This window comes from Serinus canaria, chromosome 20 (assembly GCF_022539315.1).
Source record: "Serinus canaria isolate serCan28SL12 chromosome 20, serCan2020, whole genome shotgun sequence".
In the NCBI taxonomy this organism is placed as follows: Eukaryota; Metazoa; Chordata; class Aves; order Passeriformes; family Fringillidae; genus Serinus; species Serinus canaria.
Window position 1 is genome coordinate 13,694,009 of NC_066333.1, and position 121,489 is coordinate 13,815,497.

Here is a 121,489-nt window from a genome sequence, read left to right on the forward strand (position 1 = left end):
CCAGGGGAATTCTGCAGGGATGGGGACAGCCCAGGAGTGCAGCCCCTGCCAGTGTGGTGCTCCTTGAAGGGCTGAAATCCAAAAAGGAGCGTGCCTGGGAGGGAGAAGGGAGGGGAAGCACAGAAACAGAGGCACTAAGAAGGACAAATATTCTGCTGGTAGGCAGGCCCATGATGGAGGGGGGATTGTGATTAAAGAAATCTCCAGAAGAGAACTTTAAACCAAAGAGAACAGCCCAAGTTACAGGACCCAACCCCAAAGAGAGCTGTCCTGGCAGAGGAGGCTGCATCTCCCTGGCCCCTTACATGGCCAATCCCTGAGGAATCCCAGCTTTGTTTGGATTTCACTGTCCAGGCAGCACAAGGGCTCTGCACATCCTGGGGCTCTGCTCACGTTTCCCATTCATCTTTGGGATGTTTTAAGGCCTTTTTTGGGGGAGGAAGCACAGCCTGGCTGGTGTCCCCGTGGTCTGGGCAGCCCAGGGAGCAGCAGGGACAGGTGGGCATGTCCTGCACTCAGCAGGGCAGAAACCATCACCCAGGGGCTGGAACCCCTCCTCTGCCACCCAGTGTGGGGCTGCTGGCACTGACATACTTGATGAAAAATTTTTTGTTAACATCTTTTTCTTTTGAGAAGCTGAGAGGTTTCAGAACCAAAATGTAAACTATAATTATTTGCTGCTGTAGAATGCAACAGGTGCATTTTTGATTAGTTTTATGTAGTTGCTTTTAATTAATGGTCAATTACAGCCTAGCTGTCTCAGACTTTCTGGTCAGTTATAAAATTTTATTATTATTCCATTTCTTTCCTTGCTAGCTTCTGATCAAAGCCTTTCTTCTTTTCTTTTAGTATAGTTTGAGTATATAATTTTCTTTTGATATTATATATATCAAAAAATAATAAAGCAGCCTTCTGAAACAAAGTCAAAATTCTCATCTCCTTCCTCGTCCTGAAACCCCTGCAAACACCCCACAGGCTGCTGCCTCTCAGCCTGCTGCTCCTTGCCCAGCTTTGCTGCCCTCCCTCAGCAGGGCACTGTGGCTTTGAGCAGGCACAAAGCTCTGCAAACACCACCACGAAACACCTGAAATTTGGCACCTCCAGCTGTGCTGATAAATCAGCCTGCTGCAGAAAATGCTGCCTTGAACAGAAATGTTTGACTTTAACCTCTGGAGGAAGCCTCTGCTCCCCTCATTGCAATTCCAGCACCAGGACAAAGTTTGGTGTGGAATTACTGGGCAGCACTGAAAATGCATCACTCCCAGGGCTCCACGTGTGGATCAGCCACTTAACCAGTCACCTATTTATAGCTCTGCCAGGCAATCAGGATGCTGCTCACAAAACACTTTGCCTTAAAATAAAATTGCCTTCCTCAAATGACATTGTCAGGTTCTGTTCTTTTCACGTTTAATGTGAAACTTCAAATAAAAGATAAGGCAGTTTATTGAGAAAGGAAGGACTGTTCTTAATGGGAGAGAAAAATGAATGTATAATGGGCTAAATTTGAGTGATTATCACAGTGAGGAGATGCTGAGATGTAATGGATATGAGACAAGGGGGGAGGAGTGAGGGAAGGAGCAGCACTGCCTGCCACAGGCCTGGTTTGAAGAAGATTTCCATGGCCACAGCCTCAAACCACGAGAGCCTTGGGGGGTTGGGGGTGATTTCTTCAGAGCCTGCACAGCTCCCAGGGGCCTCCTGCCCTCCAGGGACTGCCCAGAGCCCGGGGAGCCCTCCTACCCAAAGCCCAGCTCCAACACCAAACCATCCAGGTTTTTCCTGCCAGGCTCTCACCCTGCTGGTGCTTCCCCTCCTCCCCTGCCCTCCTGACCCCTCAGATCCCAAATTTGCTCACAAATGCACTTCCACTCCTTCCCAGGCTCCACAAGCCTCTTCCAAAGCACAAGTTTTTCTTGAGCTGCCCACTCTCCCTAATCCCCACACGTCCTGGCACTTTCATCTCCTCAGCCTAAGATGAATGAGAATCTGAGGTGCCAAGGGATTGGCAGACAAGTCCTGCTCTGCTCCCTGGGGTGTTGATGCAAGCCCAGAGAAATGCCCTTCACAGCAGAGTGGGGCTGGGTGGGACAGAGCATCACCAAGACACCCCCTGGGCCTGCCCCAGAGAGAGCAGAGCTGGACAGACCCCACACAGCTGGATCCCAGTGAGCAGGACAGACCCCACACAGCTGGATCCCAGTGAGCAGGACAGACCCCACACAGCTGGATCCCAGTGAGCAGGACAGACCCCACACAGCTGGATCCCAGTGAGCAGGACAGACCCCACACAGCTGGATCCCAGTGAGCAGGACAGACCCCACACAGCTGGATCCCAGTGAGCTGGACAGACCCCACACAGCTGGATCCCAGTGAGCAGGACAGACCCCACACAGCTGGATCCCAGTGAGCAGGACAGACCCCACACAGCTGGATCCCAGTGAGCAGGACAGACCCCACACAGCTGGATCCCAGTGAGCTGGACAGACCCCACACAGCTGAATCCCAGTGAGCTGGACAGACCCCACACAGCTGAATCCCAGTGAGCTGGACAGACCCCACACAGCTGGATCCCAGGGATCCGTGCCTCTGAGCAGATAAACAGCTGGATCCCAGGGATCAGGACAAACCCCAAACAGCTGGATCCCAGGGATCAGGACAAACCCCACACAGCTGGATCCCAGGGATCAGTGTCTCTCAAGACACAGCTGATGAATGCAGCCCCATTTGTGTTACCACAAACCAGAACGAGCACAATTACCCTTGCAGAGTGACAGGAGGATTCTTTGCTGTGTCACAAATCACCCCCATGCTCAGCAGAGTTTTTGACTTTCACACAGTCCCATTTGCAGGAGGGATTCATCTTTATCTCAAACTGTAATTGAATGCCAGTAGTTACCTTGGTGACATTTAAAAATCTATCCCTGTGCTTTGCTGTCAACACTTTATAACACAATAAAGTGCCTCATGGAAAAAGTCAGAGCACAGCTTAGGGAATAGTTCCTATGACAACTCCATGAATCAAGGGGAAGGCAGAGATCCCAAATGTCAAATGGACAGCAGCACTCAGGTGGAGAGGGTCAGTGCTGCTCCCAAAGCTGTGCTGCATGCAGCTCCCAGCCCCTTCTGGAACTAAACCAAGCCTCCCATTGCCCAGGGACTCTCACTGCCAAAACCCCAGAGATTTATTGTGCAGTCAGTGCCACTGATTTCTGCAGCCTCTGCTGGGGCTGGCCACTGCCCCTGGGGGAGGCAGAGCCACACTCCTGTCAGTGCTGTTTGTTCTTCAGGTGTCAAACACAAGGTGGGAATTGAATTATTGGTCAAAATACACGATTCCCACTCTGCTTGTGGGACATGCCCTGAGCTCCTGGGACAGAGGGCACGGGGCATTCACCCCTGGCATCTCCAGCTTCATTGGTCACCAGAGGCAGAGCTGTTTCACTGGCACTGGCCCACAGCTCCAGCTCTCCAGAGTCCTAAATCCACTTCCAGGAGACAAAATCCAGCCTGGCATGCCCTGAAGATAAGGCTGAGCTTTTCAGCAGCTCCTGCACTGCCAGCAGCAGAGTGCATCAGAAACCCAGGTGATCCCTTTTATTAAAGAGCATTTTCCACTCACACAAAGGTGACGGGCCCTGCCAAGCACAGGCAGGCAGATTTATGAGCAGTAAAAAGAGCAGATCTCAATCAGAACATCCAACAAAAACTGTGGCTTCGTGGCACTCCCTAAAGATGCCAGAAGTTTGGCCACTTTCATTGGAATTTCAAACAGAGGGAACAAAACACGAGCAGACTGATGATAACAACATGCCTGAGAAAGACAAACCAGGTAAACCAGCAGATTATAACCTTGCCCTTCAGTAAAGTTCTTTTCACCTTAAATCCACTCATTGTGGAGATAATCTTGCCACTGGAGACCACAAAAGAAAAGTTATTTGCATACAGAATGGGCTCACAGAAAATTAAACTGCTGTGCAAAACTTGAGCTTATTATGCAAGAAATGCGATAAGCTAAAACACACAAAAAACCCTCCTCAAGATCTGAGCAACATCAGCTAAAAATACCTCTATTGCATGTCATTTACAAATCCAAAGAGTTGTTTAGGCTGTGTTTAGATTGTGATCAAACAACACTCGATACATATTTTTTTTCCACTTATGATTAAAGATAGTGCTGGGTTTTAGGTGTTCTGATTGCTTTCCTCGCTTCGTTTTTATTGCTATTTTTAATTTGCACTCGATGTTCCCTGCACCCTTGCTGAAGGCACAGGGCACTGCTGGGAGGGTGCCACACTCCTGCTCCCCTTCTGCTGGCAGGGAGCAGCCAGTCCTGGGGCTGGAGGGTGGGGAGTGCCCCGAGCCCTGCTCACAGCCCTGCCCTGCAGGGCCTGGCACGGGCACCCCCAGCACCCTCTGCAGTGCTCCCACCCTGGGACAGGGCACAGAGCCCCTGGGACAGGGCTGCCTGCATCCCAAACTCCTCCTGTGCCAGGGCTGCCTGCATCCCAAACTCCTCCTGTGCCAGGGCTGCCTGCATCCCAAACTCCTCCTGTGCCAGGGCTGCCTGCATCCCAAACTCCTCCTGTGCCAGGGCTGCCTGCATCCCAAACTCCTCCTGTGCCAGGGCTGCCTGCATCCCAAACTGCAGGGACAGGGCACAGAGCCCCTGTGCCAGGGCTGCCTGCATCCCAAACTGCAGGGACAGGGCACAGAGCCCCTGTGTCAGGGCTGCCTGCATCCCAAACTGCAGGGACAGGGCACAGACCCCCTGTGCCAGGGCTGCCTGCATCCCAAACTCCTCCTGTGCCAGGGCTGCCTGCATCCCAAACTCCTCCTGTGCCAGGGCTGCCTGCATCCCAAACTCCTCCTGTGCCAGGGCTGCCTGCATCCCAAACTCCTCCTGTGCCAGGGCTGCCTGCATCCCAAACTCCTCCTGTGCCAGGGCTGCCTGCATCCCAAACTCCAGGGACAGGGCACAGAGCCCCTGTGCCAGGGCTGCCTGCATCCCAAACTCCAGGGACAGGGCACAGAGCCCCTGTGCCAGGGCTGCCTGCATCCCAAACTCCTCCTGTGCCAGGGCTGCCTGCATCCCAAACTCCCCCAGGCTCCAGGTGTCACCCTGGGCTGGCACTGTCCCTGCATGGCCCAGCTCAGGGCAGGTGTCCTGTACCAGGAATGCTGTGCAGGTGCCAGGGTAGGTGAGTTAAGTCTCAGCATAACTCCTCCAACTTTTCATTCTTTCCAACTGCAAAGAACAGAGCTCGGTGCTGTGATGAAAAGTTCCTGGACATAAATTACCATCATTTTTCTGTTACATAAGATGATTTATCCAAAGCATGCACTGTGCTCATTCCAGCTCCCAAAGTCAATAGAATTATAAGTGTTCAGCACCTCTGAAAAACCAGGACATGCTTATTCGTGGGAATAATTTATGGTACCCAAATTAGAGTACTCTGTCCTTAAGTTGCCAGGGCAGAACTCCTTCCCTTCTGTGTGGACAGTGATGGAGCAACACTGGGATTTACCCCCGGATCTTCAGTGGAATGCCAGGACTGCTCACACTTTAAAGAAGCACCAAAGCACCTGAACTCCTGACCCTGGAGGTCTCCTCTGCCCATCCACAAAGTGCCTCCAACCAATATCCTCCCTTCAGGAGCCCCTGCATCCGTGAGGAGTCAAACAGGAGTTACTGCCAGAGATGCTCAAGCTGTGCATGAGGAGCAGCCACCACCTGGCAAGGGCAGAGCAGGAACGAGTGGGAAATCCACTGTACTGAGCTCTGCTCATCCTCAGGGCCATTTCCCCAGGGCAGTTCTCGTCACCAATCCCTCCTCACGTGTCTCTTGGACAGAGCTTTCCTTCCTTCCTTCTGGATTGTGCCTGCAGTCCTTCCTGTGGGGGGACTGATGGCTGCTATGGGGGCACTCAAACACCCTGGAGGTCTTGTCCAACCTAAAGGATTCTGTGAAGGAGCAGATTGGAGGAATCACTCAGGAAGCTGTTCCTAGAACTGAGCCTGACAAAGCCAGCCAAACCTTCCCCCAGTGGTCAGTCCTGCTGGCCATCAGGGAGAGTCTGTGGTGCAGTAACTCAGGATAGGATTTGGGATTTTTTCCTTAAATATGAAAAAATTAAATCCACTAAAAACCAAAATTATGATGTTCCCCCAAATTAAAGGTCTCAGCTAGTACTTGAGGTACAAATATGCCCAGAGTCCATCACGTCCTGCTCAGCACAACATTTGTATGGCTGCTCAGACTGGGGGCAGGCAAGGCCAGCAGAGGGCTTGAGGGGAGCACAGGTGGGTCCTGTCCCTTCCCAGCTCTGTCACCCCCAGCACAGTGATCTGTTTATTGAGCCCAGCACACACGTGGGCAGTTTCACTTAAAAAAAACTAATATTAGGTATCATGTGTTACAGAGTAAACTTTTCACAGGGAAGATGTTTCTATAGAAACTAATGTTTTTCTAGCCACACATTTCACATCAGGGTTGCCATGGAAACAGAGCTAGAGATGTGTTCAGCAAATAAGTTGTCAGTGCTTCCCCAGCCCCTGCACTCTGCCCCTGTGAGTTCAGGCTGAGCACAGCACCCTGGGCTGCCTGGGGACCCAGTTTTCATGGGAGTGTGGAATCCTCCCTGCCATGGAGAGCACCCTTGTCCCCTCAGGTTCCATGGCCACGCTCTCCAGAGCAGGTGAAGTGCTCAGCTCTGGATCAGGTCAGAAACCCAGAGAGCCCAGGGGTGCTGGAAGGAGAGTGCCAGTGGCACACCTTCACCTGCAGTGAAATCACCCTGCTGGAAACAGCCTGGGCACTCAGAGAGACCTGGGGTGCTGCTGGGCTGTCACAGGGACCTCAGCTCAGGGAAAGGCTGAATCCCCCTGGCCCTGAGCTTATATTTAGGCTGCAGCATGCCCAAGGGTGACATCCAGACTCCCACGCACCTCCAAGGAAAGTCTGCCAAAAGATCACAGCTCTAATCTGGCATTTACATAGCAGCTGGGATTTTAATGGCTATTTGTTCAGTTCCTCCCCATTCATCCAGCAGCCATTCGTGCACCTCCAGCCCTGGCACTGCTCCTGACCTTTGCTTTCCCTCCCAGCTGCCCCACCCTAAGCCCCCAGCCCAGCAAGCAGCAGATGCTCCCATTCACCACCCCAGCAGGCTGCTCCCTGCCCTGCCTTGCCTTCCCCAGGAGGAACCTTGGCTCCTCCAGGCAGCTCTTGGCCTCTCACTGTTGGCTCCAGCATGAGAAACCCAAACCCCACGCAGAGGGGCCACCTGAAGGGCAAGAAGCTGTGACTGACCCTTCCATCAGCTCCAAATGCAGCAGCACACCTACAGCACCCGCAGCTCTGCCCTGCCCAGGGCTGGGCTCCAGACAGAACCTGCTCAGCCAGCTCCCAGCACTGCCAGGGCAGGCAAGGGAACCATTTGCTGGAGTGCCATCGTGTTTGGCTCCCAGTCCAGACCAGCTTCCAAAAGAGACAGAACAGCCGTGGTGCTGAGGCTGAAGGGATGGGATGAAACTCCCTGCTGGCCCCAGTGCCTCTGACTGGGGCTCAGAGGGCAGCCCTGCTCAGTTTCCATTGCCAGCAGTGCCTCCAGGGCTGGTTTACATTCCCTGTGCTCAGGTGTTGGTTTGCAGGGCTTTGCCACAAGGCAACTGCCCTTAACCCGGGGGAAATCAGTGTCAGTGCAGCCCAGGGGTCCCTGCAGATGGGCCTGGTGTCCCCATGGAAGGGTCACCCCTGCTCCATTCTTTAGAGATCCACATGAACATACCACACTGGGTAGTTGATAAAACCTGGGTTTTCAAGCTCGTCCTCCAACCTGCAGCAGCTCTGGTTGGAGTATTTTAAATTATTTCATATTTCTGTAACTATGCAGTGGAATAACACTGAATCTGACACCCTCCCTCTCTCACACCCTGCCCCCTCCTACGAACAGAAGGAGCAGGCACACAGCTCCTGGTGCTTCATTCTGAGGTGTTACAACGAGACAGTCCAGACTCAAATGTCTTTAAGGAATCATTTTCAGGAGCAGAACGACAGTGTCCTCGTTCCCACTAAAGACTCAACAGAATAACCTAAAACAAATAAGTAAAATTTGCCCGGGATAGCCCATAATTGGAATTCTGAAGGAGCCACGTACCAGCCATGATGATAAGGAAATAGCTGAGCTTTAAAAATACCACCAGAACTAAAAAATAGCTTTATATGGGCCTGGGCAACAATTGGAGAGTGACCTTAAAGCTCCTCTGTCGACAGATTGGGAGTTACAGTGAATTTTACTAATTCATATTTACAGGTCCTGCTCACCCCGGCCTCTGCTTGCAAAGCCTCAGGCTGGAATCTGCTCAAGCCAGGAGTTGCTTGCACATGCTCAAGAAATGCTAAATATAAACTGGACAGTATGCAAAGAAATAATTTTAATGAACTTTTTAGGTCAAGGTCCAAGTCTTCGTTTGCCCCTAAAAAGCACCAAGGGGGCAGTGAACACCTGTCCCAGGTACAAGGCCTGGAGCACTTCTGCAGCTCAAACACAAACTCAGAGGGAGGTCTCACCAACCCAAAACATCCTAACCTTACAGCACTTAAGAACCAATTAATATCCCCTCTAATAAAGACAGAAAATAGGTCTCATAGAATTAATTACCTCATACAGCCTCATACTGCCCCATGGCTCTAAATCTCTCCTTTTAGCACTGTTTTAAAACCAGATTTTCAAGGGCACTGCCTCTTGATGAAGAGCATTTCCAACATGTCCTTCCAACACTTCAGATTATTTAAGGAGCAATCTGTAAATCAGGAATTGCAAAGGGGTCATCTCACTATGATCTTTGCACTGAGTGGGCAGACCTTGGGTCAAAAGAGCCAAGAAGAAATCAGGTACAAGAGCATAAAGGTCTCCCATTCCAGTGCCATCCAACACCTCCTGGGGAGCTCAGCTACTTCATCCCGTCCTAAACTGAATCCAACCCACCAAATAAAAACCTTTGGCATTACAGCCAGGGCCTGTTTGCCTTCTCCTTTCCTGCTTGTCTCAAAAGGAGCAACACTCTGCCTGGGGGCAAGGATCCACTCCCCACAGCCAGGGGAGAGCAGCAGCACCCTGGGAAATGCACGTTTCCATTTCTATCACATTGTGCAGCAGCACGAGCTGCTCCCAGGGTCATTTTCTGGGCACTCCAGGTCATGCCAAAGGGTAACACCAGTAAAGGTTTGAGTGTGCAAGGAGAGGCTGAGTGTGCAAGGAGAGGCTGAGTGTGCAAGGAGAGGCTGAGTGTGCAAGGAGAGGCTGAGTGTGCAAGGAGAGGCTGAGTGTGCAAGGAGAGGCTGAGCGTGCCCCTCCCAGCAGAGATCTCCTGGCTGCTGAAGTTCCATCACCAGGGGCCAGAGCTTAACTCCCAAACCAGAAATGACCCCAAGGCTGCACAGTCCTGTGTCCCTTTGGATTTAGTTCAGCAATTCAGCTCTCAGTTGCAGGGTTTAAAATCCACTTCAGCCCCTGGGGATCCAGCATTGCACCCAGGGCTCTCAGCTGCTCTCACCTGTGGCTGCCACAGGTGAAGGTGTCAGGCAGGTCCTGTGTCTGTGTTTCTGCTGAGCACAGGCTGATCCTACTTTTAGATCTCTTTATTCCAAATTCCTCACAGCCCCCACCCCAGTCAGGTTCCTCCCTCAGCAGCCCTTCCTCCACCAGTGGCCCCAACTGTGCTGCCACTGCCAGGGGTGGTTGGAAGGAGAGTGCCCTGCAGACCAAGCCTTCCTGTCCCCTGGAAACCCAGAGCAGCAGGTTCCCCTGCCCTGCACAGCCACTCCAGCCCACCCAGTCTGCACTGCCAGCCCAGCCCCAGGTTCTGCCCCCTCACCTCTCCCCTGCCCTGGGATGATGTCAGGGTGTGGGAGTCACTCCGAGCTGGTGCAGGGTTGGTGCTGAGCCCTGTTCCAGAACTCCTCAGTGCCTGAGCTGCCACTGATGTGCTCTGCTCATTAAAGCAGGGAAATGAGGTGGGGTCATTAGAGCTCTCCTTAGCCAGCAACAGCCAGGGCCCTGCAGAACTCCTCTGGAAGCACAGAAGGAGCCCTTAGGAACAGCATGGAGTTTGGGACTGGGCAGGGTCATTGCCCTAAGCAAAGAGAAACACTAATGAACACCAAAAAAAAGAATAATAATCCAGTCTCTCAAAGGCACAGAAAAGCTTCAGAAGGGGCCCCTTTGCTGCACCTCACTGCAGCTGCTGCTCACAGAGCCAGGAGCAATTCCTGCAACAAAATTAGCTTTTCCAAATGGCAAACTGTGACCTATTCCCGGGCTCATGCATTAACAAAACCTCCTGTAAGCATTTTTAAAAAACTATTACTAGGAAAACTGTAAGCACACGGGCTGGAAAATAGTTACAGTCTTAATACTGATGAAAACTACTGCCCTGAAGTCCAATCACACAAACAAATAGAATAATAAAGCAGATGACATTTCCCATTAGCAATCTCCACTGGTTATGTTTGCAACTCTTGAGAAGCAAACTAGTGAAAAATATCAAGCCTGTTTTGTTAAGACAGTGAATAAACTGGATGCTTGTTAAGCCCTGATGGTTCCTTAAGTATTTGGCTAGATGTGAATTTCTTGAGAGAGGAGGTTCAAGGTCCTTTCAGTCCGAGCCTGTGGGACCTGAATGCAAAGCCCATCTTGTAAAATACCCCCAGAGCCAGCTCCATTGCTGAGACTGGACTGAACCCACCAGGCTCAGAACCCAAGTAGGAAATGCCCATTCATACTTTGGGCACTTCCCCTCACACCTTTTCTTTTTGTAGCTCCAGCACATTCCATGGCCTTGCTCCCTGCACCTGGATGAGCCCAGTGCCCAGAGGCCTTGGATCTCCAGGTGGATTCCCCCTCCCAGCCTGCAGGTGTGTGAGCACACCTGCATGCCCTGCACAGGTTTTGTTGCAGGAAATTGGATTTTCCCAAGGTCATTTTGCCCCAGCAGGCACAGGAGCTTTGGAAACCCTTTGGGATGGTTGATGTTCAGGATGTGAACAAAGAGGGGAAAACAAAGCACTGAAGAAAGACAAATTTACCCTCTTGCCAAGAGCAAACCAGACAAGACCTCTTCAGAAACCCCACCATGGCCCTGTGCAGGGGGCTGACCTGGCACCAGCAGTGTCCCCACCAACGTCCCCATTTCCCCTCTGCAGTGTCTGCAGCAGAGGGATGGGTGCTTCTGCAAGTCAGAGAGGCTCCAAGGGGTCTCAAACCCCTGACCCCAGCTCCAAGTGTGCTGTTGCCATCACAAGAGCTATAAATAAATCTCAAATCACCCAAACTCTCATGTCAGTACAGTTCCAAATCAGCTTGGGCAGAGAAGATCAGCCTCTCTGGGCTTGCATGCTTGGTTCTAATAGCATTGACTGCCTGGTAACAAGATGAAGAGCTCTCATAAAAAGAGACAAGCAGCAAGAAATTGTATTATGCACTAATACCCCCCTCACTGACAGCACTTATCTGCAGGACTGAGGTCTGCACGGAGAAAGGGAGTTAAAAGCTCTGTTATCATCAACAAAGGCTCTGCCTCTGCACCAGAGGGATGCAGGGAGGGTTGGTGCCTCCCCTGGAGCCAGGAGGAGCAGTAACTGCCCTGGAGCCAGGTCCCAGCTGCTGTACCTGTCCCACAGGTGTGCACAGGGACAAACCAGAGCTGTGCCAGCTCCAGGAGCTGCAGGGGAGCCTCACTGAGCACTCCCCAGGCAGCAGCTGCCCCAGCCCTGACCTTCCTTTCCATCACTCACAGCCCCCAAAGGCTCTCTGTGCTCAGGGACCAGGGCTGGGCACAGGGAGGGAGGCTGGCAGCACAGGAAACAGCAGCAGCTCAGAAGGGAATGGTAAAACTCTCACCTGCCCTGGGCTGTCTCCTCATTCACCTCCCAGCCTCAGCAGCAGCTCAGGAACCTGCCTCTTCTGATGGGAGGAACTGAGAGGGAGGGCTGAGTGGGTTCCATTCCAGAGCTCCAGGCTTGGCCTGAAGTCTAAGTGTTACTGGAGTTTAAAATAACATAAAATAAAACCCAGGAAAGTGAGAGCGACCCACGGCACGGAGGAAACAGCACTGGGAGTGCTCCTGGGAAAGAGGAGCAGCAGGAAGAGCCCAGGGCCCCACACAAAAATTGCTTTCAGCTGCTCAGTAACGAGGGTTAAACAGCCCTGAATGGCTTCAGGTGTGACCAAACAGGCAGCAGTAAAATGCTGATTTTTAAAGAGAAATCAACATATTCTTCTGAAAAGCAAGACAACATCAAGGCCTTTTTAATGGGAATATCTTTAACTAGCCCCCAAAACTCTCTGAGGACTGTTGAGGCAGCACGTGGCACAGCCCTGCTGCTGGGAGTCCATGGAGCAATATCCTGCTCTCCTCCTTAAAGGTCTAAAGAAAAATCTAAGGGGCTGCTATTACAAAAGTGCCTTTTCAAAATCCTGCTTCAATCAGCTGAATGTGCTTTGGATTTGGGGTGCCCTGGATGCTCTCACAGACACATCCCAGCCCTGGGCACAGAGCTGCACCTCTGCATCCACAGGGATGGGCTGGCAGCCCAGCAGGGCAGCAGCAGAACATTTCTGGTCCTTCTTCTCCCACAAATCCCCATCAGAGGAGCAGTTAAACTGTGGCTCCCACCACTAACCCTTCTAACTTCTTTAAACAAGAAGATATGTAGTAAACAAGGAAGAGAGAAGAAAGAAACCAGTGAAGTTTTACAGTTTAGAAAGCATAATTAAAATAAAGCAACCCCTTTTGGAGAAACTCTAGATAAACATGCAGCCCTTTTGTGTAATCTGTTGTTTGACAGTGCTCTCAAACTAAGATCACTAAGAGCAACACTAAAATTAAAGAGCAAATATATGGACTGAAGTAGATTTCATGACAACACCAGGGAAGGAAAACTAAAGATGTTGGTCAGAATGACAGGGTTTTGTTTAAGAGCACATGTACTGCTTTGTAGCTGGCAGAAGAAAAATTGATTTTCCAGACACTGCTATAAAACATGCCAAGAACCAGAGCAAACCAAAGAAAACACCAGCTGCAGCTGGATAATAAAACATCCCAAATCTTCCCCGTGTGCCCATGTACGGCAGGAAAAAACCACCCTGCACTTCACTTTGCTCCCTCTGTCACAGGCCAGAGGGCAAGAATGATGAATAGAAAGCAGAAATAATATCAGAACCCCTGGGCACGGGGAATTATCATCAGGGAGGAGCCTGGGATCAGCGCCCTGCCCTGCTTAGTCCTGGGCAGTGACCCCTGTGAGCCCTGCAGGGATGGATGGACGGACGGACGGACGGACGGACGGATGGATGGATGGATGGATGGATGGATGGATGGATGGATGGATGGATGGATGGATGGATGATGGATGGATGGATGGATGGATGGATGGATGGATGGATGAAGGATGGATGGATGGATGGATGGATGGATGATGGATGGATGAAGGATGGATGGATGGATGGATGGATGGATGGATGGATGGGATTGATGGATGGATGAAGGATGGATGGATGGATGGATGGATGGATGATGGATGGATGAAGGATGGATGGATGGATGGATGGATGGATGGATGGATGGATGGATGGATGATGGATGGATGGACGGATGGATGGACGGATGGATGGATGAGGGATGGATGGATGGATGGATGGATGGATGGATGGATGGATGGATGGATAGATGGATGGATGGATGGATGGATGGATGGATAGATGGATGGATGGATGGATGGATGGATGGATGGATGGATGGATGGATGGATGGATGGATGGATGGATGGATGGATGGATGGATGGATGGATGGATGGATGGATGGATGGATGGATGGATGGATGGATGGATGGATGGATGGATGGATGGATGGATGGATGGATGGATGGTGAACAAGAGGAGTAGGAAAGCTCCAGGATGGAAACCCATGGCAGCTTGGCCAGGGCTGGTTTTGGGACCCCCAGGTGAGCTGAGACGTTGGAACCCTTCCCAGGTGTGTGCACCTAGCTGTGCACACACACCCCTCACAGAGGTGCAGTGCAATGCAGGTTTGCTCTACACCTACTGATGCTGACAGGCTATAAATAGGATAAAACAGAATTGGCTGAAAGGTTTCTGGAAACCCACTCAAAAACCTGAGCCACGTTTGTTTTATTTTCAGTTTGCATCCCTAAATAAACAAACTCAGGGAATGTGCGCAATCTGCAGCGGGGCCTCCATCAGCCTCCTTCATTTGCATCTCCTCCTTTCAACTTCTGACGTACATCTTTACCCGGAGAAAAAATCAATGTTACTTTCATTCTCCTTAAGCCCATTTTTGTACTTTTCCGTGACAAATTATTCTTTTAATTTGGAGTCTGGGAAAGAGGCTGAAAAGGTTTTTTTCTGAAAGCTGAAACATCATTGTCAAAGTAAGATGAAATCATGCAGTCCCACAAATCCTGAGTTTTTGTAAGTATAAGCCTCTAAAGAAGTAGAGGTGGAGCTGTTGTTCAGAGGCAGTGCAGCAGGCAGTGATGGTAACAAGACTGCCAGTGACAGAAGCAAGCAGAGATAATTTAGCACACATCTCTCTTTATTCTTGCTCTTTGAAAAGGCCTGGTCTCTATAGCAGCGCCACTGTGGATAAATATTGCCTTTGTTTCCTTTCCTTCTGGGGGTAAATTTACTTTTCCTCTTCAGATAGCAGCTCTCATCCTAGACTCTGCCTCTGCTGTGGGCCAAATTCTACCTGGAGTGTGAACATCTCACCAGAAGTTTAGGCAGGAAAATGTTGGATTAAGAAAAATTAAAACAAACCAAAATCTATTATTATTAGGGTTGTCTTTAACCAGAAAGTGTTACAGGCATAAGAAAAACCAAAATCTCTGGGCCAGTGAGACCAGAATCAGCCCCAGCTCTTCTGAGCTTGGGCAGAACGTGTCCAGCATTGGTCCCTCCAGGTGTGTTTGTGCCTTACCTGCCTCAGCCCCGAGCTGGAGGCAGCACTTGGCAGGATTTGGGCCCTGTGATGCTGCACAGCACAGCTGGAGAAACCCACTGTTCCAGAGAGGCATCTCAGGCTGATGGCTGGGACTGGCGAGTCCGGGAGCCCAGAGGTTCCCAGAGATCCAAGGACTCTTCCCTCAGGAGCAGCAGCTGGGCCCAGGGGAAGCACTCAGGGCTGGAATGCTGCCAAGGACCCTGGAATTGTGCTGTGCCCACCTCTCCTGGGCAGCAGGACCAGGGACAGCCCTGAGCTACTTGGCCATGGCTCACTCAGCTCCAGACTCTGGGTGCTGTTTGCTGTCTCCTCCTCGCTCCATGGATCATCCCTCTGGCACCCTGCCACCTTTCCCACCCCTGGTTATCCTTTCAGCTTGATGAAAAACCTGTTCTGAGTCATGGCAGGGAGGAACTGCATCATTCCAGAGGTTTCATTTATACCTGCCAACCTTGGGGCTCAGGCTGCTCTGGGAAAGGGCTCAGAGACAGAGACAGACAAATCTGCCCTGCTGGAAACTTCAGCTGTGCCAGGATGTCTTCATTTTATTGTGTAAAAGATATAAACAGTGAGGAGATCCTGCTCAAGAGGAGAGCAGGTAACTCTGGCATGGATGTGATGGGTCTGTTGAAATAAGCTTCATTTTCTGGAAGGGATTTTCAGGAGGGATTAGGAGTTGGTTAAAAATGCAATAAGCTGTGCTCAGGGCAGCACACGGGGAAGCTGGGCCAGAGGAGAGCAGTAAGAACTCAGCCACAGGAGCTCTCACAGGGACTGCAACACATCTTCCTCTGGAGCACCAGCAGGAGCCAGAACTATCCAGGCAGCACTGAAAACACTGGGAAGCTTTTCCTGCCCAAAATAGCCAGAATTAGCATTCGTGGTAGAATGCTGCAAGATTTTAGCATCACTGGAGGGTTCATCCCAAAGCCTGGGAGCAACAGGGCAGGTGGGAATGGCTGTGGGATGGACACTGGGAATGGACACTGGGAATGGCTGTGGGATGGACACTGGGAATGGACACACACTGGGAATGGCTATGGGATGGACACTGGGAATGACTGTGGGATGGACACTGGGATGGACACTGGGAATGGCTGTGGGATGGACACTGGGAATGGACACTGGGAATGGACACACACTGGGAATGGCTGTGGGATGGACACTGGGAATGGACACTGGGAGTGGCTGTGGGATGGACACTGGGAATGGCTGTGGGATAGACACTGGGATGGACACTGGGAATGGCTGTGGGTTGGACAAGGAAGGAATTCTGCTCTTCCAGAGAGGCCCTAGCCCTGTGCAGGGCGTTGGGGCTGCAGCTCCCCATGCAGACTAAACCATTGCATCAATCCTTGAGGAATTACTGTGGCTCACAGCGGGACACAGAAGCATTTTCCAGGAATTAGCAAAGTTCCCAATTGACTCAGAACCAAGTCGCACTCTGAGTGCAGCAAACAATTATTCCTGCCCCCAGCGCAGCATCAGGGAGGATTTTAAGGAGTCATTATGTGGTGGCTTTCAGAGGGAGCTAATTGGATGTCTCCAGGTCAGAGCCTAAGTGCTGCTACTTCCAGCAAGGGAGGAAAAGACCAACAGTAATGTCTGTAATTAAAACAGAATCGCTGTGTGCTCAACCCCCTCCCGGGAGAGCCAGCCCAGCCCTGCCAGCTGAGCAACTGCTCCTGTGCAACTGCTCCTGTGCAACTGCTCCTGTGCAACTGCTCCTGTGCAACTATCCCTCTGCAACTGCTCCTGTGAAACTGCAACCCTGCAACTGCTCCCCTGCAACTGCTCCCCTGCAACTGATCCCCTGCAACTGCCCCTCTGCAACTGCCCCTCTGCAACTGCTCCCCTGCAACTGCTCCCCTGCAACTGGTCCCGTGCAACTGCTCCCGTGCGACTGCTCCCCTGCAGCTGCTCCCCTGCAGCTGCAACCTCTGCAGCTGCAACCTCTGCAACGGGACTGCAAGCCAAGCCCAGGGCAGGGTGTCAGTGTTTGCTCCTGCTCAGCCTGCCTCAGAGCTGCAAGCAGAACGGCTCTGTCCCTGTCCCTGTGTCCCTGTCCCATCCCTGTCCCTGTCCTTCTCCCATCCTTGTCCCTGTGTCCCTGTGTCCCTGTGTCTGTCCCTGTCCCACCCCAGGGCAGAGCACTCTGGGCAGGAGGGGAAGGGGATCCCTGCTGGACCAGGGAACCTCTCAGGATGCCAGGGCAGCCCACTCCAGGCCTCCTCAGCACTGAGGATTTATTAATTAACAGATCCCCGTTAGCCAGAGCAGCCCCACTGGGCCTGGGGTGGGTCAGGCCCCAGAGCTGGCCCAGCCCTGGCTGCTCCTGGCCCCTGAGCACAGACAGCCCTGGGGCTGCCCTGCAGCGCTGGTGCTCCTGCAGCACAGAGCCAGGGCTGGAGCAGAGCTGCACCATCAGCTCTGGCTGTCCAGAGGACCAAGGGCACCCTGCAACCTTGTTCTTGTGCTCTCCCTGGCAGGTGAGTTTAACAGAATGCCAGAGATGAGAAATGACAGCCCCAGGCTTCCCTTTGCTGGGGACAGCCAGCTCCAGTGTCACCTGCACCGTCTCTCAAAAGCAGGCAGCCACAGGGAGTGCCTCTCCACCTGCTGCTCACCCTGCAGAGCTGGGCCAGCCCCTGGAATTCCCACAGAAATGCCAGTGCAGCCTGAGCTGATTTATTCCATTTCCTCTTGCTTCTCTCTGGAGTGCTGTAGAGAGATGTTGGACAATGCTAACACTGCTCCAATATTCTAAGGTACCAGTGGCTGGAAAACCATAAACCAGGAGGAATGAGACTGAAAACAAACTCAGGCAGAATTCAGTACCAAACACCCCACAGCCTATCCATAAAAACAACTGCCTGAATTAATTATTAAAGTAATTTTGGACACTACAAACTGCAGAACTACCTGGGTGACTCCCAGATATCCCCAGCAAAGCCCTTCTGAACACCCCACACTGCAGTCAGCTCTGCTCTGCATCCCCTGGCCACGGCACAGTCCCCACCAGAGGACAGGTCAGCCACTGACCACGAGACAGGAGATGGGATCTCTGCCCCACACACTGTGCTGCTGCTCCAGTGCCCATTTCCCAATTAAACTGGCCCAGTTTATCTTCCTGTCTGACAGAAAAAAAGAGTAGCAGCCAAGAACCCATTAATATCTTTCTATCAGAGCCCTGCTAAGCTAAGATTTGATCAGCAAAGCAATCAGACCTTGTTAAAGCTATGACGTGGCATTGCAGAGATTGAAAATATGGAGATTTTTATAAAATCTGTATAAAATCAATTAAATCTTTACCTTTTGCTGTCCTAGAATGCCTGCAGATGCTGGGGAGCAGAGTGACCTCTGAGTGTGTTTGTTCCTGCAGGGGAACCATCCATTTGTGAGTTATTTCAACAGATTTGTCAAGGCAGTGCTGGTTTATCTGTTTTATGAGAGAAATAACAAATGCTAGCATTGTTCTTCAGTTCCCAGCAGCCAGCAGATCCAACAGAGAACTCAGTTGTACAGTGCACCCCCCAGCTCCCCTCCTCAGCCAGATTAAACACAGAAGTGGCAAAAAGCACAGATTTATTGGGCTCATGCTGGAAAATTACTCTTCTTTATTTGTTCTGTGGCAGCTTCAGGAGCCACAGCAGCAGAGCCCATCCCTGCTGCACGAGGACAAACAATCCACAGTGCTAATTAAACCTCAATTTGCTCGGAATCTGAGCCAAAAGAGATGCCAAATTAAAAGAGCTGTGATCATCTGTGAACTTCCCTTCTGTCCACGCCGTGCCAAGAGAGCAGGGAAAGCTCTGGACGCCACGAGAGCGACAGAGCAGAGGGACAGAGGAGCTCAGGTCTGTCTGAGCCCTGCCCAGGATGGAGCTGGGACCCCCAGCAGCTCCCACGGACCCCAAGGCACTTCTGGCAGGAATTCCCGTGGCAAAGCAAGCCCCAGGCTGCCATGCCCGAGTTCCAAGGGTGTGCAGCTGCAGCCTGCTGCCAGGAGGGCTCAGTCAAACAGGAACTGCCCAAAAGTCCTGCTGGTTTTTACAGAAATCCATCAGAAGTGCAGTCAGTGTGAATGGCCAACCCTCAGCGAGCTGCCAGTGGAGAACCTGATCTCATTCTTGTCATTTCTACAAGAATTATTCTCAGAGCAGTATTTCATAAACTTAATAAGAAGGAAAAGAATCTTATTAAGCAGAAAGCTGGTCTACATTCTGTGGTGATTTTGCTGTAAGCAAGTCCTAGAGCTGGGCAGTAATTGGGTTTAATAACTGCATTACACAAGTCTTGCTTCTTGTATGTGTGGTTCCATGTCTAAGTTACAAGAATCACACATAGGTTTAACTTTGAGTGTATTTATTTTGATTTTATGACACACTAGGCAAGATAAACCTCTCCATGACATATCTTACCTGGACTCTACTGCATTTTCTTTTATCAACTGTTAATAGTTTCACCAGTAATTGCATCATCGTAAGGTGAAATTTGTAGTCTGGATTTAGCAAAAGAGATGGTCAGGGTCACCATATGGAAGATTTATTTACTATTTTAGAAAGAAAGCAGTATTATGGAGCTATGTAATTCCCAAAAAAAAAGTAACCCACTGGGGAATTTTAGAAGCAGGATCAAAAGCATTTCTTTCAGAGCTGTATACAGCTAAAAATTAATGAGTTCCTGTATTATTTGTGCTCCCAGGTTTATCTGAGACAAACACATTACAAGTTCATGTATGTGGGAGTTTCACAGAGCTGCACCTCTTTCACAAAGAAGGAATTGAAGAGATCAGAAGGAAACTCCATCCAGGTCCCTTCAGCAAAGCACAGAGCTGGGCATTGCTCTGGGTTTGCTGTACCCAGCCTGGGCACAGAGCTGGGCATTGCTCTGGGTTTGCTGTGCCCAGCCTGGGCACAGAGCTGGGCATTGCTCTGGGTTTGCTGTGCCCAGCCTGGGCACAGAGCTGGGCATTGCTCTGGGTTTGCTGTGCCCAGCCTGGGCACAGAGCTGGGCATTGCTCTGGGTTTGCTGTGCCCAGCCTGGGAACAGAGCTGGGCATTGCTCTGGGTTTGCTGTACCCAGCCTGGGCACAGAGCTGGGCATTGCTCTGGGTTTGCTGTGCCCAGCCTGGGCACAGAGCTGGGCATTGCTCTGGGTTTGCTGTGCCCAGCTCCAGCCTGGGCACAGAGCTGGGCATTGCTCTGGGTTTGCTGTGCCCAGCCTGGGCACAGAGCTGGGCATTGCTCTGGGTTTGCTGTGCCCAGCCTGGGCACAGAGCTGGGCATTGCTCTGGGTTTGCTGTGCCCAGCCTGGGAACAGAGCTGGGCATTGCTCTGGGTTTGCTGTGCCCAGCCTGGGCACAGAGCTGGGCATTGCTCTGGGTTTGCTGTACCCAGCCTGGGCACAGAGCTGGGCATTGCTCTGGGTTTGCTGTACCCAGCCTGGGCACAGAGCTGGGCATTGCTCTGGGTTTGCTGTACCCAGCCTGGGCACAGAGCTGGGCATTGCTCTGGGTTTGCTGTGCCCAGCCCCAGCCTGGGCACAGAGCTGGGCATTGCTGTGCCAGCAGCCCCAGAGCCCTGCCTGGGGTTGGCACTGTGGTTCCAGCACTGCCTCTGCTCCACGCTGAGCTCTCCACACCTCCCACCCAGCCTGAGAGCTCTCCCTGGGCCCGCTCCACAGTTACTCTCCAGAGGGTTCCCTTTCCAAGGGGAAGCTCTCCAGCAGTGAACACGTGCATTTCTTGCCATTGGGAATGTTCTGCTTTGCAGACACAACAAACCAGAGAGGGAAATCAGCCCAGGCTGAGCAGGAATTTCCCCGGTGCCCAGAGGAGCTGGGATCTCTCTGTCCATCTCCACTGCCTGACTTGCAGAAACACCGAGATAAAATCATTTCCATTCTAGTGCAGCCCCCCCAGCTTTTAGTAGCAGCAATTACAGGAGCCATGCACCATGGCTTTTGCCTAATAAATTTTTTCCTTTATACTGTCAAAATCATTTTAAAAGCTCAACACAATATACATTTTCGTTTGAATCAAAGGTTTATGACTGAGGTAATTATTTCCCATCCACTGAATATATCACCAGTATTAAAAACTGGCTAAGCTAGAAAAAGAGATGTAATGGAAGTTGATCTCCTCTTATGTATATTTCTGAACGGGAATAAATGACTGAAAATAGTGTGCCAAGTGATATTTGACAGTTCGAGTGATCTATCATCAGGGAACCAGCAGATTTCATTTGGACTGAAGGACCCTCTTGCCCCTGCAGTGTTTCAGAGCACAGGTTCTGACCTGAGGCAGAGGCAGTAATGCAGTATTTAGGAGCATTATCCATTCTCACTCACAAAGCTGAGCCCATGCTTGGGAAGGCATTTCTCAGATCCTTGCAAGGCTCTTTCAGCTCAGTAATCTGAAAAAAAAACATGATATGTTTTTGGGAGCCTGCCAGAGTAGTGATAAATAATCCACTGGTCCTGATAGCTCCAATACAGCACTTCCCTGAAACTCATTTCAGCCCAAGAACCTCCCTCTCCTGTAAAGGTTTTCCACTGCTCATGTTGATACACAATATAAATCAGTTATTTAAACACACTCGAAGTTCTGCATTTTACCAAACGTTTTGGAATATAAACACTTTTAAAGCTGGTTCCTGGTTCAGAGCCACAGTTACAATCACATTCCTCGGCTGCAAAGGAATCCAAAGGTTCAAGAGTTACCTGCAGACAGAAATTCTCCCTTTTCCCCTTGCTGGGGAGTTAATTGCACACTCAGAGCAGGAGCTGTGCTGTGCATGCAGAGGTTCCTCTCCTCACTCACACAGGGTTTGCCAGGTGGATGCAGCCTGGACTGGGCAGAGGCTGCTCAGCCAAGCTCCTGAGATACCCCTGAGGAGGAAAAGCATGCAGAGGTTCCTCTCCTCACTCACACAGGGTTTGCCAGGGCTTTCCAGGCTGGATGCAGCCTGGACTGGGGCAGAGGTGGCTCAGCCAAGCTCCTGAGATACCCCTGAGGAGGAAAAGCTGCACAGCTGAAACCACCCCTGGGAGGCTGGCTGAGCTCACCCACACCTCTCTACTTCTCCAAATTAAAGGGTTTTCTGCCCAATTGAGCACCTGACTCCTGCCTGGTTTCCAGTTCATTTCCTGCTCGTTTCCCAGTTTCCTGGCAGAGCTAGAGCTGATGCTGATCCTGGTGTCACAGCCTGCTCAGGCACTCTGCAGCACTCCCCAGGGGCCAGCACTCCCCATCCAGCCAGGGCAGGCTCCAGAACACTTCCCCGTGGATCTGCAGAGGGAATATGGGGGAGGCTGGCAGCACAAGGCACTGGAGTAGAATCTCCAGGGTTTGTAAATTAATTTTAGTCGCACCGGGCACCTTGCAAACACAAACACAACATCCCCAGAGCTGTGCTCGGAGGAGGGATGTGTTACTCCTCGCTCCCCCAGTGCCACTAACACGACACAGACGTGCAGGAGCTCCTCAGGAGCTCTCCTGGATGATTTGCAGCAAGGACAAACAGAAGCAGAATGGGAGAAGAGCCTGGTGCTGCCTGTGCACAAACACAAAGCTCCCAGCCAGCTGTACAAGGAATAAGGCTACAGAAAAGCTTCTCTGCCAGTAGAAACGCCCAAGGAGCTGTTAAATGATGAAAGGGGGCAGTAAGATATCCCAGTGGAATCCCCTCTCTGCTGCAGACCCCCTGTGATCCAGTCCAGGGGGTTGCAGGTGGGATCCTGCTGGCCAGAAGGGAACAGCAGTGCCAGAATTCTGCCAAAGGCCCTCACAGGGAACTGAGCCCTGAGTCACCCGTTGGGACAGACTCAGTTTGTTCATGGTGGGCACCCACATTTCCTCCAAAGCACCCCAGCTGGCAATCAAGGGACCCTAAGGGGATTAAATTCATGTTTCCCTCAAGCAGGGCTCTATCCATAGGAAGGTGCCCTCCAGAAGCACTGCACTGAGAGTAATGGAGCTGCTCACAAGAACAGACAGGAGAAGCAAGCAACAAAAATGCCTGCATAGGCCATAAATCAGCAAGGAAATGTGTCAGCATGCAGTGACAGGAGGATTGGGTCCACTTGCAGGAAATCTGCTCCCCTGGAGGGGCCAGAGCTGCCCTCAGTGCAGTCTCCTCGATCTCAGGGGATGGCAGCAATATTGCAAACAGCAATTACCTCCCACCCAAAATCCTTCAGGCTGGCACAGCACACTTGGAAAAGCTTATTTTGACACTGGAAGCCATCAGGAGCCCCCAGAGCCATCTCTTCTCCAGGCTGCAGCAGTCCAATCCCCAGTGTCCCAGCAGAGCAGGTACTCCATGCACTGACCATCCTGGTGGCCCTCTTTGAACACACTCCAGCCTGGGGATGCTTTCCTGCCCTGAGAGCCCAAAATGAATGCAGTTCTTCAGCAGAAAGGAATTCAGCCTCCTGATTTGCTTGGGAGGTGAAAGGTGCTGTGAAGCTGAAATTCCCTGCTTTGCTGGCAGCACTGCTCCTGAGTGTGGAATCCACCTGAGTGCAGAATGTTGCTGGAATTATCTTAAATAGCCAGGGAAACTGATAGAATAGGATTTCAATGTCAGCAATCAAAGGAACAGAAGGAAAAGCAGCCACGGGCTATAAAAGTAATGAAAGTGGGATTAAATTTTTTCTCTGCAGCACTGCCAGTTCCTCAAGGAGCACAAAATAGTTGATTGACACTTGGAATCCTTGGCCAGCCCTCCATGAACAGCTGATCACTGCAGAAAAACTGCTGGGGCACTACTGGTCACCCTCAGGGGCAGGGACCACCTCTGGTTCCCCCAGGAATTCTGTGCTCCTGAAGGATGTGCTGAGACAGGCCTGAAGAGGGAAGACCCCCATTTGCCAGGGCAGATCTAACATTGGCCCCAGTCAGTGACCCACAGCCACTCCTCACCTGGTGTCCTTGGCCTCACCTGAACCTGCCAAGGCAGAGTCCAGAGGAGGGGGAATCCTGCAGTGGGTACCAAGCAGGCTGCAGGACATCCATATCAACCCTGACCACGACAAGAACCATTTCCAGTCAGCATTGCTCAAAACTGGAGTTGAGAGCTGCTCACTTGCAGAGGAGAGTTCCACTCCTGCCTGTCTCCAGATGGAAATGGGATCCTGGTCCAAACAGCACAGTCAGGGGTGATTGACTGGCTAGCAGGAAAACCCTGCATTGATCATAGGGTGGCAGAGAGTTGTTGTCCTTTTGTGCCTGCTCCTTTAGGATCGCTGTCACTCTGTGGGCAACCAGAACTCACAGAAATCAGGGCTGGCAAGTGGAGGTTGCTGGAAATCTCCCCTGCCCCAGGCATGGTCACAGCCAGTCCTGAGAGCTCTTTACCCAATCTTTTCTTTGAATCTCCTCTGAGCAGATTTACAACCTCCTGAGGTTCCAGCTACTCTCCATCTACTCACAGGGCAATCGTTTTGTCTGGTTTGTTTGGTTTTTTTTCCTTGATATCCAAAGTAACCTCCCTAATTGCAAATTGCTTTTTGTCCCATCATTTGTGGTCAGGGGACAAGTGTTTACTGTCATCTTTGCAAATGTGTTTATACATTTGAAGACAGTTGCTGAATCCTTACATCGTGTTTGCTTTTCCAGCTCAAATAATGAATTCCAGCCTTGCACACGGCTTCCATTTCCGAGCCTCTCGCGGTTGTGGTTGCTGTTCTCCTCTCTGCTTTGCCCGCATCTCTCTGGCAGGGTGAGTGACACGCCTGAGACCGGCCGGAGCGCCCCAGCCGAGCCCGGCCAGCGCTGCAGGAGCAGGAATGCCGCCCTCTGATGTCTCGGGCTGCTGCTCCTGCTCTGAGCGCTGGGAGCAGCGGGGGCGGCTGCTCTGCAGCACTGCCCGGGCCACAGACTCCAGTCTGGGCCACCGACTCCAGGCTGAGTCTCCTCTGCAGCGGGTGTCCCTCACGGTGCTCATTTGAGGAGTGATACTCCTCCTTTGTGGCACATCACATCATTTTGTCCCCTTCAGCTTCGCCGTGCTGAGTTCAGACAGGCTCTGCAGCACCTCGGGGTCATTTGAAACCTCAGCCTGGCACTCCGTGCTGGAATCACTGCACATCTTCTAGAAATGCCCTCCATCCTGTCACCCGAGTTATTACAGCAAGCACTGACCAGAACTGTTCCCAGACTACTCCCCGGGAGACCCTACTTAATACGTCCTTCCTCTTTGACAGCAAAGACTTTTAAAATGCAGGCTTTTGTTAGCAAGATATTCCAGAGTATTGTACAACAGCCAAAACTCCCATACCTGTCACTGTGGCCAGTGAAACCAATCACCTCCCTGCTAAAGGCTGAGAGCCTGCTCAGAAACCTTTCCAAAGCCAAACAAAAATCCTGTGCAATATCAGGGGAAAGCAGCCCGAGCTGACAGCCCTCTACACAACTGCTGTTCAACAGCTCCGGCTGAGGAATATCAGCACGACTGTTCCTGTGTGCCCACACAAAAAAAAAAAAAAAAAAAAATCCTGAACCACAGTCCCATCTACTTTAGGGGGAGAAAAGAGGTGTTTTGCTAAAATTACCATAGTATAGATTTTTCATTTGTATTACCATAGCAACAAAGGACTTGGCTTGAAACGAGACCCCGCAGTGCTCCGGGTGAAGGGCACGGTGCCCACAGGGACAGACAGCCCTCGTCCCTTTGAGGTGACTGTCCCCATCCCGCAGGGAGGTGCGGGACATCACCTGCAGGAAATTCCCTCCAGGAGCGGTGCCTGGGCAGAGAAGGGAAATCAGAGCCAGGAGGTGTCGTGGTCTCTGCACCCACGGGGGGACAGCAGCGCACGGGATGGGAGCGCTCGCTCGAGTCTGCGACAGAGCTTGAGCCGCTGCTGGCTCCTTAACCCTGGCACCCAGATTCAGCTCGCTGCTTTCAAACGGAGATTGCGTCCCCACAGAGTAACTTCCACCCAGATGTCAAACAACTGTCATTAAAAAGCAGAGCTAGGCAATATTCTCCAGGTCTGTGACAAGGACCCAGCGCGCTGATTGCTGCCGTGCGCTGCGAGGGCGCCCCGGGAACAAAGCACGGGCTGCGCTCCGCTGGAGCCTCTGCGCGCATCGGGGACACAGACGGGATGGGATTTGTGCTTTTACTTGTAATCCCACTTCTCCGAGCGGCGGCCGCCCGGTGGGCACGGCAGGGGCAGAGCAGCGGGAGCTGCGGGCATCCCGGGATGCCACCTGTGCGCGGCGGGCACGGGGCAGGGCTGCGGGCGGCCCCGGCCCGGCTGCGCTCCTCCTCGGCTCCGGGAGCTCCTCCTCCTCCTCCTGCTGCCGCCGCCGCCGCCGCCGCTGCTCGTCCGGCGCGGGCGGTGCGGGCAGGGCTGCCCGGGCGCGGTGCCGGTGCCGGTGCCGCACCATGCGCGGGGCCGGGGCTCGGCCGGAGCGCGTCCGTCCCGCCCGCGGCCCCGGCGGGGGCGCAGCGCGGTAGCGCCCGCTCCGAGCCAGCCGCGGGCTCCGCGCTCGCTGCCCGCCGGCAACTCGCAGGCGAGTTCGGGCAACTTGCCCGGCCCCGGGGGAGCCGCGGGGGCAGCGCCCGGCCGGGGGTGGCCGGAGCCGCCGAGCCCCCGGAGCGGGCGGGGCCCCTCGGCTGCAGCAACAGGTTCTGTCCCTCCGCAGGGATGGAAGCGAGCGAGCGGCCGGCATTCCCCGCCGGAGCCGGGCCGGCCGCGCCGCCAGCAGCGGGAGGGGCTCGGCTGCTCCCCGGCACCGCTCGGCTCGTTCGTGCCCTGGCCCGGCCCCGGCGCGGAGGAGGCTGACGGCGCTCCGGGCTCATCCCGCCGCTCGCTGCTGCTGCTCCGGCTTCCCCCGCCGGCTCCGCGCGTCCGGGGCTGCACAGCGCACGATGGAGGCTCGCGTGTCCAATTTCTGCCGCCTTGCCTAATCTGAAGGTCTTTTATAGCTTTCATTTTTAAATAATTAAGGGATGTCTTTTATGTTGGTGTGTTTACTGACTTCTGCTCGTTGGTGACTGACAGACACATCAAGTGAACTGTTCTTGATAGGCAATGTCTTTCCGGTAGATTTTTTTTTTCATTGGAAAAGACTTGGGGAGGGGTCGAGGACAGGACGAGCATGAAAGAACTCTTCCGTACTACGTATCTTAATTCTGGGAGCAAAATATTTATCTATACAAGTGAATGTCAAATCCTTTACTTTTTAAAATTATGTTTAAGGGATTGCTATGAATGTGACTTGCTAAAATTTGTTGACATAAATATGTTTCACAGCAGGAGAGTAACTGCAGTTATTAATCCTGATGTATTTCAGAACATTCTCCTGGGGATATAAGTTATCTGCAAAGTTATTTCACTTTTGATTATTATCAGTAGAATAAGGCTCAGCTCTATAAAACCAAACAGTGAGTAGCATATTTGACATAATTCTCTTTGTAGGTTGTCATAAGATGCCACAACTGTCCAGCTCAAGGAGAGCAAGACAGAGAATTTTTTTTTCAGCTTATCTGCTTTTCAGGAGAGTTTTATTTCGTGTTATACATTGACCTTTCTAAGTTTTCCTTTGATTTGGCTGGAAGTGCAGTTTTGCAAGCAAAGTTGAAGTTTGAGGTCTGTTCTTAGGCTGTAAAGAGCTGCAGGAGTGTGGCAGGAGGTGCCTGGCAGTGAGGCACAGCACAGAAATCCTGTGCCAGGAGAGAGCTGAGTGTGGCACTGCTTGGAAATCCTGCTTAACTAAGGAAAGACAAAAGGAGATGGGATCATTACATTGTTCCTTATGGAATTCCTTCCAAAAATTCACTGTATTCATATTCAACCTGCACTGAAATCTGAAACTTTTTAAAATGGCTTTTTAAACTTAATTTACAAATGGTAAAAAGCGACAGAGATGAGTTGCAGGCACTGGAATTGATAGAAGAGACATGGGGGGTGTTCTGCATCTTCTTTGCAGGCTTGTTATCATCCAGGCACAACTTTGAATTGTCTGTGCCGTGGAGCAGGAGCAGGACTCCTTGCAGGAGCTCTGATTACATCAGAGATGCACTGCAGAATTCAAAATACTGCAGCGGACACTGGGGGGGGGAACAACACTTGCAGTGGAATTTTATCATGTTTCTCATGAGTTCTATTTCCTTCTCTCAGAAGGGCATCTTTAATAATTCTTTTCCCATTGCCTTGGAGTCTGGCATCCTTCCTGAATTTTGGCTGCAAGTAAGGGCAGCACGGATTTCTAATTTGATTTCTTCACCAGACATAATGGACATCATCTTGTGCAGGACAGATTTTTGAAAATACGTCTTCTCTTACTTGCCATGCACAATCCACCCCTTGGAGTCACCCCTAGGCCAGTTATTCCATGTTACTGCAGGTTCTGAAAGCCAGAGCAATGCCCAGGGTGGACAAGGCAGGAAGAGACAGTTCTTGCCCCAGTAAGTTCACAGAAGAGGAGAGCAATGGTGCTCAGAGAGAAGGGGTTGCCCAAGAGGAGAGCACACTGCCAGCAGGGCAGCCAGGAGTGCCAGGCATTCCAAGGGCAGGATGCTGCTCAGAGCTCAGGCCAGGAGGGCTTTCACCATTGACCCAGCCAGAGCAGGGCAGAGGATTCCAGTCACAGCAGAGCCCTGAAGTTCTCCTTGTTTAGCTGCTGGGAAGGTTGGGGCCCTAGGCTGATGTGTTGGTGTGACCTTACATTGCTGTGTGCTGTCTCCACTGCTGAAGGCACTTCTCACCAGCTGTCCCCAGTGTCACCAGGCTGCAATGGAGGAACAAAGCAGCTTGCTTGGCCTTTAAGCTCAATAGCAAGGAGTCCTTCCATTAATTGGGTCTCTCTCCTCCTAAAGCAATGCTGACCATCATTCTGCCGAGGCACCCTCAGAAGGAAAAGGAGAAACACACAGAGAAATGCATTGGTTTATTTTTTCTCCTTTCTGCCTTCCTTCAAGTCAGGCCACGTTTATTATTGTCCTTTATCTCCTCCTACTCTTCCCCTGTAGATATGATGCTGCGTGTATCTGAGGCAGAGAACATGAAAATAACCCATGTGGAGCATCAGATCCTACGTGGGATTTGTGGGCTTGCCAGCTCTGGTTGTGGCAAACCAAGGAGCAGCCTTTCCTAAGTGCAGCCACTCAGTGTGGCACACGGGGGATTCATTGGTCCAATTTGTTGTCTCACACAGGTCGAGGAGCTGGCAGTGAAAAAAGAAATCCCTTTCTCTTTGCTCTGCTCTTTCACAGTTGCTGCCTGGGGGTTACAGTGTGTGTCTGACACACGCAGAACATTTACATTTCCCTCTCTCCGTTTCTTCCCATTGTGTCAACTGTGGATATGCTGGGAGATCAAACCAGTGACAGGGATGAGCTGCCTCCTCATTTTTCCTGGCTGAGATTCAGAGGATAAGTTGTTGCTAACCAACATCATCTGGTATTACAGAAGGGAAAGTGGTTAACAGCTCCCACTTATCCATATCTTATATCAGTCACAATCTTCATTCTGTTGGACCAGCCCTGCATTAGACGTGGCTGAGGCAGAAGGGAAAAGGCATTTTAAATAAAACAGCAGTTGGTCTGGGAGATGAAGCCCTACACAAACATCCATCAGGCAGCCCTGGTTTCCTTATCAAACCATGGCTTGCACTCCAGTGGCATTTCTTCTGCTGATCCATGGCAGGGGTGGGACAAGATGAGCTTTAAGGTCCCTTCCAACCCAAACCATTCTGTGATTCTGGAAGAGTGAGGGGTCAGGAAATAGCTCTCCACCCAAAGCTGACCTGGGGCCACCTGTTTGTAAGCGTGCACAGAGCTGCTCTGCTCATCCCAAACCCCCGGGAAGTTCAGGAGCAGGACTGAGAGAGTTTTTAATTGAAGCATTGTAAGTGCCCTTGCAGCAAGGAGAGCTCTTAAACTGATGTGCAGCTGTGCTGTTGTGTAATCATGGGTTTTTCTTCTTTAATAGGTATGTACCACTCCTGGTGTGGTTTATAAACCCAGCTTCTGAAAAGGAGGGTTCTGTGGCTCAGCAAGTGGCCCTAGCAGGGGTTCTGTCCCTGGGGTGCCCATCCAAGGGGAGGTAAGTCAGCCAGGACAAGAACAAAACTCTACTGAAGCCAATCAACTGGAATATTTATTCCTTTCCTGTGAAGCCCAGGCTAGAAAGCCAAAATACTGGTGCATATTTAATATCTCTATATTGTACAGTCTCCTTAATAAATAAATACTCTTTTCCAGTGAAACTCAGGGACTCCATGCACTCAGCTGAGGCCGAGTGTGCAGATAAAAGGCCTTGGAGCAGTGCTGCACAGCCTCCTGTGGAGGAGCAGATTCCAGGCTGACTCCTGAAGGGTAGTGCTTAGGGAGGCCAGAAGTTTGAACATTTCCAGCTCCTGTGTTTGGTACCCAGTTGAACTCTGTTCTCTGCACTCCCCGGACTTTACGCCAGTGTTGCATGAGCTGAATTTGAACAGGATTTTCCAGGCTGTCATTAGAAATGTTTGGGTTCTTACAATCAGAGGTAAAGGCAGCTTGGCTCAGCATACTGCAAGGACAAAGCCCTGTTACTGCTTGTAGAGTGTCAGTGATAACTGAAACAACAAGGTCTCTATGGAAATCCTGTGTTTCTGTGCAATCTTTTGTAAATGAGCCCATAAAAAGAGAGTTGTCCTGTCATTAATTGTGTATAAACTCTATACAAATGTCTATGTGATCACCAATACAAATGAGCCTTTTTCCCCCAAGCTGTTTCCAGATGGACTTTTAGAAATTAGTCTTGTACTAACTGGTTTTTAGAAGTGTGTATTTACTAAATTACAACAAAATTGACTTCTGATTCTTTCTGTATATTTCATGGGTGCTAAAATACTCAAAAGTTTTATGAGTAATACTTTACAAAATTACACAATTAAATTTTCTACAAAACACACTTGAATTCTGTGTGCTCACAGATTAGTGTCACTAATGTGATACTGTCATCATTTTTATACCTCTACTCTGAACCAGAAACATCCTGCCACATGAGGGAATTATTCCTGGTTTCCATCTTTATCTGCTGGGACCTGAGGCCTCTGTATTTGAGACAGGAGAAGCCTCCATTGTGATAAACATGCCAGGCAGAGCTCCTGAGCTGGGCACGGCCCCTGGCATGGGGTCAGTGCTGCCCAGCTGGGCAAACCCAGCCTGCCCAGAAAGGCCTGACCACGCTCAGCCACTGCTGTTTCCTTTCCAATTGCTCTCATCATCCATAAATGCTTTTGGGCCCCAACCAGCACACTTGCTGAAACCCTGAAAGCAGCCTGCCCTTTCCTCACCACCGTGTCTGTTTTCTGTTCCAGAAGACACTTGCAGGAGCAGCGAAGGGATGCAAAGCTGTCTTCCACGATGACTCTTATGCCTGGAGAGAACTCCGACTATGACTATAGTGCCCTGAGCTGTACTTCAGATGCTTCCTTCAACCACACGTTCTTTCCAGAGTCTGAAACCCTCAAGGGAGTGTTCTACCAAAGAGCCAGGCTAATCCACCCTCAGGAGGATCTGCTCAGAGGCTTCCACCCCGACGACCGCAAGCGTCACATAATTATCAACGTGGGGGGCATCAAGTACCTGCTCCCCTGGACCACGCTGGACGAGTTCCCCCTGACGCGCCTGGGACAGCTCAAGTTCTGCACTAATTTTGACGACATTCTGAACATCTGTGACGATTATGATGTGACGTGCAACGAGTTCTTCTTCGACCGCAACCCAGGGGCGTTCAGGACGATCCTGACCTTCCTGCGGGTCGGCAAGCTCCGGCTCCTGCGGGAGATGTGCGCGCTGTCCTTCCAGGAGGAGCTGCTCTACTGGGGCATTGAGGAAGACAACTTGGACTGGTGTTGTAAAAGGAGATACCTGCAAAAAATGGAGGAGCTCACAGAGATTAATGAACGGGAGGATGACCTCCTAGAAAATGAAACAACAGGTGAAACAGTAGAGGAGACAAAAATTGGTTTGTGCATGAAAAAGTTGCAAGACATGGTGGAAAGGCCCCAGTCTGGCCTTCCTGGAAAGGTGTTTGCGTGTTTGTCTGTTTTGTTTGTAACTATTACAGCAGTGAACTTATCCATCAGCACCATGCCTGACCTGAGGGAGGAGGAGGAAAAGGTAAGTTACCTTTCAGGATGCCAAGTGGTATGTGCTGGGAAGAGCAGAGCAAGTACAAGGTCTGAGGTTGTTGACTTCAATGGGGATTTTGCAGCTGTCTATAGAGGGGGGGAAATATTGTGAAGAATATTTGAAATGTTACATGACTCCTCAACTACTTGTAAGAGAGTTAATCATATCCAGTTTTGTGTCCAAAGAAAATTCTGTTAGGGTGCACTCTTCTGTATATTACCTTGTTAGACTTTGTATTTGCTACTTAGAAAGCCTAAAATTCCCGAGCAGTATCTTCTGTGGAATAAGCAGAGCCTTTCTAAGTTTTGCATTTAGCGTGTTCCAAACTGCCAACATGTTTCCCCATAGCAACAGCTTCAATTCCTTTAATATTTCGGGTGTAAAAAAACCAGCACAGAAGCCTCTCCTCCTGTCACCGCACCGACTAAAACAGTTATTACCCAGAGCCGATCACAAACTCCTCCTCTTTCCCGCAGGGTGAGTGTTCCCAGATGTGCTACAATATTTTCATTGTGGAGTCCGTGTGTGTGGCATGGTTCTCCCTGGAGTTCCTGCTCAGATTCATCCAGGCCAGGAGCAAGTTCGCGTTCCTGCGGCGGCCGCTGACGCTGATAGACATAATCGCCATCCTGCCCTACTACATCACCCTGCTGGTGGACACGGGCTCCGAGGGCTCCAAGAAGCCCAGCTCGGGCAACATCTACCTGGACAAGGTGGGGCTGGTGCTGCGGATCCTGCGGGCGCTGCGCATCCTGTACGTGATGCGGCTGGCGCGGCACTCGCTGGGGCTGCAGACGCTGGGGCTGACGGCGCGGCGCTGCACGCGCGAGTTCGGGCTGCTGCTGCTCTTCCTGTGCGTGGCCATCGCGCTCTTCGCGCCCCTGCTCTACGTCATCGAGAACGAGATGGCCGACTCGCAGGAGTTCACCAGCATCCCCGCCTGCTACTGGTGGGCAGTCATCACCATGACCACCGTGGGCTACGGGGACATGGTGCCCAGGAGCATCCCCGGGCAGGTGGTGGCCCTGAGCAGCATCCTCAGCGGCATCCTCCTCATGGCCTTCCCGGTCACCTCCATCTTCCACACCTTCTCACGCTCCTACCTGGAGCTGAAGCAGGAGCAGGAGAGGATCATGTACAGGAGAGCACAGTTCTTACTGAAAGCCAAGTCTCAGATGAGCAATGAGTCACAAGGCAGCGAGGTTTTGTTCACCACTCTCTCTTCCGAGCCTAGGGACAATGAATGAAATTTACGTTCCTGTTCCTCTTGCTGTCGTTGTATCAGATTCCATCTTTTAATTCGCTCTGGAAGCACCCTACAAAGGTAATCCTCAAAGTAAAATGAAGAGAAGGGGCTCTAACTGGGACCTGATGTGGTTTAAGAAGTCTGGTATTATGCTGTTCCTTCCCCCCCCATATAAAGTATAGGGCAGAACTTTCACTGAGATCATGCAGTGGGATTCAAGGAATTAAAACTTCTCTGGCAACAACAAAAAAAAAAGAGCAACATATAATTATGCACTCGACAGGCTGTTTTGCCATTTGTAATACACATTTTTCCAACCGAATCACAATGTACATAATCATTAAACAGGCTACCATTTTTCTCGTTCCTCTTGTATATAAATAATGTAAATACATTAGAATTAATGGCTAAATTGTCTCCCAGTAACATGCCTTAGAGGGTAATGGAAACAACCACGGATGTTTGTCCCACTGTGCTTTTCAAAAACGTCACGTAGGATTCGTCACTCAGCACAGAACCAGCTCTTTCTTTGCAAGTCAGCCCTAACCACAGCAGAACAGAAGAATCGAGCTGTTTATAGCCTAACCTTGCTAAAGATGTAAATACTCAGAGCTCACCAGCTTCAAAATTTAATTGATGTTACAGCATTGATCCGATGCCATCGAATGCAACATTCCAAGGAACAAAGCCTTGGAGATTTGTAGCACTTAATGTTATTATAAGAGGTGACTCGCTGCAAACCCCGTGAAATGTGCATGAGGAGATGCCAGCCTTCCCCACCATCTGTTCCCAGCTTCACTCTCCCCCAGCTCTGCAAGGGAACTGGGAGAGGGCAGTCTCCAGCGACCCCAGCACTGCTGGGCAAACTGGGGCCACCCTTCCCACGAGCTCTCACTTCTGGGGCAGGAGCAGGAGCTCTGTGCCCGTGGGAAGCTGCCAGTGAGGGAAGAAGAAAGTCTGATTTGAGTGGTGGAGGGGAGCACGGAGAGCTCTGTGCTTCACTGTCCTCCATCAGGGACTCGGCACAGCATTCACTTCAGCTCTGCCATCAGTACACACCTGGTGGTGACGGGGAAGGTTCTAAATAGGACAGGAAAAGCACTGAACAGCCCAAAGCACAACCAGGTCTTGTTCATCTTGGTCCAGGCTCTGTCCCTGAGCACAGGGACACTCGGGTTTGGCACAGGTTTCTGTGCACGCTCATCACAGACCCCCTTTCCTTTAGAGGGAGTGACCCTGACTTGCAGAACAGCTCAGCAGAAAAACTCCAGAACTTCAAAAATAATTAAATCCACTTGTTTGATTTCATGTGTGCTTAGAGGTAAAGAAAAGCTGGTTTAAAGAGTTTCACCTATTTTCCACTCTTTTTCAGTGAAATGACTTACTAGCAGTTAAGAGCTTGGGGAATTTAGAAGTCCCCATCACACTGACCAGTGCTTCTTTGTCTTAATTTTCAGAAATACTATTTCTTATTGGCATTTCTGGAGCAGGGTGCAAGAAATGTCAGAATGCATAATGGTTCATGGTTTAAATGAAGGCCAAGGACACAACATTGCCCTTCCCAAAAAAGTAAAATCACTTTCTCAGTCTGTGCTGTTTGGCCAAACCTACAGCACGCTGATTTTCTGTTCAAATGTCTTTAAAATACAAATTGAAGCCGTTCTGATTTGCTTGTTCCTGAAGGAAAATTCCCAAACTTTTAAAAATGCACTTTACGAATAATTAGGGCTCTAGCATTCTCCAGCCTGTGGTAGGGAAATGTGCCTATGGAACATTACTGCGGAGTGCTAAAACTGTTGGCAATTAACTCTGTGCCAAAGCTGCAAATGAACCAGCTCTTCACTCTTGTTCTTCATCTTTAATTAGAGTTGGACAAAAAACAGGAACATCGTGACAAAAAATTCTTCTCCCCATTTTTTTGAAATTTCAGAGCTGTTTGATCATCTGGAGCATTGGCTCCAGCACAAGTGCTATGCATCTTCTACCTTTGTGTCAGCGTTCGTTATAAAAAGAACTGGTAATTAGATTAGTCCTGTGAGCAACAGTTGCTTATCCAAGAATGTGTTTGACAGGCTGAGCCATAAATAAGGAGCTGTACGTGAATATAAGGAGAAATCAAGACTTACCAAATAAAACCTAAGCTCATTTCCATGTTCTGCTAGCTAATAAATGCTGTAGGGCCATCCATTTCTCAATGTCTTTACATTAGTGCTCATTTATTTCATGTATCACTTAATTTTTTTTATCCCACAACCAGAGCTTGATTCTAAAGCCCTTGTCCAATAAAAATAAAATAAAAACATCACCCTGGAGTTGGGTGTTGGTTGGGCAGAAGTGTGAAAGCACCTTGGCTGTCGCAGGCTGTGCCAAGGCAGGGGCAGAGGAGCTGTCGGGGCTGTGCCACCCTGTGCTGGGCAGCAGGTGCCCGTGCCCAGCTCGGGCTGTGTGGCTGAGTGGCTGTGACCTCCCTGCTGTGTTTTACAGGGGGAACTCCTGCTGTGGTCCTTGTGCTCTGGGAATCCAGCTCGGAGGCCCCAGAGCACAGCCTCAGGGTGGGCCCTGCTGCTGTGCTCCAGCTTTCCTGGGGGTCTCAGAGACCATGCCCCTCTGCCCTCTGCTAGCTGGGTTTGTAGCCAGATCCATGGCAAGGAGGGCTTGGCTGGCTGTTTCTAGGACACAGCTGAGGGCTGCCACTCCTCTCTGGCCTCTGCCCAGCGTGTGCAGCCACCAGGACAGCTCCAGCCCAGGCACTGGGTGCTCTGATGAAGCTCTGCAGAAGGGCAGTGCCTGTGTGCAGCAGCAGCAGCAGCAGCAGGGGCTGGCATTGCTCTGATCCCTGCTCTGGGGGCTCTGGGCAGCAGGAATCCCACAGCAGGAGCTGTACTCCTTGGATTAATGAAGTGATGGGCTGTCCCTGCCTGTCCCCGTGCTCCTTCAGGGACAGAGGGTGGCACAGGGAGTGGGGATGGGCACAGCTCAGCTCTGAGCAGGGCCGGAAAGCAGCAGCAAAGGGAATCATCCCCCTGCAGGAAAATCCAGGTATGAGATTGTTGTTCCAAGAATCACAGCTCTTTGGGACAGAACTTTAAAATATTTTAACAAAGAATCTGTCAGATTCGTAAGAGAACAAAAAGGATCCATAAAAACTGAGAAAGAAAAAGCCCTGTTGAAAGCAGAATTTCCAGGTAAGGTGGTACACTCAATTGCTTTCCCTGAAATCCTTCCCTTTCCAGCCTCCTCCTGCCCCAAAAGCAGCCGGAGCCCCTTGGTGGGTGCAGCACAGGAGTGAGGGCAGAGCCCGTGGCTGCTCCCAGAGCCCAGCAGAGGAGGTGAGCTGGAACCACTCCTCTTGTGCCCCCAGTCTCTACAGCTCAAGGTCCTCCAGAGCTCTCTGCAGGGAATAATCAGAGCTCGTCTCCCTTTGGCCCTTCACAATGCTCCCAGGGTAATTCAGCAGCCCAGATCTGCACAGGCAGAGGCTTCAGCAATGTCTAATGAAACAAAAAGCTCCTGCAGGGCTGAGGCACGGGTTCCCACGTCGTCTGGGAGGAAACCTGGTGTGCTCCATCCGTCCCTGACTCGTGTGGGAAGGGTTTCCCTGGGGGCTCAGCCTGGTGCACAAGCAACATGGTTTGCTGCAAATGTCCCATCCCTCTTTGGGCTTTGCAACAGGCTGGAAACCAGAGTAGATAATTCTAAGTGAATTGAATTCTAGAGTGAATTGACTGCTTAATAATTTGAATTTAAATTAGAATAATTAGAAATGAGACAATAAAGGAAGTGCCAAATGTGACTTTTGAAGACCATGACATCAATCCCTACTCACACCACTTGGTGCCATCAACCCCTGCCCTGAGCAGCTGACTCTGGCTGGGGTGTCACAGATGTCACCATTTTCACAGTCACTACTCACCATTTACTACCAGGAGTTGGTACAATACTGCGTGGCCCATTTTTTCTGTGTTAATAGTTCTGTTGGCTACCTCATGCAAGATTTGACAGTGGATTTAATATCTATTTATCCAAAAGATGACTGTGGTTGCAAAATACAGGGAGGAAAAGATCCCAAGTCCCATGAGCTGGTGGATCTGGAGTATCCCAGACACAGAGAGTGCAGCCCACAGAATCCCAGAAGATCTGAAGGCGTGGAACTAGAGTCATTCATCTGACAGCAGATGAATGTCAGCCCGTCAACAAAAATGCCCCTGAAAAGTTCTCTTGCTCCAGCAGAAATTGCAAACCACTGGATTTACCCACTCACACCCTCTGTGGCATCTCAGCCATCCCATTCCAGCACCCCTCACCAGCTCAGCCTCCCTGACACAGCAATGGGCAGAGCCAGAGCAAGGTGAAGGCCAGGTTAGATGGCAAAGGTGTTCCCTGAATGGAAGCAGCTCTGTGTGAGTCCTCAGGACAGGACTCCTTGTCTGGCAAAGCCAAACACCACTAATAACGATACATTCCTACACCACCAATAAAGTCAAGGAGAATTTTGTGTGCTGCCACCCTGAAAGTGTTCAGAGTTTGGCCTATTAATTTTTAACAATAAAACCAGTCCTCCCTCCCTTTTTGCTCTTTGTTTTTCTTTGTAATTTCCCAGCATCTCACCTCTCTGAAATGCTCCCTAGAAATCCCTAACGAGATGAGGAATGTTATTAGCCATGAGCCTGCCAGGAGCATGGTGAGGAAACTGCAGGATCAGGATATCAGGGGATCTTCTGCCCTCTTCAGCAAGGCTTTTACTTTTTCTTTGCCTGCAGGAACTAATCCAGAAGCAAATGTCAGTTGAACAGAAATTAAGTTCTACCATAACTGGAACCACAGCAGGCCAATTAGGGTAATTAGAGCATATTTGCTACACTTTATAAATATTCATTCATTGTCCCTGTAGCCCTTGTGACAGGAGCGGGAGCCTTGTGCAGCACCAGACACAGGCAGGGCACAGAAACCTGTGTAACTCTGTCAGGCTGAGTTCTCAGCTCCTCCTTTGTCAGGGCCCCTCATTAATGACAGCAGCTTTGTAGCCATCCTTAATTATGGTCATAATTTAACTCCTGCATTCAGTGGGGGTCCAGAAAAACTGGGCTGTACACCACAATAATTAGCCAGCTCGAGGGACTGACCTGGAATATAAGAAATTCCCAGCCATCATCTGCAGATTGGGATGTTTTAAAAAACTTTAGAGCTCATTTGACAGCTCTCAGTCATGCAAGTGAAGTGGTCAGCAAGATAATAATGTTTTTGTTAAAGATAACAGTATCATTTTAATGGTGCCCACCTCAGGAACAAAGGAGGCACCAGCATAAATTTCTACAGTTAATTCTATAGAGAAAGGAAGTTCTGACACAGAATTGGGAATGATAAATTGAAGTGCTGCTCTCACTCTCATTAGTGATGCTCCTCATGTCACAAAGCAGCTGAGAGAAATCATCTGTAACTCTCACAGAGCTGGCTCCCAGGTCAGCCAGGAAAAGATGACTCAGTCTCTTCACTCATAAATAAAGGCACATTTTGGGAAATCAATAAATATTCTCCTCATGCAAACCAAACCCAACAGCACAATCACAGGTGACTTTAATTTTGGAGAGGAATATTTCTGGGGAGCATCCGTGGGCAAAGTTAAGGCTGCAAATCATCTCATGGCAGAGTGAGGGGAGGCTTCAGAAACCCTGAAATTGGTTTGAGGAAACTTTCTCTTGAAAGGGAGCTGGGAAAGCCCCAGGTACATTCTGTCCCTGCTTCCCCCTCGCTCTCCAGGGAGCTCCAGCACAGCTGCAGTGCTGCAGGCACCTGCACAGCACCCTGAGGATTCCAGAGGAATTCCTCCATGGAAGGGTAGCCAGGCCTTGGAGGGGCTGCCCAGGGAGGGCTGGAGTGCCCATCCCTGGAGATGTCCCAGGCGTTCCTGGAGGTGGCACTCAGAGTTCTGGGCTGGGGACAGGGTGGGGATGGGGCACAGCTGGGACTGGATGTTCCTTGGAGGTCCCTTCCAACCTCAGTGACTCTGGGATGCTGGGATGCTGGGATGCTGGGATGTTGGGATGCTGGGATGCTGGGATGCTGGGATGCCGGGATGTTGGGATGCTGGGATTCTGGGATGCTGGGATGCTGGGATGCTGGGATGCTGGGATTCTGGGATGCTGGGATTCTGGGATGCTGGGATGCTGGGATGCTGGGATGCCGGGATGCTGGGATGCTGGGATTCTGGGATGCTGGGATGCTGGGATGCCGGGATGCCGGGATGCTGGGATGCTGGGATGTTGGGATGCTGGGATGCTGGGATGCTGGGATGCCGGGATGTTGGGATGCTGGGAGGAGGTACAGTTACATTTTCGCACGTTCCTGACAGGCAAAGCCAAAGGACAAGTGTCCCCTGTAAATGCATCTCTGGTTATTGTCTGTATTGGGTATAATTACATTTATCATCAGGAGAGGGACAGTGCCCCAAATGCCCACCTGGCCCCAGAGGTGGCTCCGTGCTGCTGGAAGAGTCAAGAATCGCTTGGAACCAGCCCAGTTCCGGGCTGTCAGGGTTCGGGGAATGGAATGGGCTTTGATCCTCGCGGAGCAGGAGCAGGAGCAGGAGCAGGAGCAGGAGCAGGAGCAGGAGCAGGAGCAGGAGCAGAGCAGGAGCAGAGCAGGAGCAGAGCAGAGGCAGGAGCAGGAGCAGGAGCAGAGCAGGAGCAGAGCAGAGGCAGGAGCAGGAGCAGAGCAGGAGCAGAGCAGGAGCAGGAGCAGAGCAGGAGCAGGAGCAGGAGCAGGAGCAGGAGCAGGAGCAGAGCAGGAGCAGAGCAGAGGCAGGAGCAGGAGCAGAGACAGGAGCAGGAGCAGGAGCAGAGCAGGAGCAGGAGCAGGAGCAGGAGCAGGAGCAGAGCAGGAGCAGAGCAGGAGCAGAGCAGAGGCAGGAGCAGGAGCAGGAGCAGGAGAAGGAGACAGGAGCAGGAGCAGGAGCAGAGCAGGAGCAGGAGCAGGAGCAGAGCAGAGGCAGGAGCAGGAGCAGGAGCAGAGACGGAGCAGGAGCAGGAGCAGGAGCAGAGACAGGAGCAGGAGCAGGAGCAGGAGCAGAGCAGGAGCAGGAGCAGGAGCAGGAGCAGAGCAGGAGCAGAGACAGGAGCAGGAGCAGGAGCAGGAGCAGGAGCAGAGCAGAGGCAGGAGCAGGAGCAGGAGCAGGAGCAGAGACAGGAGCAGGAGCAGAGCAGGAGCAGGAGACAGGAGCAGAGACAGGAGCAGGAGCAGGAGCAGGAGAAGGAGACAGGAGCAGAGACAGGAGCAGAGACAGGAGCAGGAGCAGGAGCGTGCCCGATCCAAGGATCTCACATTGCCATCTACGGGCCGCTCCCGGCAAACTCCGCTCCCAAAGCACCGGCCCGCTCCGAAAGGGTGGGTACGATACCTCGGGAAGTTCTTTTGAAACTCCAGAGGGAAACATTCAATCCATCGCAGGGCAGCCCTGGCCTCTCGCTTCCAGAGTGGGCTGGGGGATCTGCAGGGAAAGGAGGATGAAGGTACCATCACCATCACTTCTGCAAGGGGGAAACTCCTGGAAATAGTTATGCAGCATTTATTTGGTTGCAATATTGACAAGAGATACTTTTCAAAAGGCTAATACAACTTTATGTGACTAAAATTAAGATTTTCCAGGTCACGTGGGCAATGTAAACAGCAGGCTGGTAAGTAAAGTTATGGTTTTATTTATAAAGAAATGACAGAATCCAATTCAAGTGATTTAAAAAAAAAAAAAAAAAAAAAAAAGATAGTCATCTAATTGAAGATGACGAGGCAGCTATAGAGAGTTTTAATGAGTTTCAATCACTGTCACACCTGCTACCTCCCACTACTCCAGCAGTAAAGTGAAAGAGAGCAGAGTTTCAGAAACGTGTTTGAAATGACAACATGCAAGTCCTGGAAATTACTTCAATAAATTCTGCCTAAAACATTCAGTGCCCCATGTGGAATACACCTCTGGCTCTGCACATACATATGTGTCCATATAAATACATATATAAAAGGGCAAGTTTAAACACTCTACTGATTTTTGGTAATTTCAGACCCTTACGTAGTGAAGTTAGAAGTGTGCTTCACAAAATGAGAACTTTTCAGCAGGCCGTGGAGCAATAGGCCAAGAGGAATTGATTTAAACTAAAAAGGGTAGATTCAGACTAATGACAAGGAAGATTTTGTTAATGTGAGGGTGGGCAGGCACTGGCCCAGGGTGCCCAGAGCAGCTGGGGCTGCCCCTGGATCCCTGGCAGTGCCCAAGGCCAGGGTGGACAGGGTTGGGAGCAGCCTGGGATGGTGGAAGGTGGGTTCGGATAAAATGAGCTTTAAGGCCTTTCCCACCAAACCATCCTGTGGCTCCATGACTCCTTCCCCTGCTCCTGAGCAGGTAAATGCCCATTTTCCTAAGAGACTTCATTTCCCAGACAACTTGCTAAGGAGCCATTTTAAATTTGGAGATAACCTTTCCTCACCAGCAGGGATTTGGTCTCCTAGCAACAGCACGAACACCTTGTGAGCCAAACTAGAGCTTCCTCTCCCAGCAGGAGCATCCCTGTGCTGGTCCTTCCCCAGGGAGCCCACAAGGGGCCAGGGCACCAAGGGGGACAGGCAGCACCCAGCTGAGGGTGCCAGGCAGCAGCACAGAGCCTGGGGCTGTGCACAAGCTGTCTCAGCCTGCTGGCTGTGGCTGCAGCTGGGGCCTGATCCCACTGGACACCTTCGTTTTAATCATCCCTAAAGCAGACCAGGAATAGTTTCTTCTCTGGCTGGAAAACCTGTCCCACAGCAGGACTAGACTGAATTTGCAACAGCTTGCTTTCCTGCTAAGGTTCACATGACAGCCATCATTTTGGAGGGCAGCTAGTTTTTGTTCCTAGCAGGGGCAGGAAATAGCAGAATTGCAGGTACTTTGCAATGAAAAGAACAAGAGGGCAAAGCAGCAGCAGCACACAGATCCATTTCAGTTGGCTCTGAATCAATCACATGGAATATATTGTGAAGACAAGATCAGACGGGCACAGGCAAGGCTAAAAGCCTGGAGAATGGGCCAGCAGAGGGGATTTTCCTTTCCTGAGGTGGGAGCAGAGTGCCTCAGCTGTTTGCTGCTCTCAGGGGAGCACAGAGGGTGCAGCTCTGTCAGTGCTCCCCTCAGAGCAGGTGCAATGCCCCCCTGCCTTGCCCAGGTACACAGTCCCTGAATTTGAGCTATTACAACTTTCACAACATCTTTATTAAATTGGTTCCTTGGAACCTGCTCACTGGAGTAAGATTTCAACATAACACACACAGAGCAGAGACTGGGGAGAAAGTGATGTGCACCAAAGGAGTGCAGAATAAAACTTTGCAAACTCTGCATTTCTTCTGTCTTTTGCCTTATTCTGCTTTTCTCTGCTTCTTTCCCTGCCCTGTACATATTTCCCCACCAAGATGTTGAAGCTGCAGAATGAGGTAGAGCAGCAGGGCTAATATATTTAACCAAGCAACACAAACCACAAAAGGTTAATGCCACAAACCAATTTGTGGGTGCGTTTTCCTGTTCTTTAACATTTGCTCCAAATTTTGCTACCCTAATCCATCTCCATTTTAATATTCATCTCCATTTTATTTTATTTCCCTGGTGGTTTTTTTGAAGACCTGCACAATGATGGATTTGTACAAGGGACCTCAGCTCTTGCTAAGCTTGAATTGCATCTCACAAGCTCGGGAGAGCTGTGGTTTATTAACTTGCAGTGCCACCTAGCACACAGCCCTCACATTATTCTTCCTGTAGTTTCACAAAGGACAGCTCAAAGCTTTCACAAAAAAAAAAGGATAAATTTATGCTTGGAGTATTTTAAGGACCCAATGCAAAGTTTTGTTTTGAACAGTGAAGTTTTTATTAGAAAATGCAGCCCCATGACATGGAGGGCAAAGGCCAAGATCTTGTCCTGACCTCATCCCTCCTGACAGCAGAGCCCAGCCACGCTCAGCTCCCTGGCCAAAGCAGCTTCTCTGCATCCACAGTGTCAGCACAGCCCAGCCTTCCAACAGGGCTTTGGCAGCAACACAAATCACATCTTAGTGCTCCTCTTAGAACTTCTAAGGAGAGCTTCTCCCCATGAACAGAGAAAGCACTACATGTTTGGGACTGAAGAACTGAAGCAAGTCAAAACAAAAGATAAGCCAGCAATAATAAGAATGCTTTGGGCTTAGTTATGATTTTATGGTCCTTGATTGCTCAGCCTATCCTCAGAGTCCAGCACTGCCAAAGACTGCATTTACAGGAGAACACACAGGCAAAACAATCCTGGAACAAGGGAAAAGACTTCACACACAATTTCTACCCACTCAGATTTAGAATCAAAGAGCTTTTCCCTTCTCCCCAAATCCTGGGGTTCACCTTGCCTGGGATGACAGAAGGAATGCCTTTGTGAGGGCAGTGAGATGTGACAGCACCCACTGTGGGTATTGCACAATCACTGCTTCTGCTGCCTTTCACATTCCAGTCTCTTCTTGACATCACAGTGAAGAGAAATCACAGTCAAGGCAGAAAAATTTAAACCCAGGTCAGGCATTTCAACAAGTGCCCCTGGTTTCTAATTCCCAAGAGAGGAAAGCCCAGAATCCAATCACAATCAGTGCCTGAGCTGTGCCTCCACAAGCACACGACTCTTGGGCACACACCACAAACAATGACGTTTACTTTAAGCCCTGGCCTTTCATGTTCTCTAAAGTGCAAGATCTGACTCTCTGTTTACAAACTCACTGCTGTTCCTTCACGAGACTGCCATTGCCAGAACCATGGCATGCAATAATGCAGCTGGGAGTGTGGCTGTTCTCAAATTTATTTTACCAAAATACACCTTTTTCAACCACTAATTATAATGGCACTATTCCTTTTTTCCCCTGGTACAATGTGAAGATTAGTCATGACAGGTGTTTCTTTCCTCCTCAGAAAGTAAAGAAATTCATACCTTAATTAATATAAGGAGATAATTGCTATGCTGAGGTGATGAGGCCTCAGGCAGCTCTGTTGAGAAGCTATTTATTTCTCCTTCTTTTCATTCAGTAAAGCACAGACACTCCCCAGATGTGCAGAGCTCTTCATGCCAGCGAGCAAATCCAACTGGGGAGGTGCCACTGCCAAGCAACAGGGAGAAAACTCAGGAAACAGGTCTGGAGGGAGGATAAATACCTAATTTTGCCCTCTCTCACCTCCCCATTATCTCCGAATCTCTGAAATCTTCTAAGCACTGATAAAAGCATTTTCTGTCTGTTTTACCAGCTTTCAGGGGTCAAACTTGTGTCTTATCAACAGTTAACCTCAGTTTCTCTATTCAAGCTGGGGAATCACTGCTTTGCCATCCAGCAAAGGAGGATGGATGGCTCGGGAAGTTCTGAACACCCTGGTGCTGTTCCAGTCCATGAATACACACAGAACTGAAAGGTGTTGACCACCATGGTCTCGTTAGTGCTGTCCTGGCAATTCCCTGTCACAGATGAATAGTGCTACAGACCAGCTAGAGATTAATGGTAATTATTTTTTATTCATTTCATGCACTGTTTCAATTTGTTAAGCAGTTCAGAGACTGAGTAATAACACGATTCCTGCGTTTTGTGGTTTTCCAGGTTACAACTGCTAATTAGGATATTCTCAATCATCATGTGCACAAGTCAGTAGTTATGCCAAATTTTTACTATTAAATCACAACCAAGGAACACATTTCTTTCCACTTTCATGGATAGATTTACATTTGTATAAAAATAATCAGACAGCTACAAAAATAAGCATTTTTCTTAGGAAAAAAAAGGCAACATAAAAAAGCAGTATGGTATTTCTGTCTGGTTTTCCCATGTGATATAGCCATTACACAGAGGAGATGGAACCCTATAGAACTTACTCTGAAAATGCATGGGTTTTTTTAAGCATTTAAAATTCTAGTACTGAGGAAACGTTGAGTCAATCTTAGTGGCCCAAGCCATGAGCCCCCCTTTGATATCCTTAGCTAACACAGAACCAAACTCTTCAGCAGGCAACTCCTGCAGAATTTTTACAGCCTTCTGGGAATCATTTCCTAACTTGCAAACAACATATACAGGGAGAGGGGTTTGGTCATCAGTTCTCTGCTTTTCTTCGCAAATCCTTTTTTGTAAACGCTGCAGAGCCTGCTCATCCTTCTCCTCCAGGCTCCGGAGCGGGATGTGCAGGGCGTGCTGCAGGCGGCAGATCTCCGCCTCCACCTGCGGCCGCACATCCAGCAGCACGTGCGGCACCCGCGCGTCCAGCAGCTCCTTGTACTGCTGCACCGAGACCCTGTCCCCGCTGGGCAGCAGCCGCAGGGCCCGGCACTTGTCCGTGGCAGAGGAGCCGCAGAACGCCTCGTAATCCTGCAGGCAGGTGACGCTGGGGTTGTCCCCGCACACGGCGCAGTCCGCTTTCCTCGGCCGCAGCTTGATGTTGCGGAATCTCCCCTCGAGGGCGTCGAACATCAGCATGTAGCCGCCGAAGGAGGAGCCCATGCCCGAGGCGATCTTCAGCACCTCCAGCGCCTGCATGCAGCCGATGATGCCGGTGACCACGCCGAGCACGCCGCCGTCGGCGCAGTTGGTGACGGTGTCGGGCGGGGGCGGCTCGGGGAACAGGCAGCGGTAGCAGGGCCCGCCGCGGTAGTTGTACACGGCGAGCTGCCCCTCGAGGCGCAGGGCGCTGCCGGACACCAGCGGCTTGCCGGCCAGCACGCAGGCATCGCTCACCAGGTAGCGGGTGGGGACGTTGTCGGAGCAGTCGGCCACGATGTCGTACTGGCGCACGAGGCGCAGCGCGGAGCGCGGCCGCAGCGCCCCGCGGTACGGCACGTACTGCACGGCCGAGTTCAGCCGCCGCAGCGCCGCGGCCGCCGAGCGCGCCTTGGGCCGCCCGCGCCGCGCCTCGCCGTGCAGCACCTGCCGCTGCAGGTTGCTCGTCTCCACCACGTCGTGATCCACCAGCCCCAGGCGGCCCACGCCGGCCGCCGCCAGGTACTGCGCCAGCGGACAGCCCAGCCCGCCGCAGCCCACCACGAGCACGGAGCTCCGCGCCAGGCGCAGCTGCCCCCGCACGCCCAGCTCGGGCAGCACCAGCTGCCGGCTGTACCGCAGGATCTCGGCCGCGCTCAGCGCCGACCGCGCCGGCAGAGGCGGCAGCTCCGCGGGGAAGCCGAGGGCTCCCTCCTCCTCCTCCTCCTCCTCGTCGTCCTCATCCTCCTCGTCGGCATCCCCCGAGTCCCCCCGCGCCAGCTCGGCCGCCAGGCGCTCCCGCAGCCCGCGGGCTCCATCCTCATCCTCGGCATCCCCCGCGTCCCCCCGCGCCGGCTCGGCCGCCGAGGGCTGCCGCGCCCCGCAGGCTCCCTCGTCCCGCTCTCCGTCCTCCTCCTGCTCGGCCGTGTCCCCCCGCGCCAGCTCGGCCGCCAGCCGCTCCCGCAGCCCGCGCAGCTCGCGCTCCCGCCGGCGGATCTCGGCCCGCAGCCGCGCCGCCGCTGCCCCCGCCATGGCCGCCGCCGCCGCCGCCACCGGCCCCGCCGCTTCCGGCGCGGCGCCGCGTCACTGCCGCCATGGCGGCGCGGGGCCCCGGCCGCGTCTCCGTGCTGCTGCCCACCTACAACGAGCGCGACAACCTGCCCCTCGTCGTGTGGCTGCTGGTGCGCACCTTCAGCGACAGGTACCGGGGACACCGCCGGGGCCGGGGCGCAGCCCGGGGCCGGTGCGGGGTGCGGGCAGGGCTGCGCAGTGACAGCTGTGTCTGCGGGGCTGGGGAGTGCCCGGCCGTAGAGTGACCCGGGGGCGGCAGGAGTGCGGAGGGCAGGGACGCCATCCCTGCAGGTGTCCCTGACCCGCGCGAGTCACCCGGCACTGGGATGGAAATCCCTCCCAGAACATCGAGTCCCATGAAGCCCTGCCCCATCCCCACCTCGTCCCGGGCACCGAGTGCCACCTCCCGCCCTTCCTGGGACACCCCCAGGGATGGGCACTCCAACCCGCCCTGGGCACCCCGCCTGCTCATTGGGAAATCATTCTCGTTCCAGTGGGATCGACTTCGAAATTATCATCATAGATGATGGAAGCCCGGATGGGACACAGGAAGTTGCTCAGCAGCTGGAAAAAATATATGGATCAGATAAAATAGTGAGTTGTGTATTCAGTAATATTTTTTTTCTATTTTTTTGTATCGGAAAGTACTGTAAGTCCTTGAGAGCTGGGATGGATTCCCTGCATTCTGCCCTTTCTTCCCATCCTTAAGCTGTTGTACACCACTTTAGACACGTGTAAGCTCAGGATAGTTCATTCTGACCAAATATGCAAGATCATGAATTCTTTGCAAAACGTTGTCAGTCCTCGGTGCATTGCTGTGTGCTCCTGAGCAATGACTGTGAGTGTTGCTGTGCTTGGTGCAGGCCTGAGGGAAAGATAGGGTTTGGATAAGATTTAATTTCATTTTAATTGACTGCAGAAGTAAGGACATTGGAAAGATGAAAGCTGGGCTGGGCTTATGATTTATTTTTAATCTGTCTGATTACATTCCTCAAGAACAAGAATTTTTTAGGAATTTTTTATTTAGTTTTTTTATCTATGTAATATATTACTGCATAACCTTCAGTTATATACAAGATGCTGTCATTTACTTAGTGGCAGTCAGATACTTTTCCAATCTGTTACTCCATAAATACCAAGTTTTTTAAAGTATTTTTGGACTAAGTTGCACTTATGAAGATTGTTTTAGGAAAAAAAAATATATAGGAAATTTCAGAGTCTTTTTTAAAACTGTATGTCAAGTCATTTATGTGTTTTTTATATCTCCTGTAGCTCCTGAGACCCAGAGCAAAGAAGTTAGGCCTGGGTAAGTCCTTATTAACTCTGATTAGTAAAAGCAAATAAAAGAATCTGCTGGATACTTTGATTCAGTGTATAAAGGTCCAGAAAAAAATCACAGTAAAGCCCAAAAGCAGAAACACATTTTCATCAAGTTGTTTGTAAACAAACAAGCTTTAAAAATGCACATAAAAGTCCCAGTGTGTTTCTGAAACATTTCCCAGAAGCTCAGAGCAGATCCTCGGTGCTGCCCTGACCCACTGGGCCCAGGATGGGGCTGAGGATTGGTGATGACTTGGAGCCCAGTCTGGTTCCTGAGGCTCCTGAGTGCAGGTGGTGCTTTGTAAATGACATTTCCAGTGGTGGCCCATCCTCAGGTGAAGTTTCTCTGTGCATTTCTGTGTTCAGAGAGTGAGGGCAGTTGTTTCTGTGTCCATCAGGCACTGCTTACATTCATGGAATGAAGTATGCCACTGGGGATTTCATCGTTATCATGGATGCTGACCTCTCCCACCATGTAAGGCTGCATGTCTTCTACCCTGGTACAGTCTGCTGCAATTCACTGGTCAGTGCTTGCTGTTGTTTTACCCCTGCCTTTCTTTCTTTCATTTCAGCCAAAATTCATTCCAGAGTTTATCAGGTAGGTGCCAATTATAGTATGAAAGTTAATCTTTATAATTTTATTTATGAGGCAGTCTATGGAATTCTGTGCCACAGTGGGTAAAAGATAACTATGAGATTCCCTGAAGTAGCTCTTTATAAGAGAACAATTGACAGATGTTTGACTAATGCTCATAGCCACCCTAACTGTTGCTTTCCTCTCTTCTTATTTGTTCAGAAGTTTGTAAAATACAGATTTTGTACTGAAAGAGTGATTGTTCTTACTTTGAAATTTGAACTTTGAAACATTCCTCCAGTTTTTCTGATACAGCCAATTGTTTATAGAAAGCAGAAAGAAGGTAATTTTGACATTGTATCTGGAACAAGATATAAAGGAAACGGAGGAGTGTATGGCTGGGATTTGAAAAGAAAGTTAATCAGGTTAGTACTTTTCAGCTCTTCACCCAGAAAATTGTTACTTGTAAATAATAATTCCAAGTACTCCATCCCTGTAAGCTGAACTCCTCAGCCCCCAGAAGTGCTGTGGCTGCTGGGCACTGCAGTCACACTGAATACCAGGAGCACCCACCACTGGCAGTTCTTTGGTTCCAATCCACCAAGAAGGACTGGAATGACACAGGTGGGCTGGGAAAAGGGGTTGGACCAGTGGCCTCAGGTTGGGCCAGACATCCAGTTCCAGCATCCAGGGAACAGGCTGAGGCTGAGCCCTGGCAGGTGTGAGGGACACCCTCAGCCTGCACAGCCTGAATGCTCCTGTCCCTCCCAGACAACAGGCAGATGTTCATGTTTATTTATCCCACAAAGAATCTGCAGTCTGATCTGGAGGTGGATCTGGGTTGCTCCTGGTTTTTCATGGCTGGAGTAAGTGCCCATCTTTATGTACTACACAACTCTGACATGGATGTTTCCTTTCACAGTCGCGGAGCCAATTTTCTGACTCAGGTCTTGCTGAGACCGGGGGCATCAGATCTAACAGGGAGTTTCAGGTAGGGTCTGGTTTGCAATTCCTAGAGTTTATTGGAAATTAAGAAACTGCTGGCCAAGGAACTGGGGTAAGAAGAGACGTTCTTTACTGTGGAATGTGAAATCTGTTTGGAAAGGGTGGAAGGAACGGTGGATTAGATTGCAAGAACTGCTGCTCCCATGACCTCGTTAGAGAGTTTATAAATAGTAATGAGCTGAGTGATTGCAGTTCAGATTCCTACACTCTGTCTGGATTTCTGAATTCCAGAAACTGGGCTTCAGGCTTTATTTCCTTTGGAATTGTTTCCAGGTTGTACAGGAAAGAAGTCTTACAGAAGCTGATGGAGAAGTGTGTTTCTAAAGGATATGTCTTCCAGATGGAGATGATTGTCCGGGCTCGGCAGCTGGGATTCACCGTTGGAGAGGTATGGGGCAAGCTGGGATGGGTACACTGTGCTTCCCTTCCATGGGACACACATTGCAGACTTCTGGGTACTTCAGGAAGCAGCCAAGATTTTAAATTAATACAAAGAAATTACATGTGTAGAGTTCTGTTTTTCCAGCTTTGTCAGGTGAATGCCAGACCTGAAGTGCAGTTATTTATTCCCCTCTTCCTGTTGCCATTCCTTTTGCAGCACACAATTTTACAAGGTTCTTCAAAGGAGGGAAAGAAGTCAAAATACACCACAAAGCTGCTCTGAGCCTTTTCTTCCCTGCTTCCTATTGTACAGACATCTCTACTCAAGTCTTTACAAATTATTTCTTTTTTCCAGCAGCCTGATTCTATTTCAGATTTGTTCTCTGTCAACTATTGCCTTGTTATTTTCCAACTTTTCAGCTCTCACAACTTTCTGCTTCTAAACTCCTTGAATGTGCTGTCTATAGTCAATGAAAAAACTCCATACAATTGTTAGATTCTCTGTCTCCAGCAGTCTGCTGCCTTTTTTATTTCATTGAATTGCTCTTGCTGCATCTTTAAAGATGCTTCACTGGGAATCTCTCTGCAGGAGAATCTTAGAGACAGTTCTTCGTCCTCGTTTCCAGGACTATGAATTGTCAGAGAATTGTGGTGCTTGTACTTCTCTCTCTAAACTTCACATGTGGCATTTCTGCATCGACACAGGGTAGAGCATTTCCTCACAACAAAGCAGCTCTTTTCCCCCACCCTTTTTTGGTTGTGGAACAGCATCCCAGGGAAAAATATTTCTTCAGCAAAGTTGGGAATTGAGCTTGAGCTGTGCCAGTTTGAAAGGAATAATGGCTGATGAGAACTCACACAGGCTGTACCTGAAGAGTTGCATGCACATCTCTCCTGTTCTGCTGTACTTCACCAGGTGTGCAGTGTCCTCCAGCACATGGAATAGAGCCTGTGAGACCAATGAGGGAACCTCTTGTGCAAGGAAGGCAGAAGCCCAGGAACAGCTCAGTGCTCAATTCCTATGCTGAAGGGTAACACTGGAGTCCCCTTAGAGGAGATATTAACTATTCTTCATCCTGGTCAGGAAGTGCCACTTGTGCCATGCTGCCCTGGCACTCAGTGACTTCTGCCCATTCCCTGCAGATCAGCTGTGTGGAGTTGCCAGGATTGTCACTGGGATCAGCAAGGTGACACTGCTAAGACAGCAGAGTCATTGCTGAGTCTTTCTGCCTGCCTTTTTGGGCATCTTCCTCCCATCTTCTTGTCTGGACTCTTTTCTGTCTTGGCCTGACCTGCTGGAATTGTGAGACGTGCAGAGGGCTGGGGATTTGTGTGTTCCTCTTGCCAGGTGATTTCTGGTTGACACTGCCAGCAAAACACCAAGCCAGTTTTTTAGTGCCTATTACAATTGCAGTTCTTTATTTTAGTTCCTGAAGTATTTCAGTTTTGCAGACAAACATTATAGAAATGGTTGAATATTCTCACACAGGGTTGGCAGAATGTTCTGTCACGTGTCCCTTGAGTGTGCTCAGAGGAGTGAAAGCAGAAGGTTCCCAACATCTCATGAGCAGTGAGTTCATCTGGACAGTGTCACTTTGTGAAGGAAACCAGAATTAATGTGTCAAATGCCCGTAAATGCTGCAAATAATCTCTGAAATGGCCAAAGACTGTTAAAAACAGGTCTTGTACAGTAGGCACTGTCGTGTTCTGAAGTCATCTCCCAGCCAGGGTGAGGTTGAGCTGTTCTGTGCTGGGGGCAGATCTGTGCTTCCTGAGGCACCGACTCAAAGGCTCTGGGTTTGGCTGACAAGGAAATGCTTTGTGAGCTGTTAGTTTGCTCTGCCTGGGTAGATCATCCAGCCATGAGTAATGTCTTTGGATCAGCTTGAAAGGTGATAAACCAAGACATTCCACACTCCCCAGCTGTGGGGCACCACTGCAGGCCCTGGTGAGCACTGCCACAAAGGAGCCAGCCTGGAGCTTGCCTCCTCCCCATGCCTGAACAAGCTCCAACTCAAAGGCCCCTCTTTTGTTTCCAGAATTTCTGATGGTTTCGGTTTTGAGCCTCAAAACCAATTTTGCTTGTTTCAACAGGTTCCCATCTCCTTTGTGGACCGTGTCTATGGAGAATCCAAACTGGGAGGCAACGAAATTGTCTCCTTCCTAAAGGGGCTCTTGACCTTATTTGCTACAACCTGAGAGTTCATCCTAAAGTAATTTTGCTAGACAAATATTTTCTGATGTCTGTGTAGATTTAAACACATAATGGCAAAAGCTTGATCGTTTGTGTGGTGACCAGAAGACCTGCTATGACCTAACAATTAAACACCATCAACAATAAATCAAATGTTCTGCAGCCCAGAATGCTCCTTCCGACAGAAATGGACTATATGCTAAACTAAAAATTAATAAAGGCTAATGCTTTTCTATTTTTGTAAGAATAATTGTCTTAATAAAGAACACAAAGCTAAATGATCTTTTGCATTTGGAAATGAATCATAATTCAGCAGAAGCTAAGGATAATTTTGAAATAAAGAAGAGCAAGGACAATAAAACCCTGGAATGTGTCCTGTCTTTGTTCTGCGGTTTGTAGATATTAATTTAAATAGATACTAATTCGTGTCCTTTCTTTCCCTCAGCACATGTACACATTGTCATGAAGCAGCTCCAAAGAACTGGATTTAAGGGTCAGTGAAATCTGCAGTAAATAGGTTTTATCTATTTATATCTCATTTGAAGGTTTCATAGGAAAAAATGTTACTTTAAGTTAAAAATAATTACAAAATTTTTAATGACCAAATAATGATGGTTTAGAATTTTTTAAAATTTACATAATGCTGATTATTTGCTGGCATGCAAATTAAGCCTCATGAAGTTAATATTTTCCTCACTTTTATGTAGGGATATGTAACTGAAGTCCAGTGTATGAATTATCCATCACCTGACTGCTGTGAATTAGGGTTCAGCTTTTAGAAGGTCCATGGCTACTTTTTTAATTATGAAAATTACCTGGTAAAATTCCTTCATTTATTGATGAGATCACATGTGGAGGAAGGTGCTTTCACATATCAGCCAGGGTCACAGTGCAGGAGTATTTTGTGTGCTGCAGTGTGTGAAAGTTTGAAATGTGACAGGGCAGTCAGGTTTCAGGTAAATAGGTGACATTTCTCACTATGCTTAAAGGTGACGGATTTATCAGGAAAAAAAGTGCTATAAAGGAACAAACCCAAGAGCTCCATGGCTTCAGGACATGAGCAGACATAACAGTGCCTGAAATTAGAAAAACTGGACTCAGTCTGCACTCACCTGCTTGCAGGAAGCCCCTCTGAAGGAAGCAATCCATGGATCCCATGGGCACAGGAAGCATTAGGAACATCCAGGCTTTCCTGCCTTAGTGGGATCTACAAACACACACATTTCACCACAAACACACCGGGGAAACCATTTGGCTTTCCCTAGCAAAAGAAAGTTGTGATTTTGCTGTTCTCAAAATGTTAGTAACAGACGATAGTGGAAACAGCACTTCTAGAATCTGTGAGGATCAGGTGCTTGGAACTCCATAAAATGTCTTAAATATTCATGTACTAGGGATTTATATAGTGGCATTTTAATTCTCAGTTCCTTAATACCATTGCAATGCTCTCCTTGCCTTGTTTTGGCCACCACAAAACACTGACTTGACATTTACTGAGAATTTTTCATTTTATGTCCTTGGCTTTACAGTTCCACATAAATCAGCTTTTCTTAATTACATCCATATTCATTTCCTAGGAAGGCACAAATACTCTGCTAATGCACTTTCTCTATTATACTTTCTCAGGAATCTGTGTCTGCAAGCACTCAATCATCTGGCAGGAGCAGGAGCTTCAATTGCTTCCTGGCTCCCATCAGAGCAGGGCTGGAGCATGTTGAATGCAGGGGAGAAGGTAACTCACATTTGGCACTGTGACTTCCCTGTCCCTAAGCAGATTTAGGGGGTCAGGCACAAGGCCCAGCAGTTCAGTGCCTCTGACCCAGGAGGATGCTGAAGCTGGGACAACCACTCAGACCCCAAGGCCTGGCTCATTTGTGTTCTGGGATGAGAATTCAGAGTCAGAACCAGATCCCCAGCTGCTCTCTTTGGTGAGGATTTGTCTGTTCTGAGGTTCAGGGGAGTCAGCTTCCCTTTGGCTTTGGGTTTTTGACAAAATCTGAGACGTTAACCTCAGCCTGCAATAAAGATGAACCTCACTGCCAATATAAACACTATAATCAAATAGATTTTCCAGTGGACTATGTAGAAATCCAACTGCAAGGCTCCACAACCTTCTGCATATCAACAGTAAAAAATAATGATGACTAATCAATAATATTTATTTGAGGGCCTGTCAGGATCCCAAGTACAAGCCTGGATTGCAGTCTTGGCAGAAATGAATTCCGTGACAGATTGCCTGCTGAGTTCAGTGCAGGGATGACTTCAGCGACAGATTTCAGTGGCTGGCATTCCAGAGCTGAGGCAAGTGCTGATACCAGGATCAGCAGGAGCAGGGGCTGTGCAGGGGCCAGGACTGCTTATCAAACTCTTCCTTGCTTTAGAACATGTTTATTACCTGCCCTGTGCCATGCTGCAGGAGACATGGGCAAAGAGAGTAACTAGTGCCAAGGACAGCAATTGTGAGCATCATCTCCTCCTCTGTTCCTGCCACATTTTACCCTCTCTCTCCAGGCATTGTGGCAATTAAAAACTTTCTCATAGACTGGTTGTTACTGTCCAAGGGGAAGTATATTAGAACCAGAGAGAGAAAAATGAATTGCACCTTTTAATCCAAAACTAGATCTGGAAACGGAGCCACTGAGAGGGATTTCAACAAAGCAGAGAGCATAAAGTGGGAAGTTGTCCCTGAACTGACTGTTCAACAGAAACTGGCACCAATGCTGGCAGGTGCCTGAGCAGCACAGGAGCTGGGGGGCTTAGTGGGTCTTAAAGATCATTGGGAGATCAGTGGTCCTAATGCTGATTAACTTACTTGTATTTATTATATAATTAATTATGTTGTGTGTAAAACCATCAATAGTTGTCTTAATTATTTTGTATTTGAATAAGACCCAAGCATGACACTGCTTCTGAACTAGTACTAGGATGAATCTGGGCACAGTTTTGACCTGATGCAGCAGCACAACGCATGTGCAATTAAACCTATTCAGCTTGGGAGTGCTAATCGTCTCCCCTCTGGTGTGAAGTGTTTAGTCTCTTACAATGCAGTGATTTTACTGATTTTTCCAGAGGTTGTATTGTGAGAAACAATACCCACTTCTGCAATAGAAAAAGTAGATTAAGACTATTAGCATCAACTTCGGTTTCATTTTGTTCACTCTGTACACACAGGAGAAAAATCATGTCAAGACTCCTTTTCTCCTTCTTCCCCACTGTTTGAATTTTAGCTTTACCATCAATCTTTTTACACAAACTTTGTAAATTCTCATCTTTCTTCTAGCTCTCTGTTGACAGCTGTCACACTGCAAACCACCAGGAGAAACCTCCTGAGCTGAATGAGAACAAGATCTTGTCCATCACTCAGGACTGCTGTCACACCACCTCTCATCCTTCCCCCATTTTCTCAGCCCTGTCATTGCAGATTTTACCCCGAGGCAGGCAGTGGCTCCCTTCTGCTCCAGCTTCTGCTGCCACATCTCCCTCCCCTCCTGTTCTCTCCCCTACACTAAAAACCTCTGCCTGCACTCAGTGTTTCTGCCTCCCAACACCCTCCTTTCTATCTGGCTCTAGTTTCCTCCCCTCCCATGCCTAATTCCAGTTTCTAAACTTTTCTCACATGGTTTTCCATACTGTAATCATAGACTGAGTACCAACATCATGGCTGGGAGTGTTCCCAGCTGGAAACTCCTTGATATTGCTGCTCTGGGGGAACTCTCTATCCTCTTCAGTCTCCATCCCAACTTTATCTTACCTTGTCTTCTGGTAAGTATATACAGCAAGATAAAAACTTACTACATACCTTCACTTGCTCCCAGAATTCAGGAGAGGGAATGATGCCCAACAGCCTGTTCAGTTCTCCTCTCTCGATTCCAAGCCTCTGTGTTTGAGCTGTTGTGTCCTTTGCACAGATCTTCGTGCTGTGTTCACTCCCTTAAATATCTCTCAAATGTCATTTCTGTCTCCAGCTGCATTATCATACCCCACTACACTCAGTTCCTCCAACCTTCAGACACTTCTGCTTACTCAAATCCAGCCCTTAGAGCAGGTCTGTGGGTGGTTCTTCTGGAGCTGTTGTATTTTTTGTATTAAGTGATGGCTAAAAAGTGGTCAGTGGCAAGGCACAAATAAAATAGTGTTGAAATAGGAAGGTGCTCAGGTTTGGGGCTGTGTATTTTAGGGAGGAGCAGACTGGCTCATGCAGCCACGAAATTAACTGAGAGATTCTGAATGTGGTTCTGACTTAGCAACATTTTGAAATGTTTCCCAACATACTTCAATAACATGCTTCAATAATTGTGCCATCAGAGGAAAAATAGCTACTCTTGGAAGGCAAAATTATGTTTTTATAGGAAAACCAAACCAGCTCTCTTTGCTTTCCTTCCTTGAGACAGATTGCACACGTGTCTCAGGTGTACCTCAGTTCTAGGGGCTCTTTAACACCAAAGCACCAGCTTTGGTTTTAAAGTTTTGTGTATTCCCTGGTTTTTTAATTTACATTCCCGTGTAAAAGATTTTGTGACTTCCTGACTCTTTAGACCACTGATGTGAAGATGCCATGGGAGCACCCAGTGAAACCCAGGTGTGACTTGCAGAGACAAGCAGGGGATTTCTATATCCCACTGAGCCAGAAAGTCCCAAAGCAGCCTCAGAAACACAATGTCACCGAATTCTTCATAAACACTGCTTCAGTGAGTTGTGATAAACAGCATGTACAGATTGTCAGGACACCAGTCACCTGAAAATACAGGAGATCCTAATTTACATGAAGTCTAAAGAACTGGTGACAACTTTTCTCTGCTTTTATACCTCAGGCAAGGAATCAAATTTCCTTTCTAGTATTGTGAGGCTGAACTCTAGTGTGTCACTGAACCAGAAAGGGTGTGAACACTGAGGATGGAGGGAATTACACTTTACTTCCTCCTCCAAGTGCTTGTGTCTTTCTGAAGTAACAAAAGCCATCCATTCCTGCCACTCCTAAAGGCCTTTTTAGAATTCATCCTTGTTTGTTGAAGAGATCTTGAGCAGTGTTGTGATCCACAAGGAAGAGCTGCATGTGGGGTCTTGTCCTGATCCAATGTTCCTGCTGCAAAACGGGATGTCCAGTGGCTCTGCACAGGTGTGTGTGAACACACGTGCACAGGGCTCACCAGAGAGATCACGGCCCCACCTTGGGCGCTGGCCTGTTCTCAGGGTGTTAACCCAAAATGTGAAGGCACACAGAGGGGTTCCTGTGCAGGGCCACGAGTTGGACTCGATGGTCCTGGTGGGCACCTTCCAGCTCAGCACATTCTGTGGTTCTGTGACGAATTTGGATTTCAGAACGTGGCAGCACATAAATCTCACAGCTCCTGTGTGGCCTCACAGAATTCCCTGACCAATGCCACTGTCCCAGCCCATGGCAAGCTGGGCAAAGGGTGTCAAAGCGAGGCTCCCGCATGGCCATCGCCTCACATGACGCCTCCTCCCCTCCCCGGGCTTGGGACCCCCAGCCCCGGCCAGGCTGCGATGGGCACAAGCCCAGAGTCAGTATGGCTGGGAGGGACTCAGTGGCTCAGCTGGTGCCAGCCCCCTGCTCCAGCAGCGCCAGCCCAGAGCACATGGCACAGGACTGCGTCCAGACTGTTCTGGAATGAGATCACACAGCCTCTCTGGCCTTTGCTCAGGGCTGGGCACTGCCCAGGGCAGCAGCTCTGCCTCCTGTGCCAGAGGAATTGCTGGGATCAGTCCCTGCCTGCAGCTCTGGGACCATTGCTGGGCCTGGAGCAGACCTGGGCCTGCTCTGACCGCCTGCAACCAGGGACAGCCAGGGCTGAGGCCCCTCTCCAGCCTGATCAGCCCCATCTCCCTCAGCCATTCCTGAGCCCTTCCTGAAGGGTCTGGAGATGCTCCAGACCCTTCAGCATCCTCGCGACCTCCGACGGATGGGCACGGCAGGCCCGGGCCCCCTCGAGGCCGGGTCGAAGGCCCGTCGGGCCGGGGTAGCAGAGCGGGCCGGGCGGGGCTGCCCCGGGGCACGCGGGAGCGGCTCGGACGCGGCCCGGGCACTGCCCTGAGGCACCGCCGCCGCCGCACGAGGCCGGCGCGCGCTCCCGGGACCGCCCCGTGGTCACGTGCGCGCCCCCCGCGGTCACGTGCCCCGCCCCGCTCGGGCCCCCGCCCCGGCGGCGGCGGCCCCTCAGGACGGGATGTAGTCCCGGCCGGGGGCGCGGCGGAGGGATTCCCGCGCCGGACCCAGCCGCAGGGCGCGGCGCCTCCTAGCGGGGCCGGGGTAGATCCCGCCGCCGCCGCCGCCGCTATGGCCGCGGCCGCCCCGGTGCGCCCCGCGGGGGCCCCCCCGCGGTGGGGCCGTGTCACCGCCCAGTGCCGCGGGCACGGCGGGGCCGGTCCCGCGGGGACCCCCGGGGCTCTCCCGCCCCCCCGGGGCGCGGCCCCCTCCCCTCCCGCCGGACAATGAGTCCCGTATGCTAATGAGGGTCTGGCGTCACTTCCGCTCTTTCTCGGCCGCCATCTTGGCCCGGGCAGGCTCTGGGCAGCGGGACCCGGCTGTATTGTCTGAGGGGCCCGGGCGCTGCCCCCGCCCGCGCCCCCGCCCCGGGCACCCGGCCCAGTGACCGCCGCTCCCGCCCCCGGGGCCGCTCCGCACCGCCCGCCCCGCACACTGCACCCCCCCCCCGTCATTTCCCCCTTTGTCTCCCCCGCGCCGCCGGCGGATCCGCTCCGCCCGCCCGCCCCGGGACCGGGCGGCGCCGGGGAGGTTCCGGCGGCCCCCCCCCCGCCCCAGCCCGCCCTCGCTGCGAGGAGAGCCCGGTCAGGTAGGTGCGAGCGCGGGTCCGCGGTGCGAGCCGGGCGGGGACAGCGCCCGACCGCCCCCTCCCTCCCCCGGGCATCCCGCGCCGTGCCCGCCGCCCTGCCCGCCGCACCGGGCATGCAGAGCTGGCAGCCGCCCCTCCCCGCCCGCACACATGTTGAGGAGCCCCAGCGGCTGCGAGGACCGCGGCGTTGCTCCCTCCCCGCCGCCGGCTCCGGCCGCCTCCCTTTCCCACACGGACGTGTCCCGGCAGCCCGAGGGAGCGGGACCGCTTGCTGCCGGCCGCGTCCGACATCCCGGTGTGCAGCTGCACCGGGCCCCGCCGGCGGAGTTGGTGCTGGAGCGGCGCCGGGGACGCGATGAATGGGAGCAGCCGAGGGGTCCCTGCCCGCGGGAAAAGGCGGGATCCGCCGCTGCCATCCCGAGCCGCAGCCGCGGGATGGAGCGCCGTTGCCTCACCCATCCCTGACCCGGGCTGCAGTTACCGACACCCGGTGCTGAGACAAAGGCGGGGGACACCAAACCCGGAGCCTGGCAGCCGCACCGGACAGATACCCCCGTGCCACGCACTCCCTTCTCCCGGCGGCTGCAGCCCGGGCGGGGGGTCCCAAACAAGTGGCAGTGCGTGCGCGGTGCCGGGGTGACGGCGCACCCCCGGTGCCTCGGGGCAGCGGCCGCGGGCGTGACACCCCGGCCCCCCCGAAATCCGCCGCAGCCCGGCCGGGGCGCTGCGCGGCGGCAGCCGGCAGGGGGCGCCCTGCGCGGCGGGCACCGCTGCGGCGGGGGGCGGGGGATGGACCGGGCACCGGGCGGCCCGGCCAGGCTCGTGGGCTCGTGTCACCGCCCGGCCGGGGCTCGCGGGCCCGCTGGCTGTCCCTACGCTGGGCACGGGGCTGCAGCAGCCCCGGGTGTGGGGCGAGCCTCGAGGGGCTTTGTCTGGGACCGTAGGGCAGAGGCCCCGGAACTGGGTGCTCCCAGGTGTTGGTGGTTGTTGGTTGTATTTAGACCGTTTGGTAGGTCAAAGAGGTTTGCATTCCTTGTAGAGAAATCCCCCTTTTTCTAAGTTGTGGGGTTTTTTCTCCTAGCTGTGTTTCTATTTATTTTTGCTGCTGTTTTCTATTTCTGTTTGGAGGTGTGAGGTAACGGAGGCAGAGGATTCCCGCCTGTCAGGGTAGCATGGACCGACCTTAGCTGGCTGCTGTGCAGCTCAGCCTTGTGTGCCTCAGCAGTGCTCCCTCCTGCAGGGTCTCCTACTTGGAAAACTTTCACTTCAGGACTCTGCGAACTCATAATCACAAGTTGTCATCCTTCTAGGTGAGAAAGATGGATCAGTCTGCTTAAGAAACAGAAAAGCCTTTTTTTTCTGCTTTTAATAACAAACCAAACCAAAGCTTGGCTCCTTTGCAGATGTGCAGTTGCAGATGTTGGGCAGTAATTTGATATCAGTAGATGGACATCTACCATGATATGTGCTGAAATCTTAAAAGAGACAACAGAAGAGAAACACCCTGTTGTTAAGAGAATTATGCCAGATGCTGATTGGTTGTAACATAACGGTTACCTTTTCTGAAAATTTTTACAGCAAATACGTGCAACTTCAGTCTAACTAGAGATGTCCTTTTTGACACACGAGAGATAACTTGTTCTCCAAAACTGATACTAAACTAGATGGTTTTGCACTATTTTTGGTAGTTAGCTGCCCTTTGCTCAACTTAGCATTATTTCTTAGCTAGCATTCAGGAGTGTCTTTTTGGTATCCAGCAGACACGAGATGCTCCCAGGGGACATCTCTGAGATCATTGAAAACTGATACCGTTTTAGTGCCCCGTTACTAGAAGTAGTTTTTTTTTTTTGTTTGAATTGAAGTGCTGGTCCATCAGACAGGTTTGTAGAAGGCATCTCTTTAGGTTACTGCTATTTCTGCTTCGGGGTGTGTTGTCATGAAGAGCCTGCAGTGCACTTGTGTTAGGCTGAGGGAGGTAGCTGCTGCTGGATGTGCAGGTGATTCCTTTGCCTGCAGGTGAGACAGACCTAGTGTCACAGTTGGCAATGAAAAGTCTTCACAGGAGAGGAAGACTGAAGAGGAACTTCCTGACTGTTTTGGAAAGTTCATGCCCTGCAGCATTCAGCATCAGCTGCATAAGCATGGCACCCAGGAAGGTGTGTGTGCTCCTCAGGCTGACAGGAGGAACGTGATGGATTTTCTGTGTGTGCAGGGCAGAAGTTGCCAGTGGTCAGAAGTGCTCCCTGCCACTGACAGTGGTCCCTGTTATTGCTTCAGCGTGTGGGTTAAGTGTGAGCTCTCACTTGTTGGTGCTGTCCAGAGTCCCTGTGCTGTTGTGAGCACTGTGAGCTGTAGGGAAAGGCAGGACACATGTTCTGGGGCAGGTGGGTTGTGCTGCTCACACACTGCACGGTGAATAATGGCTAATTATTCCCAGCTCAGATTTGCCACTGTAATAACATAAACACTGAAGTAAACATTGACGTTTACAGTAGAATTGCTGTAATACAGAAATGTATCAGAATCTTATCAGTAGTCCTGAGTGATATGGTCCAAATGTGCATTTTATAGCTTGTTATTGAGATGGCAGCTGATTTGATTGATGCAAAGAAAGAAATTGAATCAAGTGATTTTGTGGAAGCAAAGATGGTGCTCCTGGGTTAAGGTGTTTGTTTTGAGGTAGCTGCAAGTAGTGTTTAGCAGCTTCATAGTAAATGTGTTGGGGTGGTTTTTGTGGGGTTTTATTTTCAGAAGGGAAAGTCATCTTTGCTCCACTACTTGAGAGGTTTAAGGGAGACAAAATTCTGTCTGGGAATGAACAAAGCACTATCAGATCTGAGGAGGACTAGTTTAAAGACTGTAGGAGAGGTGCCAGGAGAGGCAGGGAACAGCTCTGGGGCTGCAGCTGCTCAGTGTGTTGTTTCACAGGTGCCATTGGAGCTGGTCTACCTGCATGGGAAAAATTGACAAATCTTTAAAAGTCATTAGTGCAGCAGAATTTGTATATTATTTAAGCTACATGTAGTGTGATTATTTTCTTTAAGATGCATGCACCATGCTTGTTTAAAAAGGCAGCAGCTGACTGTGCTGGCCTGTATCTAAACAAGCATCACACGATTTTTTTTGTTATATAGAGTCAAGAGCTGCTCTGTGCCTAGATTTATATATATAATGTATATATGTGTATATATAGGGTATGGTTCCTATGAACATAATTATAACAGGATAATTTTTAATGTGGAGATAGTTCTGCTCACATAAATAAATCTGTTGCTAGTGGTGTTTCTTGATAGTGTATGAGATGGAGATGACAATGAAAGGTGCTACTCTGAGTCTCTGCACTGGAAAGAAAAAGAGCCCTCGTTGATGTTAATTTAGTTTAATCAAAAAGAAATCCTATTCTTTCATTATATGTGGGAGGTATACTTTGCCTTACCTGACACATTTGGGAAGAATGCCCTTGCTCTCCTAGGCAGGATGGCCAAATTGGCCTGTTCCTTTGGAACTTTCAGGAGGAACTGAAGTCTGGTTTGAAAATCAAATTTGAATAAGGCTTTTCGAGAGGGTGTAACTCCTGTTTATCTACCTGAGGTCCATGTGCCTCCAGGCAAGAACTGCATTGTTCAGAGCTTCACTGCAGCTCTGCTGTCAGAAGGCAAACAGGAGCTTGTATTTAGTGTCTCTGATTTTTCTGTAGTGCTCTTGAATGTGAATGAGGGTTGATGGTTTGGAGTAAGAGTGGAGTAAATACCATTTTTTCTGCAGTGAGTCACTTTCAGTTACCGCCATTTATATCCTTACTGGTTTGTTGGGGTTTTTTTAAGGTGGCATTAAAGATTATTTAGATGAAAACTGAGAGTTGCTGTTGAGTCCAAGGCCTGTGTTGTTGACCTTGTGGACACATCACACCTGCAGATGTATGCAGATCATTTGACAAAAATCTTTCATTCAATATCTACTTCTCAAGTTGTATCTTAAACAATTTAGAAGAAACAAAAATAAAGCAACTGTGTGAGCAGCTGTTCCCTGAGGGAGCACTCCCGCTCCTCCAGTCCTGCAGGTGGAGGAAAGGGCCTGCTCTAAAGCCTGCCTTCACTTTTGGCTGTTTCTTCCCTGCCCCAGCTCCTCTCCCAGGTCTCAGGCAATGCTCTCTTTCACCCTGTTCTCCCTCTGTGTGCATTGATTTCTGATGGGACTCTGGATCTCACAGCTTGTGCTCGTGCTGCAGCTGGGCCAAGGAAGCTGTTAGTGATGCAGCTTCATAGCAGCAGCAGTAAGGGGACAAAATGGCTCTGGAAGTCCAAGTGGACAAGATAGTGGTCTTCAAGTGCTTTTTTCACCTAAATAGTCAAACTCAAGTTTGTGATCTTCTTTTTTGTTTTGTTTCCCCATTGCTGCTGCTGTTGCTTTGAAGCCCTTTGCCTATCGAAGGTTCCTGAGGCCGATGGAAGACAGCAGTAACTGAGGTGGACTAAGGTTGGAATGTAGGCAGGGATTGGAGCCTTTGGGAGCTATGCTTAGACAGAAAGGGAGAGGTAAGAAATGTGCAGTGTAAGACTGAGTTGAAGCTCTTGTTTACAGCCTTTCCCCGTGTTGTAATGGCAGCGTTTGTGCCTCGCGTGTGTGAAGTGTAAGGCAAGGGAAAACAAGCAGCACCAGCCTCCTTCAGTGCCTATTTTTACCCTCGGAAAACTCAGATGCAGCCAGTTGGCGAGATCCCTCCAGTATCTGCTGGATCTGCTGTCTGAGACAGCGTGCATTGGCGGGGCTTTGGATGAGCTGGGGAAAGTATTGCTGTGCTCTTTTGTGTGCCTGTGGCTGCTGAGGGCACAGCAGGGCTGCTCTGGCTGTGAATACCTGAGTGCCTGTGTGTGTGTGTGCTCTGTGTGTGTGTGTATCTATCTGTGTCTGTCTCCGTGTGTGTGGGAGCTGCCAGGGCAGGGCTGGAGCTGCTTCCTGCTGCCCCGGGGCTTGGCTGGAGCCCAGCACCGCTGTTTGGGTGAGGGAAGGAGCTGCTCTGCCCCAGACCACTCCTCTGGCTGTATCAGGGCTCTGCTCTGGCTGTTGACACAGTGCTGATGTCAGGAAACATGACACAGAGGGCAGGGGACCATTTTCACTTGCAGTCTAATCTGGCTGCAGTTTCCCAGTCAGTGTAATCCAATCATAAATTACGTGTATATTGATTATTTGCTTTGTTCTTGCACATTTTACAGCAACTACTGTGCTGCTTTGTTTAATTACACAAATGTTTTTGTGAGCTTTGGATTGAAAATTTAAAGATGGTTCTTGATTTAATTTAAATGGTAACTGCTCATTCATTAATCATGCTTCTATTTCCAAAATTATTTTTATTCTGGGATTGTTCATGGTTAGCTACAATCTAGATGAGGATTATTTTGGAATTGTAGAGCATATTCATGCAGCCATTTTTCCTGATCACTGAGGTGTGGATATCATGGTGTAAGCAAATAATATCCTTTGTGCTTCAATGATCTCCAGTCTGGATTTCAAATTTCTGCAAGATGTGCAGGCTTTATTGCATTTCACACCAAAATCTTTTAAAATAGCCCTGAACAAGCCCGGCTCTCACACTGAGGATGTGTATTGAATATTGATTTAACTGCCCATGTTGTGTGCATATAAACATTTATCTGTGGAGGTCTTGAACAGTCACAAAAGATACTGTCTAAGATGGCAGGAGGTGTGCAAGCCTAATTCTGGAGCTATGAGTGTCTCTAATTCAAGATTTCTTGTGCCCTAGAGAATGATCACGATTTCAGAGTGCTTTTCAGAATGCAACAGAGGTTGCCAGAGTTGATGTGGCCTTTATCATGTGTGTTGAAAAGATCCCTTAGAAAACATTCAACTACAGCTGCCAGCATTCTTTAACATACCTCAGCCTATATCATCAAAATCAGAAAATCCACCAGGAGTTCCCAGCAGAGCCTAGGGAAGCAGATTATTCATCAGAACAGAAATAAGGAATTGTGGTTCCCAGAGCAATCAAAATATGCCCATTTTGTATTTCAGATTGGGGCACAGAGGTGCCACAGTGCCCAGGACTCCTCCTGCTGAACCGAAGTTGATGAGGAAACAGTTAATTCCTGCTCAGTTTTGCAGTGAGTGTCCACACCCACCAGATGGAGCTTCGGGCTCCAGTGGAAAATTCCAGAAATTGAGCAAGAATGAGAAGTGTGTGAATGACTTAGGAGATCCATGTCTGCAGGACTGCAAAAGGTGGTTTTATAGCCTTTAAATAAAGAATGAATGGAGACTGAGGCCTATCAGCCTTACTGATTCCTTTCACTACAACTGCCTTCCATAGTTCTTCCTTGGATGGGAAGTTGGGAGTTCTTAATGCAAGAGTCAAGCTGAGGCTAGGCAGCAAGCCCAAACAAAAAGGTATAAACCAGAGTTTCATAAACCTTTGCTGAAAATTGCCTGTAACTACTGAAACAGGATGTTAAACGTTTTTAGTCTCAGAATTTCCTCCCAAGGATAAGGTGGGGTTTTCTTTAGTACCACATTTTAGATGGACTTCTCTCCTGAGGCCATGTTTGTATAGGATACTCTGAGAAGTGGTGTGAAATGGTCCTGTTGTTTTGACACACAACTTGAAACTGGTTTTGGAAGTTGCTGATCTAACCTTTGAAGTGGTTTTTAATATTTTTAAATCCTTGGCTTAACAAACTGCCTGTTTGCCTGTGAGGGAGACCTGCAGTGTGTCCTGTGCACAGCATGGCTCAGGTCTTACAGTGCTTTGTCCAGCTAGCAGCTTGCAGCTGGGGATTTCCTTCAGTTTGATAACCTCAGCTTTAGAGCTGGGGTTTTCAGAGGGTGTCATTTAGAGTTTGTGTTGATTCCTCTTTCATGTGCCCAGTCCTGTTTTGGGTACACACCCGAGCGGGAGGGCTGGGGCTCATTCAGCAGGTGCTGGCGCTGCACCCCAAATCCCTGCTGGAGCTGAGCTGTGAGCAGCTGGAGGCCCACCCTGCTCCTGGGCAGGAGCTTCCTGCTGCAGGTGGGCCAGGCTGAGGAGCTGCTCTCAGCTGAAGTGTCCCTGTTACAAAACAGGCTCCCTCTGGGATTACAGCGGATTGCAAAGGAGCCCTCGGTTGTCTGGCATTTCAGATGTGCTGCTGAACTGCAAATCTCATTACCCTCACAGGAGTGTGGGTGCACAGCCCTCGCAAAACTAGCCCAGAAATGCTTAAATAAGGAGGAAAGGGAAGAGTCCCAGGGAAGAAAGTGAAAATGCTCAATGTCAGCCAGTGAGAGGTGTGTTAGAAGAGTCTCATCAATCACTCTCTCTGTTCAGGGAGCAGAGAGAGTTAATCGCAGCTCTTACTTTCAGGAAGGCTCTCAGTAGTTTCTGTTCTCCCAAATTCTCTCTTCTCTCTGATACTTCTATTCCTTTTCTCTGATATGTTTTTTTCTGGTACTTCTATTCCAATTGCTCACTCTTCCCTGAGATAACCCTTGTGCTTCCCGTCTGTCACGGTTCCTTGCTCAGCTGTCCTGGAATTGTCAGGTCTCAGGGACAGGCCATCCCTGTCCTCGTGTGAATATAGAATATTCTACACCATCACACCACAGAGCATCATTTAACCTGCATACACAGAGAGGCAGCTTTTCTGTTGCTGTGGGAACCACAGTTTCATTTTCTTGCATATTTTCCCTGTATTTTAAGAGATTTCACTCAGTGTTGCACTACCAGCCTTCCCTGCAAATCTATTTCATGGCTGGCTTCTAGAGCAGGCTATGAAAGGCAGTTTGCAGGGCAAATTGTTAAAAGTTACCTTGTTTCAAAAGCAGTTGGAGTAGGGAAATAAAATACACAGTATCAAGAAACCAAGTCTTGTTTCGTCTTGCCCAGGAGTACCGAGCTGCTGCCAGCTCTGATGTATGATTCTGTCTTGGGCTGTTAGGTATAAACCAGTAACTTCTTCAGCTTGAAATGCTGGCAAAATACTGGCTAAAATCAAAGACATTTGGATGACATAACATAGCATGCCAGATGCTTGGGAATCCTTGTCAGCAGCACAGCACAGGGAAATGATCCTCAGTGTTTGGGAGACCCAGCATGGGATGAAGTACTTCCCTGAGCTCAGTATCATCAGCTTGATGCAGTAATTGCCACTGATCTGCTCTCGAGGCTGATGGGTCCTCACCCAGAAGTGTGTTTGCTGCAGGGAGGACTCTCTGGGAGAGAGTTCATTTGGACTTGCTAGACACACAGGGACACAAAGTCTGCCCTCTGGTCAGAAAATGATCCAGTGTGAAACAAAATAACCCATCTTTGTGTGGCTGAGGGTATGGGTGACACTCTTGTTAAATAAAGCACATGCAATATTCCAGTATTCCAGTATTCAGGTTTGCTGCTGTGTGAAGTATTTAAAGAATGTTGTCTTTTTTAATTTCTTAAAATGTTGTTGTGTCTTGTCTTGGAAGTGTACTTGCCAAAGAAAAGCACTCTGTACTTCAGGCTGTTCTTTCTGAGTAATCAAGAGATTAAAGTCTAACAATTTATGTTGCCTTATTCCCTGGCAGAGTAATTATTAATGACTCAACAAGTTTTGCTTTTATAAACTTTAGATTTGGTAGTTTCAGATTTTATGGTTCTAATGTTACCTGTTGTGTATCCAATATGTGCAAGACTGACTTTCTGTCCGTGCCTGATGTCAGTTGAAGAGGGATCAGTCTTCCAACAAAGTGTGATCATTTACATGCCATTTCCCCAAACTCCCCATCCTCTGCCAGTTTTAATCTGAGTTTTTACCAGAGGAATGTGTGTCCCCAGGGCTGTGGCTGAAGCCCAAGTCACCTTTTTGATGTCCCTTTGTCTTGTAAAGGAGGGACTTGTTTGTATGGGAACCTCTCAGGAAGTGTCCAAGGATGCTGGCCCGTGTCCCTGAGGTGCCCAGGTGCAGCTGTGCTGTGCTGCTGATGGCTCAGGTGAGGTGCTCATGGGGATGAGCCACAGCACTGCAGAGGGGGGATGGAGTGTGAGGAGGAGCATTCCCAGCCTCTGCACTGCTGGGTTTCTGGCCTGGGTACCTGAGCTGAAATCTGAGCACTGCAGAGTCCCCCAGCAGAATCGGTTGTTGGAGCACAAACCTGCTCAGACTTGCTGCAGCACAGCTGCCCTGCAGCCCCAGCCCAGGCTGCGGTTTGTACCTGCCGATGTGACAGTGCCCTTATCACACCTCTTATCTCTTGTCTCTGCTCTCTGTTTTGTCCAGCAGGAAATGAGCCTTCCTCTGTGCCCGGGCTTTGGGCTTCCCCAGGGGGTGTAACAGAGCCCTGAGGGGGCCTTCTGCAAGGAGAATTGGCTTTGGAGGCTTGTGCTTGAAACTTGTCCAATGAGTCTGAGACGCCCAAGCACCATTAATTTTGGAGGTAAATGCCTCGTCAGAAGTACTGCAGAGATGGGGAGGAGTAAAGATTTTAAGTTGCCAAAGTATGGGCAAAATGGGATAGTTTTGACTGTTCATTTCTGAGGTTTGGACATGTTGAACTTAAAGGAACACCAACTTGGATTGTAGAAAAATTGAGAGGTTGGGGGGCTTTGGGTTAAATCACTCTGGCAGCTTCACTGCAGATTAATTGGTTTCCTGGTTTAAAATTCTCCCTCTTCTGTCGGTTTAAAGCCATCAGAGGTGAAAGTGAAAGGTAGTTTATACTGCAAAAGAGGTGATTCTGGAATGCTAAACAAACTGGAGGAAACACTCTGACTTGGGATAGGAAAGTTCAAAGAATTTAAGTTGGATGTACCTTTAAGTTATTCCTTGGGATATGACATTACTTATTTGAATCTCAAGTAAAATGTTTAATTTTGGAAATTCAGCTGAAATGCTTTTTATTAAGGTATTTTCTATCATTTGTCTATAAATTGATCAAAGTGAGCTGTATAAAGGGAGGGGAGAATCCTGTGAAAAGATAAAACCAAAGGGGAAAAGCCCCCAACAGCAAACCAAACAGAAACAAATGAAAGAAAATATAACAACGACAGATTGAAATGTTGCTACTTGCCTTGGGTGGGGGAGGGAAAATCATTTGCATGATGTGTTTCATGTTATTGTTATTGAAATTGAACCAGGTTACTGATAAAATTGTAATGATAATGTACATTTACAAAGTTAATGAGTTAAGTTTGCTCTAGTAAACAGCAGTAATGTCCTGGCACCCAGCCCACAGAGAACTGAAACTATGGTACAGATTTGCAGTGTCTGGGCTGCACTGAGGGTGCTGGGCTGATCCTGGGTTCCCGTTGCTTTTTGATTTTAATGCCAACTGTTACTGAGAAATATTTAATAACCAAACCCAGGCTGTCTGGTAGAGAGCTACCTACCCTTTTAATGAAGTCATTTTTAGCATAATCTGAATTTTATGTACTAATGTGTTACCACACTGCATGAATTTTTTTAATATGGTGTTTGACTCTGCTGCAGCCCTTCCGTTTTAGTATAATTATGGATATTAGGAAATTTGGGGTTGAATTATTGGAATGAAAGCCATGGGATCATGATACAGACCTAACAAAGGCAATAGATCAGAGTAGAAGGTTAAAGTGTGTGGGGTGGGATGTATTGTAGGGCAAAGGAACAGCTTTTAGAATAAGGGTTTGAAACATTGCTTTTTCTGTAGGAAAAAGATGGAGTATTGCATGCTGGGAACAAGTGCTTTCCATAAGGTAGCTAAATTTTAAAAGTACATTTGTTTCATTTTGTTTTAGGCTTTGCTTAAGTATTGTAAAGCAGTAATTTTGTCCTTTCTGCAGTTTTCATTTTGATTAGACCTCTGCAAATCTTTCTTCAAAACCTAACAAAAACCCAACCAAAGAACTCAAACCTGACCTACAACTGCAGTTTTCCTTTTCTGAAACATTGTTCAGTGTGTACAGAAAAATATATAAAGATTGTCAATAATGGTATAAATTCTTCCATGATTTCAAAATTGCAGGTACTAACACTTATACATTTGAAAATGTGCATGTGTTGGGTGACTACAGAGAAATGACCAAAAGTAAATGCAGTTTGTTAAATGTAGTCTCCATTGATGCCTCTCTAGAAACAAAAAGCCCCAAGCTTCAAAACACCAACCCCAAGAAGCCCCACCCCTCAGGAATGCTGTCAGCAGAAACTCCAAGTAAATAGTCTCATTTTTTTTCCCTTTGTTCCTGTGAATAGCAAGACATAACACACTTGGAGGAAGTCTGGGTAGATGAGTCAGGACTTATTTCATTAACTGCAGTTAAATGTTTTGGCCAGGTTTCCCCAGGAAACAAAGCTTACACAATTTTTCAGATTGTGGCTTGTCTCCTAATCCCCCTTCCCTCCTCCCAGCCAAGAGAGCCATTTTCACCCAAATTGGGTGGAGATGAAGGTCTGGAAGGAAAAATGAGCACCTTTAAGTTGGATTAAATGTATCTCTCCAGGAAGAGAGGGGACTGGTTTGAAGGGCCCCAGGTTCCCTTCACGCCTCTGTCCACCCACAGCCTGTTCCTCAGAGGGAGCAGCAAAGCCAAGGGGCTGCCAGAGGCTCTGCGGGAGGAGGAGCTGCAGGGAGGGGACAGAATTGCCGCTGCCACTGCTCAGCTGGGGCTCCTGGGGTCACTGCCCCGTGCTGCTGAGGTGGCCCCTGGAGCTGGCCCGGCCTGGCCTGACCCACTCGGAGCGAGCTCAGGCTCAGGAGGGAAGAGGAGCAGCAGGGCATTGCCTGAGTGTGTGAAGCATGGAGCTCCAAGTGAGCTGTTGTGCCTGACTGAGTGCATGTACAGAGTGCATTATTCCATGGATACGATATTATTGCAGGTACAGCAGCAGCTCATGATGCCCCGTAAAGCTTTTCTTTCCCAGAAAGAAAAGCAGGCTCGTGCCAGGGAAAGGGATATGTTAAAAAAGAGGAGGAGGCGACAAGACTATCTCAAAAGAAGCGTGGAGCCGCAGAAAAATACAGAAACAATAAAATGGCACAGGGATGATGAGAAGAGGAGAGAAAATGAGCAAGTTAAGGACAAAGATATCAAGAAGCGGTGGAGACAGGATGAGAGAGAACGACGAAAGAATGTGGACGCTATGAATTGGCACAGGGAAGAGGAGAAGAGGGAAAATGAGCGAGGTAAGGACCAAGAAAGCCAAGAACCAGCAAAGAAAGGAGAGGGGGAAGGAGCAGGGAAAGGCTGCATCCCCCATCCAAGGAGGTGCCAGCAGAGTGATGTTTACATTACAGCTGGAGTTACTTGCTGTAAATAGAAATGGATGGAGATGCTAAAAGCTTTTGTTGTAGTCACAGCCTGTAATAATATCAGACTGTATCTGGCTCTCCACTCACTAAGATTAAATAGTCAGACATTTCCTAAGTAAAATTAACTGTGTATGCCTAAGGATAAGGGATTTTGTACAATGAGGTGAGTTGGATTCAGCTGTCCAGCAGAACTTGCAAAGTAAGGTTGATGTAAAAAGCTAAAGTTTGAAAGTTCATGTTTCAGGTGTGAAGCTCTAATTTTGTCCTCTGCTATGGTGGGTGGTGATTGGAAGATCCAGGGAATTTCATTTCTTCAAAATTTGACTGAGGCAGGCAAAGGGCAGAGGCAAGAAGATGCTGCAGATAGACCAGAGATGTTGTTGTCAGGCAGTTGGAAATAATTTGTTTCTTGGAGTTTCTGTATATCATGGTACCTGTGGCCTGTTCATCTGTATTAGACACAGGAATTAAGAGAAAGCATTTGATGCCTTTGCTGAAGAAGTTCAGTGGTTCGGTTTTGAAATTAGCTGCTAGGTACCAAGCAGTATTTTGAGACTTGTCACTGACTCAGGTGTATAAGTGATCAGTGCCTAAAGACAAGCTCTGCACTGACTCTGCCTTGTCATGAGACAAAAAAGGCTTTTCTTTGCAAGCACAGGCTTCACTCTTCAGGTGGGGACTTGGGATTCAAAGAAGGCAGCCCAGATTGCCAGGAGCTTTAACATGCACTATGTTCATGCACTGCTATTTCTGTAGTTCATATTAATCACCAGGAGTAACATTTCTGATGATCTCCTTGGATTTGAAATTCACTTGAAAATATTAATTCAGATCCTGACCATACTTGACTGAGCTGCTTCACTGATTTTTTTTCTGAGAAATGGGATCATGCAGTGACTGTTGAGGTGTTTCTGAAGCACTGAAATCACTCTTCATGTCTTTAAAAGGGACCTGGCTTGCTCTAGGTTGTATTAGACATTGTTTTTACAGTACAGATGAGGATGGATAGAGCACAGGAAAAGAGCAGTTCATGAGCTGGATTCCCTTTCAGCTGGGCAGCCCCAGCCAGGCCCAGTGGAACTGTGGGCGCTGATGGGAGGGAGGCTGACAGTTCCCAGGGACATGGAGAAGTTTAAGCCATCTCTTGTACTTTTCCCAGTGGTTTCTCTCTCTGGAGGGGTCTGGCCAAGCTTTCAGGTCCCCTCTTCCTGGGAGAATGCTTGCTAAACAGCTTCAGCCAGTTATAGCTCTGACTACAGTGGAGGGAGGAAACAGCATTAATTTCTTACCCTGCCTACAGCAGAATATGAGCAGCATCTCTATCACTGAAGAGACACTGAAATCTCTTGCAAGACTGCCACAAACCTTGAAGCTCAGCTTGCCAGTTTTCAGATCAGTTAGGATACATTGCACGGGAGAGAATTGAGTTCTGAAGTCCTTCAGTGTAGGGGTTGGTAAAGACAGACACTCTAAAGAAATGAAAGTTATTTCCAGAGGCAGCCCATTGCTCCTGCAGTAGCTGTTCCATCAGTGTTTGCCCTTGCAGCTTCCTGGGCAGCCTCAGCAAGGAGCAAGCCAGAGAATGAAACAGTGTGTTAGGGAATGGTACAGCTCTGGTGCCAGTTCTGTGGGGGAATGAGGCAGACAATTACTGATAATGAAAAGTTCAGCATTATCAGACAAAACACATCTGACTTAAACTTTTTCTCTTGCTCTTCTTTTCCAATAGAAACTATGTTCCAACTTCCTGTCAACAACCTTGGCAGTTTAAGAAAGGCCCGGAAAACTGTGAAAAAAATACTTAGTGACATTGGTTTGGAGTACTGTAAAGAACATATAGAAGTAAGTATGGCACCTCCAAGGGTTAGAGCTAAAATGCAGCAGAGTTAGGGGGACAGGGAGGTATTTGTGTATGCCATGATTTTTTTTTTTTTTAGACCTGTTTAAGTTCCACACAAAGTGGGAGTTAATTAGAAGCTTGAGATATAATGTACCTGTAAACCCTTCTAGAAACATTAGTGGCTACTGAAATCCAAGAATGCTGGAAGAACCAGGATGGGTGTCTGAGGTTTTCAGGAAGTGTTTGTGCTGCAGCAGGTCCTGAAGTTACAGAATCACTTCTGTGCCTGGGTCAGTTCCTGCAAGGGAAGGGTGTTTGTGCTGCTCTTCTGGACTAACTCCATCTCTGAGGCTCTTCCTGGTCTTTCAGTGTCTCTTTAAAGAGCATTTAAATGAGCTGTGTAAGAAAAAAATGCCGGTCCTTCCTGCTTGCAGAATTTGTGGAGCAAGTCTCATGTTTAAGGGTAGAATTCTGAACTGGGACAATGTTACTTGCACTCTTCATTTCAGTGGAAGTGTAATTTTTGCGTACTTTTGTGCTGCTGACTTCGTGCCAAAGGTGAAATGCCAAAGAAATGCTTCATAAGATAATTTTTTTAATAAGAATTAGAAATCTTGGACATCACACATCCGTCTTAAAAAGCTTCCTGTGTGAAATTAATTAAAAGCCAAACAAAACCAATCAAACAAAATAAATACCACACCACCACCCCCAGAAAAAGCAGCCAAAAAAACCCAAAGCCACACATCAGTTTGGGAACACTTTTCTCCAGGATTGCTTTTGGAATGAGATGAGTTTGTAAATAAGTGTTGGGCTGGTCAGGAGGATGAGTGGTGAAGATGTTCTGCAGGTGTTTTGTGATATGGAGAATATTCAGAGCTCTCCCCCTCCCAGGAGGTGCCGTCCAAACTCCCCCACTTACCTGAGTGGTGGTCTGTGCCTTGGCCAGCAGCGCCTGGCAGGGTGCAGGGGTGCTCAGGGATTGATTAAGGGAGACTTTGGGTCTTGCTTCTGACTCTCTGTCCTCTCTACCCATCTTCCCTTCTCCAGGATTTTAAGCAGTTTGAACCTAATGACTTTTATTTGAAAAACACCACATGGGAGGATGTGGGACTGTGGGACCCATCGCTTACAAAAAACCAGGTTGGTAAGAGTTTCGCTTGACACTGAGGCTGGAGGTGGGTCGTGCTGAAGAGCATTTCCCAGACATGCCAAGAGTTTTTCCTGTAGTTTTCCTCACTGATTTCCAGGTGTTGGCAGCTCAAGGGGCAGCAAAAAGCTCTGTGCTTTTTTTCTTACTTTTGTTAAGCTGTTCCTGGTGTGTGTCTCAGGAGCCTGGGTGGCCAGTGCTGCAGAGCTGGTGGGTCCTTACTCAGGTCAAACAGCTGCACCTTTGGAGCCCATTCCCATCTGTTCCCAAGACTAGCACAGCTTCACCAGCCCTCTGGCCAAAGGCTCAGCAACTTTATACAATTGGCAGTGAGTCTTCTACCTTTCCTTAGTCATTTTATTCCTGGTTTCCATCCCTTCCAGAGCTGTTTCCCTGGACACTGCTGCATAGTGCAGGGTCACTGTCAGTGCAGCTCTGAGTCCCACAGGCTGTGTCCCACATCTGCTTTGGGCATTTCTAGTTCTGCACAGCAGCTCAGTGACACTGCTGTTGTGATGTTTCTGAGGCAGTAATGAAGGAATCCTGAGCTGAGCCAGCACTGGAGGGAGGAAATGATGCTGTTGGTTCAAGCAAGTGGTGTGGGCTGCAGCAGCCTCTGCTGGGGCTGCAGGACAGTCACCCCAGCAGTGACAGGTCAGAAATCTCTCTACAAAGGATTCCCTGTGTGAGCACCTCAGAGCTCAGGTACTGCTCTCAGAGGAAACTGGGACCCATCCTGTCATGGATTCCTACTGTGAATCTGAAAATTACCATTTAGTACTGACTTGTATAAAATACACTGATGTCCCTTTTTCTAGGTAACCCAGAATAAAAATTTTAATATAAGAGGAGACAGACAGCTCTTGGTTAGTTGGTTTGTTGGGGCCAGTCTCCACAGGTGTGTGAGGCTTCAGCAGGTGGCCAGAGCAGATATTCCAGCTTCCTTCTACAGTGCAGCTCTCCAGCTCCCTCACCTGTGACCTGTGTGTAGCTCAGTGCACAGGACTTGTTCTGGCACTCAGGAGGAATCTCTGTAACTCTGAACTCCCTGTGTTACCCCACCTGAAGTGCCAGGCTGCTTGTGGCTGTCCCTAAGGCCAGTGGCACTCCAGACTGTGCTACAGCAGTTGGCAAGAGCTGCATTGGCACCTTGTTAAATGGGACAAAAGCTGCAGGCAAACTACAAGGGTGGAATTCCCAAATTTTTGGTTCCTCATTTGAGATTGGTTTAAAAGTCAAGTTTGTTCTTTGATCACAAAGAGGAGGCTTGGTGGCTTTAAGGGCTTGTAGAGCCTGTGTCTTGGTAAGCTGACATCCTTCTGTTCCCCCCAAAAAAAAAAATTGGAATTCTTTGCTATTAAAGTGTGTAATGGATAAAGACACTGGAATAGGTGAAGTTACAGATCCATATTACATCTATCAAGTTTGGCAGATTCAGGTGGGCAGTATCTCATCTGGATACAGTCTCATTTCCTCAAAGAGTCCTGCTTGGCATTCCCCCAGAAAGGAGCTCACAGGGACCTTTTCTTGCAGCTCAGCTGCAGGGAGGAGGCTTTTTGTGACCAATGGAGAAAGACACTTCTGACTCAGCCTCACCTGCCAAGGTCATGGTTAAACCCCTGAGGGACCCCTTGGCACTCACTACATCATGTGTATGTTCATGTGATCAGCATTTTAGGGGCTGATCTGCAGTCCAGAAATGGGAGAGAAGTGAATTGAAGGTTTGAGACAGTTGCAGGGGGCTCATGAGTGTTGTTTAGGAAGGTTGTGTAGAGAATACCATGGGTGTTATTTTGCTGGGAAGTGCAGTTGAATATTTAGTCTGTGCTCTGTTCTCTGTTCAAGGACTATCGGACAAAGCCCTTTTGCTGCAGTGCATGTCCCTTCTCCTCGAAGTTCTTTTCAGCCTACAAAAGCCACTTCCGGAATGTTCACAGCGAAGACTTTGAGAACAGGATCCTGCTCAACTGCCCCTACTGTACCTTCAATGCGGACAAAAAGACTTTGGAAACGCACATTAAAATATTCCATGCTCCCAATGCCAGTACACCGAGTGGAGGCATCAGCACTTTCAAAGATAAAAACAAACATGAGAGCCTTAAACCCAAGCAGGCTGACAGTGTGGAACAAGCTGTTTATTACTGTAAGAAGTGCACTTACCGTGACCCGCTCTACGAAATCGTTCGAAAGCACATTTACAGGGAACATTTTCAGCACGTTGCTGCTCCTTACGTAGCCAAGGGAGGCGAAAAGTCCCTCAATGGTGCAGTTCCCTTGAGCTCCAGTGCCCGAGAGGAGGGGGGTATCCACTGCAAACGATGCCTTTTCATGCCGAAATCCTACGAAGCTTTAGTCCAGCACGTGATCGAAGACCACGAACGGATCGGATACCAGGTCACGGCAATGATAGGTCACACCAACGTAGTGGTTCCGAGATCCAAACCTTTGATGCTAATAGCTCCCAAACCCCAGGATAAAAAGCCTATGGGACTCCCTCAGAGGATGGGTGCCCTCTCTGCCGGCAGCGTCCGCTCGCTCTCCTCACAGCAGATGATGAACAGACTCACTATACCAAAGCCCACGTTAAATTCTGCAGGAGTCAATATGATGTCAAATGTTCACCTACAGCAGAACAATTATGGGGTTAAATCAGTACCCCCCAGTTACGTTGGTCAACCAGGGGGGAGGCTCAGCCTCAGTGGCAACGCAGCTGTTTCTCTTTCCCAACAATCACAAAGCATGAAACAGTTTTCAGCGAGTGGCAATGGAAGGCCTTACACTCTGGGAGGGGAGCAGAGGTCCCAGGCCTCAGCCAGGTACTCGCTGCAGTCTGCCAACTCCTCCTCGCTGTCGTCGGCGCAGCTCAAACAGACGTCGCTGTCGCAGTCCCAGGCAGCATCCAGAGCTCTGGGTCAGTCTGGCTCCAAATCCCCCGTGGCTGCTACAGGCCCTTCTGCTGTCAACACCTCATCCACGCAGAAGTGGAAAATCTGTACAATCTGCAATGAGCTGTTCCCCGAAAACGTGTACAGCGTCCACTTTGAGAAGGAGCACAAGGCCGAGAAGGTGCCTGCGGTGGCCAACTACATCATGAAAATCCACAACTTCACGAGCAAATGTCTCTACTGTAACCGCTACCTGCCCACGGACACGCTGCTCAATCACATGCTGATCCACGGGCTGTCCTGCCCCTACTGCCGCTCCACCTTCAACGACGTGGAGAAGATGGCTGCCCACATGCGCATGGTGCACGTGGACGAGGAGATGGGACCTAAAACTGACTCCACCCTCACCTTTGATTTGACATTGCAGCAGGGCAGCCACACGAACATACACCTCCTTGTCACCACCTACAACCTGCGGGATGCCCCTGCCGAATCCGTAGCCTACCACGCTCAGAACACCCCCCCGGTCCCCCCAAAACCGCAGCCCAAAATCCAGGAGAAATCTGACGTACCTGTCAAAAGTTCTCCACAAGCAGCAGTGCCCTACAAAAAAGATGTGGGGAAAACTCTGTGTCCTCTGTGCTTTTCAATCCTAAAAGGCCCCATCTCTGACGCACTGGCACATCACCTCCGGGAGAGGCACCAGGTGATTCAGACGGTTCACCCCGTGGAGAAGAAGCTGACCTACAAGTGCATCCACTGCCTGGGCGTGTACACGAGCAACATGACGGCCTCCACCATAACGCTGCACCTGGTGCACTGCAGGGGCGTGGGCAAGACCCAGAACGGGCAGGACAAAGGGACATCGTCCCGGCTGGGCCAGTCCCCGGCGGCCGCGCCGCTGAAACGCGCCTACGAGCACATGGAGTTCCCCCTGATGAAGAAGAGGAAGATGGATGACGATGACTCCCCCTCTGCCTTTGAGGAGAAGCCTGAAGAACCTGTAGTTCTAGCACTAGACCCCAAGGGTCACGAAGATGATTCATACGAAGCCAGGAAAACATTTCTCACAAAATATTTCAATAAGCAGCCCTACCCCACTCGGAGAGAGATCGAAAAGCTGGCAGCCAGTTTGTGGCTCTGGAAATCTGACATCGCATCTCACTTCAGCAACAAAAGGAAGAAGTGTGTCAGGGATTGTGAAAAATACAAACCTGGGGTGCTGCTGGGCTTCAACATGAAAGAGCTGAATAAAGTCAAACATGAGATGGATTTTGATGCTGAATGGCTGTTTGAAAACCATGACGAGAAGAATTCCAGGGTCAATGTCAGTAAGACTGTTGATAAAAAAATCAGCTTAGAAAAAGACAATGACAGTTCCTCAGACAGCTACGAAAACCTAGAGGAGGAATACAGCGAGAGCCGCAGTCCCTTCGGGCAGCGTGTCTCTGACATGGGTGGGAAGCCCTCGACAGACAGCACAGTGCAGGACCCCCAGGACAGCTTAGCCAAGGAAATCATGGAAGAAAACACACTACAGTCTCCAGAGAAGGCTGAGCAAAAACAAGAGGAAAGCTCTAAATACGAAGAGATGATTGCTGCTGAAGAGCCAACAAAACTGGTGGGTGGCGTTTCAGACAGTGAAGGTGATCAGGATGAGCAGGATGATGCAGTGGAATGGAAGGATGGAGCTTCCCAGTCTGAAAGCGGGCCCGGTTCCCAGCAGGTTTCGGATTTTGAAGATAACGCATTGGAGGTAAAACCAGAAGTGTGGACAGATGAATCTTCCCAAAGCGAAGATGCCGGGAGCAGTAAACCCACTGTGGAGGCCAAGGGGGGTGGATCTGAAAGTGATGAAGAACAGTCAAAGTGGAAGAATCGTTCCTATGGAAAAGTAGAAGGGTTTTGGTCCAAGGACCAGTCGCAATGGAAAAACGCCTCCGAGCTGGAGGAGAGCCTGGCCAGCGAGCAGATGGAGTGGCAGAGCAGCACAATGGACAGCGAGGACGGTGAGGGCTTTGGGGCCGTGGGGGCCGAGCCCATGCACGGCAGCCTGCCCGGGGTGGAGCTCAGCAGCCAGCAGGCGTGAGCGGCTCTGCCCCGTGTGGCACTGCCCGGGCACTGCTGCCCTGCCAGCTGCTCCTGCTGCCCGGGCTCATGTACAGATCTGCTGGCCCAGGGGCTGGGAGCTCCTGCTGGGATGAGCACAGTAACTTAATGTGAAAATGGATACGCTGGTGGCTCCAGAATGCACACAGAGAAAAGCAGAGGATTATTTTTTCTGCATTTTCGACCCTCCGTTCACCTTGTCCATGTTGAGTTGTGTCTTTCCAAGAGGCCCCTCTCCGGTAGCGCCGTGCCAGCGACCCGGTGCCCTGTATAGCAGACTCTGGGGAAATGGAGTTTTCATGTATCATTCTGAATAGTTGAAATGTATATTTGTACAGTCTTTTAGACCTATTCAAGTGAAGCTTATGGAACTGTTCTTGTGTACCCATCATAGATCTGTTTCTCTTTTTTAGTGTTGCCCTGCTGTGTAATAAATGCTGTATCTAGTTTCCCTAGCAAAGCTTGAGACTGCTCTAGTATGAATTTTGACAGACTTAGTTTTTGCACATAACCTTGTACAATCTCCAACCAGAGGCCAGCAACATAAAAATATATCTGGGCTCTGTTGTATTATAGAATTTTCTTGTTCTGAATATCCTTGACATGACAACTGATGACAAACATATTTCAGAGCCATTTTCTGAAATCTTTTAAGCTAAAAAAGAAAAATCACATGCAAGAAACAAGTTTGCAGCTACTAATTTTGACACCTTTTAGATCTGTATAAAAGTGTATTGTGTTGAAGCAGCACACTGAGACAAAGTGCTGGGTTTGGATATTTAGTTTTATCTTTAGTTAACACCAACAAGGTGTTGTATTCATTTATACCATCTAATATATGACACACTGTTGTAGTATGTATAATTTTGTGATCTTTATTTCCCTTTGTATTCTTCATTTAAGCATCTAAATAAATTGCTGTATTGTGCTTAATGTAAATATTTGCTTTATTACATGCAAGTGCTCCATTCCTGGCTGGTAAATCCCACCTCCCTATATTCATTCCTCCTTTTTTGCCTCTGATTTTCCATTGCTCCCCAGCCCTGCTGGGGCCTCTCTGTTTAGTACTTACTGAATACTTATCTCCTTCAAGGTTATTGAGAATCTGCAGAGTAACTTGGGCTGAAATGTGTTATTCCTGTTCAGTGCTGTAGAACACAGTTATAAATAGCATTGTACTGGTTTGCTTGTTCTGCGTCCTGGGGAAAGGAGGTCTGTGAATTCCTCGATGAATGGAGATCTGATTTCACCTGGAAAATCCTCCCCTGAGTGTCCAGAGCACTGGGCTTGGGGGCCAGGAGGGCAGTGCTTAGGAGTACTGACCCTTCCCATGGAGCACAAGCCTGGGCCAGCCTGGAAGGTAAAGTGAATTGGACACCAGAAAAACTGGAACTGAGTTTGTTCAAAGCTGTGCCTGGTTTGGCCAGGCCAGGCCTGCTGCAGTGTGGCCTCTGGGCAGGGACCTGAGGGGGGGATTCACTGAGGGGACTCTGCTGTGATGAGGAAAAAGCTGCCTCAATGCAGGGGGGAAATGCAGCAGCCTTTATCTGTTCAGCAATGACACAATTTGGTATCCTTTTATCAATATACATCACATTTGTCTCAGTACCTGGTAAGGTAATCTTAATATTAGCAAACTCTATAGTTAAAAATCAGATTTCAGTGTTCTGAACTCCTGGATGCAGTCAGTGAAGAGTAAGACTGAAATATGAACTCTTTAGTAGCGTTTCATTTGCCAGAAAATTCCAGGAAATACTATTTTATACAGTGATTAAATTAGAGGTCTTGTACACAACCATTCTCTTACCAGGATATCAAGAAGGATGGAGGGTGGTTATTTAAAGTCTTGGCACAAACTTTCTAGTATTTCAAACCAGTTACTCTTCAAATCTGGCTTTGAGGCTGTTCACTGATTCCTCTCCAGATTTGAGGCTAACCACACTTTTGAGGAAGTCAGAAAGGGGAAGAAAATAGCTCAGTAAAACTGGAAGGACCTTAACCCGATGTGTGTAATTAGGATGTGGTACCGAGAGCTGGATGGGCTGGAAGTTACCCGCGTTTCTCAGCCCCTCTGCAGTCCTGGGGCAGATCCCAGCCCCTCCCGGGGCTCGCAGGGAGCAGCTCCAGCTGGCCCTGGCCCTGTGCTGGCCCCGGGGCTTCGGGAGCCTCCCGGGGTTGGTGCTGTGGCTGCAGGGTCAGGCAGAGCTGAGGTGCTGGAGCCCTGTCCTGCACAGGCTGCACTGAGCTGCTGTGCTCCAGCACGGGCTCTTTCCTGGCTTTTCCTTCTGCTCCCAGTGTGCTCCTCCCTCCTTCCCTGCCCTCGTCCCCGAGGCACAGCCGCTGAGCAGGGATTTCCCGGCAGGGACACACAGGCAGCTTTGTGAGCTCCAGCTCTGTCGATGAATCAAAGCCGCCCTTCCCCTCAGCTCCTCCGGCGGGGCCGTGGCTGCATCCTTCCCCTCCTCTGGGATTGCTGCTCAGCCGGTTCTGATGGCAGCTGTGCAGTGCAGATTCATTGCACGAGCTCTGACCCCCACTGAAATCAGCTCCAGTGCCATCTGCTGCTGCTGTCCCTCTGTCCCGCAGTGACAGCTCCCCAACAGCAACTCACCAGTCAATACTTGGACCTTTGACACTTATTTTCATGGCAAACCTGAATATTCACCCAGTATTTTTATAAGAAAATTCTGTCGTTCTAGCAGGTTTCAAATACTCACTAGTACAGTTATAGGAAAGTTTCCCATTGTGTAGAACACGTTTCACACACAGCTGTGGTAGGAAAACAAATTAATTTCCATTTTAGTCAGAACCAAAAGATTTCAGGAATATGTCATGTGCTTTGTCTCCAGTTTTGTTAATAAAGAAGCTGATATTTGCATAAGCAGGTTGGTATAACTAGGAGTATTTTGTTCCTTTTATAAGTGATTTGCCTCTCTATAACCCCAGCTCGTTTGTGATGATCCATTACAAGAACCTGCATTGCAGGGGCAGAGGCAGCCACTCGCTCCTGTCTCTATTGCTTTATATTTTAATTTGACTTTATCTTTCATCATCAGTCCCACTAATAAATATGAAAAGGTTGTGTTCATTTATTTCTGCATCAGAAGAGCTTTGGTCTCCATGGTTACAGCCATGCAGCTTTACTTTCACCATAAGCTTGGTGCTTTTTTCCCTTTACAGACTTTGCAGTGGGTTCTCCATCTTGAGCTTTTCCACATGCATTTTTAAAACAAGCATTTTTTTCCATTTCTCCATATTGTACTTGATGCAAAGCCAATCATCTAAAAGGTAAATCCCCTCCTCTCTTCCATGGTCAAAGAACTAAGGGGGTTTAGTGTTCCTGGGCCTGTTTTGAAATTAAAACCTTTAAAATGCTGCAGGTGCAGGGATGGGCTGTGCTGCTGGTGGTCCTGGCTAAATCACACCTACACTGCAAAATGGAACATGCAAAGGCCCAGAACAGCTGCACAGAAAGTTTATTTCTATCATTCAGCTTTTATCACACAACAGCTTGTAAAACACTGCTCCTGGTGCAAAGAGTGTGCTGGAGGCTTCAGCCAGGTGCTGTTTATGGCATTTTAAAATTCTGCCAGTGACTTCAAATTCTCCTGTAAAACCAGAGTGTTTGTGGAGCTGGCAGTGTTGGCACAGGACTGGCAGGTTTGCACTAGAGCACTCTTCAACCCCCTGATCATTTCAAATATGAAACATGAAAGTAAACAGAGTGAGGTTTTGGACATTGTCTTTACTGAATTTGGAAGCTCAACCAGGTTCAGACTCCTGTATCCAATCTTGTAATAAATGTTCCCTCTCCACAGAGCTACAACAGGGTCAGAAATCTGTGCTTCCCCTTAGAGCTGCCAGCCAAAGACCTGAGGTGCAACAGAGCCAGGGTGTCCTGGAGGATGAACCCTTCACAATAAACTCAGGCACCTTTCCTAGGAGCCTCTTGGTTATCAAGAGTGACTTACTTGGACTTCTGGTACCTACACAGTCCCAGGAGAAAGCCTTCAGCTGGGGCGGCTCTGCAGGTCAGAGGGGTGAGGTACAGGCAGGGCACGGCTCTGAAACAGAAACAGGGCAGAAATTCAGCTTCTTGCTCAAGAACAGGAAATAATACTTGAGGGAATTGTCTGCTAAAAGAGACAAGGGGGGTGGAATCATCATCTCAGAACTGAAGTTGCTCTCCAATAATAATAACTGACTTCGTAAGCAGTGCTGAAAATGTGAAGTTGTTTACTCTCACACCTGATCCTACAGACTTTGAAATCATCTTAGCTGAGTTAATATTGAACAGATAAAAATAGAGTAGAACACGGGGGAAATTAGTTTTAAAGCAGAGAGAAATGCAAATGAATTAGTAGCACTTGAAAATACTGACTACAGAAAAAATACAGAGAGGGATTTGGGTTTGCTTCTGGGGTTTTTAAGAATTCAAATAATTGATTAATCCCGAATTGAGGAGATAAGTAATTTATTTCTATAGTGCAGCAATCCAAACCTCTAGCTAAAATCCCAGTCTCAGTGGAAAAGGAGCCTGTCTTTCCCCTGAGGTTGATGCTCTCCAGGCTCTAAACTTCACCTATTTCCAGAGGCCTGTTTGCTATTTAGATTAAATCCTCTCATGTATTTGTGTGCAATTCTCCTCCCCGTGTTTCATCACCTCCATCCCATGGTCACAACTTTCAATGTAACACAAACCCAAATTTTCCTTCTCTGACTCTCAGCCTTCACAGGCACTGGTAAAACAAGCTGAGGAATCTGAACTGACCATGGAAGTGCTGCTAGTCTGACCTGCACCCCTGTGAAACAAAAAGGACAAAAAGCCAGAAGCAAAGAAGCTGTGAGAATATCCAGCTGTAATAATTCATGGTGGGATATGAACATTATCATTGTCTTCCCCAAAATAAAAGTAGAGAGAAGGGAAAGTTACAGACCACTCCAGTTTTCCAAGTAAAATAATCTGTCCCTCATTTCTAGGGCAGCACTGCCAGTGGTCACCCCGGGAGCAGACCGGGCAGAGATCGGGCTGTGAATGACAGTAATTAAGCAGTAATTAAGCTTAACGAGCTGGGTGCCAATCTGTTTGCAGAAAGCTCTGGCCAGAGCAAGCCAGCTTCACTGTGAGCACAGCCTCTCCCACCTGCCTTAGAAGCAGCCTCTGGCCTTCCCTCAGCTCATGAACCCTCTGTCCCCCTCTGATTTCTAACCAGTTACTTGAGAGAGTGAGAGCACTTACTCTCCACAATTCCTCCAAAAAGATGATGCCACAATTGCAATGAGAATTTACTTTTTTTAGATCCCTATGATAGTAAATCTGGTGCTTTGATGTCTAATACCTCACTCTTTCTCTAACATTGCAGCTGTTTTGAGTCACGCCTTCCTCTCTGACCTGCAGGCACCACATTCTCTGTACCCCCTTGCCATGGGGCATTTTTGGGGGTGACTCCCAGAACTGTGCCAGAACCACTTCCAAAACCACTCCTCCCTTGCCTTCCTCCCCAAACTCAGGGAGGAGCTCTTGTTACCAGCCAGAGTTAACCAGCCAGGAGCCTCTTCATTCTTAACTGAGCTTCAGCTGCTGAAGCACTGGGAAATGAGAGACAAAGCTCCCAGTCCACACAAGATTTTCCAAAGAGGGCCCAAGGAAAGCTTTTCCCCAGTGGGACAGATGTCCCCCAGGGCAGGAGGAATCTCTGTGCTGTGCACAGCTCACAGGCTGAGATGAAATAATTCCTTTGTGGTCAGGCTGCTGGGAAACTCAAAGGAGATGTGAGGTGGTTGCCTGCTAAGCAGGAGGGGGATGTGGGGAAGAGGGAGAAAATGCCTTGAAATTCCAAAGGCTCTTGAAGTGGTCAAAAGAGAAAGGTTTAAGTAGGAGAAAAGAGCTTTTTGCCTCCAGATCACTCGATTCCTCTGTGTCCCCTGATCATACAGGCAGATCTCTCTTGATCTGCCCCTGTATTCTATTAACTCAAAGATCCAACAATGAGGGAATAAACTGAGAAAGTAAAGATTAAAGGAATTACAGAGGAATTTAGCATTTGGAAGGCAGTGCAGCATGTTCAGATGAGGCCTGATCAAATAATAGTAACGAAAGGATTAAAACATTTAGGAGAGCTTTTGAAAAATCAAGCACACACCACTCTGCACTTGCAGGCAAATAAAAGCACTGGCATGTAGAATCATGCCTGGAAGATTAAAACTTCTGGTGGTAGCTTTAGAGACTTCAGTCAGCTGCATTTTAACAGGCAGCCAGGTGATCCAGGGAGACAAATGGTGTGACACACTGTGGAAGGCACTAAAAGCACCCTGGAGAAATGCAGTTGGAAGCCCCCAGGCCCCAGATGGCACAGCAAACACAAGGAGCAGAAAGAAAATTACCCATTTAAGGGCAGAGTGGTCACTCTGAGAACTGCAGCCCAGCATCAGAACAGCAAACCTGCGTCTAAAGGTGATCACTTCCAGGGTACATCACATCCAGGTGGAAATTCTCTTCAGGACAGGAGTAGTTTCTGTCCTAAGGCAAACACAGCAATGTCAAACCACTCCACCTTTCAGAGCACAGGCCTTGGAGCCCAGTTTTTGCTTTCCTCCCATACTGCATATCCTGCACTCAGCATTCCTTGGATTCCATTCTCCATATGGAGCACCTTTACTATCACAGACTGGTAAAGGAATCAAACTACTGCCCTGTAAGCCCAAAATGACTGAATGAGGAGCACAAGCTGCAAGATTTTCTTCCTGGAGAACCAAAGTCCTTTCCTTCCTGTTGTTCTGAACACTTCTGTGCAAGCACTTTGGAGCAAAGTCAGTTGCATGCAAGCTCCGGAAAGGATCACATAGATCTTGTTGACTGAAACTGGTCATTAATGACAACCTTTCACTTACAACATATAATTTCCTCAAGGCAAGGATAAATCAGGCTTCCCTTGTGAAGCACAATACCCTGACAATACAAAAAATCTGCCAAAGAGTTATTTGTATTTCATAAATAATAATGAGATACATGAAGTCAAGAGAATTTAGAAAAAAACACAAGAGAAAAAACCAACAACCATGTCCTACTTTTCCTCCCTCAGTCTCTTCAGATCTGTTCAACAGCTGCAATAATGATCTGCACAGATCAATAATCTTGCAGAAGCCTTGGGAGCTCAGTTCATGGTAAGAGACAGGGATGCACGCAGGAGTGTGGGATGCAGCAGAGGTGGGACAGCTCCAGGAACTCATCACAAGCTGAGTTCTGAGTGTGCAGTCCCAGCGTGGTGTGGGGTCTCTCGCACACCAGGTGACGGATTCAGCTCCTCACTGACAGAAGCATTTCCCCAGGATGCTGTTGCCAGGAGGAGCAAGTCCTTTCCAAGAGAAGGTCTGGATGTGTTTTGCTGCCGTTTGTGGCTGGTGTGACAATCTGTGGCTGTGAGGCTTCCTCGGGCAGCCAGCCCTGGCTGTGGCATGCCCAGACTCCCAACTGCCTCCTGCTCAGCTTCAGGAAGCCAAGAGGGAACTGGAGGGAAACAAGGAATGGGACAAACCAAGATAAATAAAAACCAACCCTCTGAGCATCTCAGCCTTCAGGAGCAGCATAAGCAGAGACCTTCACAACACCCTTCTTGCACAAATACTCTCATTTTATCAGTGAGGGAATTCCATGCATTCTTCGCCCTGGCTTTCACTGCCAGCTCTGCTCTCAGGTTCCCAGGTCCCTGTCCAGTGGGACAATCTAAGGAAGTGCCTAGGACAGGCAGAGCCAGAGAGGGACTATTGCAGCAAGCTGGTAAAAACAGAAAAAAAACCCCTAACAAACACTAGGAAAACCTTTGGGACCAGATGATGCATTTAGGGATGCTAAAGCTGCTGGTTCACAGCACTGTGAGGCTGCTGTCAATCAGCTGAAATGCCAGGGCAATCACAGCAGGGTCTTGATGGCTGGAAAAAAGCCAAATGTCATGGTCAGCTTCCAGAAGGCTGAGGAGGAAGAGCTACAGGATGTTCAGCCTAACTTCAGTCCCAACAAAAACATGGAGCAAGAACTTTTGGAATCCAATTGCAGCATTCCAAAGGAAAGGGGATGATCAGAAGGAGTCAGCACAGCCCTGCTAAGGGTGAGCAGTGGTCAGTGACCCTAATTCCCAGCTGGCAAGGAGGCAGCTCTGTGGGCAGGGCCAGTGCCCCCCAGAGAGCAGCAGCTGCCCTGAGCAGCAGCCTCTGGCAGGGGAGAGGTGGCACAGCGGGCATGGGGACCAGCACAGCCAGGCTGGACACACCAGCCATCTGCAGAGGCTGAGCCAGCTGCTCCCTCAGCCTCAGGAAGAGAAGGAATGGGCATGGAAAGCACCTCGGACACTCCAGCAGATCCTGCAAGTGTGGCAAAACTGCAAGTGCCAGATTTAGCCTGGCAAAATACTCAATATTCTCATGCTCATTGGGAAGGCATTCAGACAGAGACTGACCCACCCACAAGTCACAGGAGATGGAAAATCACACTCATTTTCCAAGAGTAATGCAGCAGGAAATAAAGATTAGTGAGGGCTGGCTTGTATGTCAACTCTAGTGAGCAGCTGGGATGCTGTTCTGTGGTGGTACAGCAGAAATTTGCCCACAAATACAAGAATAGCCAGCATGGCTTCACTGTCCAACAAAGCTGAGGAACTGTTTCCAGCTGAGACCAACAGCTGATGCTCAGAGTATAAAAACAGGGCAAGTATGCAGCATTCCTGCCTGAAATACTGCCCTAACCTGTAGGAATTTGCAACATAAGAGTTCCTTGAAATAGAAAGATAGCTTTTCTAAACAACTTTGATGAATTTTAACATATGTAAATCTTCTTTCTGTTACAACTGTAACAGTGAGTTCCAAACCTCAGTGATGCATCACATGTCAAAAACCCTCCCTTAGTTCATTTGGAGACCATTTCTTGATAATTTCTGCTTGCTGTCTCGTGCAATTTCAGATTTCATAAACTCTACCGGATTCCTGGTCAGTGTGGAAAAGAGAAGACTAAAATCTGCTCAGCTGTTTCCCAAAGGGACATGGATCCCAACTCCTGCTCCAGATGCCTTTTCCAGTCCTGCTGCAACAGGATCAGAACTTCAGTCAAAGATGAAACCACAGATGCAGAGAGGGACAGAAGATGGATTTGATTTTCTGTCTTTGTACTTTTCCTAATAGTTCCTAACTTTCCTAATTCTTTCTTGCCTGTAACTGATCTGTGAGCTGAAGGTTTTCCTGAGGCCATCTGGATTACTTAATGATCTTTTTCTTTAATGAGAAATGCTGGTTCACAGACCAACACCACTCACGTGAGGCTCCCTCGCATCAGCCCCAACTGCATCATCATTTATTGACACCTTGTTTTGGCCAGTTTTCCTCTCAGTCTCTCAATGTTGCAAGGTCTGTCTGCAGCTCTCTGCAGTTGCCATTCCCTTTTGTGATCTCAAAATAGCCATGCCAACAACCTTTCTCACCTCACGGTTTGTCTCATTTTCTAAATCCTTTGTGAAGGCTGAGCAGCCTGCTAGAGATACAGACAGCACCTGAAAGGCTTCTTCCCAAGCTTCTTAGCTCAGGAGCATGTAAAATATTTGTGATCCCGAGAGGATGACGGGGCCAGCACTGCCCTTCAACACGTTGCAGGCCCATCATGGAACACATTTGAATATGTGACTTTTAGCAACCTGACAAGAGCACAGCCGCAGTGCTTAGGTGGGAGAAGAACACCTCAGACAGTCCCTCCCCTGATACAAGCCTCTGTTTCTTTCTTTTGTAAAAAGAAATTATGTTTTCTCTTATGGGCTGGAAATCAGAATAGCTTTGTGGGACTGCACAGAATAGCTGTGTAGTCCCACAAAGTCGGGCTGCAGAGGGCACTCAGGAAAGAAAGAGTTCAGCTGGAATGGTGGGGGCTCTGCACGGGTTACCCAGACTTTCCTGGAAGAGACACTAGCAGGGAAGAGTTCTCCTTCAGTTGCGTCAGAGGGCAGAACAGGGCACAGCAGGGCTGGCCCGATGCCACCAGCTCGGCCGGGGCAGCGAGGGGAGCCACCTGGGTCAGCCTGGGCCGGCTGCACACCGACACACGGACACACGGACACACGGACACACGGACAGACACACACATGTCCTGCACGTCTGCTCCTGGCAGAGCCCTGGGCAATCGCCGCAGGTGTGCCCGGGCAGGCACACCCAGCAGGGAGACGCCCAGACCGCCCTAAATGTGAAATCCTCCCAGCAGAGCTGGCACCCGCGGCGCTCGGTGCCCAGCGAGGGCAAACGTGCCACACTCATACCTGGCTTTTTCCTTCCCCAGCCACACTGACACATGGACTCTGCGACAAAACGAGTGCTACTGAAGCCCAAAAATATCTGCACTGACTATAAATATATTATGAAAGAGCTTTAAACTCTGCCCTGAAGCAGTTCCCGATTGGCTGCCAGTGATGTCACCCAGCCCCGGAGCCCGGCGGAGCGCGGGGCTGGGGAGGCTCCGCTCGGAGCTGCCGGCAGCGGGAGCGCGCACCGCGGGGCCGAGCACGGCGGAACAGCGGCGGAACCAGGGCGTAACCAGAGCGCAACCACGGTGTAACTGCACCGCAACCACGGTGTAACCGCACCGCGTAACCAGAGTGTAACCACACCGCAACCACCGTGTATACGCTGTGTAACCCTATTGTAACCACGGTGTAAGCACACGGTGTAGCCACGCTCGCTGCCCCAGAACCACAGCGGAGCTGCAGCAGACCCGCATCTTCCCCCAGGAGCCGCTGTGCCCTCAGGCCCTGCTGTGCTCACAGCCCCATCCCAAGGACAGCGCTGTACTTGGAGAGAAGCCTTCCCAAAGGGTACAGCAAATCAGCCTTTGGGTGTTAAAGACACACGTGCACATTCAGAGCAAGTCGTTTGGTCTTTCCCAGCAGTTGTGACCTTACATTTCTAGTCAAAGGTGAGCGAAGTACTCTGCCCTGCCCTTTCCCCACAGGCACCTGGCCTCCCAGTCCTGTTTGAAGAAACTGCTATGGAAGTGAGGAACATTTTACACAAACCCTAACAATAGCACTATCCCAGGGTGCTCTAAGCCCTGTCCAACCTGGCCTTAGACACTTCCAGGGACAGCCACAGCTGCTCTGGGCAACCAGTGCCAGGGCATCACCATGCTCACAGCAAAGAATTTATTTCCAACATCCCATCTAACATTGCTCTCCAGCCATTGCTCCTTGAACTGTCACTCCAGGCCCTTTTAAACAGTCCCTTTCCATCTTTCTTGTTGGTGCCTTCAGGTGAAGGCTGCATATTGTTATCCACTGTTGTTCCTTCTGCCTTTCTTTGCAGTTTCATATTAAAGACAAATGTGCTAAAATCAGTCATAGAAAAAAAAAACCCACAAGCTCAGTGTCTAAAGTGTCTCAGTGTCTAAAACTCCCACTTTCCTCGATTACTCCTAAAGGACATTTTGGCCGCTGAACCCTGCACATACCATGGGTTATTTCGAGTGGAACAAGTCCATTAACTTGTAAACACTCCTGGAAACCGGGAGGCAGCGCCAGCCCGCTCCGTGTGAGCACACGGACTCAGGCAGAGCCGCAGTCCGTGTGCTCACACTCGCCATCTGCTCGGCTGCGTTCGTACCGCAGGAGAAAATGGGACTGCTGAGTAAAGACTCCTCAGAAGCACAAGAGGATAACCCGACCTCACCGAGCCATAAACTCGGGCTCATTTGGATTTTCCTTCCAGGCCCACAGCCCTCTCTCTTTCACCGCTCAGCGCACCTGAGTAAAACGGGCTGGCAATGGCGACGCTGGGAACCGGGAGAAGCAGCCGGAGCCCGGGCGTGAGCGCGGGCAGCGAGGGACCCGGCGGGGACAGGCGGGGCCGGGAGGAGGGCGGAGCGCGCGGGGATGCGCGGGGATGCTCAGGGATGTGCGGGGATGGGGAGGGAGGCGCGGGTGAGCCCGGGGATGCTCAGGGATGTGCGGGGATGGGGAGGGAGGCGCGGGTGAGCCCGGGATGCTCAGGGATGTGCGGGGATGGGGAGGGAGGCGCGGGTGAGCCCGGGGATGCTCAGGGATGTGCGGGGATGGGGAGGGAGGCGCGGGTGAGCCCGGGGATGCTCAGGGATGTGCGGGGATGGGGAGGGAGGCGCGGGTGAGCCCGGGGATGCTCAGGGATGTGCGGGGATGGGGAGGGAGGCGCGGGTGAGCCCGGGGATGCTCAGGGATGCTCAGGCATGCTGAGGGAGGCGCGGGAGATGCACACTTTCTGCCGCTGCTGCGCAGCAAAGCCCCTTCCCCGGAACACCACGACATCAGCCCAGAGTGCCCAAGGCCACGGGGCCAGTCATGGAATGTGCTCGATTTTAGGAACCAGGCATGGGTTAAATTAATTCTTTTCAAAAATGAGATTTACAGTACAAACCCCTTCTGACTCGCTGGGAAACTAAGGAAGATCAATTCTTTGTCCCAAAAGTCACACACAGCTGGAAAAAAGGGCTTTAGCAAGACATATTCATGGCCACAAACACCTGAGCAGAAGGCATTCTTTCGACTGAAAACGTCTTCACCTGGTCCCAGATCCTTCCTCCTTCACACCCACACCCTTTTACTGTCAATCCAGCTCTGGCCTCTGCACAAAGGAGCCCAGGTGTTTCTTGAATTCACTTTGCCTTTCCAACGCTTCACTCAATCCCCTGTTAATGAAACCCATATGGTTAAGTATTACTGCCCTCCCTGTCTTCCTCAAGGCCCTTTTCCAGAGACTTGAATTCACTTTATGACTAGCTTTCCCTGTACTACAAAAAGTTGCAGAGGTTTTATGAGAACCTTTCACGATTCTGAAGGCTACTATAAAATAGCTCATTTACTTGAGCCCATTTGGACACGAGGAACCAAAGATGAGTGTCTCCTATTTTCAAAAGCATCTTTGTCCAAGATCACCCCTTTTACAGCTTTCCACTTAAGAGCCACTTCAAGAATAAATGTGGCAGACTGCATATATTAAACTGGAAGCTCAGAGACAGAACAGCTTGCTTGAAGACAGCTGCAGTGATTTTCAACCCCAATTGAATCCTGAGTATAAATTATGAACTTGTTTTTATAAAGTAAAATGTTTGTAAACAGATAATAATTTTATAGCTTTTTTTTTTTCCTGTGCAGAAATAAAAATAGGAACAGAATAAACAGAGATTTTTTTTCTTTTGTCACACTGAGACCACAATTTCCACAGACATTCCTCTGATGGGACACTGTTCCAAAAGTATCTATTACATGGTTACAGCAGTGAGGAGAGGAGCATAAAGTGCTTGGAGTCAATAATCCACAGAATATGGTAAAACAAAGTCCCCAACACGCTCACCACAACTATGGCTGGCGAGAACAGAAATTCTCAGTGTACTAACAAAGCCCACTTGAAATGTTTAATCCTAACATCATCCAATCTGCAGGATGTTTCCTCATCTCAGCTTGAATAGAACCTGTGGCTGGTAGAGCACAGACTGAGAAAAACAGTATAACCAAAGAACCCTGAAACAGGAAACAGAGTCAGCCTTCCCTGGTAAGGCAATTCTAATATTGGGGAAATGTGGTTATTTTCTCTTAACAGCAGATGTATAAATGGCACACCTGTAACAAAGTTCCAGCCCAGGTTTGTGAAGAGGAGCCCTGACCCATAAGTGTTTCACACGCGTTGTTTTGTAACACTGAGCACACCCAGCCCTGTCTGGTGGTGTAAATGTGGCACTGAGCCTGCCCTGCAGACAGAAATGCAAGGACAGACAGCAAAGCTGCTGCAGCTGCAGCGACTCCCCCTGCCCCAGCAGCCAGCCCTGCAGAGCTGCAGTGGAACATGCAGATACTTCCATCAGTGTGAGCAGCAGCTCTGCTCCTGCATTCCTGCCAGGAGCAGCACAGGGACCGGGGTGAGGAGACAATTCCTGCTAGTGACTGGCACCAGCAATACCTGCTCTGTAAGGAATTCACTTAAACACTGCACAGGGCACTGTTATGCAAAATGCTGCCCAAGGAAGATTTTTGCTGCTTTTCAAGAGCAAGCATCAGAGCCAGCGCCCGTGTGCTGCAGAGTGCATTTCAAGCTGAACTAACCAATAGTCCCTGGCACTGACACGGGGGAGGAGCTCTGGTTCCTATTTTCTGGCACAGATCAGCCTGGCTTACAGAAAGGCAGCATTTTACAAATCTTTACATATGTAGCCAGAAGCTTTTGTCAGTGAGATCCAATTATAGCTAAAAAACAATTCCTATGACAGGAAAGAGATGAGAGCACTAATGAAGGTGCCTCTCTGACAAATCAAGTTTTTTCTAGTTGTTTTTGTTCATTCATTTGATCTCACTACTGGAATTTTGTAACAAGAGCTGGCTCCGTATCTTTCAAAACATAAAGGGCCTAATCCCTCCCATTGGAGAACAGGAAGTCAGAAGCCAATCTTAGCACTGACTAAAAAAAGGAATCGGGATTGTTATTTTACCTTCTTTGTTGCACATAAACGAGAGGATTTTCCCCCTGGTGCCATAGCAGCATGATGGCTCAATTAAGAGCTGATTGTCCCCAACAAGCGGCACCTGTTTACAGGAGAGCTTTGCCCCAGGTGCTGTCCCTGGAGCAGTGGCAGCTCTGCAGTGTTCCCCTCTAACTCCTGTGCTGCACAAACGCTGATGGTTGTGCCTGTGCTGTCTTGCCTGGCAGGGTGACAGGGTGACCAGGACACACCTGCTGTAAAGCCTTTTCACACTGCTGGGAATGCAGTCCAACACAACCCACTCAGGTGGGACAGGCAGCACTTCTGTACTTTGACTTGTGGTCTTGTCCACTTGAAAACTGCAAACTGTCCCTGTCCCAGCACTGTGACAGCTGCAACCATGACTGCTGGGCCTTCTGTATCCTCTCCCTGGAATGTTCCCACCTTAAACTCTTTCTTTCTCAACACACAGCCAAGGAGGGATCTCACACCAGTTAATGCATCAGTCCAGGTCACAATGGAACTGGATGAACTTCAAGTGCAGCTGCAGGTAAAATAAACTGAATATCCCCCTAAAGTTCTTAACATTATATATTAAAACACGTGCTAGATTTTTTGTTTTCCCCATTACTAAAAAAATGGCCTGTAGTACTCAGCACTTGAAAATTAACGAGTTTTAAATATGAATATAGTACACCCCCAGTTTTGAAATATTCTGCTCTATTTTCCCTCCTCTCATCTTTCCCATCTGGTATAGTTTAGTATTAATTTAACAAATATTTTTCTTCAAGACTGTCAGAAAAATCTCATAGCACTTTGAAAACACCAAATATTATCTTGTGAGGTAAATTAGGACACAAAAAGTAGTGTGACATACATGTGATCACACATTGTCAGTGGCAAAGAATAACAGAAATTGCAATATGTGCTGCTCTGGAGCCTTCAAGAAGAGAAACTGCTAATATACAGCAAAGAGTGAGGCTGACACCTCCCTCGAGTTACATTTGAAGGATGATCTGCAAAAGTTGAAAAGTATAAAGTCTCCACATGGGAGAGATTTCTTACTCCAGTGATTTATTTCTGATAAGACACAGCTGTCTGTCCTCTACATGAAGCAGAACCTTAACTCCACAGAGCTCCTCAGCTCCCCTGAGCTTTGTCCTGCCAGAGAAGGGCTCTCTGATCCCTCCATGGGGACTGCAGCCAGCAGTGTGGGATGCCACCAGCACTGGGGAGCCCTGCTAAGCACAGGTCTCTTCCCCAGGTGCTCCAGTCAGACCCATCAACAGCTCCTGCTCCTTTCTGGGCTCAGGTGAACCAGTGGAGGAGCACAGAGAATCTTTCATACCCCATACTCAATTTCCCACTTCCATTTCAGGGAATCGGCTCCAGGGGTCAGGAAAAACCAGCAGGCAGCAGCTCAGCCAGGACAAGAGAGCAAACCTGAGAGGAGCAGCTGCTGGTCTACAGATTACAATATTTGTATGGTAAAAAAGACAGTAAAATGCCTCTAGAACAATTATCTAAGAAATGTGCACTTTTTCTTCATACAGACAGCATGAGATGGGGTTTTTTTGAGGTTATGTTTTACAAGTCTGCAATCACACAAGGGTTAAAAAATACTCTTTAATTAACATTTGACAAGATTCTCAGCCAATGCCATTGAAAGAAAATTCCCAGCTTTAAGAACACTACAGCTATTACAAGCTGAAAACAGCAAGAGTTTCTAATGTCCAGCTTTCTTCCATCAGAAGATACAAGTGGTTTCTTTAAACTCCACATGCTGAAGTTCTCTAAAATAGATTTACTGTCCTTTCTCTAATACTGCTGCACCCCATTCAGCCAGGGCACAGATAACATCTTTGAAGAAAAATGTCTGAAATTACAGTTTCTGCCATACGAAGTTCAAGCTTTACAGCAGAAAAGCTTTTCTGCCACAGAGCTGCAAACTTCTCAAGAGAAGGCTCCTTCCCCTGCTCTGCTCCCTCTGGAGGTGTTTTATTCTTACAACCCATAGCCTTATCCAGCCATGTTTGTAATTTATATTTAGTACGAGGTCCTTTCTGTTCAGCCCACCTTGGATGTTCCAAACACAGAGAGTAAATCCTGTGTTTTAAAACTCACTTTTCTCCTACAGATTAGAGCTCTTTCTCTTTTCTTCACCAATGTCATCATTCCAAGGTGCTTGCAAGCACGAATACACCATTATGCAAAATTTCAACATTTTTCTTAAAAAAACCCCCAAAAACGAAAGCACTGTACTTGTTCAAGCCTAACTCAAGGAAGTTTCTGTGTTTCCAGCCTGGCCTTTGTGTTCTTACTGGTGTCCCAGTTACACAACATTGTTTGTATGGGCAGCCCAGCCCTGCAGAACCTCCAGCTTGGATCTTTTTTCCAGATGGGGTATTTGCTGCAGGTTTAACAATTTTGGAAAGTTCTAAGGAATAAAACCAAATCAATTCAGATAATGAAATTAAGAAAAAGTACGTGTTGTTTAGCTCTTTTGAAAAGCCCCAATGCCTTCATAAGCTACAGCAGAGATTTTAAATTGGCAGAAAGCTACCCTCATCTGGGACATATTTTCCCATTTCCAGGAAAATATGACCGAATTTGGCCAAGTTGCAATTCTTTACTGAGTTCTTCAGTGTATATAAACTGTGTTTTCCTGAAGATTCACTGGAGCCCGAGAGCTGAGGATGAAATCAGTGTGCACCAGCCACACTGAGGAGCCATTGTTGTCCTGGCAGCTCCTCTTTGCCCTGGACCTGCAGGAGCTGAACAGGATTCTGAGCGGGATTCTGAGTGGGATTCTGAGTGGGATTGTGAACGGGATTGTGAAAGGGATTCTGAGAGGGATTCTGAAAGGGATTCTGAGAGGGATTGTGAAAGGGATTGTGAAAGGGATTGTGAAAGGGATTGTGAACGGGATTCTGAGCGGGATTCTGAGAGGGATTCTGAACAGGATTCTGAATGGGATTCTGAACAGGATTCTTCTGCAGCTGAAGCTCCCCGAGCTTGCCCTGGCACCTGGCACAGCTGTGAATTTGTGCACCTGTGCCCAGCGGCACCTGTGAGGAATGGAAGGGCTGAGGTCAGAAAGAGCTGCCCCGACCTAGGAGAAATTCTTCTTTAACCACACAGAAAAGAGTGAGGATCTTGTAGCTATAATGGAGAGAACCTGGCACTGGGCTAATAGTGCAGGGAATTTTTTTAGCATTTTCAGATATTTAATCTAGAATCTCGAATAAAGCATGAATGACTGCTGTAGGTCATTTAATCCATAGATCAAGCTTTATAAACTCCAACAGGTACTTGTACATTTTACTGATTTACTTTTACATTTACATTTTACTCCAACAGGTACTTGTACATTTTTACTTCCTAAAAAAAAAGCAAAGACACAAATGAGTCACATTTTGTGAAAAATGTGACTCATTTGTGTCTTCGCTTATTTTTTGTGTAGTTGTGTTTTTAACAGCTGAGTATAAACAGAACAACATAATATATAATTACTCCTAGTAAGATTTGATGGTATTCTTATTACCAGAAGGAGTAGAAGAATGCAGATCAAGTCTTTTTTAGTGCTCTAAGTGCTCTGCAGTAGCAGATCAAACAGCTGTGCCGGGCTGGTTTAGGGGTGTTTGCAGGCTCTGAGGTGTTGGCAGGGCCGTTTTTAAGGGGTGTTTTAGGGTTTTTTTGGTAGGTTCCGAGGTGTTTGCAGAGTTGTGCCGGGCTATTTTAGGGCTGTTTTAGGGGTGTTTTAGGGCTGTTTTAGGGGTTTTTTGCAGGCTCCGCGGCGCTTGCTCCGGGCCCGGCCTGCCCGCTGCCCTCGCCCCTCAGGCGGCCCCGCGCGCGCCCCGGCGCCCCCTGGCGGTGCCGGCCCCGCAGCGCCGCCCGCGGCCAAGATGGCGCCCGGAGAGCCCCGAGGGCCCGGCCCAGAGCGGGCCCTGCCCGGGCCAACCCGGGACAGAGCGAGGGGACAAAGCGAGCGGAACGGCGGGGACACCCCCATGGAGCCTGTCTCTGCCCTCTCCAGGGACACTCACATCAGGCACAACCATGTCCTGCGGCAGAGGCGTGAGAGTTTCCACTGGGTGAAGCCTTCTACGGGACCGTACAGAGCCCATCAGGAGTGCGGCTTCACGTGCTCCAACTGCTAATTAAACATCCTACATCCAACTGCTACACGAAATTAAACATCGGGATGGACGGCAGAAGCCGTACGCTAGGGGAAAGTGCTATTCCGAACTGAAAATGTGAAAAATACAACAGTAAGGCAACTCTCTGTGAAAAGGAGCCGAAGCTCCCGTTTCTAAGGTGCAGGGCCAAAGAAGACACTCGAGAAAACACAGCCACAGAAGCTGTGATCAATTCTCAAGCAGGAAAACACCCAAATTCCACGGCTACTTGGAGCAGGCTACCGAGATGTGCGAGGAGCAAGAGAGGTCAGCAGTAAAACAGGTGTTTAATTTCAGTTGAAGAGTCTGAAGGGAACAGAATGACTTCCAACGAGCAAAGAACATAAATTATTTCTGTATTTCTCACCAGAACTAACAGGCACTCACTCGCTGTACAGCACTGCACTGGAAAGCTGTTTGTGTCGTCTTTATTTCTTATTTAACACCAGTACAAGTGGTGCTTGACTAAACCAATAGACTCCAGCTGACATGAACTAATACTTGAATGGAACTTGTTCCCTACTAAGTAGTTCACTTTGCAACATCTTCTTAATCAAGCTTGAAAATTCATTATTCATTTTTTGCAAATGTAAACAGCATTAACGAGACTTGTATCTTGCCTGCTGCAGATGTGTAGTTGACAGAAGTAAGACAAACACTGCCAGTGGTTTAACCACATGAAAATGATGTGGGTATCCTGGATCAAGAATTGTGTCATCACCTGGAAAATGCTGAACACAAAACCAAAACCCAAACAAAGATCCCAAGATGTGGATATGTGTAAGTGGTCTGATTATTGCAAATCATTGACAACCACATATGAAAAGATGATGTCAAGGAAGAGGCATGGGAATAAAATTCTCTGAATAGTGAAACTGAACAAGTTTCCATTTTTTTTTTTTTCCTTGGAGACAGAAATAAATCGCATCAGCATTTTGCTGTTAAAATGAAGGAAGGGGGCGAGGGGAAGCTATTTACAAGGTTGGTAGTCCCACAGACCCGTCTCTGCTCGTCCCGAGGGAATCCCGGCACTCACGGAGCACCTGGCCGGAACCGCCCCGCCGAGGGCTCGCTCCGGGCACAGGAGCCCCCGTGGCTGCAGAGGGACCGGCCGGGCGGCGGGGGCTGCAGCGCCCTCGGTACCGTCCCGCCGGGACCCCCGGCCGCACCTGCAGCCCCCCGGCCGTGCCCGCGGAAGGACCGGGAGGCAGCGCCCGCTCCGAGCCCCCTCCTCTGCACACACCGCCTCCCGGGCCGGGGCTGCTCCGGCCGAGCCGCCCGAGCGCCCTCGGTGTATCCCGAGCGCCCTCGGTGTATCCCGAGCGCTCCCGGTGTATCCCGAGCGCCGCCGGTGTATCCCGAGCGCTCCCGGTGTATCCCGAGCGCCCTCGGTGTATCCCGAGCGCCCTCGGTGTATCCCGAGCGCTCCCGGTGTATCCCGAGCGCTCCCGGTGTATCCCGAGCGCCCTCGGTGTATCCCGAGCGCTCCCGGTGCGCTCCGGACCCGGCTGAGCTCAGCGCCCGGCGGTGCGGGCGGGAGCGGGGCGGGCTCGGCTCCGGTTTTAGTCACTGGGAGATTAATGGGCTGCAGAGGAAAATGTAGCCCCAAGGTGCTCGGAATTTCTCCGTCTCGCTTGTGGGTATGGAAAGGATTTGAGGTCAGAGACGTGCCCAGCTCACAACCAGGTGCTGTCCTTGCCTCCTTCCTTTCTGTGTTCCTTTCTACACTATAGAGATCCAGATATTGACCACCTGAACCATATTTGAAAGACACTTAATAGCATTTCAATGTTTAATAAAACCCAAATGGTCTTTTGCAAGTAGTTTTTTGTTTTAAGTTTTAGCTCATTCAGAAAATCATGAGTTTGCAAAAATATATCTACTTTTCTCATTTTGCTGCACAGGACAGAGAGTATGAATAGCAGACTAAGTAACAAGGTTTTCACAAGATATAAGCAATTAGGTTTTTTAATTTCAGAATTACAACACCAAGCATTTTATGCAACCTCATGCACCATTCATAAAGTCAGAGAAATCTATGTTTCTATATTCAACTAATTTTCCTCAGCATTTTCAGATTTTCAAATCATTTGTGCCCTCCAACAGAAAAGAGAATCCCACTTTTTTTTTTTTTTTTAAATTGAGTACACAATATCCAGAACAATAGGAAAGAATCAGAAGGAAAAAAAATGGCAAAAAGTCTTGAGAAATCCCAGTGTCTCACAAGAATACTCTTCTCATGCCTAGAATTTACTGCTACAGCTATGGGAGTTGAAAGGGACCAGGCTTGCAGATAGAGACAGGATCTTCTCTTTGACCAGCTTATACAGCTTCATGGAGCAGACAAACTTGAGGCCACTGCAGAACTGTGTATTCCTTTCTGCAGTGCTTGGGACTCTTACCTCCTTTATTAGTTAATCTATTTGCTTCCTGCTCTTTATTTTTTTTCCATTTTCTCTTGCAGCTGTGGCTATTAGGCCACTTCCAGCCCTGGTTTAGACAGGACAGACTGCATGCACACCAGCATTGTGTGACCCCTCACTGGGTGGTGTCCCTGCCTTCTCTGGCTCCTTGCACATCAGCTGCTGCCCTCTGTTCCTCAGCTCTGAGCGCTGCCATTCCAATGGTCATTACAAAAAAGCCATTATCAGTACCTGGCACTGCCAGGTGCTCACAAGAGCACTCTGGAGCTCACTGCACCTCACAGGACAAGAACCACGTTCTGATGTGGGGACAGTAAACACACTCTTATACACCTCCTTATAACACCCCAGAGCCTGAAACAAGTCTCTCACTGATGAAATGCAAGGTATTTATGCTATCAGGTAATAAAATAGTAGTTCAATAGAAAGGAATGTTAATTGGAAAGAGAGGAAATGGTATCTTATTAGCAACACTTCTGAACTGGGTGTAAGAACTGCTGGTTTAATAGCACAGCACTTCTTTAATCGCTTTGTGCTTCATGTCCCTAAAGCACTTTTAAATCAAGCACACGCCATCAAGTCCCCAGAGACAGATTTATCTCCTGTGTGAGAGGAAAATACACAAGTGATCTGTCAGAGCTGCACAAGGAGTCTGAATTCCTACATCTTGGCTGCAGTCTTTTCTCCCCAAGGACCAGCTGTGCCATTTATTGCATACTTCTACAGCATCCAAGAATATTGTTACCATCCAGCACACCTTCCCTCTGTTAGCATTGGAAGCCATTTATGAAGGTACCTTAAAGCTGATTTTTTCTCTCTAGCATTACCATGTGCAACTACATCCCAGTATCTGTGTGACACTTGCATTGCAAGGAACACATACTCAGAAGACTTCTGGAAAGTCTGTAGAATGCCACAGGTAATTCGAGGATTAAAAAAAAAAATTCAAAGGGGTATTTAGCACTAGTCTAAATCTTTCTCCTGATGGTATATGAGGGAGAGTAGGACTTCCACTTGATTACTTATGAAAATACTGCATCTGTAAGCATACATGAATTTTTAATTTCATAAAATAACCCGAGTCCCAATACCTTAAGAGCTCATCACCTTGAGAAAAATGAAATGCTCCTGGGTTTAAAGGACAGATGCAGTTACCAGCTGCATTCCTTCCTCAAGGAGGCAGCAGTAAGGAAAGTTAGTCTTGAAATAAGTTTCTCAGTTTTAAGAAGACTGCTGTGGGTATGAGTGCTCTGCCGAAGCAGCACTGCTGACCTGTGTGAGTGCACTGAGCCTCATTCCCTGGCAGTCCCAGCTCAGGGGCTGTGCTGTGCCTGCTCTGCAGAGCCAGCCCCATCAGCCTCACTCCATCCTCTCAGACAGTCATTCCCAAGGACAGGTCCTCAGCCTCAGTGGGTAGAGGCCTGCTGAGCCAGGGAACACTGCAGAGCTCACACCATGCCAGGAATGCCACTCTGCTTCCAGCATTCCTTCCAAGTGTCCTGTGCAGAGAGCAGAACTCCCCCAGCTCCAAGCCACTCATGCTCCAGTGCCCAGGGCAGCAGCCCAGGTTCTCTGGGCTGCACTCTGGGTCAGCGCTGATCCCAGCCTTGCTGTCCCCTCCCCAGGGCTCTGTCTGCAGGGATGGAAATACCTGAGCACACAAACAAACCAGTCCCACAGACACGAGGCAGGTGCAGGGCAGAACTCTGTGCTCAGCCCCAAAACAGCAGAAACAAAAGCCACAGGCAGAGGGCTGAGCACAGCCCCAGTCTCTCCTCCCTGGGTAGATGTTTACAAGGGCTGCCAAGGCAAGAGGTGGGAGGAAACAGTTGTAAGTGAAATGGGCTTGAGTTCAAGCTGTCCCATGGACATTTCTAGAAATACTCACAGCAGCAGTGACAGGGTCCCCAGCAGGAGCACCTGACACAGGTGACAGCAGGAGGGACCTGAACCTGTCCCAGGAGCAGTCCTCAATGAAGGGTCCCTGCTGCAGGAGCAAGCACAGCACAGAGAGCAGCACACGGAGGGACTGCCCAGGGGCACAGCTCTGCTCCAGGGGAGGGACAGGGACACATGGAGAACACTGCCAGGAAAACACTGCCTGCTCCGCTGGCCAGCAGAGAATGTTAAGCCCATCTGTTGTCACACTTGAGAAAAAGGATACGTTCTTCCTCATTTTATCTGACAAAGTAATTGAGAAAAAAAATTCCATTTCTATATCCATTTATTATTTTGGTCTGTAAAAATATAAGACTAATATACAACTACATCTAGCTTGATTTTTGTAAAATCAAATCTTCATTCGGTGAGATATCAATGTACATTATACATTAAAGTTGTAAGAAAAATACTGATATTTGACATTTTAAACAAGTTCATTCATGTAAAAATCACATTGCAAGTAAAATTTAATTAGAAAATACATAATATTCACAAAAATACACATGTTAAAGACAGCTTGTGAGAACATTGTCCTAAATTTAATTCAGGTGTGGAAAAAAACAAATGATTCACAGTTAGGCTTGACTTCTCCAGTACCACAGCAGAACTTTAAAGTAAATGCATCTTAATTCTATTAAGAATTTGTTCTTCCTATTAAGGTGCACTTGGATCTCCCAACCACCAGGGAGGAATCACTTGTCCCCCTCTGTGCATGTACACAACATATAACACTAGTCAAAGGAATTTTAGTTTTCCATTCCATTCTGAAATAAATTGGGTATTTCATAAATTAATTTATAAAATCTGGATTGAAAATACAATTTACACACACAGGATACTTAATACACAGATTACTACATCAATAGCAGCGTAGTATTGTCAATCATGCGCAGCATCCTCACTATCACTTCTGGAATTCTTTCTCCGTTGTTTAGCTATAGATAAAATCTATATAAAACAGTCAAGCCTTTAAGTATTGTCTTCCAGGGAGAAAACAGTATAGATGTTAAAAATTTAGGAGGTAGTGAATGAAAGGCTAACAATATCAGCATATTTTAAAAAACCTTATACTGAACCCCAGTATCAATTATATATAAAATTAAATGTAGCCACTCATAATCAACCATTGATCATCCCGAAGTAGCAATTTAAAAATCTTTTGTAATTAACAGTGTATGTATTAGTAAGATATGGAAGAACTTTAGAAACTTTATGGTAACTGCAGTGTTAAGCAATTACATGCTGTGCAGTCTGTCATTGTAACCGTAAATACACATTCTTCAGTTTTATTCTTTTTTTATCAAGTCCCAAATGCTTAGTTTTACTACATGTCACCAAATTTCTGTGAAACAGAACATGATCTATATCAAACAGAACATTATCTCATGTTTAGGTTACTCAGTTTGCAGGAAAGGTCCTAAGAGATGAAGCCTCATGCAGTTTAGAGTAGGACCTCAGTTAAATTTCTACAAGTCCTTAATACTGGCATCAATATTATTCAGACTACCCACACACATGCCTGGCAGCAGAGCAGCCTCAGGGCTGGCACCTGCCCAGCTTCCTGGCCAGACTCAGCCCCACCAGGCACTCCGTCCTTCCAGCTGTGATCTGAGCTTCAAGATCCTCATGGGCCACATCCCAGAGTGGATTTGCATGGAATGAAAACGTTACACCTGCATTAAGTGCACTACCAGTTCATTCTCTGTACCTCTGGACCTCTCTTCTCTTCCCATCCAAGTGCCTTTATTCCTTTGAGCATTCACAATACATTCAAGTAAACCAAAGGCACAGAAGTGCAAACTAGCAGAAGAATGAGTCTCACCCTCCACTGGTGATTGCATACAGGAAGGAAAGTCTTTCAACAAAGGAAAATAAAGATATTTTCAAAGTAAACAATCTTCCGTAAAGAAAGGAAGTGTAGAGCAGCACTGAGAGAAAACATGCACAGGTAAAGTCTCCATGTTGCAGAATGAACGTTACTTTTTCTCATTTCACACTAAGGGGATGTAGTTACTTCATTTTCAATAATTAGCAAAAGAAGTGAAACACTTGAAAGATCTTATTCTTGTAAAAGATTCCAGGGCTCTCCACACACACACTAAGAAACCATAAATAAGTGTAATAAAAGAGCCCCTCACCTGTATTTGCAGAGTACCACTGCCTGCTGTGCCTATTCTCCATAAATCCTAAGGGGGATGAATGCCTCTCTTGGCATCTTGGACTCCACTGGCATTGGAGGTTTGAGAAAACTGCTCATCAGATACTAATTTCCAATGTGCACTTTGTAACATCAAACAGCAGGGATTTGTTTCTGCAGCAGTGTTTGCATCATCACAAAAACCTGAAACAAACACAGGTTTAGCCTCCGACAGTCTGTGACGACTTACACAGATGCCCTACCATTAAACTTACAGTTGAGTTGGTCTCCTGTTAGTAAAGTTACCAGAGGTAGATTTTCCTCAAATAGACTGAGGGGGAAAAAAGAAAGGGGTCAGTCTCCCTTCCACTCACCACATCTTCCCAGAGGGTGGAACATGCTCCCAAGCACCTGACTGCTGCTCTGGGGAGCACAGGACAGAACTGGCAGTACCCTGCTCCTCCTGACAGAGGCCATGGCACCCCTGGGGAGATCCTTCTCCCCAGTCCTATTAGTCCCAGCTCATTTTCCTGCCAAGCTTCAATTCCCAGAGGAGGGTCAGGTTGGGAACCAAGGGCCAAAGGGGTAAAACAGGAGATACAAAAAGGGGAAGGATAAAAACAATGCTGGAAGCCTCCCCTGAAGCTGTCCCAATGAGTGCAGTGGTTACACACACACACAACTTTGCTCTTGCAGCATCAGGACCTGTCATCAGTGTTTTCACACAGAGCAACACTGTATACACAGCACCCAGCCAGGGGCACACAACAATCTGTATTTACAGAGCAGCTCCTAGTAATGAAAAAGTTAATATCACATGGCTCAAACAAGGTGTAGTAAAGCCTCATTCTGATTGAAAAGTTTTTTTAATCCAGGGATTTAACAAGACTGTTCTAATTTGTCAGGTTTGAAGAAAGTCACTTGTATATAATCCAGATTCATTCCAACAAACCTCTGCTAGTAGAAATCATTACAGTTTCTACTATGACTGCACGTGTAACAGAGATTACATTATGCTATTTCCATAGCATTAAGTTTACATTTGATTTGTTTGTAATTTACTGGGATTAATAACTAGATCCAATGATATCCTTAAATATTGCAAACTAGAATGAGAACAGGTCTTTGATGCATTAGTGTTAAGACTTTCACATCTGAATTTCAAAATCAGACTCATTAAAAGTAAGCTTGCCTGGCCATTAAAACCAGTAATGGTGCCTGACTAACGTGCCTGTGGTTGCACATTCACTCACAAAGGAACGGTGACCTCCAAAGCCCCGCTGCTCACAGAGCCCTGCTGTCCCTGTGTCAGCCAGGACCAGAGCAGTCACCCCCATCTCTTCCCAGCCCACCTCTGCCCTCTCCCAGCTCCCTCTTGCCCAGAGCCCACACAGAGCTCTGCCAGTGGAGCAGCAGCCAGGACAGGAGTGATGTGGCTGAAGCAGCTCCATCACACATAAGCAGCACTTCAGAGGACCGTGAAACCACAGCCCATGAGACGGTCAGCTGCACAAGTAAGGAAGTTTGCTTCTATAGAACCAGTAGTACACGGCATAAAAAAATAATAAAAATCAAGTACCTTTAAAAGAAAGCTCACAGCTATCTCTTAGCTATCCTTCATTTTCAATTTAAATTTTCCTCATTCAATTTCAGCAATTTATCAATTATCGTCCTGCTTTGTGAATTATTTACATTGAAGTGCAGAATTAATGAAGTTAATCAACTTATGTAAGTTTGAATTTCTTGAATTTACTTTTCTCCCTCGTTTTAGTCTAACTGCAGTGCTTGGTAGATGGAGAGGTATAAAGTGTGTTACATATTAAGCCCAATTAAAACATGTATGGCATCCTTACTTATACAAAGTACACCAATGTCATTTCATAGTGTTATTATAGTTCCATCTTCTTCTAAGGACTTACGCCCCGGCTCTGGGACTTCATACTCCATGCTAATGCTGCCTGTTGAGTGATTCAAGTTCATCTCACTGGAAGGAAGGAATCCATTTTGTGTGGACTCGTGGAGGAGTTCAATTTGTGATAAGGATTCTATGCTTTCGCTGGCAGGCGTAGCTTTCGGGATCTGCTGTGGCTCGCCACTGTCTTCAATAATAATGTCCTCCTCATCGCTCTCCTCTTCTCCTTGCAGCAGACTCCCCAGAATGTTTGGAGTGCTGCTGGGAAGGCTGGACTCAGTGGACTGGCCGGAGCTGCCCGAAGTCCGACTGTTCCTCACGACGTTGTTCCTCTGGTTGGCGGGTCTGACGGTGATGATCAGGTTGCGGCTGTTGGCAATCATCATGTCTGTAACTTGATCGAGGCTTTTTCCTGACACCTCTATGCCATTCACCTCCAGCACCTCATCATTGACAGCCAGCAGGCCCGTGCTCTGAGCCAGCCCCCCGGGGACCAGCCTGGATATGAAAATGCCCGGCACCTTCTCCAGCCCGTGCGGGGTGACCCTGACGCTGGAGCCGTCGCGGATGTAGAAGCCCAGCGGTTTGTCGGTGCCGTACTTGTAGAGCCGCACCCTGCGGTGGGTCTCGGGCAGAATATCCACGTCTATGATGGAGGACACGGGCCTGAAGTCCTGGGGCATGCTAATGACAATGTGGGGTTTCTTCTTGTGGTTGTCCGGCCGTAGCACGTTGGATAAGACGTTCTTCTTCCTTGTCATGGTATCCGTCCCGAAGGCACTGTAGTCTGCATCCTCTGTAAGACAGAGCACACGGGGATTAGAGCCCGCAGACAGCCAGGTCACACTGCTCCCATGTGTCAGCTCAGAAGAGGCAAACAGCTCATCTAGAAGGTGTTAGCCTTACTGTCATACAAGAATTTCTTTCTACGCATGAAACAAAAGCTTTAATGTTATGAAACACAAAGTTCAGAATACTTTTGGTTTTCTACTACCGAAGGAAAGAGCGTGTGCAAAACAAATTAAAACCAGTTAGCAGCAGCAGACACAAAGAGCTACAGCTGCCTGAGAAAGGGTAGAATGGAAAGAGTGAACACATTCCTAGAAACATTTTAATTTTATTCAGAGTAATTCCACTTGCTAGTTTTCTCTCCTCAGGTTTCAGATCATTGGAAAAGAAAGAATGAAAAAGGGAAAGCAGCCAGCATGCCTATTATTGCCTAGTTACTGGGAGGCAGCCAAGTGACCTGGATTCAAACTCCAGAAAGCTTATTCCATTCTGCACTCTTCCCTGCCCCCACACCATGTAGGTAAAATGGCTGTGGAGCAGAAACAAAGAGACCTCGCACACAAATACTTCAAGCAAAACTGTTCATGCAAGCAATGCTGTAACTGCCACAACTTGATAAAGGAATAGGCAAATGGCTTAGAGCTTAAAAAAATCCAAAAGAAAACATATTAGTCCCACAACTACTTGTAAGGGACAAGAAAACATGTTCTGCAGAAGCAATACTAATTTCTGAAATGCTTATTTACCAAAGGTTCCATTTTTCTTTTTAATATGCAATAATTCACCAAAAAGAATCAACCTAAATACATTCAGATCTGAGCTTCCTCGGATTTACACTCGTAAATTGAGTGTAATCACTCAGACTACACAAAATCTTTGTTCTGCAGGGGAAAAGCCCCAATAATTATGCAGAACTGGACAGCACTAAGCCCAGGTCCCAGAGAAGTTGGGATTTCTTTGTATTATCCCATTCAGATGCCACTGGTACAGCCAAGGGAGTGGAAGAACGGCTATACATTTCAATCTGTGCACTGGGCTGACTGTGGCAATGCTGCCCTGGTGGCATTTCAGGACAGCTGCCAGCTGCTGAGGAACTCAATGACTGCACTTGCTTCTGAGGCTGAGATATACAGACAGGAACCAGTTAGACTTGGACTCTGCAGATGCTTCAAGCAAAACAGAGCAGAGAAAGTATTCCTAGAGCAACAGGCAAACACTACTGCAGCATGTAACACCAACCCCTCCCTTCCCTTCCCAGCTTTAGGGCTGCTGAAAACAACAACAGTCCTTTGGCTGCTCTAGGAAGGCAGTCTTGGACCTGGAACTCTAAAAGAAAAAGGACAAGAAGAAAAGAAACAAATTTAAATTAGCCCACCAAAAAAAAACCCCCCCAAAAAAACCCTCGAAGGGATTTATTGTCAACTCCTGGATTGTGTGTACACAATAGTTCATCAACATGTTTTAGAAAAATGTGTCCTGATGAGGGCCTCATTTACATTTCCTTTTTATTTCCTTTGTTTAAAAAAAATAATTACACCATAAGTAAGGCAAAGCTCTTGTTTAGCTGGTTGCTAAACCAGAGCATCTTTTGCACTGATGTTTATAGATAAAGTTGTTCAACAATTTAACTCACACAATCAGGAGTTATTTCTGAAGATACCCAATTCACACAGCCCTACTACAGCCTGAAGTCACTTCTGCAGCAATCTCAGTTACTTTGTAATTTAAGGTTTAATTAATATAACATTAGATCTTAACATCAAGCACAAAGGCTTTAGAAATAGCCTAAAATCTGATTTTCACGTGTCCAAGAGTGTTAGATCAGCTGTGTTGAAGAGCTGGTGCATTAAAAAACAATTCAACCTCCCCAGCCAAAGCATTTTAACAGGTGAGCAGTGTCTGAAGTGAAACACCTACACAAATGCAAACTCAGCCTTTTCTCTGTAGAAGGCCCTTTGGAATGTCTGACTGACTAAGATCAGCTGGTTAAACCCCTGTACTCCATCCACTGCTGACAACATGCTGACTTTTCATACAACATGGAACAGTTCTTTTCATGTTTGCTAAAAATTTATGATCAAAGGGAAAAGTGAGAGAAGTTTTGCCCTTATCTCCCCGACAGGATCCAACCAGTTTCCAGTTAGACATCTGGTGTTTCACTGAAAGGATTTCTGCAACTCAACGAGGTGCAATAACCTCTCTTTTTTTATTTAGAACTACAATTATTTACAAAACAACCTGGAAAGGACAATTGTGAAATCGGATCCTAGACAGGTCTTACTTTAAATACCTCTTGGTGCTTTAAATATAAGGTAACACTTGCAGTCATTCCAGCTGAAGTGCAAGTTGCTGATGACAGCTCCAGGACACAGGTCCCAACAGACTGGGGCCACTCAAGCACTTGGCTCCTGCTGCTCTTAGTACCACAGCTGGTTTAGAAAAAGACACGAGAAAACAGGACAGCAAAGCTTTGTCAGGACTGATTCTGCCAGGAGTGCTCTCCCATGTCATTGTAACATTTGAAGGTAACATTCAATTGATGGGGTTTTCTCCTTAAATTCAAAGTGCACAAAGTCAGAGGGTCAGACAGACTGTGGTATTTTACCTATTCTGTCATATCAAATATGTAAAGCATTCAATGACCCCAGCTTGCCACAGTGGCTATAAGGCTTCTTCACCTTCATGGCAGGACACACACCCTGCAGGAAGTCTGGCATGAACTGGATATACAAACACATTTATTACATCCAAGTAGATCTGTCATGTCCTGTAAATGATCAAAGACAGTCTGTGCTCTTTACTCAAGGTAGATTTAGAACTGTTCCCAACTTCCTTCACAGAAACCACCTCCCAGCCTGCCTTCCACAGCTATCAGCTGCTAACTTCTGTCCAAATCAAATTTTTCCAGTTAGCAGAGAAGCACAAAGATCAGCTGTAACAGGACTGGCTTTGAAAGAAATATTATGTAAATGTCTGTATGCAAATAACAGATTCCAAAGGACTTTTTAAACTAAAACTAAGAGCAGAAAAACATTCCTTGGAAAAGAAAGGAACTTTAAAGGTCTCTTTCAGAAGACAAATCAGAAGCCTTAAATTGAGCTGGAGGTTTTGTTTTTAGTAACTTTCTTAAGTTACAGGACGCATAGCTGAAGTAAAAGCATCCCAAAACTGCAATCCAGATGTCAAAACATTTAAGAAACTCTGACAAATCAGAGGGAAAGTTTTTTTTCATTCTAACTGCTCTTAATAGTTAAATAATTCAGAACTAGCACAAATCTTAAAATAGGCAGTTATGGTTAGAGAATTTGTGAGGAAAACAATTGTGGAAGGTAAATAAACTCATCTCCCCAAATCTCAGCAGAACAGCACACTCCGGGTAACCTCTCTTCCACTGCTAAACAAGCTTTCTAAAGCAATACTCTCAAGTACAAAGGCATCTTTGTTCTGGCACCTCACTAATCAGTTTAAAGCCCCAGCAAAAATATTTTGGCCTAAAGCCAAAGGACAAGGTGCTAACTACAGATAGTGTGAAGGAGAACGTCCACAAGGTGCAGGAAGGATTTCTCCCCCCAGCAGTTTCAAGCTCAAGGTGGCACCAATCTGTACAGACTTATTACATGAAATTGAAAACAAAAGCCCACAAATGCCAAATCTGGTTTCAATTTAATGTTATTGAAGACAGATTTTTGAAATATTTTCCTGACCCGTTTGCAAATCAATGTAGAGTTACCCGTTAAGAATTAAATTTTCAAAGCCCCCAAGTAGTTAGTGTATTTGAACAGAGATGCAGTTTAGCATTTTTTAAATAGGACCCAACAAATCTCCTCCTATTTAGTCACAAAATATAACAAACTATGGTTTTAGGAAACCAACCTGTGTTTTTATGAAGAGACCTCAGAATAGCTAGGCTAGTCCACAAAGAGCTGTTTAAAAAGCCAACTGCTCTTACTTCTCAGCAAAGTAAAGCTTCTCAGTGACAAAGTGTCTCTCAAGGGGAACAAGTGGATTAACCAAAGAATCCACTTCTCACTAAATACAGCCACATCCATGCAGAACCTGCAGGAGTTGGATATTGTAATTTAGAATCCTTCGAGGGACTATTAAGGACATTATAATGAAATGTATCTTCTGTTATCTCTGCTGTTCTCCTATTTACAATGCAAAGCTCCCCACATCAAGCTGCCCTTCAGCCTGTGCCCCTCCATTTTCTCCTCAGAAGGGTTTTTCTCACAGACAGAGTGACTCCCATACATCTGGATTTAATCACAATACATCAGTTTAACCTTTAAATACCAGATGTCAACAGTACCTGTTAATCTGTTAAACTGCAGAATGAAATTCCAGCGAGGAATGTTTTCTGCAAGCTGACAGCCAGTCCTGACTTGTGCAACATCAAGCCCCAGTTTAGATTTTAGCACTGGAGCAGTTTATAAAGTATTTTAAAGGGATTTTGTGAAATACAATTAGAGGAACCTAAGAGGAATAATTTGTGATTTCATTACAGGATCTCTAGGTTTTTTACCACATAAATGTGCAGACCAACAAAGCTTTCAGAAATGAGGAGTCAAAAACAAACATGAGAGAGAAGAGTTGTTACTTTGGCATAACATTTCCCAAATTCTGGAGTCCCATTATCACAACCATTGCTTATTAATAGAAGCAAAACCATCTTGATCTTGCAGCTCCCATTTCAACCCCTCAAGGTGTTCCTTGGATGCAATATACTAAGAAGTTAATACTATTTACATTAGATTTCACTGCAGTCTGCTCATACCTCAAGGTGGCTTTGCACAAATTATGTGAAGTTTCTAAATAGTTAAGACAGTATGATAAAAATTTCATACATTATAAAGAATCAAACCACTTTCTTTCCCCACAATGGCTTTTTTTTTTTTTTTTTTCCAAAGATCTTAAATTCCCAACTACTGCTGCTGGAAATACAAAGTAAGTCAAAGTTCCATTACAAAACCCACAAAAACTTTTCAGCTGATTTAAGAGAATGCATGAAAGCCACAAGTAGCCTTGCAAGTGGAAAAGTAACTTGTGTCACTTATTATAGCTCCAAACCAGCCCAGATCGAAGCAGCCCCATCAACAGCAGGTATTTGCTAAGACATTTCTTTTCCATTCCAGAGGCAGAGCCAGCAAGGTTCCTGCAATCTGTGAATTAAGGACACTTAAATCACGCTGCACAAAATATGAACCACCCCTAACCCCACCAATCCAGCCTTGGTTACAGGCAAACCATCACAAATAAAATACAGAATAAAGTTATTTCTGTATTTTCCATCCAACAAATATCTACTCTGTATACAAAGATGTCAGTGAAGGCAGTGCCTCAATTTCATCAACAGATGTGATCAGTGTGATCACAACTAATTCCCTGCAAAGTGCAGTGGGGACTGTGGTGCCAGCCTGGGCTCTTTGTTTCCTGAAACTCCACAGGCAGAAGGCTCTTGTGTCCAAGGGAAGGCAGTGACAACTGGTACTTCTACTCATCAATTCTTGTTCTGATAAACTAAAATGGATTCATCACCTTCTACTTTTGTGCATTACATCAACTCCTGGCACCAGAGTAGTAACAAATAATCCACCTGGATGAAATCAAGGTAAAAAAGGAGACTAAAGAAGCATGATAAATGCAACAGTAGGAACAGGCAATGTTAGAGCTGTCACAGTAGGAACAATCTAAAACCATATGGTGTTAAAATATAAAGTCAATAATCCCAGTCTGACAAAGTGGCTTATCCCTTCCTGTCATATGGCTACTGTAGGGGATTAGATGGAATCATAGGCCTTGTCTCCCTCCAGGTTCTGCCAAAGCAAATGCTTCATGCCTTTGGCATCTCGGCACCGAGAACACAGGCCTCACCAGCCTATACTATCAACACAAACAAAACAAACATTTTGCCAGCACTCAGCAGCTGCCAAGCAGCCACACTGCTTATGAATATTGGGTTTGTGTCAGGCTCTTGTGGAGTTGTTCACTTTTTGGAGTAGGAGTTGATAGAAGGTTCTGATTCCCAAGCATTTTCTAAGGAAAAGACACCTGTCTTCGCAACAACCAGGAACAGCACAAGAACAAATACAAACTTCTAATGGATTTTTTTTTTCCCTTCATGAACAAAAGCAGACAGTAGGAACACACTACTTTTAAAGGCAAACCATCATAGCAAGCAGCCCTCACTCCTGAGGTTTGCTAAATGATATAAGCTTGTCAAACTTCAAGATGTTTTATTAGGAAAGTGTGATAAGAGTAGCATATTACAAAGTTAGTCTTGAATTTATATTTTAATACCGCGTTTAATACTTCATGTAATAACATCTTTAATATTACTTTCCATCCTGTAATGGTCTCTCTTCTTGTCTGATCAAGATTGGAATTTCAAGTGAAAAGTATCCAACATATGGAGCAGAAAAGCTTAGAGGTTAAAAGTTTATTTTCACTTGCTTACATAAAACCAGAAAGAAGCATTTACTAGAGATTTAACTTGACTTTAACTCAACTAAATATAAGCAAAACATCACAAAGTATAAATAGGTTACCTGAGGAAGCCCTTGCAAGAGAAACAAGTTGTGAATACCTTTCATGACCCATAATTATTACGGAATTTGACATGAAGAAATAGGACTGAAGGGTTTTTTCCTCCATACATCACACTGTAATTGGATGAACAGATGATTCACATTCTTCAAGTGCTCTTACCTTTCCTCTGAATGAAAATCCTGAGGAGAGGATTGGCTGTAGAAACTGCTTTGTGATAATTGTCATCATTATTGATAGGCAGCAGGTCTCCGTGAATGTCCGTGTATCCCACCAAAACATCAACATTTGGGATCTTGTGCACGTGCTGCAGTAATCCATAGAACTCCTCAAACTTTCCAGGTTTGGATCTCTCCAGCGAAAACCGTCGAAATTCTGCCCCAAACTACAACAAAAATATATCTTATATCATTAATATGGAAGCAACAATTATTTTATGTTAAACCAGAAACATTATGAAATTAAAAGCGCACTAAAAGCTACAACAAACAATTTTGACATGGTATAAAACAGTCAGTGAAAACAGCTGGTTTTTCCCCCAAAGTTATAACTAGTTTTGCACATGGGCAAACGTGTACCTTTGAGCATGCCAAGGCTGTTTCGTTGCTCCATTTAACGGGAGCACTAAGGTGACAAACCGGTGCAGGGATTGCTGCAGATTCTCACAGGCTCACGGAGCAACCAGGCTGGGCAAGGGACAGAAGAGAGGCAGCACTGCCGTGGTGCTCAGAGCAGGACTGTGATTAACATCCAGTGGTATGTGCCTACCTGGAATTTGGTTCTGAGAACTACCAGTGCCCTTGAGAACAGTGTGTAGTTTGTTACACAACTCTGGGTCACCCACGCAAGGCTGAGCAGCCTTCACACCCGCAGCTGTTTGGGCAGGAAGTGAAAATGCCCCTTGGCTGTGAAGACCACAAAGAACTGCTGCTGCTTTTCAGTGCAACTCCGTGCAGCCCAGCTCTGGGGAGCTGATCTCGGCTCCACTCTGCTCCTACCTAAAGAGAGATAACAGAGGCAACCAGCCACTGCCTTTAAGGGCTTTCAAAAGATTCCTGTGCATGAGCAAGGCTCAAATCTTGATTGCAACAGCCTTTTAAGTCAGGGTTTTATCCAGAGTATAGAACCTAGATTTTCCAAATCTGGTAAGGTTCAAAAAATACGGAAAAAAAAAAATTAGTCACTGACACTACTTTAAGGGGTAGCATTTGATTGTAGTCAACATAATCACTCAACAAAAAAAACACAGCACACAAATCCACTCAAGCTCAGTCTCCTAAATCATCTCTAAAGCAAACACTTATTAAAACAGGTTGCTTATTAAGGCAATAATACAGTGGGGGCAGGCAGAGACTCAACTGGGTGCCAAGAAAAGGATGAGCACTAGATGTAGACTAGACAAATTGTGATTTTTACCACACATAGCTAGTAAAATGTTGGTGTTCTGCCAAATAAGGGCAGGACCCAAAGCAAACGGAATATTGGATAAAAATTACTCTGAATCCTCCGTATCAGGCACATACACAACATACCAGAGACGTCAAAAGGAATTCCGAGATAACAGCAGCCAGGTTACAAAAACCAGAGCAGATTGGATACGAATTAAAAGGATAATAAGCTAATAATTCAAAAAAACTCAGTTGGCTGCTTTTTCTGTGTGCGTGTGGATTCTATTGCTGACCTACAGTGAAAATAAAGACTTGCAATAATTTCTTTAGCAAGTTTAGTTTTCAGTAGAGCAGAAGCACACTGGAACAAAATGCTCTGAGCGCACGTTTGAGCCTCAGTATCACATACTTTGGTGTATCTTACACACAGGAGATGTGGAGGTGCACTTTACTTCACACCTGATTACAATCTTTTGGAGAATAAAAGCCTTGGAGCTCTCACATACAAACAAAGCACTGAAAATCAGGAGACAAGGACCTCGTTGTTAGCACGTTAACACCACGCTAACTCAAAGCAAGCTACACCTTCAACGCCCCACCTTCCTCCAAAGGCTTCAAATAAAGGAATTATCTGGGAACATTCCTGCTCTAAAAAACCTGCAATTACCCTAACGTTGACTAATGAGGCAGAAGGGATGATTCGTACCTGCTTACAAACAAAAGCCCAGCCCACAGGAGGAACTCCCGTCACGTCAGAGGCAGCCCAGCTTAATCGTGACATCAGTGCAGGACTTGGTCCCGCCTCAGCTCCTTCCCAGCCGCGCGAGGTGTGAGCCCCACAGGAACTGCCCGTGCATGGCAGCCATCGGAATAGATTGGCTTTCAAGGAATACATAGCTTAAACACAGTTCAGTAAGAAAGTTTTAAAAAGCCAACAACCTCACCCTCAGGTTGCAATAAATGTTGAATCTTACCACAGCAAGCAAAGAGCTAGATTTTCAAATGTGCGATTTTTATTTTTTCCATGTTATTTTATACATATTTGGTGCAAATACCAAAATACTCCTAACCCACTCGTATTTCCTAACACAGTTTGCTCAATACTATTAGAAAGCAGGTAAAAGACAACTCCAAATGGCAATTGAGCTATTTGAATCCCTGAAATGTCTGCATTTTCTATCAGATGCTGCCCTCCATCTCATGAAACCGGCCTGCACTTGATGTTTTAGAGGAGTAACTTAAGCAGAGAAGGCTCCTTGCCACCTGAGCTCTTTACAAGCCCGTGCTGCTCCCCTGTAACTCCCCCGGGAGAAGGCAGGGGAGCCATGGCAGCACACCAGGAAGGCACCCGGGATGCTCACTTAACACTTATTTATGGGTCACCTTTTTAAAGTCCTCTGAAACACAGCACAGAGCTGCTCTATGCAAGTCTCCATCACTGACAGAACATGAGCTGCAGAACCTTCTCTGGCTTACCAGTTGTTAAGATTTTACTGAGAAAAAAATGTTATTCCAAGTCATGAAAAAGGGGGAAACCTGAATTTTAATATACAGAGAACTAGAAGCTTATTTTGGGGTTTCCACACCATCAGCAGGAACTTTAGTCTGGGGTATAAAGTTTTATTTTCCATGACAAGAAAATGGGCTGACTGGAATTCACGTACTATGGGGAATCTCAGGGCAAGCTCCGAGCAGTTACCCAAACTGAATAAACTAAACTAACAAAAGGATTGTGCTCATGTAACTGCAACCACAGTAAGCCTGTGCTGGCCCAGCCTTGTCAGCTGAGGCACAATTATTGATTTGGAATATCTAAATAAAGAGCTGTACATCATGGAGCAGCCTTCAAAGCCCAGGCCACTCCGCAGGAATGGCTCCCTCCACCTCCCACAGAGGCATTTCTTCTTTCTCTCCAGAACTGCTCATTTTCATAGAAGGAAGATGACTCCTCTGCGATATTAAACTGAGGTACTGTTAAATAATGCATTAGCGACTATTAGTTCTAGGAATGCCTTGAATCCTGCTCCATAATATGCACTTGAGGGACAATCCCTATTCATTAGGGCTACACTTCTCTGTACAAACACCAGGAATGCATCACACGGCTGATTCCCTAGACAGACTTTAAATCAAGGAAAACACACAGCATGAAAACAGTAAACCTAGAGTTCTGGGCTGAGGCAACAAGTGATTAGGTTTGTAAGCACATCATACTGATAATTCTCAACCTTACAAGAGCATAAATAATAGATTTCACCATCACAGTACTAACTTAAGTGGTGTTTGAAAAAACAGCTACCAGATACTCCTGTGCTTGCTGGTTTAGGCCACGTGAAAAATGAACACTTTAAAGAAATCTTCCTCATTCAGGCCAATGTCACACTCCCCAGAAGTTCCAGCACTATGATGCATTATCCTTAAATGTCCACACAGCTCGAGTCATGACTGCTTCACCTACACTGCTGCTGTAACACCTCACTAGCAGGAAAGGAGGGGACAGAACACAGGCTGCTCCCCACTTCAAAAAACAGCCCAAGAAAGCCACGTGTCCACCAATGGAAAACACATTCCCACGTGGATGCACTTACAAGCCACCTTGGCAACGAAAAAAGGGTTTTACCTCAACATTTCTTTAATAGTGACATTCCACCTCATACTGTACATCCAGCAGTTTTACAACTTGGAAATTATTAAAAATATAAAGCAGAATAAAAAAAATCTAATTTCTCTCAGAATATCTAAGGTTTATCAGAAAAACTTTGCTTAATCATCAAATAAAAATTAAAACATAGAAGAGACATGGATACATGCATGGGAGAATTTACAGAGCTGGGCAAAGCTGTGAGCACCTGACACGGGTGATCTCTGCGGGAACACACAGGTACACACTCCTGCAACACTGCCAGGGTAAAAGTCTCTCAGGGCCTCTAAGAGAAGGTAAACTCCACTTTCGAATAGGCTAGCCAGGGCTCACCTCTACCTCTACTGTGAGCCTACCGTGCACCGCACTAAAAGCTATAGAAGGACATAATCATTAGGGAAAAAAGGTAACTACAGAAACAGTCACTAACAAACGCACTCATTGCAATTCGGACAAAGAGAGGGTCTCTGACGCTGGCAAATTACTACAGAACTTTTACGGCTGGAAGGGTCCTTTGGAGATCATGTAGTCCACTCCCAAGTATGTCTCTAAGCACCTCTTTTGGCCCAGTGATCCCACACTTTCCCCACAGCACATATTTGTCCGTACGTCTTTTAGTCTATCCAGAAACTCAGGGGCCAAGTCCACTTACCTGTTTTTTTCTAAAACCATTTCAAAACCATTTATATTTTCGCCCGCAGACAGCGTGCCCAGCAAGCGACCCCACGACCTCCGGCAGGCGCGACCCCGGGGGCAGCGGGGACAGCTGGGGAGGGAGCGCCGGGGCCAGCCCGCCCGAGCCCGGTGGCCTGCGGAGCGCTCAGGCCGCGGCGGGGCCGTGCCCCGGGGGCCCCTCGGGCAGGTGAGTCAGCAGCTGACGCCGTCCCTGTCCCCGCAGCGACACCGCGGTCCGACGGCCCCGCAGGGCCGGCCCGGTCCTTCCCCCGCGCCCGCGGCCCTCAGGCGGCGGCGGCTCCCACCTTGCTCTTCACCTCCATGGTGCCCAGGCCGCGGCTGCCCGCGGCCCCGCGCTGAGCCCGGTTCATGCCTCGCGCGGTCGCTGCGTCCGCTGCTCTCGCTCCTCTGTCCGCCGGAGCGCTGCGGGACGGGCAGCGGCGCGGCCCAGCCAAGAGCCCCGGCACCCGCGGCCGCTCCGCCGCCTCCGCTCTCAGCGCGGCCGGGCCGGGGCGGGGCCGCGCGGCTCCGGCACCTGCCGGGGACCGGGGCGGGGCCCTCGCCGCGCCTGCGCCGCCTCCGCGGGGCCGCGCACGGGCGGGGCCGCGCACCTGCGGCCGCAGCGCAAGATGGAGGCGGCGGTGCGGGAGCTGTGAGGGCTTTCTGCTCCCGTTCAGCGGCAGGTGCGGACGGTGCCTCCGCAGCCGTTGTCCCGCAGCGGCCGCGGCTGTTACCAAACGGGGCTGGAGCGCGGCTCGGCTCCCGCTGCCTCCTCAGGCACCTCCCGCCCCGGGGGCCGCCATCCTGCGGCTCCGCATCCTCCCACGGCCCTCAGGAGCCTCCATGCCGAGCTGCGGGTCCTCCTCCCGCGGCCCTCAGGAGCCTCCATGCCGAGCTGCGGGTCCTCCACAGCCCTGAGGAGCCAGCCCTAGCCCTAACCCTAACCCTCCGACAGCCCTGAGGAGCCAGCCCTAACCCTAACCCTAACCCTCCCAGAGCCCTGAGGAGCCACCCCTAACCCTAACCCTCCCACAGCCCTGAGGAGCCAGTCCTAACCCTAACCCTAACCCTCCCACAGCCCTGAGGAGCCAGCCCTAACCCTAACCCTCCCAGAGCCCTGAGGAGCCAGCCCTAACCCTAACCCTAACCCTCCCACAGCCCTGAGGAGCCACCCCTAACCCTAACCCTTCCCCAGCGCTGAGGAGCCAGCCCTAACCCTAACCCTTCCCCAGCCCTGAGGAGCCAGCCCTAACCCTAACCCCAACCCTCCCACAGCCCTGAGGAGCCCCCGGGTCAGGCTGCCCCTGAAGGCTCCGACCCCTCAGATATCGAGCTTGGCGGCTGCCCCTGAAGGCTCCGACCCCTCAGATATCGAGCTTGGCGGTGGACTGAACCATCTCTGGACAAAGATCCCTTCCAGCCCCAGCGATCCTGTGAATCAGGGATCTCAGGGTCCCATGGATGTAACACACAAACCACACCAGTGTTAGTTGATATTTGCACATTACATAAATAAACCTTGGTCAGGCCAAAAGTGTGAAGTCTCCCTCTGGAGACGTGGCTCTGTGTCCACCTGTAAAGGTGTTCATGGAGCTTGTTTTCATTTTAGTCACAAGTAATATTGCAGGATCTGGTAATGTCAGAGCTAACCTTCCTTATTGTATTAATTCTGAGACAGATCAATTTCCTTCAAAGGCCAGTTAAGCTACCCTGACAAAAGTACAAACCCCAGAGATTGTAAACTGTCTGAAAATAAAAGACTTGTCACGTGTATGGACAAGAAGGAAGCATGTACATTAATCTCATCATGTCAACAGACCTTTGAATTACAGGTCTCTCCATTATCCATAAATCTGGTGGAGGAGAACGCAGTGTGAGGTCTCATCCTGAAGATCTGTGTGGATGGCGGTGATGGGAGCTCAAACAATGCCTTGCAACTGAGGCACGCCGCAGGTGTCTGTCACTTCTCAAGTCTCACTTGGTAATCAGTAATTAAATAAAAAGCATCCAGTGCTGAATCACTTCTAAGTCGGTGCTGATTTTTGTACAGTTGATCTTCCTCCCATCACGCCAAAGGCAAAGGAATTGCAGCTCTCACTCGAGCCAAGACAAGCTGTAATTAGCACAGAGGATATTGTTAATAGTTAAGTATAGTTTGCTGCCAGACAGTGTCTAGGCTGATTCAAGTGTTCTCATCCTTTATCCAGCATGTTTTGGTTTTACACTGCAGAAGGATGCATAGAGAATTCAGATAGAATCTGTGATCCTGGTGCAGTAGAAGGCAGATTACAGCTATGAGAGCAAGACCAGGATAAAACCTCTTGTTCTGTCACTTTGTAATTATAACATTGAAAGAGTTTGGACTGCTTTCCATATCTGTCTTCTACAGCTCTGTTTAATAAGCTGAGCAAAACTCAGCTCTGTTTAATAGGGAGTGCAAGAGACAAGGGAACAGTGATTTCTCTGGGGCTTTAAAGCTGTTGGGTTGGCTCTTCTCTCCTGCAGAAGAGAGGGAGAGAAGGGCGGAAAAACTTCCTGGAGCTGATTTCTGCTTGGAGCCACTGTGCAGTTAATTTTACTGCTATAGATTTATGAGGTATCGCCTAAGATAATTTGTTTTCTATTGTGCATTCCTAGCATGGCTGGAGTGCCAGGCAGTGGGTGTGGGAGCGAGCCTGAGGAGTCAGGGCAAATTCATTTCAAGTCACTGGAACCAACCTAATAAAATGTATTAATCACTGGCTGGCTTTCATCACAAGGAGCTGACGTATGAGGAAGGAATGTGATAAACAATTTGATCTCAGATAAAGGTGGGGAGGGAGGCAGGCTCTTTGTGCCTGCTGGAAGGTAAGCTTATGGAGCTATTTTAGTCACAGGTTCTGTACAATCTGTGATTCAGACCTGATCAAGCTATTCATGGCACGTTC

The 121,489-nt window shown here is 48.5% G+C and overlaps 5 protein-coding genes across 13 annotated transcripts; 3 read left to right on the forward strand and 2 right to left on the reverse strand.

Annotated features, from left to right (window-relative positions):
- Nucleotides 1–29,977: 29,977 nt before the first annotated feature.
- On the forward strand, nucleotides 29,978–35,709 carry KCNG1 (potassium voltage-gated channel modifier subfamily G member 1). Its single transcript, XM_018917423.3, has 3 exons — nucleotides 29,978–30,083; nucleotides 31,342–32,146; nucleotides 32,635–35,709. The coding sequence occupies exons 2-3, from the start codon at nucleotides 31,388–31,390 to the stop codon at nucleotides 33,403–33,405; spliced, it is 1,530 nt and encodes a 509-aa protein (XP_018772968.1). The 5' UTR covers nucleotides 29,978–30,083; nucleotides 31,342–31,387; the 3' UTR covers nucleotides 33,406–35,709.
- A 9,194-nt stretch (nucleotides 35,710–44,903) lies between these two features.
- MOCS3 (molybdenum cofactor synthesis 3) lies at nucleotides 44,904–46,925 on the reverse strand. The gene has a single exon (XM_050982216.1). The coding sequence runs from the start codon at nucleotides 46,908–46,910 to the stop codon at nucleotides 45,321–45,323; it is 1,590 nt and encodes a 529-aa protein (XP_050838173.1). The 5' UTR covers nucleotides 46,911–46,925; the 3' UTR covers nucleotides 44,904–45,320.
- Nucleotides 46,926–46,972: 47 nt separating this feature from the next.
- On the forward strand, nucleotides 46,973–52,784 carry DPM1 (dolichyl-phosphate mannosyltransferase subunit 1, catalytic). Its single transcript, XM_030233029.2, has 9 exons — nucleotides 46,973–47,079; nucleotides 47,444–47,543; nucleotides 48,222–48,255; nucleotides 48,668–48,744; nucleotides 48,842–48,867; nucleotides 49,173–49,268; nucleotides 49,766–49,834; nucleotides 50,122–50,236; nucleotides 52,324–52,784. The coding sequence occupies exons 1-9, from the start codon at nucleotides 46,973–46,975 to the stop codon at nucleotides 52,426–52,428; spliced, it is 729 nt and encodes a 242-aa protein (XP_030088889.1). The 3' UTR covers nucleotides 52,429–52,784.
- A 6,434-nt stretch (nucleotides 52,785–59,218) lies between these two features.
- Nucleotides 59,219–80,407, forward strand: ADNP (activity dependent neuroprotector homeobox). Of its 8 annotated transcripts, none has more exons than XM_050982031.1 (9): nucleotides 60,119–60,545; nucleotides 63,650–63,770; nucleotides 65,269–65,357; nucleotides 68,481–68,637; nucleotides 69,886–69,931; nucleotides 71,052–71,358; nucleotides 73,214–73,326; nucleotides 74,375–74,467; nucleotides 76,320–80,407. In XM_050982031.1, the coding sequence occupies exons 5-9, from the start codon at nucleotides 69,893–69,895 to the stop codon at nucleotides 79,446–79,448; spliced, it is 3,681 nt and encodes a 1,226-aa protein (XP_050837988.1). In that variant the 5' UTR covers nucleotides 60,119–60,545; nucleotides 63,650–63,770; nucleotides 65,269–65,357; nucleotides 68,481–68,637; nucleotides 69,886–69,892; the 3' UTR covers nucleotides 79,449–80,407. The 8 variants fall into 8 exon arrangements, with proteins under 8 accessions (XP_050837993.1, XP_050837992.1, XP_050837988.1 ...); XM_050982032.1 differs by having other exon boundaries at nucleotides 68,484–68,637; XM_050982036.1 differs by lacking the exons at nucleotides 60,119–60,545; nucleotides 63,650–63,770; nucleotides 65,269–65,357 and adding an exon at nucleotides 59,219–59,235 and having other exon boundaries at nucleotides 68,484–68,637.
- Nucleotides 80,408–102,742: 22,335 nt separating this feature from the next.
- PARD6B (par-6 family cell polarity regulator beta) lies at nucleotides 102,743–119,026 on the reverse strand. Of its 2 annotated transcripts, none has more exons than XM_009093162.3 (3): nucleotides 118,868–119,026; nucleotides 114,021–114,243; nucleotides 102,743–107,322 (listed from the first exon to the last, which is right to left on the reverse strand). In XM_009093162.3, exons 1-3 carry the CDS (start codon nucleotides 118,931–118,933, stop codon nucleotides 106,493–106,495), a joined length of 1,119 nt encoding a protein of 372 aa, XP_009091410.1. In that variant the 5' UTR covers nucleotides 118,934–119,026; the 3' UTR covers nucleotides 102,743–106,492. The 2 variants fall into 2 exon arrangements, with proteins under 2 accessions (XP_009091410.1, XP_030088363.1); XM_030232503.2 differs by lacking the exon at nucleotides 118,868–119,026 and adding an exon at nucleotides 115,953–118,532.
- Nucleotides 119,027–121,489: the final 2,463 nt, after the last annotated feature.

Coding starts and splice junctions, on each gene's coding strand:
- PARD6B (XM_030232503.2), bottom strand. CDS start 116,141: ATGTATTCCTTGAAAGCCAATCTATTCCGATGGCTGCCATGCACGGGC. Junction 114,244..115,952: donor GGGCTTTTGTTTGTAAGCAG/GTACGAATCATC, acceptor TTTTTGTTGTAG/TTTGGGGCAGAATTTCGACG. Junction 107,323..114,020: donor GATTTTCATTCAGAGGAAAG/GTAAGAGCACTT, acceptor TCTGTCTTACAG/AGGATGCAGACTACAGTGCC.
- ADNP (XM_050982036.1), top strand. CDS start 69,893: ATGGAGTATTGCATGCTGGGAACAAGTGCTTTCCATAAG. Junction 69,932..71,051: donor GAACAAGTGCTTTCCATAAG/GTAGCTAAATTT, acceptor ATATTATTGCAG/GTACAGCAGCAGCTCATGAT. Junction 73,327..74,374: donor ACTGTAAAGAACATATAGAA/GTAAGTATGGCA, acceptor TCCCTTCTCCAG/GATTTTAAGCAGTTTGAACC.
- MOCS3 (XM_050982216.1), bottom strand. CDS start 46,910: ATGGCGGGGGCAGCGGCGGCGCGGCTGCGGGCCGAGATCCGCCGGCGG.
- DPM1 (XM_030233029.2), top strand. CDS start 46,973: ATGGCGGCGCGGGGCCCCGGCCGCGTCTCCGTGCTGCTGCCCACCTAC. Junction 48,256..48,667: donor AGCAAAGAAGTTAGGCCTGG/GTAAGTCCTTAT, acceptor TGTGTCCATCAG/GCACTGCTTACATTCATGGA. Junction 48,868..49,172: donor TTCATTCCAGAGTTTATCAG/GTAGGTGCCAAT, acceptor AATTGTTTATAG/AAAGCAGAAAGAAGGTAATT.
- KCNG1 (XM_018917423.3), top strand. CDS start 31,388: ATGACTCTTATGCCTGGAGAGAACTCCGACTATGACTATAGTGCCCTG. Junction 32,147..32,634: donor TGAGGGAGGAGGAGGAAAAG/GTAAGTTACCTT, acceptor TCTTTCCCGCAG/GGTGAGTGTTCCCAGATGTG.